General features: G+C 44.6%; 2 protein-coding genes across 2 annotated transcripts; one reads left to right on the top strand and one right to left on the bottom strand.

Annotated features, from left to right (window-relative positions):
- Positions 1-2318: 2318 nt before the first annotated feature.
- Positions 2319-59304, top strand: UBXN7 (UBX domain protein 7). Its single transcript, XM_069727887.1, has 11 exons — positions 2319-2470; positions 7174-7321; positions 8767-8831; positions 9701-9766; positions 24312-24424; positions 34681-34827; positions 46758-46848; positions 46960-47087; positions 47419-47848; positions 48449-48528; positions 55256-59304. The coding sequence occupies exons 1-11, from the start codon at positions 2413-2415 to the stop codon at positions 55415-55417; spliced, it is 1488 nt and encodes a 495-aa protein (XP_069583988.1). The 5' UTR covers positions 2319-2412; the 3' UTR covers positions 55418-59304.
- Positions 59305-100721: 41417 nt separating this feature from the next.
- On the bottom strand, positions 100722-114686 carry NEU4 (neuraminidase 4). Its single transcript, XM_069726791.1, has 4 exons — positions 114486-114686; positions 104019-104274; positions 101325-101782; positions 100722-101108 (listed from the first exon to the last, which is right to left on the bottom strand). The coding sequence occupies exons 1-4, from the start codon at positions 114684-114686 to the stop codon at positions 100722-100724; spliced, it is 1302 nt and encodes a 433-aa protein (XP_069582892.1).
- Between the last annotated feature and the right edge of the window lie 29493 nt (positions 114687-144179).

The following is a 144179-nucleotide window of genomic DNA, read 5'->3' on the forward strand; positions in this document are numbered from 1 at the left end:
AAGCCAACTCAGACAAAGATGGCGTCTGTTTCCTGGAGCAACACCTTGGAAGGCGTTTTGGAATGTGAAGAAGTCACTGGACATTGAATTGAATATCATATGTGGAGTGGGGTTGGCATCAGCAACTCATAGACTTACACCATAGTTGTTCAGAAGTTGTACAACACCCACTTCCTGCTTGTTACAAAATTCTTTTGTTCTAAGAATAAAGTTCAGCAGTTGTGTGCCAGCCTTTGCTGGGAGAGGAGAGTATATCTGACTTATGTGTCTGATATGTGATTCTTCTAAGCATGCACCCGGCTCATATTTTGGTCAGGAACAGGCAATCATTTAGATCTCACTTTAAGACATCACCCCAACACCACCATGACAATGGCCCGAAAGACACAGCCAGGGAAACTAAGGAATGGCTTCATAAGAAACAGTTGAAGGTCCTGGAGTGAAATCTTCAAGCAATAAAATGCTAATTATGTAAAAATCATACAATGTGATTTTCTGGAGCTTTTTCTAAGAATCTGTCTCTCATAGTTGAAGTGTACCTATGATAAAATTTCCAGACCTCTTCATTTTTTGTAGGTGGGAAAAATTGCAAAATCGGAAATGAACCAAATACTTATTTTCTCCACTGATATATATATATACACACACCCCAATCCATGCCATGATCGGACTTATTTTCTCCGCTGATATATATATATATATATATATATATATATATATATATATATACACACCCCAGTCCATGCCATGATCGGAACTGACAGCACATAATAGTATTTTAATGTGTATGCTCAATACTAGTAAGTAATCCTTCTGGATGTAGGGTAGCTGATATAAAGATCCAGAATGACTCTCTGCTATTTAGTATTTGGAGACGGTCCAGAGTGGTCTCTAGTAGCTGTTCTAAAAGGAACAAACGTAAGGGGTTTTGGTGGTTTATTAAAAAATGACTGGATACACTGTGTTCCATTATTCCATTTTTTGTATTGTGCCTATAATTCTTCATTCTATTATGGATTGGCTGAATTGTACGTCCCACATACTGGAGACCACAGCTGCACTCCAATAAGTAGATTACAAAGGAGGTACTGCAATTAATAAACTGGTTGATGGGAAAGACCTTTCCTGTTACCCTGGACTGAAAACAACAAAGACATTTTGAATGACAGCTGGTGCTGATTTGTTAGATTATAAGACGCCATCCTTCTAAAAAATACAGCTAGGAGTAATATTTTTTAGGGATCCTTTCCTTCATGTTGCGTTTTGTGCGGACGCATCTAAACGACGTATCCGCATGTCCTGCGTACCCAATGTTAGGGCTCCTTTCCACTTGCGATATAAACGTCCGTGCCTCGCATATGAAAACCAAGCTCTGGCGCCGGCACTCCAGAGCGGAGAGTGCGGCTCCATGTATTGCTATGCGGCCGCACGCTCCGCTCCCAAGTGCCGGCGCCAGAGCTTGGTTTTCATATGCGAGGCACGGACGTTTATCTCGCAAGTGGAAAGGAGCCCTTAAAGATATGTACGCAGGACACATGCAGAAGTATGTGGGGCTTAACTGAGGATGTACGCAGCCCTCCGCAGAGCCCCCGAACACAAATCTGAGCCCAGCTATAGGGCTCATACTCACTTGTGTGAGACTCGGATGAGTCTCGCATGTTAATACCCGGCGCGTTTTTTCTTGCGACAGGTTCCCTTTAACCCTTTTTGTGACTCTTGGGTGCCCACTCTGACGCCCATTTTTTGTGCCACTTGTAATGGTTCTGTAGGTGCCGTGTTCCCCTCTAGGCCCCCTGCATTGTATTTTACTATTGGGATAATTTTTGCTTATTATTAATCGCTTAAAATAAATACAAACAATTTTCAAAGAAAAAATCTGCCAAGGATCCAACCAGCATCGTCATCGTTTACACTGACATGGACCACGGTGCAATAAACAGCTTTCTGGTTTTTATCACTACACTACACAGATGTGGTCATCGTCACAGGCTTGGCGGCTACCAACCAAACCCCTCTACCACCGCACGGTTGTTACTTGTTAATGACAGACGTATAAATAAAGATTGTTTGAACTAGCTACGCATGCGCAGTTCTACAGGATTCGTACGTAAGACACTAGAGGGGAAGCGTAATGCATAGACTGGACTCATGGTCTCCGGAAATATGGCGGCCGGCTAAGCCTGCTAGCGCTGCTCACCATCCCGCTCCCTTCCTCCAGGACCCCGGGGATTATGTGCATACGCCACTACAACTGCTGTGTCCTGCGCTGCACGGAGAGTATTGGGGCAGGATATCACCCGAGTATACAGCAATGGGCTATATGTACCTCTAGTGTTCACAGCTGCGCGGGCACGAGCGGACTGGGCGGGACGGCGGTGACGTCAGCGGTTGTTGTTGTGTGGCGCGGAGAAGATGGAGGCGGATGGCGGGGTCGCAGCCCAGTTGTTGAGGGAGTTCATATCTATCACGGGTGAGCAGAAGGGCGGGGACCAGGGTGGCACTGCGGTAATGGCTGCCTGAGAGGAGTAGTGCTGCCCGGGACAGTGCTGTTACCAGTGTGTGGATCCTGCACCATTCCCTGTGTGTAGAGGCGCAGTCTGAGACTATGACAACTCTTCCTGTCACATATAATAGAAGACACAGAGCCTCCCTGGCTATCCATGCTGCTAAGCGGATCGTGTCGTCTCATATGTGACGCCTGTGGTGGCCGCTCATCTGCCTGAGAACACAAGGGTCTCATCTTCCCCAATGGTCGCCATCGGGGGTCCCTTGTACACATTATGGCCAATGGCTGCCCCATCAGGGGTTAGGGCGATGGCCTGGGTATGTGTACGGCCGGTGTAGTGTTCACATCTGCTGCCGGACCCTCTGTGACTATAAAAACTTCATATTTAAAGACTTGTTCTCCAGTTTGTAAGTTGTCCCCTATCCGTGTGCCCGACCACTCGGCCCCACCGATCCTGACCGCCGGGGCGAGCACGGTGTGAGTGGCGGTGCACATGATCACCCTCCGCCCCATACACCCTGGTGAGCCCTGGTTGTAGGATCTGTGGGGGTCCCAGCGGTTTGGAAGTTCTTCTATCCTACAGATGGTGGATAACTTGTCAATACCTTTTTGACTTTGCAAACCATCCACCATCTTAAAATATTGGGCCAATCCTTATATTACCCTGCAAGGACGTTTTAGGGCCTGTCACATACATCCAGATTCCCCACAGACAAAGCACAGCTGGTTTCTCAGCGCTTCTGCCTTCCTGCTCGCTGTGTACACAGCTGAACGAGCGCCATGTGCTCAGTATAGGCACAACTCGTCATTTCCTGATCTGGACCCGGCACATTTGATCTTCACGAGCGCAGAATGTGCTGCAGTGTCCACGTTCAGGAAACGCTGCGTGTTTGACGCTGCATAGAGACGCAGCATCAAACACGCAGCGTCCAGATGTTACAGCATAGTGGAGGGGATTTAATGAAATCCCGTCTCCACTAGGCGAGACAACACGCATCCGGCGGCCCTGCGACTCCAGGCAAGCGGCGCGTCTTTTTAGATCGCAGCATGTCCGTTTACCTTGCGGTGACGCGCCACCGCAAGGTATAACACAGGGCCCTATGTGTGGGGTGCGATGATTCCGGATGTGTGCAATGAACACATCCGGCATCATGGCGTCTCCAGAAGGGGGCGGAGCGAGTTCGCCGCTCCGTCAAACCGTCAAAACCGCCGGCCATCCTGAAGGTGGACACGTACCCTAACACCTGGATGAGCTCTGCTGTGCAGACAGGAGGCTGGATTTGCTAATGTTGGGGGAAACTCCAATCTAAATAAATGTATTCTAGTGTTGTGATGCCCCTTTGTCATTTATGGCTGTATGCATGGCAGAGTGTGTGGAATAATGCATTAAAAAGAAGGAAAAAATAAATCAAAATGAGAAAAAAGCAGACGCCAGTCCAAATGGCGGATTCTAACATAACAATAAAACCTTATGACTTTTAAATAAATATTTTAGTTGTCATTTGTGGTAAAAAAAAAAAAAAAAAAAGAATCCAAATGTATCATAAAAATAAGAGGCAAAAATTATTTGGAACATCCAAATTTAACAATATGCCTGGTCATGATTGTGGGATAATTACCTGGTGAAATCTGACTTCTGTGGCACCAAGATGGCTTGTCCTTGTCCCGGATATGTAGCCATGGCAGAGCAAATGGCTCTCCGAATGATGTAACAGAACTTGTGACTTATGGGGTTGCTCTACAGAAGGAATTAATGCTCCGTTCTGCTGGCATCTCCATCATCACTCTGTAGAGTAAGTTTTCTGCTCTCCATGGTGAGGTAGATCAAATGGATCCCATGATGTGATCTTGACCAGAGGATAGTCTTGTAATTGATTGCAACTGTTCGGTATCACATGTAAGGCTACGTTCACATTTGCGTTGTTGGGCGCAGCGTCGTAGACGCAACCAACAACGCATATACACAACGCTGCGTTTTTTGACGCATGTGTTGACATAAACTAGTAATGTTCTTGAGTTTTGGCGCACGGAAAACGCTACAAGTGGCGTCGTCCGCGCCCTGTCTGGTGTATCAAATTGACGCATGCGTCGTAAAATGCAATACAACGCATACCGGCGCATGTCCATGCGCCCCCCATGTTAAAGATAGGGGCGCATGACGCATGCGTCGGTATGAGTCGACGACGCTGCGCCCAACAACGCAAATGTGAACGTAGCCTAAGTTGGCGTCTGCCTTTTTTCTATATACCATTCATCTTCATCCGAGTGCTACTTAATTGGTGCTGAGTGCTACACAAATAAGGTCTCTGATAAGGGCCATGAATTAAGGTACCTTCACACATAACGATATCGTTGCAACGTCACTTTTTTTGTGACGTAGCAACGATCTCGCTAACGATCTCGTTATGTGTGACAGCGACCAACGATCAGGCCCCTGCTGGGAGAGCGTTGGTCATTGGGGAATGATCAGGACTTTTTTTTGGTCGCTGATCACCCGCTGTCATCGCTGGATCGGCGTGTGTGACGCCGATCCAGCGATGTGTTCACTTGTAACCAGGGTAAACATCGGGTTACTAAGCGCAGGGCCGCGCTTAGTAACCCAATGTTTACACTGGTTACCATTGTAAAAGTTAAAAAAAAAAACACTACATACTTACATTCTGATGTCTGTCACGTCCCCCGCCGTCAGCTTCCCTCCCTTCACTGACTGTCAGCGCCGCCGCCGGCCGTAAAGCAGAGCACAGCGGTGACGTCACCACTGTGCTCTGCTTTACGGCCGGCGCCGCTGACACAGTCAGTGCTGGAAGCTGACGGTGGGGGACGTGACAGACATCGGAATGTAAGTATGTAGTGTTTTTTTTTTTTTTTTTAACTTTTACAATGGTAACCAGGGTAAATATCGGGTTACTAAGCACGGCCCTGCGCTTAGTAACCCGATGGTTACCCGGGGACTTCGGCATCATTGAAGACAGGTCGTATCGCTGTTCGTGATCGTTGGTAAGTCGTTTAGTGTAACGGTACCTTTACGGAAGCTTAGGCTGCTTTCACACATTAGGTTTTTTGTTTCAGGCTAAATCCGGCTCTCGGGAGCAAAACCGGAACCGGGAAAAAAAAAAAAACGGATCCGGTTTTTCCCCAATTGATTTGTATTAGCGCCTGATTGCGCCGGATGGCCCAGCGTTCATTCTGCTTTGATGCCGGATCCGGCGTACACTCGATTCCGGCATCTGGAAAAAACGTCTCCTGTAACTTTTTGTCTCCGGCGAAAAAGCCTGAAGTGCCCGATCCGGCGCTTCCAGCTCTTTGCTACAATGGGAGCCAGAAGGTGCCGGATGCAGAAAATGATGGATCCGGCGGTCTGATCCGTTTTTTTAAACTGACCATGCTCCAAATTTTTGTATCCAATAATCTAGATAGGCTTGCCGGATCCGTCGCATCAGTTTTTCCACACTCTGCGTCGGATCCAGTTTTTCGAACATTCGCCGGATTTAGCCTGAAACAAAAAACCTGATGTGTGAAAGTATCCTTAGCGAGAGCCTCCGCTGCTCCCTTGTCTGCCACCGCAGTGTTTACCAGGGGTCAAAAGTTAAGATTTGGCTCCATCAAAGTGGGAGGTGAAGTTTCATGTAGGTGAGAAATCATGCACATCTCTAAGCGGGAAATCTTGTAAGGCACCTGAAAAAGTCCCTGTGATAAACGGGCATAGTGAATCACAGAAGCAAAAAATGCTGGCCCTGACGGCCAACCAGAATGAAAGCCGCTTCTCTGCTGTCCTTTCTCCTTGGTCTGACAATGTTTTGTCAGTGGTTCATGCATTTGTTCTGTCTGTATCTTTTATGGGTAGAACACGTACCCATTTTAGTATAAGGAGCTGTTCACATGTCCGTGGACACGCAAATGTGTCCGATTTTGATTTGAGTCACGGATCAAACTCGCCAATGCAAGTCTGTATGTTAGTGAAAAAATCTGACGATACTCGGATGCAATCTGTGTTGTCCGTTTGTAATATTCTAATTTGTTAAAACTTTAAAGAAGCCAAGGCAAAAAAAATTCATGCTAGAAAATCGCTGATGGTAAAAAATGACATTCTGGCCAAATTCTGGTGAAAATGAAGGTAGACCAGACCATCGAGTTCAACCTAAAGACTAAGACGATGATTCGGAGCAAGGCACGAACCCCATGAGACAGACACTAATGACTCCATTTTAAGGGAACGTTTTCTACGAACTCCACATACAGCAATCTGGTTAGTTCCCTGGATCAACGCCCCATCACAGAATCTAGTATCTGCAACCTGTATTTTATTTTTCCAAAAAGTGCACCCAGGCCTCCTTGAACTGACTCCTAGTAGATCAGACTAAATTAACCTGGTGGTTACTTACTTTATTAAAAAAAAAAAAAAAAAAGCTGTTCTTGTATCCACACTATGGTCTTAAACCAGTTCAGGTTATACGGACATACGATTCATTGGCCACAGTGTTGGCACGCTGTTCACTGCTGCGGCCGCTGATTGACTGCAGCAGTTGCAGGAAGTTCCCACTGGACAGCCCCTTTAAAACAACTACAAAGGTTTTCTTTTTACATCTCCTCACTGTAGCTGCAAAATGACACTTATGAATACAACACATCGCTGAATGGAACCTATATTTCTGCTCTTGTTTCATTAGGTGCCAGTGAAAGCATTGGCAAACACATGTTAGAAGCATGCAGTCAAAATCTAGAAATGGCGGTGACTATGTTCCTGGACGGTGGTGGTATTGCAGAGGAGCCCAGCACCAGTTCTGCAGGAGCGTCCACAGCTCACCCTGCTGTAGAGTAAGTGCCTAATATTCTTTTGGGTGGGAGATAGTCTTTTATTTGGTGCTACGAACGCTAAGGATATATGCGCACCCTTGAGAAAAGATGCTCGCTACCTGGGCCTTATATGCTCCAAATACTGCCTGACTGCTGTAATGGAAAAGGATATGCTGCTAACTGCACGGCCTTTAGTGTAGCTGTAAACTGCATAGTGTATATTCAAATAATAAACCTATTAATTTTGAGGCTTTTTATGCTGTGTGCACACGTTCTGGAGTTTTCGCGTGTTTTTTGCATTTCTTTGCTTTAAAAACGCATAAAAAAAATGCATACATATGCATCCCATCATTTAGAATGCGTTCCGCAATTTTTGTGCATATGTTGTGTTTTCTTCCCCGAAAAAAGCGCAGCATGTTCATTAATTTTGCGGTTTTCCCACTATATTATTTCATTGGGAGCCTTTGGGAAAAATGCGCAAAAAACGCAAAAAAAAAAACCGCATGCGGATTTCTTGCAGAAAATGTCCGGTTTTGTCCAGGAAATTTCTGCAAGAAATCCTGACGTGTGCACATAGCCTAAGGCTATGTGCACACGTTGCAGATTATTTGCGGTTTTTTAGCGTTTTTGCGCTATAAAAACGCTATAAAACCACAAATAATTTGCATACATTAAGCATCCTATCATTTTTAATGAAATCCGCAACTTCTGTGCACGTGATGTGCGTTTTTCCGCATGAAAAACGCATTGCGGAAAAATAATGAACCTGCTCATTAATTTTGCGTTTTTTTTTTTCGCGGTTTTCCCACTGTCTAATGCATTGGGAAATGTCCGGAAAAAACCGCGCAAAAAACGCATGTGGATTTCATGCGGAAATCTGGCAGAAATGTCCGGATTTTCACAGGAATTTTCTGCATGAATTCCTGAACGTGTGCACATAGCCTTAATGTAATCTTCATAGCTAGTATCCACCCCTCCCTCCCAGAGTAGGAGAAGCAATGCTCCACGGCAGATCTCTGGGGAGAATATTATCATGAGGTGCCAGCAATGAGCTGTAGGTTCCTTCCAGATTCAGTTGGTGGAGAGGATGACGGAAAACTGCCCTGGCCGATGTGGATGACGCCTCACCTCTGTCTACCCTGAAGGGGTATCAAATTGATCTAAATCGACTGGATGGGAGTCACAGCTTATTCTGGCTGCTAATGACACCGGCTCGGCTTCTTACTCTGTGCACCCCCCATATTGATTACGGCCCTGATATGGCAGAGGTTTACGACATGCCATCCTTACAGCTGCAGACAATTCTCTCATAGGGAACGATAATCATAAGATGTTTTTTTTTTTTTTTCCCTCTTCTACCTTTACTGTTGTTTTGTGGTGCTCGCTCCATAGTAATACACTACTCTGTCCTGTGTACTTCTCTTATTTTTCTGTACTGGTATGTGACGTACTCTCTTTTGTTTCAGAGATGATGTCCGAGCCCCTATACCGCAGAAGCAAGAAATCCTTGTGGAGCCAGAAGTGTTTGGCGGTAAGAGGTTTGAGTGTTTCCTCTTACCCGGGAAGTGTCCCTCGGGGCTGTCACAGATGTGTTTACTTGGCTCATACAATGTGAACTAATGAGAACAGCATAGCGGAGGCTCTGTTCACATCATGTTTGACCGAAAGCTCCTTCCTCTGCCTCCTTTGCTGTGTTATACCACCATCTTCTGCCTTTAACAACAGTAAGTGACAGTGAATTCCGCTTGCTGCTGTTAACCCTTTAAATGCCCCTCTCGGCATAAACAGCGTTTCCATACTCCCTACTCCGGTCCCCACAGGACGCAATCTTGGAGAACCGATTGTTTGCCATTGAATCAATCTGTGCCGTTATGACAGAAAGCGGGAGGCTTCTGGGAGGAATGAAGTTAATTTCCCCGCCGTAACGGCCTACAGAGTGGTGGTCGCACTGCGTTGAAACGCTTTCAACCTGAGGATTAATCCCATATCTGCAGGTTAATAGCACTTCTTGACATGACAGATTCCCTTTAACCTCCTCCTGACATTGAATGTGTTGTTGCGTCATATGTTGGGTTTCTGTCAGACAGGCTCAGATTCCATAAATGCTAAACCCAAAAGAGAATTGCCTTTTTTATTTTGTAATTTGAATGCACTTGCACTTTTTTTTTCCCATTTTACAGTACATTGAATGATGTCATTAAAAACTGCAACTCATCCCACAGCAAGCAAGCTTCATAAGGCTATGTGGTAGACAAAAAGATTATGGTTCATGGAAGAAGGGGAGGAATAAACAAAAGCACCAAAACAAAAAAAATCACCTGCTCCGAAAGGGGGTTAATACTTTTCTTTTCCTATCGAGCTGTTCAATATAATTAATATAATTGTTTATATCTATTAAAGCTCCCAAAAGACGACGACCAGCTCGGTCAATATTTGATGGATTCCGAGATTTCCAGACCGAAACCAGTAAGTGTCCGTGTGATGGTCCAATAAATGTTTGTGAATGTATTTGATCACAGCATAAGCATGAAATCCAGAGTGTTCACCCATTACCTAAACAACTCCCTGAGTGGGAAAGATCTGATGATGGGATTAGAAGGCTGAATTACATGTTGGCTCTCTGTCTGACAGATCTCTGCTTACAGATCTGCTAAGTAAAGCTTCTATAGTATGACTGCTGAAGGCTGCAAGTCCATTTTATATGCTAGTGGGAAACTGTGGCAACTACAGAAAGATTTGCTGCTGTTACATGGTCACCACATGAAAATCTCAGCACTTTTATGTTGCACATTATGGTGTCCAGGTAGCATGTCCCGCTACTACGTATGGTTATTAGTGTTGTGCGAACGTCCTCGGATAATATGTTGTCCGAGCACGCTAATGTGCTAACAGAGTGTCTTCAGCGTGCTTGAAAAATACGTTTGTTAGTTAATCCCTGCATATGTGGCAGCCATGCAGGCGCGGGGACTCAAGCACACCGAAGATGCTCGGTTAGCACATGAGCATGCTTGGATAACTCCTTAACCAAGCACGCTCGCACATCACTAATGGTTATTGCTTTTTATCAGAACTGGACACATTAGCTGAATTTTCTGAGAGTGAATCAGAAGTACGTCAGTGCCATGACAAACACGTCAGTAATGTCTGGACACAAAAGCATTTTTCTCTTACGCCTCATTGGGGACACAGGACCATGGGTGTTATGCTGCTGCCATTAGAAGGACACTAAGTTAACACAGAAAGATTAACTCCTCCTCTGCAGTATACACCCCTTCACTGGCCAGGATTCAAACAGTTCTTGCTTAGTGTCTGTAGGAGGCACTTGGGTCTGTTTTCAGACCCCAACTTTCTTATTTTAATTTTTAAAATTTTATTATTCTGTAAATTTTTATTTTTTACTTAACGGAGTGAGGGGGGCGATGGGTTCCTTTTATTGGGTCCGCTCTCCCCTGAACCATCAACAGGCAAGCACGGCGAGTATACCTCCCCGTCCCTCTCCTGCGACGTCTAGGGCACGCCAAACTTTACTGGGGCGACGGTTCCTTTTGTGGCCCGATCTCCCCCCCCCCCCCCCCCCTTTAAGACAGCGAGCACATAGAGCCCGGCTCTCATGTTCTTCTCCGGGGCCCGACACCTGAGACAAGGCCCACATCTGATTGCGTCACACAGCCCCACGACAAAAAGCCCCCCTTGGGGGACAGAGGAAGATGTATCGGGCCTCTCCATCCCCCGTCCAGGGTACATGGATTGAGCGCGCACCCTCACAGTGACAGGAGGACCTGCGACACTGTGAGTACATACCCTCCCCACGCTCCCATCGGCGGCAGAGGTGCGGTCCGGGTCCCAGGGGAGACGCGTTGGCGGCCGGGTGTCAGCTGGGGTCAGCAGCGATCCTTCGCGGCCGCCGCCGCGCATTGCCAGCAGGGCCCAGAAATTTAGTTCCCGGCTTTTCAGCCAGACTAGGCCCCAGTGTGCAGATACGGCCACGGCCGTAACTCCGCCCTCTATATCGGCGCTTCTCGTCTGGGACGAGAGGCGCCCTGCAAATCTCGGGGGCCATATTGCTTCTCATCTCCTGCGGCGATAACAAGACCCCGAAGGTGGCCCACGCTGACTAACAGCTCCCAGGAGCGCCGCGACGACATTCCTCCTCGGCACAGGACCGTGGGTAAGCTGCATCAAGAAAGCTTAACCCCTTCCCTGCACCATAGCGCATAGCCTGCCCCTGTCTCTAAAGACGCTATGTCTCAACCTAAGGAGGCCAAAAAAGTTAACAAGAAGCACGAAGTGTTTTTCACTTCATGTGCCACTTGCAATACGGCTCTGCCCCGAGCTCACAATACCCCGTTATGTGCGGATTGTGACCCGGCCTCTGTGCAGCCCCCTCCCGCCGCCGCCAATGCCGCCGCCGACCCTGCAGAGCCTAGTCCCCCTGAGTGAAACACTTCCCTGTCACAATCTATGGCTTCCCTAGCCAAGGCAATTGACTCCCTCCGGGGTCCCTCTTTAAGTCAGACCGCGGAGGACTCTGGCGACGGTACGGATCCGCCCACCAGCAGGGGGCGTACTCTGTCACTAATGGCTCTGGGTTCCAGAAAACGTACCCATGCCTCGTCTCCCGACCACAGGCGAGTTTGCTTTCCAGCAAGCTCAGTCCCTCGTTCCCCTTCTCCGGAGAACCTAAATGACTCTGAATATGAGTCCGACGATTCTTACATCCAGGATTCCTCTACTTCCCAAGAGACACTCAATTCTCTCATTGAAGCGGTCAACAAGACCCTGAAGGTGGACGAGGAATCCGTATCCACTCCGGAACACGCTGTGTTTTTTAAGAAGACAAAACGTGTCCAAAAAGTATTTGTCACTCATCCTGAGTTTAAAGAATTCGTACAAAAAAACAGGGACCGCCCTGACAAACGCTTCATGGGGCAAAAGCCTATTGAGGCCAAATACCCTTTTGCTCAGGAACTAATCAAGGACTGGCTGCAGATCCCTCAGTGGATCCTGCAGTATCGCATCTCGCTTCCAAAACGATCCTATCTCTGTCAGACGGTTCCTCAGTCAAGAACCCCTCTGACCGCCAAATTGACTACCTGGCTCGCTCCGTCTTCGAGGCCACATGAGCGTCTCTTTCCATCCTTCGCCGCTTCTTGGGTGACTAAGGCTATGGTCGCTTTGGACTGAGGTGCTTACCACGACCATCCAAGACAGTGATCTCCCTCCAGAGGCGATCAACCTGGCTAACCAGATAGCCCAGGCTGGGAACTTCGTAGTTAACGCCTCAATAGATGCGGCCAATTGCGCTGCACAGGCAGCCGCAAATGCAATTTCCATCAGAAGAGCCCTGTGGCTCAGAGATTGGCGAGCAGATTCTGCTTCCATGCGATTCCCCCCCCCCCCCACCCCGACACGTTTTTTTCAGTCGTGTCCTCTCAAACCAAAGACAACGGCTTTTCTCCAGGCCATACGGGCACTACAAAAGGATGGAGTCATCATTCCGGTTCCCCAAGACCAATGGTTCAACGGGTTTTACTCAAACCTAGTCGTGGTCCCCCCCCCCCCCCCCCCCCCGAAAAAAAAAAAAAAAAAGACTGATCGCTGTGTCCGATCCTAGATCTAAAACTTCTCAACAAATTTGTCAAAATTCGGCACTTCAGAATGGAATCTCTCCGCTCTGTCGTCGCGTCCATGGAAAAAGGAGAGGTCCTAGCATGCATAGACATCAAAGATGCTTACCTCCACATCCCAATTTTCTCTCCTCATCAACAGTTCCTTTGCTTCACATTTCGCGAGGAACACTTCCAGTTTGTGGCCTTACCTTTCGACCTCGCCACCGCTCCCAGAGTTTTCACAAAGGTCATGGCGGCTGCCATGACCATTCTTCATTCCAGGGGAGTGGGGGTACTTCCGTACCTGGACGACCTACTGATAAAAGGCCCATCATACCTAGCCTGCAAAGAGTCCATAGATCTCACGGTGGATACTTTCTCGCCTGGGTTGGAAAATAAACTTCGAAAAATCCTCTCCGATCCCGGCTCAATGGATCTCCTTTCTTGGAATGACACTGGACACTTCCTGCGGCCTGGTCATTCTCCCTCCAGACAAGTCCTTGGCCTTGCAGCGGGGATCACGGAGTCTTTCAAGTCCAGTCTCCCACTCCATTCGTTTCAGCATGCGCATTCTCGGGCAGATGGTAACAGCCATGGAAGCAGTTCCGTTCGCGCAATTTAATTTCCGTCCCCTACAATATGCGCTGCTGTCGGCGTGGAAAGGGAACCCGTCCTCTCTCGCCGCCGTTTCATTCTGTCCCCACGGGTCAGACAGACCCTCAGGTGGTGGACGCTGAAGTCCTCCCTGAACCAAGGAAAGTCCTTTCTCCCAGTCCGTTGGCTGGTGGTGACCACCGATGCCAGCCTCCTGGGCTGGGGTGCAGTTTTCAAACACCACACAGCACAAGGGCGGTTGTCCACTCGAGAGTTGTCTCCCCATCAATATCCTGGAAATACGAGCTATCAGACTAGCATTGCTCAGTTTTCACCATCTCCTAGCAGGTCACCCCATCAGAATCCAGTCCGACAACGCCACAGTGGTGGCGTACATCAACCGTCAAGGGGGAACCCGCAGCAAGACGGCCATGCTCGAGGTGTCCCACATTCTCCGTTGGGCCGAAACCAACCATTCGCCCATCTCGGCGATCCACATACCAGGTGTGGAGAACTGGGCGGCGGACTTACTCAGTCGCCAGGGTCTCGCCTCGGGCGAGTGGTCCCTCCACCTGGAAGTTTTCCAGCAGATCTGTCATCGCTGGGGGACCCCGGACGTGGACCTTATGGCCTCCAGGCTAAACAACAAGGTCCCACAGTTCATTGCCCGATCTCTCGACCCACGTGCCGTCGGAGCAGATGCCTTGGTCCTGCCGTGGCGTCAGTTCCGCCTCCCGTACACTTTTCCTCCTCTCCCCCCTGCTACCGAGGGTCATCAAGAATGCAATTTTTTTATTTTCACGGCTCTACGTTATAAACTTCTGTGAAGCACTTGGGGGTTCAAAGTGCTCACCACACATCTAGATAAGTTCCTTAAGGGGTCTAGTTTCCAAAATGGTGTCACTTGTGGGGGGTTTCCACTGTTTAGGCACATCAGGGGCTCTCTAAACGTGACATGGCGTCCGATCTCAATTCCAGCCAATTCTGCATTGAAAAAGTCAAACGGCGCTCCTTCACTTCCAAGTTCTGCGGTGCACCCAAAAAGTGGTTTACCCCCACATATGGGGTATTGGCGTATTCAGGAGAAATTGCATAACAAAATTTATGGTTACATTTCTGTTTTTACACATGTGAAAATAAAAAAAAATGGTTCTGAATTAAGATGTTTGCAAAAAAAAGTTAAATGTTCATTTTTTCCTTCCACATTGTTTCAGTTCCTGTGAAGCACGTAAAGGGTTAATAAACTTCTTGAATGTGGTTTTGAGAACCTTGAGGGGTGTAGTTTTTAGAATGGTGTCACACTTCATTATTTTCTATCATATAGACCCCTCAAAATGACTTCAAATGTGATGTGGTCCCTAAAAAAAAAATGGTGTTGTAAAAATTAGAAATTGCTGGTCAACTTTTAACCCTTATAACTCCCTAACAAATAAAAATTTTGTTTCCAAAATTGTGCTGATGTAAAGTAGACATGTGGGAAATGTTATTTATTAACTATTTTTCGTGACATATCTCTCTGATTTAAGGGCATAAAAATACAAAGTTTGAAAATTGCAAAATTTTAACAATTTTCGCCATATTTCCGTTTTTTTCATAAATAATCGCAAGTAATATCGAAGAAATGTTACCACTAACATGAAGTACAATATGTCACGAAAAAACAGTCTCAGAATCAGCGGGATCCATTGAAGCGTTCCAGAGTTATAACCTCATAAAGTGACAGTGGTCAGAATTGCAAAAATTGGCCTGGTCATTAAGTACCAAATTGGCTCTGTCACTAAGGGGTTAAACCCCTTCACGTCATGTCCACAATTTTGAAGTGGGCTCTGGCGCGGAGTCTGCATTTTCCCCTGCACATTACAGTTGATTTAACCGGCGGTCACGTGCCTATAGTAGCCAAGGATGGATCACAGATCCACCCGTGGCTGTTAACGTTCTAAATACAACTCTTACAGCGGGATTTAAAACACAGCAGCTGGAAGCGAGTCACAAAACCTGCCTATCGGTGCTCTGTCATGTGATCGGAGGGTGCCAATGGGTTGTTATGACAGCTGGAGGTCTTCAGAATACCCCCGTGCCTGTCAATGTGATTCTCCTTTGAACACTGACTCGTGGCCGGCATTCATAGTAGATCTTGATTTTTGCTGTACATAGCAGTGCTTTAGTATAGCACAAGCCATCAGGCGATCGCAGCTCTAAGTCTCCTAATGGGACTAATAAATGTAGTGAAAAAAGTGTTTAAAGTATGAAAAAGAAGAGAAACAGAAGTTCGAATCGCCCCCCCCCCCCCCTTTTTACCCCATTGACAATAAAACAAGTTAAAAAATGGACATATTTGGTATCGCTGCTTCCAGAAATATCCGATCTATCAAAATATAAGGTAAATTAATCGAAGCACCATAATTTCATTTTTTTTTTTGCAATAAAGTGCATTAACAGGCGATCATAATATCACATGTACTCCAAAATGATATAAATAAAAAATATCAGCTCATGGCACAAAAAAAGCCCTCACCCAGCCTCAGATTCCGAAAAATGAAGACTTGGAAAATAGAGACTAAAGCAAAAACTTTGTCTTACAAATTTTGTCTTCACCACTTAAATAAAAAAGAACCCATACTGTCCAGTCTCTATAGTTTGTGGTATGATCAGACCATGTTCCTACATGGTCAGGCACAGCCATTACACCGTACATAGCTGGCGCACATTTTATAAGATTGCAGAAAAATCCAGCTCACAGATGAAGTCCAATAAAGTGCATTTTATTTTCCAAGGTACATGAAGTAAAGCGCACCATGTCGCTCGAAACGCGTTAAAGGATTCCTGTACTCTCTATTTGTGAACACATAATTTTCATCTTTTCTTCGTGTACCTTGGAAAATAAAATGCACTTTTTTGGACATCATTTGTGAGCTGGATTTATCTGTTTTCTTCATTGGATGTTGCACCCTGCCCAGGTGCTTTCCGTGCTCCAGATGTGTGGAATCGCAGGTGGTGAGCTGGAATTTCTACTGTGATTCTGACATTTTCTAAGATTATCTCACCACAGGAACATATTTTTTTTTTGTTTTACACAACAAATTGTGCAACTTATTATTCTAAGATCTTTTATTTAAGATGTACTTTGCGGGAAAACGTCTTTTAAAGGAAACCTGTCAGCAGGATTGTGCACAGTAACCTACAGTGTCCCTTATACTGATTACAATGATACCTTGGTTGATTAAATCCGTCTTGTGGTTGTTGTTTAATCTTTATTGTCAGTTTTGAGTTAATGATATGCCCGTGCTCCGGGGCGGCCTGAGCGGGGCTATATTTGGTGCTCTGATTAGGTATTCATCTGTATGGCTTCTGACAGGTCACTGATCCCTCACTGACCTGCCCCCTAGTTTACTTACTGAAAATACTATTGATTGAAAAAAATTATAAAAAATCTCTTTATTGCTTAGTTGGGGGACACAGGTAAGCATGGGCGTGTGCTGCTGTTTCTAGGAGGCTGACACTATGCAAAAAAAAAAGGAAAATAACTCCTCCTTAGCATTATACACCCACCAGCAGGCACAAAGTACCTCAGTTTAAGCTTAAGGTACCTTCACACTAAACGATATCGCTAGCGATCCGTGACGTTGCAGCGTCCTGGCTAGCGATATCGTTCAGTTTGACACGCAGCAGCGATCAGAATCCTGCTGTGATGTCGTTGGTCGGGGCTAGAAGGCCAGAACTTTATTTGGTCGTTGGCTCTCCCGCTGACATCGCTGAATCGGCATGTGTGACGCCGATTCAGCGATGTCTTCGCTGGTAACCAGGGTAAACATCGGGTTACTAAGCGCAGGGCCGCGCTTAGTAACCCGATGTTTACCCTGGTTACCATCCTAAAAGTAAAAAAAAACAAACACTACATACTTACCTTCCGCTGTCTGTCCTCCGGCGCTGTGCTTTCCTGCACTCACTGTGAGCACAGCGGCCGGAAAGCAGAGCGGTGACGTCACCGTTCTGCTTTCCGGCCGCTGTGCTCACAGCCAGTACAAAGAAGCAGAGCGCCGGGGACAGACAGCGGAAGGTAAGTATGAAGTGTTTGTTTTTTTTTTACTTTTAGGATGGTAACCAGGGTAAACATCGGGTTACTAAGCGCGGCCCTGCGCTTAGTAACCCGATGTTTACCCTGGTTACCGGCATCGTTGGTCGCTGGAGAGCGGTCTGTGTGACAGCTCTCCAGCGACCAAACAGCGACGCTGCAGCGATCCGGATCGTTGTCTGGATCGCTGCAGCGTCGTTTAGTGTGAAGGTACCTTTAGTGTCTGTAGGAGGCAGACCTGGATCTGATCCCAGATCCGCATTTTCCTTTGCAGGTTCACTGTTTGGGTTCATTAATCTTTTTCCTTTATTTTTCAGGTTCATTTTTCTAGGGTAGCAGGGTGTAATGTCTCCCCCTGTTTTCCCGTATGTATGTGACCAAGAGAGCAGTGTGGTGTCACCCACATCGCCGACTCTCGGACCCGCAGGCAGGACTTTATCCCCTGTCACCCTTATGGGTGTCTCAGGGTGATTACTGGTGGCCAGTCCTTGCCTTTTCCCCTCCTCACCCCTCTCCTCGGAGAGGGCTGAGAGGAAGACTGTGGTCACCAGCAGTGACCTCCCCCCTTCTTGTAAGGGGTTGATGTCGTCTTCTGCACCATCTGGAGATGGTGCGCGGGAAGGAGGATCCCCGATGCCAGTGACCCTCTCCCACCTGAGGGCTCCTGATGTGATCCTCATCTGTGAAGAGGAATCGGGACCCACCTGCAGGTAATGTATGTTCCTTCCCCCGCAGCTGTGTGGGCAGGTCCCATCAAAATCCTGTTGCCTAATGGGGACAGGGCACCTGTAGCAGCAGCTGCTCCTTTCTTCCCCGGCAGCGCTGCACAAGCAGAATCGTAATAGGGACCATTAAAGGGCCACTGTCACCCCCCTCCAGCTGTTATAAACTAAAAGAGCCACCTTGTGCAGCAGTAATGCTGCATTCTAACAAGGTGGCTCTTTTAGTTTAGTGTTCATGTATTACTAAAATAAAGCACTTTGAAACTGTGCTTGTCAGACGCTCCCCCAGGTTCCCCGCCTTCCAGCGTCGGTCTGTGCAGGAATCTGCCCAGGAATCCCAGTCCCGCACTGTGCATAATGCATAACACAGTGCGGGGCGGGGATTCAGTAACAGGGTGGCCGCACTGCCCGCACAGGCGCAGTCAGGAACGCGGCATCTGAGCTATGACTGCCAATTCTCAATGCGCCTGCCCCAGGCAGGCACGCACAGCGCAGGCGCCGGATTTAAGAACAACAGCGCGCAGGGGGCGGCGACCATCGCCCCAGAAGAGATGAGTGATAGCAGTTGGGCGCTTCACAGAGGAGGCTTCAGACCCGCCTCCGTGGACAAAGATAGGCATTTTTGAAAAGTTTCAAAGCGCTTTATTTTGGGAATACATGAACAAAAAACTAAAAGAGCCACCTTGTTAGAATGCAGCATTACTGCTGCACAAGGTGGCTCTTTTAGTTTATAACGGCTGGAGGGGGGTGACAGTGGCTCTTTAAAGCCGCGGCCATTTTCTAGCTTCCTAGCCGCTCCTCCTGTCTGCATTCTCAGCCGAGCGCTTGAATTTCGCGCTCTTTTTAGACCTATAGGGGGGCCTCGCCGGGTCAGCAATCTCCGCAAGAGCCACGCCCCCGCATCACGCTCCTCTTTTCGGTGCCCTTTTTTTCTCTCCGCCCCTTCCCGATGGCCAGCCATTCAGTGGAACTCTTTTGTTTTTCGGGCTGGCAGGTCCTCTTAGCTGGCCACGCCCCCGGCGATTCAGCCAATCAGAGGGGCGCTTTCATTTTCCACCGGTTGGCAGATCTGCAAGGCTGACCACACCCCCTCTCGCAAGTCAGCCAACTGGATCTCTCCTTTCATTTTCACGACCAGAACTTAGCCACGCTGTGCAGCATGCTGCTGTGTCTGCGCTGTCGGGGCCATCTTGGATCCGTGTCTCTCCGTGGCAGATTTTGAGTCAGATGTGGATTCCCAGTCTGAATCTGACTCGTATGCGGACCAGGCTTCAAAGATGCAGCACATGGTAGATATCCTTATCTTGGCTATTACTCAGTCTCTTAAACTAAAAGAGGATGAGCAAAGAGGATGAGCAATCCGTTTCCTTCAAACGTGTAAAACGTCCTTCCCGGACCTTACACAATCACAAAGAGTTTGAAGCGACTATGGCTAAACATTAGGAACATCCTGAAAAGCGCTTCCCTGGAAGGAAGCAGCTAGACATACTTTATCCCTTTAATCCAGACCTTGTCGCCAAACGGGCTGAGTCCCCTAAGATGGACACGCCGGTCTCTCGCCTGTCCTCCAAAACATTTCTGTCTCTACCGGATGGTGCGTCTCTTAAGGACGCTACAGACAGGCAAATTGAGTCTTTGGGCCTTCGAAGCTACTGGTGCCTCCCTCTGCTCCAGCTTTGCTTTCACCTGGATGGCGAAATCCATCTCTGCCTGGGCCAAAATACTTTGTCAGGGCATCGCAACAGCAGCTCCCCCAGATGAGCGGGCAGATTTAGCAGACCAAATTGCTGACGCCGGTAAATATCTTCTGGCTGCCTCCTTTGATGTGGCCGCCTGTTCCGCCAGAGCAAGTAGCTTCGGCGCATCCTTTGGTTGAAGGCGTGGAATGCAAACCCAACTTCCAAAAAATCTCTCACCAGCCTGACCTTTCAGGGTTCTAGGCTCTTTGGGTCTAGACTTCCTCAGTCCAGGCCTAAACGTCCTTTCAATAGAAAAGGGCCCCTGCCCTTTCGTTCGTTTTGACCTTTCTCCTCTTCAGGGACTTCTTCCCAGCAGGACCGCTCGTCCACCCCAGGGGAACAAAAAAAGCCATCCTTCAAACCTGCACCTCACTGGAGGCCTAAGGGCCGCTCCTTCAAGATCTCTGGGTCCCGTTCTCACAGGTTTTCCTCTAAGTGACGGGTCACGCCCACCTGGAAATATGAGAGAGAGATCGTTGCGTCTGGTTACAAGATCGACTTTTCTTCCCTCCCAAGCAGACATTTGTTTCAGTCCCACCCGCCAAAACTTCAGTCTCAAGCCCCAGGCCATCTCTTCCCTTCTACACTCGGGAGTAATCGTACCCATTCCTTGGAACAAATGATTTTCAGGGTTCTACTCCAATCTTTTTGTAGTCCCGAAAAAAGACCCATCGCTCCAACCGATCTTGGACCTCAAGCAGTTGAACCGCCACGTTCGAATCCTCCAAATATTTATTTGAGCCTTAATAGGGGGGCACAGCACCCTCCCTAACTGTTGATACCACTTTTTGGGGCTTATGCGCTTTTGTTGTTGGGTTGGTACTTTGTTGAATTTTGTTGCTTCTACTGGTTTTGCAATAAACTGAGGTACTTTGTGCCTGACGATGGGTGTATACTGCTGAGGAGGAGCTATTATCCTTTTTTTGCATAGTGTCAGCCTCCTAGCGACAGCAGTGCACACCCATGGTTACCTGTGTTCCCCAATGAAGGCTCTAAGAAAAAGATTTTACGGTGAGTACCAAAAATCCCTCTCTTCATTATGCAGCCACTGGTGCTGTAGCAGGATACTATGTATAATACGCATTTATTCATTTTATTAAGGCATTTTGTTTTGTTGAATTAAAACAACATTAATCAAAATGTCACCGGTGGCTGCGCCTGCGCAGTATCATTTATTGCCTTTCGGTAGATGCTGCTGCGCAGGTGCTGGCTCCATTTTGGTAGAAAAAATATTTGGGGCTCCATCAAAATGGCAATGGTGCCTGTGCAGTAGCATCTATCGCATTCTGATAGATGCCACTGTGCAGACACTGCTGGCGCCATCTTGATGATATAGCCTAATTCTTTTTTTTTTCCCGTTAGCAATATGGCACTGGCTGTGGCGCCTGCGCAGCAGCATCTATCGGAATGCGATAGATGCTGCGCTGCCACCGGCGCCATTTTGATTGAGTGTTTTGGTTTTTTTTTCCAACAAAGCAAAAATGAATACATGTGTATTATACACTAGATGGTAGATTCTAACGCATCGGGTAGTCTAGAATATGTATGTAGTTTATTTATGAAGATTTTCGAATAATACATTGAATACACAGGATTCGGCCGGCCGGGCGCGACCAATTAGCGAAGCGTGGTTCAAATCCCGCACCAATTCGCGGCCGGACTGTGCCTGTCGCTGATTGTTCGCGGTCGGCCATGTGGTATATAGCACAGCCCACGGAGTGTATAGCACAGCCCACGGAGTGTATAGCACAGCCCACGGAGTGTATAGCACAGCCCACGGAGTATTATTATTTATTTATATAGCACCATTGATTCCATGGTGCTGTACATGAGAAGGGGTTACATACAAGTTACAGATATCACATACAGTAAACAAACTAACAATGACGGACTGATACAGAGGGACGAGGACCCTGCCCTTGCGGGCTTACATTCTACAGGATTATGGCGAAGGAGACAGTAGGTTGAGGGTTGCAGGAGCTCCGGTGTTGGTGAGGCGGTAGCTTCGTTGGTGATGAGGCAGCAGCGGTGTCAGTGCAGGCTGTAGGCTTTCCTGAAGAGATGAGTTTTCAGGTTCCGTCTGAAGGATCCGACTGTGGTTGATAGTCGGACGTGTTGGGGCAGAGAGTTCCAGAGGATGGGGGATATTCGGGAGAAGTCTTGGAGGCGATTGGATGAGGAGCGAATAAGTGTGGAGGAGAGAAGGCGGTCTTGGGAGGACCGGAGATTGCGTGAGGGAAGATATCGGGAGATTAGTTCAGAGATATATGGAGGAGACAGGTTAGGGATGGCTTTGTAGGTCAGTATTAGTAATTTGAACTGGATACACTGAGGGAATGGGAGCCAGTGAAGAGATTTGCAGAGGGGGGAAGCGAGGAGAGAGATGGATTAGTCGGGCAGCAGAGTTAAGGATGGACTGGAGAGGTGCAAGGGTGTTAGCAGGGAGGCCACAGAAAAGGATGTTGCAGTAGTCAAGGCGGGAGATGAGGAGGGCGTGCACAAGCATTTTAGTAGATTGGGGGTTGAGGAAAGGACGGATCCTGGAGATATTTTTGAGCTGGAGGCGACATGAGGTGCAAAGAGCTTGGATGTGTGGTTTGAAGGACAGGGCAGAGTCGAAAGTTACTCCGAGGCAGCGGACTTCGGGTACGGGGGAAAGCATCATGTCATTGACTGCGATAGATAGTTCAGGTAAGGAAGGTTTGTGGGATGGAGTATATAGCACAGCCCACGTAGTATATAGCACAGCCCACGTAGTATATAGCATGACGTCCCCTGAGGAAGGTTTCATTCCGAAACGCGCGTCGGGGTGGACGGTGCGGTGGCTGGTGCACACATTACGGGTATGGTTTGGGTCATTCCTTCTCCCTATGCTATGTTTTCCGTATTATACATGTATTGCGAAGCGGCTACTTAATTATGGGAGTGTGGCTGTTTACCAGCTTAGGCATCTACTGGCCTTATGTTGGCCCTATTGTGTGGAATTTCCCTATGTGCTACATATGATTTACCCCACGTACCGTCCGCTGCTCCGGTTGGGCATAGTGTGACACATTGTTTGCATGTTCCCTCTATGTTCACCTTGAACCTGTTTGTTGATCTTTTAATATAATAAACTATTTTTGATATTTTGGACTATAAAGACTGCCTTGGTGCTTCCTTTTGTGTTCCCACGTAGTATATAGCACAGCCCACGCAGTATATTGCACAGGCCACGTAGTATATAGCACAGCCACGCAGTATATTGCACAGCCCATGTAGTATATAGCACAGCCACGCAGTATATTGCACAGCCGATGTATATAGCACAGCCCATGTAGTATATAGCAATGTGGGCATCATATCCCTGTTAATAGTTATATACTCACCCTCCGTCGTCCCCCCGGATCCAGCTGAGGCGTTGACCGATGCTCCTTGCGACGCTCCGGTCCCAAGAGTGCATTGCGGTCTCGCGAGACCGCACGTCATCATCTCGTGAGATCGCAATGCATGGAGCAGTCACCGGAGCACCGCGAGGAGCGGGAAAGGCCTGTTCTGGATCCGGGGGGTCGACGGACGGTGAGTATATAACTATTTTTAATTTAATAATTAATTAATGCATAGGCAGCATCAATAGTAAAAAGTTGGTCACACAGGGTTAATAGCAGCGTTAACGGAGTGCGTTACACCGCAGCATAACGCGGTCCATTAGTGCTGCCATTAACCCTGTATGAGCACTGACTGGAGGGAAGTATGGAGCGGGCACTGACTGCTGGGGAGTAGGGAGGGACTAATTCTCGGCCGGACTGTGCTCGTCGCTGATTGGTGGCGGCCGCGACCAATCAGCGACGCGGGATTTCCGGGACAGACAGACAGACTTCCTGATACAGCGGCTGCATCATTTTTTTTTTTTTTTTCAAACAATATATTCAGTATGTAAAATAGGGGGCCGGTCAGTGAGAGATCAGTGACCTGTCTGAAGCCATCAGTATGAATACTAATCGGAGCACCACATGAAGACCCCCCACAGGCCGCCCCGAAACACGAGCATATCGTTAACTAAAAACTGAAAATAAAGATTAAGCAACCACCATAAGATGGATTTCATCACCCAGGCATCATTGTAATCAGTGTAATGGTGCTGATCTGACAGTGTGTAGGTTACTGTGCACAATTCTGCTGACAGATTTAAGTTTTACATTATCTACCAGGAAAATGGATATATAATTATGGGGCAACCCCTAAAATGAATTCATACCTAAATCTTGTTTTCCTGCTCTTCCTGTGTCTCCACAGTCCGACAAGAACAGGAGTTGCGGAACGGAGGAGCAGTTGATAAGAAATTGACTACGTTAGCTGACCTTTTTCGACCGCCCATTGACCTCATGCATAAAGGCAGTTTTGAGACGGTAAATGTTCAGTAATAAGTGTTTGTGTGCACGTTAACTTCTTATGTGTTATGTCATGTATTATCCTTGATCTTGATGTAACTATATTGTAATAGGCTCTGTTCGCATCGCATTCAGAGCCTATGGTGGTGGTAAACATCACAGATCGCGTCATTTAGAAGATGGTGAGAGGGAGAGCGCTACTTCACTCACCTCTGACTCGAGATGTGATCACGTCACGGAGCCGAACGTTGGCATGGTGGAAAGCATGCCAAGACGCATGAAAGCTGTGATTAAAAATCATGGTTATTCCACAAAATATTGATTTCTCCTTCGCCTCATTGGGGGACACAGACCGTGGGTGTATGCTCCTGCCAATAGGAGGCTGACACTAAGTGATACAAAAAAAGTTAGCTCCTCCCCTGCAGTATACACCCTCCTGCTGGCTCTCGGCTCCTCCCCTGCAGTATACACCCTCCTGCTGGCTCTCAGCTCCTCCCCTGCAGTATACACCCTCCTGCTGGCTCTCAGCTCCTCCCCTGCAGTATACACCCTCCTGCTGGCTCTCGGCTCCTCCCCTGCAGTATACACCCTCCTGCTGGCTCTCAGCTCCTCCCCTGCAGTATACACCCTCCTGCTGGCTCTCAGCTCCTCCCCTGCAGTATACACCCTCCTGCTGGCTCTCAGCTAACCAGTTCTTGCTTAGTGTCTGTAGGAGGCACATGGGTCTGTTTCAGACCCCAACGTTTTTATTTTATTGTTTACTTTTCTGTAAATTTTTATTTTTTAATTAACGGAGTGAAGGGGGCGACGGTTCCTTTCAAGGTTCCGATCTCCCCCGAACCATCAACAGGCGAGCACGGCGAGTATACCTCCCCGTACCCTCTCCTGCGACGTGGGAAGCCATGCCTGAGTTCACTTCAGGGGCGACGGTTCCTTTCATGGTCCCGATCTCCCCACACCAGCAGCAGGCGACCACATGGAGTGTCGCCTCCATGTATCCTCTCCTGGAGCCAGGCCTATAGCCGGACAACTGGCCCTGTCCACCCGGACTGAACTCCGTGGCTGTACAGAGGCCCCTCTCTATGGCGTCCGAGCAGCCCCCACTGTCCCACCACTGTGAAAGCGGATGGCACAAGGAGGCGGACGGCTCCGTAGTACATGCCTGCACAAGGTGCAATCTTGCCTTGCGCAGGCATGTACTATGGAAGACAGAGAATGAACTTCAATCCAATATTGCAGCCAGCATGCAGCCAGCGGGTAAGGAAAGGGTGAATCAAACACCCAAAAACCCCGCCTCCATGGCTGAATATTGTTCCCTCCAAATTCAGGTGACAGTGTCCCTTTAAAGGTGCATGACCAGTATTCTCTGGTCTTAAAGGTGCATGACCAGTATTCCCTGGTCTTAAAGGTGCATGACCAGTATTCTCTGGTCTTAAAGGTGCATGACCAGTATTCCCTGGTCTTAAAGGTGCATGACCAGTATTCCCTGGTCTTAAAGGCGCTTGATCAGTCCGAGGAGCCCTCCGCCGCCGACCCCATCTTTATCCTCTAGTTCCCCTCAGTGGACTTCTTCACTGACCAATCCATGGTTCTCTGACCAAGAGATTGAATCCCTCTGTGTACCCTCTGTGTTTGGAGTGCTCGCAGGACCAATATACATGGTCCCTATCCTACATGGGAGCCGTCGGCTAGCAGGGGCCGCAAGTATTCTAGAAACGTGCAGGCGTCTAGAAACATACAGGCATCTAGAAAACGGAAGTTTTTCGTTTCCTGCTCCCTCACCAATGATTTGATGACAACAAGGCTCTGAATATGGATTGGATATTGCCTGAGCTTGCCAGAGCTTCAGAGACTAAACTCCCTCGAGAGCATTTGCCATTCAATTCGGATAAGCGATTCACTGGACAGAAGCCTCTACGTGGGATGCCATGCCTGGCCTGTTTTTTAAGGGCGACGGGTCCTTTAAAGGGCACCGATTTCCCCACACCATCAAGAGACGAGCACACGGAGTGTCGTCTCCATGTTTCCTCTTCTGCATCCAGGCCTAACGCCAGACAACCTGTCCTGTCCACCTGGAGACCTGTACTCTGTGGACATATAGAGGCACCTTTTTTGGCGTACGAGCTCCCCCCTCTGCATCACCACTATTTAGTGGATGATGCAAGAAGGCGGACAATTCCTCTCCACTTCCCTGTTAAGAGGTTGATGGATCGAGGGTGCCTAATTTTTATCTCTGCACCGTGAAAAGAGGAGATGGCAAGAGACTATGACCTGCTGGATGCAGCCGCACATTCTGCCATGGGGCAGATTAACCGGGTAAAATACCCTGTGGTATTCCTACCAGAATCCCTACCTGATGGGTCATCAATTAAAAACACCACGGACTGTCAGATAGCAAATCTGGTTCGTTCCGTCTTGCGGCTTCGAGTCCAGCGCTCTATCCTCCCTAGCGGCCGCATGGATTGCTAGAGCAATGATCTCCTGGCTGGAGACCTTAATTACCTTGATTCACACCAGCATCAACTGGCCAATCAAATCCTTTGAGCGGGAGATTGACAAAGGATTGTATAAGGATTGTCCAGCACAGTCTAGATCTAAGGGATCTTGGTTCCAAACAGGGGAACGAAAAGTAAGATCGACGCTGGACCTCAAACTTCTAACAACCTTTGACATGGTCCTCCTTCTTTGGATGGAGTTCCTCTGCTCAGCCATTACTTCAACAGAAAAAGGTGCAGTTTCCGGAATCCATCGACATTCGGGTCGCTTGCCCTCTGCAAAAATTCCTTCGCCTTTCCATTCGTCAACAGCATTTTCATGTCACAACCTTGTGCTTTGGCCTTGCTTCCGCACCCAGAGTGTTCGCTCGGGTCATGGCGGATGTCATGTTTATCTTGCACTCTAGAGGCGTGCTCGTCCTGCCCTGTTTGGTCTGTCTAGCCGCCCTTCCAGGACTACGCTGAGTCGTCTATATCTCTTGCGATACCTTCTCTCCTGGGCTGGCAGCTACACTTAGACAAGTTCTCCTCATTTCCAGCCCAGCAGATATCCTTTTTGAGGATGATCCTGCACACTTCTAGAAGGATGGTAATTCTTCCTCGAGACAAGGTCATGGCCCTTCAACAGGGAGCTCGCGCAAGGAGAGTTCTGAGGACTTGATTACTCACCCCTCATTTCATTCGATTTGCTAAGAGAGTTCTGAGGAAAAATGGTGACGACAATGGAAGCGCTTTCCTTCGCTCCGCTCGTTTTCAGCAAGTCAAATAGACTTTTAGACAATAGTCTCTGAGCTCCTTCTTTATCCAGGGCCTTTCTCCCGGTTCAATGGTTATTAGTAACTACCAATGCCAGTCTTCTTCTCCCCATCATTGTTCTGGAGATCCGAACGGTAGTCTTACATCAGGTCCACTGCCTTCTGGCGGGTCACCCTATCCGAATTCAATTGGATAATGCCACGGCGGTGCCTTACGTCAGTCATCTAGCAGGTACCCACGATCAGGCCCCATGACCGAGGTACCTCACTTTCTCTGATGGGCCGAAGTCTATTATTCGGTGATCTCGGCAGTATATATCCCAGAAGTAGAACTCTGAACGGCAAACAAATTCAGCCGTCAGGGTTCCGCCTCAAGTCAGTGGGAACTTCTCCCCGAAGTCTTCCATCAGATCTGTCCTTACTGGAGCTCTCCAGTTGTAGGTGGGATGACATCCAGACTGAAGGCCAATGTACTCGAGTTCGTGGTTCGGCCTCGAGATCCAAGAGCCATCGCTCTCCATGCTCTGGTTCTGCCGTGGTACCAGTTTCCATAACTCCCCTTCCACTGCTTCCAAAAGCCTCTCGGAAGCAGAAAGGGGCCCCAGTGATCCTCAGAGATCCGCACTGACCACGGCCGTTTTTTGTTTGCGGAGCTAGTATCTTCTCGCCTTATCGCAGCACAACTGCAAGTAGGGACTTTCTCACAGGGAGTTTTCACACGTAGTTCTTCCCTATCGCATACCGTTAGATCATTGAGACCTTATTATTCCTAGGAGCCTTACAGTAGGCTCCTTTTTCATCCGGGCAGACTTTACTATCAGGGAAAGTCGTCCTGTTCTCCTCTGCGATATTCTCACTCTGACGAGTCTTCGGAGCTAGCTTCTCTGCTCTTTCAGACTTTTTTTCCCTTATTATCTTCGAGACAAGGTTATCCTCAGGCCATCTCCATCCCTTGTTACCAAGGTGGTACTGTATTACCACTGTTATGAGGGCATAGTTCTTCCCTCATCTCTTTTGGCTCCAGTCCACAAAATGAAATAAGATCCCCCATATTCTGGACGAAGTGAGTGCTCTGAGTAGGTACGTCTTGAGGACAGCGTCCTTCTGAAGGTTGGACATTATATTTGGGCTTCCTGACGGTAGAGGAAGGCTTCCTGACATTTTCAGGAAGGGTTTAGCCGTTTCATCGACCATGATAACATGGTGAATTCTTTTCACCATCCAGGAGTCCTTCCGTGCTAGATGTCAGCCTATCTCCCTGTCTATCAAGGGTTCTAGGCACCAGGCGTCAGCAAGGCACGCCTGCAAGCTTGCGGATTCGTCCAGTCCGCATGCATTCTTGAAGCACTATAATTCCCACACTTCCACAGATGTGAGTCTGGGCAGGCGGACTCTGCAGGCCGCGGTGGCGCAGTTGTAAGTAGCGGTTACACAGGGCCTGATCTATTGTTGTCCCCACCCAGGGACTGCTTTGGGACGTCCCACGGTCTGTGTCCCCCAATGAGGTGAAGGAGAAATAGGGATTTTTGTGTACTCACCGTAAAATCCTTTTCTCCGAGCCATTCATTGGGGGACACAGCTCCCACCCTGTTATTAGCTTATGCTTGTTTTTTAGAATATGACATGCTATACGCTCATATATTGTTATTGATCTCCTACTGCTTTTGCACCGAACTGGTTAGCTGAGAGCCAGCAGGAGGGTTTATACTGCAGGGGAGGAGCTAACTTTTTTTGTATCACTTAGTGTCAGCCTCCTATTGGCAGCAGCATACACCCACGGTCTGTGTCCCCCAATGAATGGCTCGGAGAAAAGGATTTTACGGTGAGTACACAAAAATCCCTATTTCTGAACTCTTTCTGAGTTAAAACATTAGTATTGTTGTTTCTAAATGATTATGAGCTTGTTTTTTTTTTTTTTTTGCATTATTTGAGGTCTGCAAACAATACATTTTTTTTTTTTTTTTATTTTGACCATTTCTCATTTTCAGAAAATAAATACAAAATTTATTGGTTGGAACTTCAGAGATATGTTGTCAGTAGTTTATAGAATAAAAGAACAATTGACATTTGACTCAAAAATATACCTGTCTTAAACGGAACCTATCACGTCATCTCTAGCATCAAAACTGTCCCCAGTGCGTTGTTAGTGATGTAATGTGCAGCACTAACACAGTTTTTTAATTAAAATCAGTGCTGTAATGATGTCCAAAAAGCACTTTCTATAGTACCTGCTCACTTAGTCACAGTGTGCTTCATTTTCTGTTCGGTCACCGCTCACTCAGGTTGATTGATTTCCCTGGTGGCGCTGACATCACTAGAATCCTGCGCTTGCGCAGTGTAGCGCTTGGAGCCGTGCTTATGCAGTGTGTAGCCCGGAGCCGGCCACGCTCGTGCAGTTTGATTTGGGGAGCCGTGACGCGCGGCTGCCCGCTCTACGCTGTGCAAGCACAGGATTCCAGTGATGTCTGTGCAACCAGGGAAATCAATCAACTTGTGTGAGCCGCGACACCCGTGACTGAACAGAAAGTTCCCCCTTAGTGGGGGAGAGAGACCAGGTTGTAGGGAACCTTTTAAGGAGTGCTGAAATAGAATAAAAACATGATAATAGCATAGGCAGTTCTGCTATTACACATGTTACTTTTCTGATTTCAGAACCCCTTAAAAGGAGAAGTAATGTAGTAAATGAAGAAATCCTGAGAAGACCCATTGACTTCAGTGCGGGAGAGCACAATGTTCTGCATCCTGTAAGCACAAAATGTGAGTTGGGTATCTCATCCCTGATTGTATGCACTTTCCTACTTAGCTTAGTGAGGCTCACCCACGGTTTTTTTTTTTTTTTTAAAGTTATAAAATAAATATTGGCCCAAAGTAGCTTTCAAGTAATTCCCCAGAAAGTACCGTTTTGTTTGGACTAGAAGACACACCGCAGGTTTAGACTGCAGAAAATGGGGAACACATTTTATCTTTTAACCCCTTTCTGTCATTGGACGTACTATTCCGTCCATGTGGGGTGGGCCTAAATTCCCAAGGACGGAATAGTACGTCCAGGGCGATCGGCCGTGCTCACGGGGGGAGCGCGGCCAATAGTGGCCGGGTGTCAGCTGCCTATCACAGCTGACATCCGGCGCTATGTGCCAGGAGCGGTCACGGACCGTCCCCCCGGCACATTAACCCCCGACACACCGCGATCAAACATGATCGCGGTGTGCCAGCGGTTTAGGGAAGCGTCGCGCAGGGAGGGGGCTCCCTGCGGGCTTCCCTGAGACCCCCGCAGCAACGCGATGTGATCGCGTTGCTGCGAGGGTCTCCTTACCTCCCTCCCTGTAGCAGGCCCGGATCCAAGATGGCCGCGGCATCCGGGTCCTGCAGGGAGGGAGGTGGCTTACCAAGTGCCTGCTCAGAGCAGGCGCTTGGTAAGCCTGCATTGCTCTCAGACAGATCGGTGATCTGACAAAGTGCTGTGCAAACTGTCAGATCACCGATCTGTGATGTCCCCCCCCTGGGACAAAGTAAAAAAAAAAATTTCCACATGTGTAAAAAAAAATTCCTAAATAATGAAAAAAAATATTATTCCCATAAATACATTTCTTTATCTAAATAAAACCAAACAATAAAAGTACACATATTTAGTATCGCCGCGTCCGTAACGACCCAACCTATAAAACTGTCCCACTAGTTAACCCCTTCAGTAAACACCGTAAGAAAAAAAGAGGCAAAAAAACGCTTTATTATCATACCGCCGAACAAAAAGTGGAATAACACGCAATCAAAAAGACAGATATAAATAACCATGGTACCGCTGAAAACGTCATCTTGTCCCGCAAAAAAGGAGCCGCCATATAGCATCAGCAAAAAAGTAAAAAAGTTATAATCCTCAGAATAAAGCGATGCAAAAATAATTATTTTTTCTATAAAATAGTTTTTATCGTATAAAAGCGCCAAAACATAAAAAAAGATATAAATGAGGTATCGCTGTAATCGTACTGACCCGAAGAATAAAACTGCTTTATCTTTTTTACCAAACGCGGAACGGTATAAACGCCTCCCCCAAAAGAAATTCATGAATAGCTGGTTTTTGTTCATTCTGCCTCACAAAAATTGGAATAAAAAGCGATCAAAAAATGTCACGTGCCCGAAAATGTTACCAATAAAAACGTCAACTCATCCCACAAAAAACAAGACCTCACATGACTCTGTGGACCAAAATATGGAAAAATTATAGCTCTCAAAATGTGGTAACGCAAAAAATATTTTTTGCAATAAAAAGCGTCTTTCAGTGTGTGACGGCTGCCATTCATAAAAATCCGCTAAAAAACCCGCTATAAAAGTAAATCAAACCCCCCTTCATCATTAGGGAAAAATTAAAAAATTTAAAAAAATGCATTTATTTCCATTTTCCCGCTAGGGTTAGGGTTTGGGCTAGGGTTAGGGTTTGGGCTAGGGTTAAGGCTACAGTTAGGGTTGGGGCTAAAGTTAGGGTTAGGGTTTGGATTACATTTACGGTTGGGAATAGGGGTTGGTATTAGGGTTAGAGGTGTGGTTAGGGTTACTGTTGGGGTTAGGGGTATGTTTGGATTAGGGTTTCAGTTATAATTGGGGGTTTCCACTGTTTAGGCACATCAGGGGCTCTCCAAATGCGACATGGCGTCCGATCTCAATTCCAGCCAATTCTGTGTTGAAAAAGTAAAACAGTGCTCCTTCCCTTCCGAGCTCTCCCGTGTGCCCAAACAGGAGTTTACCCCAACATATGGGGTATTAGCGTATTCAGGACAAATTGGACAACAACTTTTGGGGTCCAATTTCTCCTGTTACCCTTGGGAAAATACAAAACTGGGGGTTAAAATATAATTTTTGTGGGAAAAAAAAAGATTTTTTATTTTCACGGCTCTGCATTAAAAACTGTAGTGAAACACTTGGGGGCTCAAAGTTCTGACAACCCATCTACATAAGTTCCTTGGGGGGTATACTTTCAAATATGGGGTCACTTGTTGGGGGTTTCTACTGTTTAGGTACATTAGGGGCTCTGCAAATGCAATGTGACACCTGCAGACCATTAAATCTAAGTCTGCATTGCAAATGGCGCTCCTTCCCTTCCGAGCCCTCCCATGCGCCCAAACGGTGGTTCCCCCCCACATATGGGGTATCAGCGCACTCAGGACAAATTGGACAACAACTTTTGTGGTCCAATTTCTCCTGTTACCCTCGGAAAAATACAAAACTGGGGGCTAAAAAATAATTTTAGTGGGAAAAAATTTTTGTTTTATTTTTACGGCTCTGCATTATAAACTGTAGTGAAGCCCTTGGTGGGTCAAAGTGCTCACCACACATCTAGATAAGTTCCTTAGGGGGTCTACTTTCCAAAATGGTGTCACTTGTGGAGGGTTTCAATGTTTAGGCACATCAGTGGCTCTCCAAACGCAACATGGCGTCCCATCTCAATTCCTGTCAATTTTGCATTGAAAAGTCAAACGGCGCTCCTTCCCTTCCGAGCTCTCCCATGCGCCCAAACAGTGGTTTACTCCCACATATGGGGTATCAGCGTACTCAGGACAAATTATACAACAACTTTTGTGGTCCAATTTCTTCTCTTACCATTGGTAAAATAAAACAAATTGGAGCTGAAGTAATTTTTTTGGTGAAAAAAAGTTAAATGTTAATTTTTATTTATACATTCCAAAAATTCCTGTGAAACACCTGAAGGGTTAATAAACTTCTTGAATGTGGTTTTGAGCACCTTGAGGGGTGCCGTTTTTAGAATGGTGTCACACTTGGGTATTTTCTATCATATAGACCCCTCAAAATGACTTCAAATGAGATGTGGTCCCTAAAATAAAATGGTGTTGGAAAATTGAGAAATGGCTGGTCAACTTTTAACCCTTATAACTCCCTAACAAAAAAAATTTTTGGTTCCAAAATTGTGCTGATGTAAAGTAGACATGTGGGAAATGTTACTTATTAAGTATTTTGTGTGACATATCTCTGTGATTTAATTGCATAAAAATTCAAAGTTGGAAAATTGCGAAATTTTCAAGATTTTCGGCCAAATTTCCGTTCTTTTCACAAATAAACGCAGGTAATATCAAAGAATTTTTACCACCATCATGAAGTACAATATGTCACGAGAAAACAATGTCAGAATCACCGGGATCCGTTGAAGCGTTCCAGAGTTATAACCTCATAAAGGGACAGTGGTCAGAATTGTAAAAATTGGCCCGGTCCATAACGTGCAAACCACCCTTGGGGGTAAAGGGGTTAATTAAAACTTCTCTGGTGGTGTGAAGTGGAGGGGTCATTATCACTAATTTTAATGCACTAGGGTAGGATAGGGAGGTAATAAATCTATTGTTAGCTCTTTGCAGTGTGTATTATATGATCTGTCTACAGTGTATAATCATGATATGCAGCGCTGTCTAATGATGAAGCTCCCTGCAGCAACTACTGCCTTGTTATTTGTTATAGCTGACAATAACAGGATCCCATGCTTCTGGCCAATTCTGATATAAAGGATCTTGGCTAGGTTTACTTAAGCTACACAAGGCTAAGTTTAGGTACGCAGGACGCATGCGGAAGTTGGTTGAGCTTAAGGTAAGCATTCTGCAGCACCATGCTGCGAACTCAAACGCTAATGTGAACCCGGGCTAATACCCTGTTACCTGCAGACTGGGACTTTAGTGGCTCACAGTTACATAGCAAATAATAAAATTGATCAGCATGCAACATTGATCCAATATACATTGTCTAAGTGCTGAATACATGATTCATTAATGTTAATTTTAATAATTTTACGCATGAAAAACATTAAAAAAAAATAAAATAATGGAAAAATAGCTCTAGCTCCCAAAATTTTGTCTGCCCACAAAATGCACCTATTCCTGCCAAATGACACTTTCCCATTATATAGTGAGGGAGTTGTACGGCAAGCATGCTGAATTGGCATGGCAGCTGACTTCCTATTGCTGTATTTCTGCAGAGTACATTAATCTGGAGTCTGTTTATAATCATAAACATTTTTTTTTTTTTTCAGGCGAAGGAGTGTGGGCAACTGAAAAACAAGTGGCTGATGATCAATATCCAGAACGTCCAGGATTTTGCTTGTCAGTGCTTAAACCGTGACATATGGAGCAATGATTCTGTGAAGTCATTAATAAAGGAACATTTTATATTTTGGCAGGTAGGTTCCCTCTACTAGGATGTATTTATGGTATATCCAGAAAAACAGTGGCAAAAAAAAGAAATATATCTGTATATCAATGCACAGTTGCACATGCACTGTGGGAGGACTATGTATCTTAGGCTGATACAATGCGGAAATCTCCAAATATATGTAGATTTTTGGAGCAGAAATTGTTTAGCATGCACTATAAAACTGCGACATTAGTTTGACAGAAATGTTTAGTACCATCAGGTTTACATCTGTAATAGGCAAGCCCTGCATGTATTTCAGATGTCTAACAGCCATGAGATATGCAGCCGCAGGGTCTTGAACATATTATTTGACCATGCCGAAGACACCTGAGCGTGCTCTGATAAGACTTTATCTGATGTTCGCTGATTTGAGCACCCAAAAGAGCTTGCACTGGTGTGCATTAGTCTGTTAATTATTAGTGTTTTTTCCAAATATACCTCACTTTACTTTTAAAGGGCTATTCTGAAGTTCCTAAATTTCTTTTAAACAGCATGAAAATAAGAAAGTTTGCTATTGACTTGTTTTTTTTCTATCTGCTGTCATTGAGAGCTTTTATGGTGTAGAACTGGTAACTACAAGTAGTTCCATTCCAGGAGAGGTGTTAACTCCTAACATCCCAGCCAGCTCACGGCAGTCCATTGATTTCTATATAGCAGTTATCTGCACACCTCCCTCCCATCACTCTTGTCTTCTCGAGGGATGCTGTTATAAATTTTGCAAAATTTCTAGCCCCCAGTTTTCACAGCAGGTCTTCTAATCACAGCTCTCGGCTCTCATTCTGTTTGTGATCACATTTTTCTTGATCACTAAGGATGTGTACAGTGGCGTAACTACCACGGTCACAGCAGTCGCCACTGCGACCGGGCCCGGCAGGTCAGGGGCCCGGCAGGTCAGAGGCACCCAACACCATGTTGCAGTGCAGGAGATCCCTCCCGCGCGGCTACAGTCAGAGGCGTATCTAGGGGGAGGGGGGCAGCCAGGGTATGTGAGAGTTAGGAAGCAGCTCCAGTCAGCACGGTGAGACAGCGTCTCCTGCTCTGCTGCCCCGGGCAGAAGGCGAGAGCGGGAGAGGTGCGGGACAGAGCTGCTGTAAGCAGGAGAAGCTGAGGAGCTGCACGTTTATATCAGCCTCCCCTTTACCAGAGAGGAGAGTGTGAGATGTGTATATGAGCTGGTGTGTTTGTGTGTGATATCTATAGTTTGTGTGTGATATCTATAGTTTGTGTGTGACATCTGTAATGTGTGTGATATCTGAAGTGTGTGTGTGTGATATCTGTAGTCTGTGTATTCTCTCTCTCTCTCTCTCTCTCTCTCTTCTCTCTCTCTCTCTCTCTCTCTCTCTCTCTCCCTCCCTCCCTCCCTCCCTCCCTTGTGCCTGTCTCCCTTGCCTTCCAGTCCTCGTGTGTCCCATTGTGCCCTTCTCCCCTTCCTCCTAGTCCCTGTGTGTCCCCTTGTGCTTGTATCCCTTGTCCGCGTGTGTAGCCTTGTCAGTGTCCTTTGCCCACTAGTCCCTATGTGTCCCCTTGCGCCTGTCTCCCTTGTCCCCTTATGCTTGTGTCCCTTGTGCCAGTCTCCCTTGCCCATTAGTCCCTGTGTGTCCCCTTGTCAGTCTCCCTGGCCAACTAGTCCCTATGTGTCCCCTTGTGCCAGTCTCCCTTGTCAGTCTCCGTTGCCCACTAGTCCCCTTGTAACCTTCTCCCCTGCCTCCTAGCCCCCATGTGTCCCCTTGTGCCTGTCTTCCTTGCTCCCTAGCCCCCCCTATGTTACCCTTGTGCCTGTCTCCCCTAGCCCCCTTGTGTCCTTCTCCCCTGCCCCCTAGTCACCATTTGCTTGTGTCTTTCTCACTGCCCCTGTATGGAGGGGCTGCATTACACTGAGGGGGACTGCATTATATTCTATGGGGGTTACATTGTATGGCAGGGCTGCAGTATACTCTGTGGGGTGGGTGTATTATACTATATGTGGGCTGCATTATACTGAATCGAGGACTGAGGAATATATTATACTATATGAAGAACTAGGGTGCATCATACTATGGAAAGTGAATTGTACGACATAGATGACGATGGCGGTGCATTATACTATATGGAGCACTATGAGGAGTGTATTATACTATATGGAGGACTGAGCAGTGTATTTTAATTTATGGAGGACTATGTGGAGTGTATAATACTAAATGGAGGACTGAGGAGTGTATTATACTATATGGAGGACTATGAGGGGTGTATTATACTATATGGAGCACTACGAAGAGTGTATTATGCTATATGGAGCACTATGAGGAGTGTATTTTAAAGGGAACCTGTCACCCCCAAAATCGATGGTGAGGTAAGCTCACCGTCATCAGGGGCTTATCTACAGCATTTTGTATTGCTGTAGATAAGCCGCCTGAAAGAGGAGAAAAAGAGGTTAGATTATACTCACCCAGGGGCGGTCCTGCTCCGATGTGTGTCTCAGGTCCGGAACAGGGCCTCCCATCTTCATTCCATGACGTCCTCTTCTGGTCTTCACGCCGCGGCTCCGGCGCAGGCGTACTTTGTTTGCCCTGTTGAGGGCAGTGCAAAGTACTGTAGTACGCAGGCGCCGGAAAGGTTACAGAGGCCCGGCGCCTGCGCACTGCAGTACTTTGCTCTGCCCTCAACAGGGCAGACAAAATATGCCTGCGCCGGAGCCGCGGCGTGAAGACCAGAAGAGGACGTCATGGAATGAAGATAGGAGGCGCCGGAGCGGACTGGAGACACCCATTTGACCAGACCGCAGCGGGACCGCCCCTGGGTGAGTATAATCTAACCTCTTTTTCTCCTCTTTCAGGTTACATCGGGGCTTATCTACAGTATTATAGAATGCTGTAGATAAGCCCCTGATGACGGTGAGCTTACCTCACCATCGATTTTGGGGGTGACAGGTTCCCTTTAATATATGGAGGAGTGTATTATACTATATGGAGGACTGAGGAGTGTACAATACTATATGGGGACTATGAGGAGTGTATTACACTATAAGGGGGTGCATTATACTTCTTATATGGATCCCCGTGACTTTTATGTTAGCCCCTGATGAGTATAATGGTTTATTTTATTTTATACATTACATAACAATGGCAGTACGGGGGACAAATATATGCCAGGATGGGGCACTGGATAGTTATGCAACTGAGGTCACACTATACAACTTTGCAATAAAGCTATAGTGTGCAAAATTAATAAGGAAAATGTGAATTTGGGTGGAAAATATTTTGGCATGGTGGGGGGGGGCCCGGGGCCCCATTTGAAACTTCGCACCGGGGCCCATAACTTCGTAGTTACGCCACTGGATGTGTAATACCGAATTGCGGATATTGATTTTCTGTGTGTGCGGCAATTCACTTTCCCGTGCTCTGCATTTCCATTTAGTAAGATTTCTAAAAGGGATAGTAATTTCCTCTTGAGACTGGAAAAAAACAAGATTATAATAATTTGTATTTGCGTAGCTGACAAATTCCGAATGTATACCACACTGCCACACTCGTTATTAGGAGCAAATCATCGTGGCTATCAACCACTGGATGCTATGAATGTGGTTACCGATGAGGTTTGTGTAAATACACAATGAAAACTACTACGTTTTCATCCATAAAGACAAACCATGCAAAATTAGTTTATTAAATGCAGTGCTAAAAAGGTGTTTTACTTGGTGCACTGTGAAACCTGTGCCCTTCAGTACAAAGGGTGAATGACATGACCATTTAGAAAGTGGATTGAAGAACAGCTCTGTGAGGTGGATAACCATGGTATAAGTAATAGCTCAGGTTTCAAAATTTGTTGCCTAAGGCTATGTTCACAAATTGTGTTTTTTGCTGCTTTTTTTTTTTTTGCTTGTACATTTGTCTGTTGTGCATGCTGATAAAGTTTAGTGCATAAAAAATCTGATTCCACTGTTTTTGCATCGAAAACGCAGCGAAACCTGATACCTTGCTTAGTTTTTGCGCTAACCATCGCTTTTAATGGGTGAAAAACACTGATAGAAGTGACATGCTGCGTTTTGCAAAAACCAAATCCTTCTGACAAAAGTGTCAGGGGAAAAAAAGAGGGATTTTTTGGTACTTACTGTAAAATCTCTTTCTTGGAGCCTTCATTGGGGGACACAGATAACCATGGGTGTATGCTGCTGCTAGGAGGCTGACACTATGCAAAAAAAGGAAAAAGGATAGCTCCTCTCTGGCAGTATACACCCACCGATAGGCACCAAGTACCTTAGTTGGTGAAAAAAGCAGTAGGAGAAGCGACCAGAACTCAGAACATATAGTACCAACTCAACCAGGGTGCTTAGACCCAAACATGGTACCAGAAAACAAGCAGGGAGGGTGCTGTGTCCCTCAATGAAGGCTCCAAGAAGGAGATTTTACGGTAAGTACCAAAAAATCCCTCTTTCTTCATCGCTTCGTTGGGGGACACAAATAACCATGGGACGTCCAAAAGCAGTCCCAAAAAAGGGTGGGGAGAAAGGACTCGGGTCTGCCGGTGTGCAACAGCCGCCTGCAGAACCTTCCTACCAAAATCTGCATCGGACTGGGTATGAACCCTATAGAACCTCGTAAAAGTGTGCACCAGGTTGCGGCCTTGCAGACCTGCAAGGCAGAAGCCTGGTGACGAACAGCCCAAGAAGCTCCGACAGCCCTGGTGGAGGGGGCCGTTTCTCATGAACACGGTAGGCTTCCAATATCGCTGAACTAATCCAACAAGAGATCGTGGACTTGGATGCATGAAGACCTTTCCGGCGACCTTCAGAGATGACAAACAGGGAATCGGACTGGCGAAAGGGGGCAGTTCTAGAAAGATAGACCCGAATGGCCCTGATCACGTCCAGTTTGTAAAGAGACTTCTCCAGAGAATGAACTGGAGAAGGGCAAAATGAGGGAAGAATGATGTCCTCATTGATGTGGAAAGCAGATACCACCTTGGGAAGAAAAGAAGGGACAGGTCGGAGAACGGCAGCATAAAGCTGCCAACTCGGAGACCCTCCTAATTGATGTGCTGGCAATTAGAAAGGCCACCTTCCAAGAAAGAAGGGAAAAAGAAATGTCCTGAAGGGTTTCGAAGGGCGCAGACTGTGGAACCCCCAAAACAGGGGCTGAGATCCCAAGGTTCCAAGAGGGAATGGAATGGAGGAGAAAGATGTGCAACTCCTTGGAGAAACGTCTTGACCTGAGGGATGGAGGACAGATCCTTCTGAAAAAGAATGGACAAAGCGGAGACCTGACCCTTTAGGGTACTGAGAGTCAGTCCCGAGTAGAGACCTGCCTGAAGGAAACCAAGAAAGTCCGGAAGGGAAAAAGACATCGGAAAAACATTGTTTGTTTCACACCATTGGAAGAAAGCCTTCCAGTACCTGTGGTAAATGCGGGAAGAAGCTGGTTTTCTTGCTCTGATCATTGTCTGAATGACCTGGTGAGAAAAACCGGACTCCCTTAGGACCGCGGCCTCAACGGCCATGCCGTTAAACTGAGACTGAGAACTCTGGTGGAATAGCAGACCGTGTAAGAGAAGGTCTGGGAGCCTCCAGGGGGTATCCGAGAGCATATTCATGAGTTCCGCATACCAAGGGCGCCTTGGCCAGTCTGGTTCTAAGAGGATAACCGAAATCCCCTCTGACTTTATCTTTTTTATGACCCTTTGGATCAAGGGAAGAGGAGGAAACAGGTAAGTGACCTGAAACTGGGACCACGGAATTACCAGGGCGTCGTGGCTGACGGCCAGAGGATCTCGGGATCTGGCTATGAACCGAGCTACCTTGTGGTTCATTCGAGACGCCATGAGGTCGACGTCCGGCGTGCCCCAACGTTGACATATCTGATTGAAGACCGAGGGATGGAGAGACCACTCGCCCGCTGCCAGTCCTTGGCGGCTCAAGAAATCGGCTGCCTAATTTTCGACCCCCAGAATGTGAACGGCTGATGTGGCTGGAATGTGACGTTCCACCGAACGCAGGATCTTTGCCGTTTCCGCCATCACCTGATTGCTGCGAGTCCCGCCCTGGTGGTTCAAGTACGCCACAGCCGTGGCGTTGTCCGACTGAATGCGGATGGGTCTGTCAGTGGAGTAGTGCAAGGAAGATTGCCCTGATCTCCAGGAGGTTGATGGGAAGAAGAGCCTCCTGGGCGTTCCAGCGACCTTGCGCTGTGTTGTCGGAAGACTGCTCCCCATCCGAGGAGACTTGCGTCAGTGGTGATGACCTGCCACTGAACGGGGAGGAAGGACCTCCCTTTGAGGACTGAGGAGCACACCAGGTTAGGGACTGCCTTACTTCGGGATGCAGATGAACTGGACGGTCTAGGGAGGTCGTGGACCTGTTCCAGGTGGACAACTGGAGGGGACGAGTGTGGAACTTGTCTCGGTTGATAATCCAGCCGAGACGGGTCAGTGTGTCCAGGGAGATTTGAAGGCTTCGAGAAGAGTCTTGATGGGATGATCCCTTGATCAGCAGATCGTCCAGGTAAGGGATAATGAGAATCCCCCTGGAACGAAGAATAGCCATGACCTTGGTGAAAACCCTGGGGGCAGGCCGAAGGGAAGGGCCGTGAATTGGTAGTGATCGTCCTAGATTGCAAACCGAGGGAATCTCTGGTGCCGTACACAAATAGGAACGTGAAGGTACGCATCCTGAATGTCTACCGAGCAGAGAAATTCCCCCGGCTCCATGGCGGCAATCACCGATCGTAGGGATTCCATCCTGAAGTGGCGGAGTCGAACATGACGATTAAGCAATTTTAGGTCCAGAATTGGACGGAGACAGCCGTCTTTTTTCAGGACTACGAAGAGATTCGAGTAGAACCCCGAAAATCGTTCGTTTGACGGAACAGGGACGACTACACCAGCGGTGACCAGGGAAGATACTGCTTGGAGAAAACCGGGTAATTGGCATCGCTGCTTTGGTGGACGAGAAAGAAGGAAGCGACTTTCTGGGAGGGAAGAAAATTCAATCTTGTAACCAGAGGTAACGATCCCTCTGACCCAGGCGTCGCTGACCACCGATAACCAGGCGTCCTTGAAGGAAAGAAGCCTGCCTCCCACCCTGGAAAAACGTCCAGGTGGGGCGACCCGTCACTCAGAACGGAACCTGTTGGAACGGGACCCAAAGGACCTTGAGGGTTGGCTAGGCCTCCAGCTGGGAGCTGGTTTGTAAGAAGGTTTCCTTCGTTCACCTAAGGCAGAGGGACACTCCTGCTGTGAAGAGGATTCTGAAGCTGGAAATGGACGAAAGGGCCTAAAGGAGCGAGGGCCCTTTCTGTTGAAAAGACGCTTGGGTCTAGACTGAGGGAGAGAGGTGCTTTTGCCCCCGGTAGCGTCCGAAATTATCTAGTCTAGCCGAGCACCAAAGAGCCTAGAGCCTTGGAAGGCTAAGTTGGTAAGGGACATCTTGGAAGTAGTATTTGCACTCCATGCCTTCAACCAAAGCATGCATCGTATAGCCACGATGTTGCTACTTGCTCTGGCAGAACAGGCTGCCGCATCCAAGGAGGCAGCCAAAGCATATTTGCCAGCGTGGCCAATCTGGTCTGCCAATTCAGCCAGCTCGTCCGAAGAAGCCGAAGCTAAGATGCCTTGGCGAAGGATCTTGGCCCAGGCGGAGATGGCCTTAGCTACCTACCCAGGTGGAGGCAAAATTATTGCAGAGGGATGCCCCAGATGCCTCAAATGCTGATTTGGCTAGTGTCTCAATCTGTCTGTCCGTCGCGTCTTTAAGAGACGCACCATCCGGTAAGGACAGAACAGTCTTAGAGGAAAGACGAGAAACCGGCGGATCCACCTTGGGGGACTCCGCCCACCTGCCAAGAAGATCGGCACCCCTTTGGGTATAGGACGTCTCATTGTTTTCTTCCCAGAAAGTGCTTTTTCGGATGCTCCCAGTGCTTTGACAAAGTAGCTTCAAACTCCTCGTGGTTGGGAAAGGAGCGAGAGGGACGTTTTACCCGCTTGAAAGAGACGGAAGGATCCTAGGGAGAAACCTCGTCCTTTTTAAGTTTGAGGGATAGAGAAATAGTCTTATCTTGGCTATCAACCATGGCCTGCATACTGGAAGTCTGGTCTGAATCAGTCAGACCCAGACTGTGAATCTATATCCGACCCAAGGTCCTCCTCCGAAGAGGAGAATTGGGAAGAGGAGAGCAGCTTGGGTGCTGCGGAGGGACCCGGAGAGCTGGATGAGGAGCCAGACAGAGTCCTCTTCCTAGAACGGCTAGCTGGTCTGTCTCTTTTGAAAGTCGATATCAGGTGCGTGGACAGTTGTGGAAGTTGTTCAAGCGCCTGGACCAGAGACTGGGATACCTTAGTCAGGTCAGAGACCGACTGGGACATGGCAACAGCCCACCCTGGGGGAGGGGGCGTGCACTCATTCTGGGAGCCGGAGGGCTCCTGTGGGGCAGACATGGTAGGAGGACTGCAGGACTGACAGAGAGACGATGACTGGCCTGAGGACCACTTTTTCTTACAACGTGCGCATGTTTAATGAATTATAGTGGGCTTAGAAAGAGAAGCCCCTGCAGAGTTGGACATAAGTAGAGCCTGGTGCGCTATAGTGCCAGAGGAGTATAAAGTGAGATACTGTGGAGGGGAGGCTAGCCAGAAAACAGGGATATAGGAAAAAAAGGGTAGCAAAAGCCTATCCAGACCAGCGAACTGCAGCAGACAGAGGCTAGCTGTATCCCCCGAGCCGAAAATCCGTCCAGGCACAGCGATGCACGAGATGCTGCGCAGATTCCAAGATGGAGGAATGCAGGAAGCCTCGTAAGAAGGGGAAGAGGAGTGGTTTAGCTGTGGAGCCAATGAGATAAGACAGGCGGCAGGTGGGGGGGGGCGTGCCATAAGAGTACGACGTCTGATTGGCCAGAGGAGGCGGCGAGAAAGCGCGCACAAAGAGGGCGTGGCCTAACCCAGCCGTAGTGAAAATGAACGTGTCAGGGAGCGTGCCCTGACAGGATGAAAAGTAGAAAAGTAAAGCGCAAATTAAAAGGAGAATAACGGCGCTTATGAGCATCGGAAACGGTGGCGCAGGTCCGGGAAGTGAGCGTGAAAAAGGCGCGAAATTTAAAAAGTAATTACTGGGTCTGCAGCTCCTTTGAGAGAAGCGGGTTACCTGATATATGTCCTGTTCCCATATGCGCTGAGGATCGTCCAGGGGCCCAAGGGTGGGCGGGTCGCTGGATACAAAGATCCTTCTTCCCACACCGTCTCTGGACGGTGTAGAAGATGGCATCAACCCTTTAGAGAAGGGGGGAGGTCACTGCTGGTAACCACCGTCTTCCTCTCAGCCCTCTCCAAGGAGAGGGGTGATGAGGGAAATGGCAAGGACTGGCCACCGGAATCAGCCCTGGAGCACCCTGAGGGTGACAGGGGATATTGTCCTACCTGCGGGCCTGAGAGTTGCGATGTGGGTGACACCACACTGCTCGCTCAGCCGCTTATGATAAGGCAGAGTGAAAATAACACTCTGGTTCCCAGACGCTGTATCTGAAAGAAAAAGGAAGAGAGTTAATAAAAACAACAAAACCTGTAAAAAAGGATTAGATGTGGATCTGGTATAGATCCAGGTCCGCCTCCTACAGACACTAAGCACAAACTTGTTTACTTGGTGCCTGTCGGTGGGTGTATACTGCCGGGGAGGAGTTATCCTTTTTCCATTTTTTGCATTGTGTCAGCCTCCTAGCCGCAGCAGCATACACCCATGGTTATCTGTGTCCCCCAATGAAGTGCTAAAGAAAACAAGCTGTGTGCATGACTGAAAATCTCATTGACTTTGCTGATACTGCGAAACGCAGCTGACAATTTGCATTAAAAAAGCTGAATAAAAATGCTGCAAAAGCGCAACTTGTGAACCTAGCCTAAAACTACCATGGCAACTTGACTAGCTGTAGAATAATTGGCGTTGAAAAGGTTAAAGACCCCATACAAATTGGTGACTGGTATAGAAAATGTATGGCCTGGGAAGCCTTCTGGATTCTTGAGTTACACACCCCTAAACTAATGATCTCAAAGGTTTATTATATATGCAGTTTAGCTAATGAAGAAAACAACTGACCAAAAATGTCAAGTGTCGGACCCCCATCAATCTCATATTGAGATCTTAAGTAAATACAGCCCTTCCCTGACGAAGCTGGTAATACAGCGATACGCGTGGGGCTCTTCCCACTCTACTTTGGTCCCGGGACTTCTTGACGGCTGACGCCACATATTGGACTGACTGATATGGTGATTTTTTTTTTTCGCTACATGCAGCCTTTTGGCTTAACCTCGTGGCATAGGTTTCTTTCCATACCTTCTTATTGTGATGGCATGTGAACCCTAACTGCCTGCATATTACCGATTGGGCGCGCATTATTATTACATCGTAAGCCTTGCGTCTTCAAAACTTGAGGCAGAAGTTGCCTTTTATATTATTCACTGGGTGATCCCTGTTGATTTCCCATTGCTATTTGCTAGACTTATTGGGGTCTTAATGTGAATATCAGCGTTTTTGTTTACATAGGGGTACTTTTTCGCCATATGGCTTTCTGGGGACGCCCAGATTATATACCTATGATTCTTTTGTGTCTATCCATATAAGTATAAGCCATTTTTCTGTATATATGTGTGGTGCTATCTTTGGCACATTATTGTGCCTCTAGTCGTCTTTATACATTGATTTACTATAGGACCAGTGGTAGTGTTGTTTGTCTTTTAAGTTGTTTTTATTGTGCTTTCTGTCTTTTCAATAAACTTTGTATTCATGTAACTTCATTATATTTTGGGAGAGCGCTCTATATGCATGGTTCTTTCTCTTGCTTCTTTCTTAAATAAATACAGAGCATTTGTTGACTGCATGAAATGAACCAATAGTAGCCATGTACCTATGATTTTTTTTTTTTTTTTTTTATATATAGGGTTTTATGCCTTTCTTACAGACTATACAGAAAGCTGTTAGGCCCCTTTCACACATCAGTTTTTTGCCGTCGGGCACAATCCGGTGGATTAAAAAAACACGGATCCGGCAAAAGTTGGCGCTGGATCCGTTTTTTGTCTTATAGACTTGTATTAGCGCCGGATTGCAACGTATGACCTCACGTTTCATCCGTTTTTTGCCGGATGCGTCGAAAATTTGTTTTCCAGCGGCTGGAGAAAACGTACATAGGAACGTTTTTTCTGTCCGGCGAAAAAACGGGCAGCGATGGATCCGGCGGAAAACTTATGAAATGTGAGGTGAAATGATAAAATCCGATGACCGAGTCCGTTTTCTTTTTTTTTTTTTTTTTTTTTCCATGCATTTTCCATCCAAATCATGCATTTTCCATTGTGGTCTCTTTCTCTTTCTTTCTTTTCTTTTACTTTTTTTCTTTCAAATTCTATGCCCGGGATAAAAAAAAACAAAAAACAGATCCGTCACATCAGTTTTTCACAATTTGCATCGGATCCATTTTTTTTTTTTTTTTTTTTTTTTCAAAATTCGCCGGATTGTGCCTGACTGCAAAAAACTGATGTGTGAAAGAGGCCTTAGGCTACTTTAACACATCAGTTTTTTTTGCCTTCAGGCATAATCCGGCTAGTTTTGGGAGGAAAAAAAAAAAAAACGGATCCGGAGCAAATTCTGAAAAACCAATGCGCTGGATCTATATATATTGTTTTTTGCTGGATCTGTTTTTGTTTACCGGGGCTAGAGTTTGGACTTCCTGTTCCAGAGAGAGAGAGATCCTGCAAAAATGAATTAAACGTGAGGCCGTCAGGCGCAATCCGGCGCTAATACAACTGTATGAGAAAAAAACGGATGCGTTTTATTCAAAACTCGCCAGATTGTGCCTGACGGCAAAAACCTGATATGTGAAAGTAGCCTTAATTGGCCTTTCAAGTAATACAATGTATCAACCCTGTTACCAATAAGTCATCCCTGTAAATGTTCTGTATTCACAGGTTTACCATGACAGTGAAGAGGGGCAGAGATACATACAGTTTTACAAGTTATCCGACTTCCCATATGTCTCCATATTGGACCCACGTACAGGTGAAAGACATTTATGTTGAGCTTGCTCTTTCTCTCGATTCCTTTTAAGCTCTCTGACTCTTTGTTGTTGTATTGATTATTATTTTTTTTTGTCTTCCCTCTTTCCCAAAGGCCAAAAGATGGTTGAATGGCACAAGTTAGATGTTAATTCGTTTTTGGAACAAGTTATGGGATTTTTGACAGAGCACGGTCAGCTTGATGGACTTTCCAGCAGCCCTCCCAAGAAACGGTTGCGTTCTGTAAGTATAAAGCCGCATCTGTTAGTTCTTTTTGTACTAGATTTTTTTTCTGCTAGATTTATATTAGGATCTATGGATGTTTTAGAGGGGTGGCACCATTTAAGGCAGGCCCCTCTGAGTCACAGCGAATAGTCATGCTACACCTTTTTGTATAGATACCTATTGCACAGTCGATGATTGACCAGAGGCTAGACTACAATTAGATGGTTTTTTTTTTTCTAAAACGCTGAAGTCTTTGACACCTTCTATGTATATTGTATTGGCGTACTATGGGCCTTGTTTCTTTAATCGTACTCTTCTAATTTGCATTAGTGGTCTTACTGTCCTCCAGGAGAGCCTCATCGATGCAAGTGAGGACAGTCAGTTAGAAGCGGCAATACGTGCCTCCCTGCAAGAAACCCATTTTGACTCTTCAGCCAGTAAACAACCCGGTCGCTATGAGGAGGAGTCGGACACGGAGCTGTATTCTGGCAGTGAAGAGTTCATCTCAGTCTGTGGATCAGATCATGAGGATGAAAAGGAGGAGCGGCTGCCCGAGTCACTGCCAGAACAGGGGACATCCAGCAGTAAATCTAGGAAGGCCACAACTAAAACCATCAATCACAGGAAAGATGACTTATGTCCACTAGAGCCAGTTATAGGAGAAGACGATTCTTCGAACCACCACTTACTACCTGAAAATCCTCCCACAGAATCTCAAGATGTAAAAGACAATTTTGGGAATGATGAATCTTCTGAAGACTGTCCGGATACAAGTAATGGTTTGTACTGCACCATATTATGCATGCCTTCAGACATTTAGTATTGTTTTCTAGTTTCCATGGGTAACACGGCGTGATTAATTGAATTCCATCGCAGTTTCCCTCTGCCTCGCGCTCCCCTCTGCCTCGCGCTCCCTCTTCCTCGCGCTCCCTGTAAAATTTTGTTAAAATGGAAATATGTCGCTGGCAGACAATGTGCTTCAACATATATGATTGTGGCCCTGTGCATGTCAGACATGTCCATAGCCTGCGTGGTTTAGACAGATTCCTGCCCCTTTAGCATCCACCAGTATGAGGCAAAAAACACATTCTGCTCCATGTACAATTATCGTTTTGGGATTTTTTTTATACCATCATAATATATGGGTGATGTTCACCAAGAGCTTTACACTGATTGTGAGCAGGCATAATGGTGTAGATCCCAGATACACAAGGGTAACATTGCCCAACATGGACTTATTATCCATACTCAAACACAGATGAGGCTGCCACTGTCCAGTAATGGATTATAGAGAGCTGATTACTAATTATTGCTCTCTCTAATTTCATCTGGTCATTTATTTCCTGTCTATTATTTATTTATTTTTTTTAATCTTCCAGGTCCCAAAGCGAAACTCATGCTGCGATACCCAGATGGTAAAAGGGAACAGATCTCACTACCAGAAAAGGCCAAGTTGATGGTATGTATGATATGAGCAAGGTTGGTGATGGTACCAGTTGGGGGGGTGGGGAGCACAGGCAGTTGCCCTGGGTTTCAAATACTTTGGGGGTGCCAAATTTTACACTATGCACCTACTGCAGCATTTAGGCGCTGTTTTGACATATCGGTCGGTGCTGCAGGTTCTTATACTGATCTCTGCAGTCAGTATAAGCAAGTCATCAACTGCTGTGCTCGGCATAGGCAGTGATCACAATCACTAATCTCTTAGTATTTTTTTTTTAATCAGATAAATTTTTATTAAGGAAAATCAATGATAACAAATGACATCTGAATAACAGATAATCATATATTTTATGAACATAACTCCCCCCCCCCCCCCGCCTTTTCCCTTCCTATCCCCCCCCCCTTCGAGACCCCTTTAATGCTTTCCCAAATTCCCATCCGATATTCCTTCCCCAATTCAAATACAATTGTATAGTATGAACATCATCTGTAACATTATGCATCCTCCCCACAATTCTAATTCCATTCTATCCATGGCTGCCAAAACTTTTGAAATACATCTAGTTTATTTCTCTTAGTATAGATACTTTTTTCCAGTAAAATTATATGGTCCGCCTGCGTAAGAAAGTCTCGTCTAGTCAGAGGCTCCTCTCTGATCCAGAACCGAGCTATCAATTTCCTTGCTATGAATAACAGTCTAGCAATCGCCAGTTTAACCATAGATACCACTGCTATTTCTTCCACATAGCCTAATATACAGACCAAAGGGTCTCTCTCTGGGAATGACACCTATATATCAATTCAATCCGATTCAATACAACTGTCCAGAAGGCAGACAGTCTAGGGCAGTGCCACAGCATGTGTAACATGTCTGCCTGTTCCTGCGAACATCGTGGACACTCGGAATCAGACCTCAAACCCATCTTGAACAGTCTATCGGGAGTTCTGTAAGCTCTATGAATTACATATAATTGAGACATCCTCCCAGGTTCGCTCATAGAGATCTTAGTCACATATTCTAAAATAGATTCCCATCTATCATCATTTATCTCTCCCAATTCAGCTTCCCATTTCACTCTAGACTTGATGGGATGTTTGGCTAGAAAGGTGAATAATAAATCTCTATACACTTCTGAAATTGCCCCCCTTGTCCCGCTGTTCTCCAAAATGGAAGCCAGCGTGATATCAATCTGGATCTCAATAAGTTTTCTCCGACATTGCGACCGATACGCATGATGAATTCTTTTATAATGATATAAATTTAAATGTGATAACTGGAATTCTGTTTGTAACTCCACAAATGACTTAAGTCCCCCTTGACCTATTAGCTGACCCATCTTTCTAATTCCTGCCTCTCTCCATGGCCCATATCCTTCCATTTGCTTAAATTCTTGTAAAGGCCCCTTCACATTAAGCGACGCTGCAGCGATACCGACAACGATCCGGATCGCTGCAGCGTCGCTGTTTGGTCGCTGGAGAGCTGTCACACAGACCGCTCTCCAGCGACCAACGATGCCGGTAACCAGGGTAAACATCGGGTAACTAAGCGCAGGGCCGCGCTTAGTAACCCGATGTTTACCCTGGATACCATGCTAAAAGTAAAAAAAACAAACACTAGATACTTACCTACCGCTGTCTGTCCTCCAGCGCTGCGCTCTGCTTCTCTGCTCTCCTTCTGTACTGTCTGTGAGCCGGAAAGCAGAGCGGTGACGTCACCGCTCTGCTTTCCGGCTCACAGCCAGTACAGGAGGAGTGCAGAGCACAGCGCTGGAGGACAGACAGCGGTAGGTAAGTATCTAGTGTTTGTTTTTTTTTACTTTTATCATGGTAACCAGGGTAAACATCGGGTTACTAAGCGCGGCCCTGCGCTTAGTTACCCGATGTTTACCCTGGTTACCAGTGAAGACATCGCTGGATCGGTGTCACACACGCCGATCCAGCGATGTCTCCAGGGAGTCCAGCGACGAAATAAAGTTCTGGACTTTATTCAGCGACCAACGATCTCCCAGCAGGGGCCTGATCGTTGGTCGCTGTCACACAGAACGATTTCATTAACGATATCGTTGCTACGTCACAAATAGCAACGATATCGTTAACAATATCGTTATGTGTGAAGGTACCTTAAGTTTATATTATCCCATATAGGTGAGTATTTGGTAAGGCCTGTGACACCCCTAATCTGTTTAACTTTTTCCCATACCTTATGAATTAGGAGAACAGTAGGAAACAGAGAACCCAGTTTCAAAAATTGCCCCCCTTCCAAACTCTCACCCACAGGCCATTTTCCCATCAAATATATCAAACTACTGGGCGATTGCCCCTTTCCCATCTCCTCCCCCCATCCTCCAATATGCTGGCATTGTGCTGATAAAAAATATACCCAAGGGTTAGGGAGCGCCAAGCCCCTTTCCGCCTTTGGCCTCTGCAAAGTTTCTTGTTTAAACCTTGGGTTTTTCCCCCCCATATTAGTTCGCCAAACAGCGATTTAATTTTATGGAACCTACTCTGCGGAATCCAAATTGGAGAATTATGCAGTACATATAACAACTGCGGCATCACAATCATCTTCAAAAGGTTCACTCTTCCAATTACAGAGAGATGTAGTTTGTTCCACGCTGAAATTTTGGTACGTATTTTTTGTAGCAGAGGGCTTAGATTAAGTTCTTCAAACCTCGTCAGAGGAAGGGTGATTTGTATCCCCAAATATTTAAATTTCGAAACTACCTTCAATTTTGCTGACATTTCCACCTCCTCAGTACCCCTTTCTACCTCATCAATGGGCATAATGCACGATTTGTCCCAATTTATTTTGAGTCCAGAGAATTCCCCAAATTCCTCAATTAATGCCACCGCGTTATCCAGATTCTCCCCTGAGCCCCCCAAAAATAACAAAATATCGTCAGCATACAGAGACACCTTCTCCTCCTTCATTCCATAGACAAATCCTTTTATCTCTCGTGCCTCCCTTATTTTAGCGGCCAAGGGTTCCACAGCTAGGGCAAATAGCAACGGAGACAATGGGCACCCCTGCCTTGTACCCCTATGCAATGAGAAACTATCAGATAATTTATTATTTACTCTAATTTTTGTCATTGGAGAGGAGTATAGCAACCCCACCCAAGATATAAACTTAGGCCCGAACCCAAGGCACAACAGAACCGACCACAAGTAATTCCATTCTACACAATCAAAGGCCTTATGGGCATCCAAGGACACCACCACTCTCTTTCCAGCATTTTCGGCTGGAATTTGCATATTTAAATATAATCTCCTTAAATTGATTGCTGTAGATTTGTTGGGCATAAATCCAGATTGATCTGGGTGGATTACTTTATCAATCACATGGGTTAGTCTGTTGGCCAAGGCCTTCGCCAAAATCTTTATATCTGCTGTAAGGAGTGAGATTGGTCTGTAGGACTCCGGATTCAGCGGATCCTTATCAGCTTTAGGAATGACCACAACAATGGCCTCTCTCATAGATGTAGGTAGTATTCCCCTCTCCAACGACTCATTAAATACCTTCTCCAATTTAGTTATTATTTCTTCATTAAAAATTTTGTACACCTCTACCGGAATGCCATCCGCCCTCGGGGCCTTATTACCCGCCATATCCGCCAGTGCCACCCTCAGTTCCTCCGCTGCCATCGGCCTATCCATCTATTCTCTATCCTCCTCACCTAGTTTAGGAAGCTTAAAGGGACACTGTCACCTGAATTTGGAGGGAACAATCTTCAGCCATGGAGGCGGGGTTTTGGGGTGTTTGATTCACCCTTTCCTTACCCGCTGGCTGCATGCTGGCTGCAATATTGGATTGGAGTTCATTCTCTGTCCTCCATAGTAGACACCTGCGCAAGGCAAGATTGCACTGTGCAGGCATGTACTACGGAGGACAGACAATGAACTCCAATCCAATATTGCAGCCAGCATGCAGCCAGCGGGTAAGGAAAGGGTGAATCAAAAACACAAAAACCCCGCCTCCATGGCTGAAGATTGTTCCCTCCAAATTCAGGTGACAGTGTCCCTTTAATCGCACTCATATACCTGTTTATCTCCTCTTGACTTTTATGTATCTTTGAGGAGTATAACTCGCTGTAAAATTGTTTAAATACATCCAAAATTTGATCCCCTTGTGTAACCACATTACCTTCCTTTGTTTTAATTGCGTATACATGTGAGGATTCCCATTGTGCCGAAGCTACGACTGAGAGCAGGTGCCCCACTTTCTCACCCTCCGCATAGAATGCCTCGTTCTGAAATGCCCGCAATCTCTCTGCCTTACGGATGTGAAGTTTATTAACCTCCGACTGGGTCACTCTCATGCGGGTCTGCGTAGCTTTGGAACACTGTGCCCCCAATGCCTCCTCCGCTGCCCTTAATTCCTCCATCACTGCTTTATCTAGTTTTTGAGACTTAGTCTTAAATCGAGATACTTCTCTGAATAAGATCCCTCTCAAAAACGCCTTCATAGTATCCCAAACTATATGACCCTCTGCACTACCTTCGTTTATCCTAAAGAATTCACCCAGTTCCTCTCCTATCTTTTCCATATCCAGCAACCGTAACCAAAAGGGGTGAATTTTCCATCCCATACCTGCCAACCTCCCCTGTTCTCCCAATTGTAGAGATACCATCAGAGGACAATGATCCGATAGAACTCTGGGCAAATATTCCACTTCCTGCACCAAGTTATCCATCCCTTCATTTCCCAAAGCCACATCAATGCGAGACAAGGAACCATACGTCGCCGAGTAGCATGAGTAAGTGTAGTTCTCCATATTTCGAACTCTCCACAAGTCTATCCATCCAATTTCCCTCATGTAGTTTCCAAAAGGTGTTACATTCCCTTCCTCTCTGTTCCCTGTATGTTTGCCCCTATCCCAATGATCATTTGCAATATTATTCACGTCTCCTATTACAAGCAACGGGACTCCAGTCCATTTCCCTGATATGTCCAGAATTTCCTGTATCTTTTTTCCCGAAAACGGTGGAGGGATATATAAAGACACTATACATAATAATCTATGCAATATCTTGCATACAATAAACACGTATTGCCTGTCTTTGTCTATTATAACCTCCACTTCTTCATATGGAGTAGAAGTGTGGATTAATACTGACACTCCCCTAGCATAGGCTGAGTACGTCGAGTGATGAGCCTTCCTCACCCATCTTTTTTGTAACATAGCTACTTTGTCTTCTACCAGGTGTGTTTCTTGAAGGCACATCACTGAGGGCCTCAGTTTCAGCAGATATTGTAGAATTGCGGCCCGCTTTGAGACATTTGCGAGACCCCTAACGTTCCAGCTTACAATTTTAATTCTATCCCCCATGATATATCACAGTACCAAACGTTTGACTCATTAAGAAAGGAGGTCTCGATCCTCCCCCCCCTTGCCTTCCCTCCCGCCCCCCCACCTTCCCAACCTTCCAACTGAAATAACTCCCAACCTTCCCTTCCATCCCCCTCCCAAAAGATTGATTGGCTCCCACAACTTTTAGGCTGATAAGAATTCACTCTCCCTCTCTATTTGAGATCTAAGAGGGCGTTTTTACAGCCTAACAATACAAGCTACTAATCTCTTAGTATCATGAAATGCGTTTTGTCGTCAGTCTACCTTTGGGGAGTGCTGTCCCTGCCCATGTAAAGGCTACACTGCGCTTTCCCACAGCTCCCTGTCTATCTGCTCACTTCAAACCAAGCAAAGACACACAGCAATGTATAACTTTTTTTTTTTTTTTTATTCTATGTCATCATTCAACAAAAGGTAGAAAATAACCAAGTGCAAACTGTAATTATAGCAATACTTTCCTCCAAAGTACAATCCCTGTGCTTGGGAGAAAAGGGATTCATTATTAGACTGGTGGAAGGGACTCGAGGACCGCCAACCTTCCATGGGTGCAAAATTCTTGTCTTCCCCCGAGTGTTACCTGCCTATACTATGCCACTGGAGGTCATGTCAACTGATACCTGCTGGGCTATGCAAAATCACCAGGTGTAGTGCCCATGGATGGGATTCTCGTAATGTCTAATGGTGCCTCTTGTTTGGAGATCACAAGCTCACGTATAATGATATTCTATGCAGATGTTCGCAGCAAGTCATTCAGTTTTGTTTATTTTTTTAAGTTGTTATTTTGCTTTTGATAAAATTGGACCCAAACTTCACAGGGATCCGATAAACCTGGTTGTTTCTGTGGCTAACCTGACTGATTGAAATGTAGGCAAACAACAATAACCACCCAAATATGCAAATTCGCGTATTTGGACTTGACATTTAAAAACACGTAAGTGACAAGAGTATAAGTACTATGTAATATTAATTCTAATCTTTATTTAATAAATATTTAAAAAAAGAAACCAATAAAGTATACAATAGTAATATCTGAAGCTGCAATTCCAAGTTTTAGTTGCAGGAGACTATACTACTTATTTTGCCCTGATTAGAAACCTGTTCTGTCCTGTTTGGACTGCACTGCAAGTACAAGACAAAGTGCTTTTAGTATAAAGTGCTGCTTATTAACGTGCATATACCATAAAAATAAAGACTAAACTTACATAATAGGACAAGGTATTGTAATAGTTCCCCCGCCGCCCCAACGCACGTTTCGTGTGTTCACTATCTCAGGAGGTGTATTTTTTGGTTATGTTGGTTCGGTCTGTACCTCTTCGGGATGTGACTATTTAGGATGTTTTGGTTATCCTTCGTGTCTTTTCACTTGTGCTTCTCTCCCATCTTGTCTCGCAGGCTCTGGTTAAGCATGTACAGCAGAGAGGATATCCAAATGAGAGGTTTGAGCTCCTAACAAACTTTCCACGTCGGAAGTTATCACACTTGGACTATGATATCACATTACAAGATGCCGGCTTGTGTCCTCAAGAGACTGTGTTTGTGCAAGAAAGAAATTGACCAACTTCATATAAATGTTTCCTTCCTCCCTGTTCACCATCTTTCACTCCTCATAAGACTTTTTTTTCTGCCTTTTTTAGTTTTGTCTCATCCTTATTACATACTTTTGGGAATGACCAATATCAGTGACGTACTATGGTTCGGAGAGGCCTCCTGTTCTATGGTTATGAAGGAACCATACAAGCAGTTCCTGCATTTCACGAACGGTCTTTCTTCAGCTATACTGGAATAATCTGCCTCGTCTGATGTCCGCAGCTCCCAACTACTTTTTTTTTCTTTTTGGAAAATCTCAGCCAATTTTGTATTTTTTATTTTTTTATTTTTTTTTTTTACTTTAATGTTGCATATTTGATAAGTTCATTTGGAACTTCATGTTAATTTCATCAGTGACTCTTATTTATTGCATCTTCTATTTTTTCCTCTTTTTGCTTTGCAGCAAAACCAGAGCATGTTATGTTTCATAGAAGACCGGGTTTTGATATGTGGATTCTCAAACCGACCAATATTGGATTGTCCATTTGTCTCTGAGCGCTATCACATGCCAGCAATACTGGAGGCGGCCTCAGATTGCACTAACTGTCCCTCCCATGCCCCTTGTTTTCATGGCTGATGGGGGCAGGAGAAAATGGGTGTTTTTATGTAAAATATTTACACCATGCCTATTTTTATTTTTTATTTTAAAACACTTTGGGTGTTGACAATGATAGAAAATACAGTCATACAGTAAAATATCTGTAATCTGACATTATTGGAAAAAATGCAAACTTTATGGTTAAAAAACAAAAAAAAAAAGAAATGAAAACCAAAATAAAATAAACTGTCCTACCATTAGGCTACATCTTTACAGGGACATGCATTAACTTCTCGCGCGCTCCATTGTAAAACGTTATCTCTATTGAGAGAGTTGGTACCTTACAAATTAGATAAACTGTACAAGTCTCGCATTAAATTGAAAGGGACTCAGTTTTTGCATCAGAATAAAGCTGAATTAGTTTGGTGCAATCAGATTTTGCATTGCTTTTGAGGACTTAGTCAAATGTGGCAGAGCTGCAATACCAGACACAACCAAATGGACAAAGAAAAGCTTAAAGGGAACCTGTCAGCAGGTTTGTACTATGTAGTCTGAGAGCAGCATGAAGCAGGGGCCGAGACACGGATTGCAGTGATGTGTCACTTAGGCTACGTTCACATTTGCGTTGTGCAATGTTGCGTCGGCGACGCAACGCACAACGCAAAACTAAAACGCATAGTTTTGCGACGCATGTGTCCTTTTTTGCCGAATTTTGGACGCAAAAAAATGCATCTTGCTGAGTCCTCTGCGCCCTAACGCTTGCGGCAAAAAAACCGCATGCATCGCAAAACGCATGCAAACGCATGTCCATGCGCCTGACGCAGCCCGGCAGAACGCAAATGTTGAACGTAGCCTTATTAGGCTGTGTGCTGTTGTTTCAAAACAATGAATATTTTATCAGCAGGAGATTATCAACTGCTGCTCATTTGAGCCCTGGTCCTGCTCCACTCCCAGCACTGATTAGCAGTTTACTGTCACTATACAATATATTCAGAAATTTGTGGTGTGGATTGGGGAAGCTTTCTGAACTGTTACATCTTAAAAAACAAAAACTGATTTATATCACAACTGCTGCACCCAGTAAACCAAGTTACATATCCCTGGAATCGGGGTCTCTGCCCGTATATCAAGCTGCTCTCAGATGAAGGAGCAAAAACTTCTTGACAGATTACTTTTAAATGGCAGTGCAATGTAACCTAGTGGGATGTACTCATAAAAAACTATTTTTTTGCAATTCAATAGAAAACATTGAAATTCATTTACTTCAATATGTCTATAACATTTCTGTTCACATTTCTTAAAGTTGGCTCCCTACCTTTACCAGCTCGAAGGTGGGTCTAAGGAACCGTGACGGCCTCATAGAGCTCTATAAAGATGTTGGTTTTGGGTTATTGATCTTGTGGTCGAGCCTGTAATTTGGCAGTTTATGCTTTTCTGAAATTGGCCTAATTGTAATCTTCATTCAAGGCCACATAACACGCTCTACAACTAGTATACTCGGGTGATTTCCGAGTATTTGTTAGTGTTCGGAGATTAAGTTTTCATCCCGGCAGCTGAATGATTTACAGCTACTAGCCAGCCTGAGTACATGTGGGGGTTGCCTGGTTGCTAGGGAATCCCCACATGTAATCAAGCTGGCTAATAGCTGTAAATCATTCAGCTGCGGCAAAGAAAACTGAATCTCCGAACACTCACAAATACTCAGAGGTCATCCGAGCAACGAGTACACTCACCAATATCGTGACTGATTCCAGAGGAGTAATATAAAGCTCAGGCAGCTCGGTTCACAATCCCATAGTTTTGTGGGATGACATGGCCCCATTAAGGTTTTTTGTTGTTTTTTTCTGTTTCAGTACTGATAGAGAAAAAAAAAAAAAAAGGCATGCGCCATTGAGTGCCAATTTACAGTGCTGTTCTAACTTGGAGGTATGTGGCGACACACAAAAAATCTAGTTAGCTGGCACTCCGCTTTAAGGCCACATTTAAAGATCTAATAAATCGTATTTTCTCCGGAACTTTTGCTGAGCGCTCTGGTCTCTCTTGGGTATTACAGAGATTTACATTTGTATGTCCTGTACTAGAAATCCACGGTTGCTAATTAGTGATGAGCGAGTGTACTCGTTGCTCGGGTGGCCTCCCGAGTTTTTGTGACTGCTCGGAGATTTAGTTTTTGTTGACGCAGCTGCATGATTTACAAGTGCTAGCCAGCCTGAGTACATGGTTGTTAGGGAATCCCCACATGTATTCAGCCCGTAAATCATGCAGCTGCCTCAACAAAAACTAAATCTCCGAGCACTCACAAATACTTGGAGACCACCCGAGCGTGCTCAAGGAAAACCCGAGCAACAAGTACACTCGCTCATCACTATTGCTAATTCATTGTTATTCCTTCAGAGATCCTGTGTATAAGTGACTAGTTTGGCTCTAAGAAATGATCTAACCTTGGTTTCTACACAACTAGTGCAGCAAACAATGGCTGATCAATGATGTGCATTCGCCTTTTGCGCAACTAGTCATTTATTAGGCCATTCTTGCTGTTAGTTTCAGTTAATTTAGTGGATTATGGGCTCTTGGAAACCTTTTTATCTGCCAGTGTGCAAGGATTTATGGGGGCAATTGTTTCCAGACAATGCGTTTTCTCATGTCAGCGGCCTTTGTCGTATTATCATAGCTGCATTCACTTAAGTTCGGATGATATAAGATCTGGTCTATGGGTAAAAGTGGTGCGATCTATGTCAGTGAAGGGGACAGCAGCCCATGCATGTGAATGGCATTTCTGCAACTCTATTTTCAGGCGCAGCAGCACATCTGCAATTTCCTGCAGATCTAGTTGTAAGATGTTGATCAGATTTGCAGTACGACTACATAACTAAATTATTTTAGATCCTGAAAGTCAATACTTCCTCCGCTTTCTTGCTCTTTTTGTATGTCACATAATGACTGATAGACATAGGATGAGTGATTTCAGCTCTGGAGAGTGAGTCTGCTTCATGCCAGAAGTCTTGTATAACCACGGATTCCACGCTTCTGTCAGTGCATATTTTGATTTGCGCTGTTTAGATATCTTATAAGAATGCTCCATCATTCATCCATCATACACATGTTTGCAGATTTATCATTTTTAATTTTAGTCAGAAATACAGATCGGTCATTTCCAGGCATTTTCTGTTCTCATACCAGTGACACCATTATTTTCATCAGTGTTAAAATACTGTGATGAATAAAAGAGAATCTTGTAATTACCCCTTTGTCAGTTAAAATATATAAATTTGGTAATTTTGTTTTCATTTACAAATAAAAACAATTTTGTATCATTGTGGCTGAATATTTCCAGATTACTACTGGGTGGTCTGCTGTTTACATGGGATGATAGCTTGCCAGATTTCAATCTTTTGGGGTCTGAATTGTTAGGGTTAGTGTACGCTCACATCTGCTTATATAAATTAGCTGAGATTCTCGGGCAGAAGAGTTGGTGTCGTGCGTTTTTTTTTTTTCTCACCTAGCATCCATATGTAGTGCGTTTTTAACATCGGCTTTTACATACAGTAATCCTCGGTCATTTCAAGCTAGTTAACTAATCTTCGAGTGGGGAAAATAAGTATTTCATACACTGCCGATGTTACAAATGTTCCCACCTACACCTGTTTATAGAGAGTAATAAACATGGAGCTTCCCAGGCTATTAATATCTGTTCACAACTGTCTTGCTGTTTATTAACAAGGGGGACCCCCCACACAAAAAAATGTCCCACCCCTATTTTTAATAACCACCATTAATTGATATTAATAAGCTGGGATGGGTCCGTGGATATTGGCCCCCTCCCAGACTAATAATAATATCAGCCCTCAGCCTCCCCAGAAACAGCGCGTTCATTAGATGCACAAATTCTGTTGCTTAGCCTTGGCTCTTCCCACTTGCCCTGGTGCTGTCCATTGTTGGCTGTAATGAAAGCCTATGGACACAGGATCCGTCACTGACCATCAAAAACAGGAATGCAGCGACGTATCCCGTTTTTTCATTCTGACCATTCCTGGAAGGATTTTCTAGTCCGGGAAAAAACACAAATATCTCTCTCTCGAATTTTATGCATTAAAATTCAGATACTACCAAATTCGACGGATCCGTCAGTTTACTGGATGCGATACATCCGTTTGCCAATCTTTTTACAACGGCCGTCGTTATGACGGCCGTCTCAAGACGGAAGTGTGAAAGAAGCCTAATGGAGAGGTGTCTATAAGATACTCTATTAAACCCCTTAAGTTTAAGTAAAAAAAAACCACACAAACCAAAGTCCTTTATTTGAGCAAACCATTTTCTATTTGAATCTTCATCTTGCTGGAATCATTAGCTAACACCCTGTCGCATTTGGAGAGCCCCTGGTATGCCTAAACAGTGAAAAACGCCCACAACTAACCCAATTTTGGAAACTACACCCCTCAAGGAATGTATCTAGATGTGTGATGAGCATCTTGAGCCACAGCTACTTCACAGAAGTTTATAACGTAGAGCGATAAAAATAACAAAAAAACACATTTTTCCCACAAAATATTATTTTAGCCACAAATTTTGTATTTTCACAAGGGTATCAGGAGAAACTGCACTGTACAATTTGTTGTGCAATTTCTACTGAGTACACTGATATGAAATCTATGGAGGAAAACAACTGGTTGGACGCACGGCAGGGCTTGGAAGGGACAGAGTGCCATTTGACTTTTTGAACTGAAAATTTGCTAGAATAATTAGCGGATGCCATGTCGTGTTTGGAGAGCCCCTGATGTGCCTATAAAGTGGAAACCCTCCGTAAGTGATGCTATTTTTTTTTTTAAACTAAACCCCTCAAGGAATTTCTGTAGACATGTGGTGACCACCATAAACCCACAGGCGCTTCACAAAACTTTATAATGTTGATCTGTGAAAAACAATTGTTGAAAAATGTTTTTAGTGCCATTTTGTTTTTTAATTATCACAAGGATAGCAGGAAACAATGGACCATAACATTTGTTGTGCAATTTCTCCCGAGTACGCCGATACACCATATATGATCGAAAACCACTTTTGAGGCACAGTGCAAAGCTCAGAAGGGAAGAAGCGCCAGATTGGTGTTAAGATTTTTCTGGAATGGTTTGAGGGTGCCATGTCACATTAGTAGAGCCCCCAAGGTGCCAGAATAGCAGAAACCCTCATAATTGCTGAATGTAGAAATACCCTGCAGGCCAGATATGCAAAGTATGAGCAGTGTCGTTCTGTGCTGCAGTCCATTGGCTCAGTGGTCATGGGACAATGGGCGGCTATGTGGCCAGGGTTATGACACCTCCAACACACTATACTAAGGGAGGGGACCTTGGGCACTAACTCCGGTATTCTTGGCCACCCCTCAGGTGTGGCTCTAGCTCCCCTCTTTTGGGTGTCAGCCCCGCTTTTGGAACCGCAGTATGGAGATTCCCCACCCTCTTGTATCCCAAGGACCTCTCAACTGCCTGGTACCTCTCCACCAAGCTCACTAGATCATCGGTATTACGGGGATCTCCCTGGGCAACCCGGCACCGGCCTGATTAGGAAGTGTATCAGCTTGTCCATAACTTTCTCCACCATCTGTGCTGGGGAAGTGGAATCAGGTTGTAACCATTTTTGGACCAGGTGTAGGAGATCGAACATTTGGGACCGGGGAGGCTTGTCACTGCAATATGCTCACTCGTGCACCCGTTGCACCCTGACAGTCGAAGTTACTCCTAAATGAACCAAGATCTCGGCTTTTAACTTGGCATATTCTTTTGCGTCCTGCAACACCAAGTCATAATATGCCTTCTGTGGTTCACCTATTAAATATGGTGCCAGAACCTCGGACCACTCTGCATCGGAGGCAATTTCTCCCGCTCCACCACCCTCTCAAACACCAAGAACACCTCCACGTCATCCACCGGGGTCATCTTTTGCAACGCTCTTCTTACTGTCTTCCTCACGTAAGAGTCATTAGTCGGACCTTGGGTTGGGGCGCTCATCCTGCCCTGGATGGTGTTTGCCAGAAGCTTCATCTGCTGACGTTTGTCCTCCTGGCTCTGCAGGATCTACTGCCGCTGCTCCTGCTGGATCTGCTACCGCTGCTGGTGCTCGCTCTGCTGGAGCTGCTGTAACAACAGCCTGTTGGTCTCCTGCTGTTGCTGCTGTGCTTGGACAAGGTGTTTTCAGCAGTTCCTCCATGCAGTCAGATTTTCCTCCATGCAGTCAGATTTCCCTCCTGCAACCACTTTCACCCAGGACATGCGGTATCGGCACTCACACTGCTTCTTGGGATCTTTGCCCGTGCTTCTAGCACCAATTGTAGGGATCTGTGCTTACTCGGCTGCATTGGAGGCAGGCACAGAAAGCGGTATTACTGGAATGTCCAAGCAAGCTTATTAAAACGGCATAAACTGCTCTGGATAAACAAACGAATGAACAGCCTTTTCTGGCACAGAGTAACAAACAGAAAATAAACAGTCCATATAGTACTGTGGGTCTGCCCGCTCAGGTCAGTGCCTTCAGCAACACCCACATGGAGGACTCCACACACATACTTCCGAGCTCACATCACCGCAGCAAATAGCCGCGATGACACATATCTCCCCTCCAGTACTCATCCGGCAGCCATCCTACAGCTGTTTCTCATAGAATTTCCCTTTTGGTAAAGTATTTTCCCCTAATGGAACCAGGTTGTTTTAAATGTCGTCACACCGTCAACACTGACTGTTTTCATGGCTCATGGAGTTGTCAGGCTGTTATTTGAGCTCTGGCAACAATCCCCAATTCTTGTGGTGCTGATTATTACTCATGAGCAACATATTTTACCATCACAACAGGCTGCAGATCCGCTAACAATAGATCCTTATTTTGGGTAGCTAAACAGACAGGTGCGAGGGGAGTCTACTGACTTGGTGGCTTCTCTGCTTCTGGGTCTCCATTGTCTTTGGATCAGCATCTGACGTCAGTACTTTATGCTCTCTGCACCAAGCACAGTAGTCAAAAAATGGATTCAGGAATTGGTGGAACTGTTCTCTCACATTGTGCTCAGAGTCATGTTCCATCCCGCACAGCTCGTCCTTAGGTAGTGCTCTCTTATGCTCAAAAACTTCTGTTTGGGTACAAGGTAGGGCTCGAAATGGAAGAAATTTGGTAGGAATAAATTGCAGACACCATTTCGCATTTGCAGAGCCGCTGAAGTACGAAATAGCAAACATTCACACAATTAACCCCATTTTGGAAATTGGACTCCTTAAAGAATTTATCTAGGGATGTTTTGAGTAATTTGAACCCAGAAGTGGTTCCAGAATTTTATAAAATTGAGCGTGATTATGAAAAATTACATATTTTTCCAATAAAATGTTTTTGTCCCAAGTTTATAATTTTCACAAAGGGTAATAGGAGAAAATTTGCTACCACAATTTCTCCCAATCTTGATTGTTCCCCATTTGTGGTCAAAATTGGGGTTTGGCACAAGGCAGAGCTTGGGAAGGATACAGTGCTATTTGATTTCTGGAGCACACATTTTTTTTCTAGAATAGATTATGGAAGCCATGTCGCATTTGCAGAGTTTCTTACACACCATAACATCAGACACCCCGCACAAGTGACCCCAATTTGGAAAGCATTCCCTTTAAGGAATTAATCTAGAGGTGTGTTGAGCACTTCTAACCCACAGGTAATGAATATCAAAACATTTAGATATGAAAATTACTTTTTTCCATTAATATAGACATTTCCATGAAACAGAAAAATGTAGTGTTTTTCCACAAAAACGTTACTTTAGCCTCAAAATTGTATTTTACATGAGGGTTTATAGGAGAAAATGGACAGGCCAATTTATTCCCAATGTGGCAATATCCCCTTTGTGGTCATATGCTACTGTTTCAGCACACAGCCGGGATTGGAAGGAAAATGCGCTACTTGGCATGTAATTGCCATCTTTCATGGTCTTCCTAAAATTTTTAAGGAAATTTTCCTCCACCCATACGTCCAATACCTGGAATAGGATTTCTCAATGAACACCTAAGTGCTTGGGTTGATGATCACCTGTCACTTTTAGTTCACAGAACCCCTGTTTTTTTTTTAAAGACACCACCGATGTTTTGAACACTATGGCTGTATATGGTGGTGCGCAGAATACAATTTTATCACCTGCTCAGGGGCTGACATATCATTGGTGCAATCTATGGGGCCGCACAGGGGCCCAAGAGGTTAGAGGGACTATTTCTACTTGCAAAGCAGGTGCAATTTTGCATTTTTAGGAGCTCTTGGGTTTCAAATGGCCCATATATTGTTCTTGCACAGTGGCCATTTTCTGTCTGTGTCTGCCAGTGCACTTTCTATATAGAAAAATATTTAGAATTGAGAGTCCTCAGTGATTGATACCATCTTTTCAGTTAGCCATTAAAAGGTAACAAATTGCAAGCTTTCGAGACTACACAGGTCTCTTCATCAGGCAAAGGCTTTGCCTGATGAAGAGACCTGTGTAGTCTCAAAAGCTTGCTATTTGTTACCATCTTTTCAGTTAGCCATTAAAAGGTATCAACCACTGAGGACTCTCAATTCTAAATACTTTTCTATCTACTGGCTAACACGGTACCAAGATATATATCTTTCCTGTATCTTTCTATATAGTAAATTTGTATTCTGGCATCTCCACATATTCAGGCCATAAAGACATTGGAACATCATTTAAATAAATACAGAAAATATAATGACAACATAAAGGGAACCTGTCAGCAGGACTGTGCTCAGTATCTTACAGACAGTGTAAGGTCGGTGCCATTATACTGATTAAAATGACACCTGGGGTGAGAAAATCCGTCTTGTGGTTCTTGTTTAATTTTTATTTGCAGTTTTCAGTTAATGAGATTCGCATGCTCCGAGAAAGCCTGTGGGTGGGGTTGTTGGTGGGGCTTTATGTGGTGCTCTGCTTATGGATCGCCCCCACGTTAGGGCAATGGGGTACTCAGAGCCGGGCCCTTCGGTTCTCGTCAGGGATGTCATGGTGGCTGACCCGGTCTGTGGCCCTAGGGGAAACGTCCGTTGTAAATGGGGGAAAGGTCTTTAAAGGGATCGTGTTCGTGACGCCATCTGTGGTATTCGGTCAGGGCGACCGTCGCTGCTTAGGGGTCCGCTGGGGTGATGTTATGGCAGCTAGTTGGTAGACCTTCCCACAGGTGAAGTATGTCCCCAGGGCTTCCCAGAGTGTAGATGATGGATGGTGTGAGGCGCAGTAAAGAATGAGGACACAAGTTTGCAGTCTCTTTACCTTTACTGAAGGCTTCAGTGTCCACATCCAGAGCACCGGATCACAGGGCGGCAGAATCCGGCCGGTCCGAAGGCAAATCCAGAGTCCCCCTTATCCAGGTGGAAATCAGTAGCCTTCCTATAGCGCCTGAGTGTTGTAGTTCCTCCCTGCTGAGCTTCTCGGTGAGGTCCTCACAACTATCGTAGATGTAATGTCTCTTTCTCTCTGTCCCCTGATGGATAGGATAGGACAGGACAAACCCGTATGACTGATGGCCTGAGGCTTTTTACAGGGACCCTACGACGCCCCAGCCCCCACAAGTTGCCACCGTGCCTCCTGGGTATAAGGTCGGGCAGCCAACGTGGAATTAACTGTCCTGCCATTCTCTGAAGTAAAGCATAGAGATCCTTATTCCCTCGGTGTTCTGGCTACCGGCTTCTGCACCTCAGAGGGAGGCAGCCTATTGCAGGCCACAACTCCCTCTGGATTCCTCTCCTTGTGCTATGACTTTGTTTCTCACTCTCAGCAACGCAATTCATGTGTCATCTGCATAACAGAATTTGCAACTGGAGAGCAGGTCACAGTCCTCCCATGCAACCACAGCTTCCATCAGGGTTGCATTTCTACGTGGCTCCGCTCCAACCCTCTGTACCCCCTGTGCCGTAACCACTGCTTCCAATGAAGCACCAAAAATGGAGTCTCAAAGCTTCAGGAAGGAAGCTATGTTCATGGTGTGGGCAAAACTAGAGACCATCTTGAATTCCTGCCCAGGTAAGCAGCGTCGGACTGGAGCACCTTGGGCCCACCAGAGAAAATCATTCTTGGGGCCCACTATGTAGCTACATAGAAATAGATACAAGACCACCAATTGTGCGGTAAAAAGCCCTAATATCAGGGTATAATATAAGGTAGTTCACGTCTTAATAATGTAGCAAGGGTTGGGGTAGCCCCCTCACAGAATATAATGTAGCCCCCCAGGGCCGTATTTAGAGTTTCTGCTGCCCTAGGCACTTTTAGTGCTGCCTCCCCTTTTGGTGAGCATGACACTATTGGCAGTGACTTTGGCAAGAATCGCTGATGTGAAAGTCGCATTTTGCAGCATATTGGGCAGTTTTTCTGCATCTGCCGCGTAACGGATCACTTACAGCAACACTGCCTTCGGCCTCATTCATTCCCTATGGGATTTGCGGCACTTGCCGTGATCTGGCAAATGTGGTACCATACCTCCCAACTTTTGAAAGCAAAGATGTATAACGTTTGCGGCGCGCGTAGTGCGCCGCGGCAAATTTTAGTCCACGCCTCTGACCAGACCCATTTCACAACTAGAAGACACAAAAGAGAATAGTGAAACCAGGAACACATGGGCTACTTGCACAGTGAACAAGTCTGTATGATCATGTTCACACACCACCAAGAAACCTGAAGACACAAAAGAGAATAGTAACATAGTAACATAGTAACATAGTTAGTAAGGCCGAAAAAAGACATTTGTCAATCCAGTTCAGCCTATATTCCGTCATAATAAATCCCCAGATCTACGTCCTTTTACAGAACCTAATAATTGTATGATACAATATTGTTCTGCTCCAGGAAGACATCCAGGCCTCTCTTGAACCCCTCGACTGAGTTCGCCATCACCACCTCCTCAGGCAAGCAATTCCAGATTCTCACTGCCCTAACAGTAAAGAATCCTCTTCTATGTTGGTGGAAAAACCTTCTCTCCTCCAGACGCAAAGAATGCCCCCTTGTGCCCGTCACCTTCCTTGGTATAAACAGATCCTCAGCGAGATATTTGTATTGTCCCCTTATATACTTATACATGGTTATTAGATCGCCCCTCAGTCGTCTTTTTTCTAGACTAAATAATCCTAATTTCGCTAATCTATCTGGGTATTGTAGTTCTCCCATCCCCTTTATTAATTTTGTTGCCCTCCTTTGTACTCTCTCTAGTTCCATTATATCCTTCCTGAGCACCGGTGCCCAAAACTGGACACAGTACTCCATGTGCGGTCTAACTAGGGATTTGTACAGAGGCAGTATAATGCTCTCATCATGTGTATCCAGACCTCTTTTAATGCACCCCATGATCCTGTTTGCCTTGGCAGCTGCTGCCTGGCACTGGCTGCTCCAGGTAAGTTTATCATTAACTAGGATCCCCAAGTCCTTCTCCCTGTCAGATTTACCCAGTGGTTTCCCGTTCAGTGTGTAATGGTGATATTGATTCCCTCTTCCCATGTGTATAACCTTACATTTATCATTGTTAAACCTCATCTGCCACCTTTCAGCCCAAGTTTCCAACTTATCCAGATCCATCTGTAGCAGAATACTATCTTCTCTTGTATTAACTGCTTTACATAGTTTTGTATCATCTGCAAATATCGATATTTTACTGTGTAAACCTTCTACCAGATCATTAATGAATATGTTGAAGAGAACAGGTCCCAATACTGACCCCTGCGGTACCCCACTGGTCACAGCGACCCAGTTAGAGACTATACCATTTATAACCACCCTCTGCTTTCTATCACTAAGCCAGTTACTAACCCATTTACACACATTTTCCCCCAGACCAAGCATTCTCATTTTGTGTACCAACCTCTTGTGCGGCACGGTATCAAACGCTTTGGAAAAATCGAGATATACCACGTCCAATGACTCACCGTGGTCCAGTCTATAGCTTACCTCTTCATAAAAACTGATTAGATTGGTTTGACAGGAGCGATTTCTCATAAACCCATGCTGATATGGAGTTAAACAGTTATTCTCATTGAGATAATCCAGAATAACATCCCTCAGAAACCCTTCAAATATTTTACCAACAATAGAGGTTAGACTTACTGGCCTATAATTTCCAGGTTCACTTTTAGAGCCCTTTTTGAATATTGGCACCACATTTGCTATGCGCCAGTCCTGCGGAACAGACCCTGTCGCTATAGAGTCACTAAAAATAAGAAATAATGGTTTATCTATTACATTACTTAGTTCTCTTAGTACTCGTGGGTGTATGCCATCCGGACCCGGAGATTTATCTATTTTAATCTTATTTAGCCGGTTTCGCACCTCTTCTTGGGTTAGATTGGTGACCCTTAATATAGGGTTTTCATTGTTTCTTGGGATTTCACCTAGCATTTCATTTTCCACCGTGAATACCGTGGAGAAGAAGGTGTTTAATATGTTAGCTTTTTCCTCGTCATCTACAACCATTCTTTCCTCACTATTTTTTAAGGGGCCTACATTTTCAGTTTTTATTCTTTTACTATTGATATAGTTGAAGAACAGTTTGGGATTAGTTTTACTCTCCTTAGCAATGTGCTTCTCTGTTTCCTTTTTGGCAGCTTTAATTAGTTTTTTAGATAAAGTATTTTTCTCCCTATAGTTTTTTAGAGCTTCAATGGTGCCATCCTGCTTTAGTAGTGCAAATGCTTTCTTTTTACTGTTAATTGCCTGTCTTACTTCTTTGTTTAGCCACATTGGGTTTTTCCTATTTCTAGTCCTTTTATTCCCACAAGGTGTAAACCGCTTACACTGCCTATTTAGGATGTTCTTAAACATTTCCCATTTATTATCTGTATTCTCATTTCTGAGGATATTGTCCCAGTCTACCAGATTAAGGGCATCTCTAAGCTGGTCAAACTTTGCCTTCCTAAAGTTCAGTGTTTTTGTGACTCCCTGACAAGTCCCCCTAGTGAAAGACAGGTGAAACTGTACAATATTGTGGTCGCTATTTCCTAAATGCCCAACCACCTGCAGATTTGTTATTCTGTCAGGTCTATTAGATAGTATTAGGTCTAAAAGTGCTGCTCCTCTGGTTGGATTCTGCACCAATTGTGAAAGATAATTTTTCTTGGTTATTAGCAGAAACCTGTTGCCTTTATGGGTTTCACAGGTTTCTGTTTCCCAGTTAATATCCGGGTAGTTAAAGTCCCCCATAACCAGGACCTCATTATGGGTTGCAGCTTCATCTATCTGCTTTAGAAGTAGACTTTCCATGCTTTCTGTTATATTTGGGGGTTTGTAACAGACCCCAATGAGAATTTTGTTACCATTTTTCCCTCCATGAATTTCAACCCATATGGACTCGACATCTTCATTCCCTTCGCTAATATCCTCCCTTAAAGTGGACTTTAGACAAGACTTTACATAGAGACAAACCCCTCCTCCTCTCCGATTTTTACGATCCTTTCTAAACAGACTGTAACCCTGTAAGTTAACTGCCCAGTCATAGCTTTCATCTAACCATGTCTCGGTTATTCCCACTATGTCAAAGTTACCTGTAGATATTTCTGCTTCTAGTTCTTCCATCTTGTTTGTCAGGCTTCTGGCGTTTGCGAGCATGCAGTTTAGAGGATTTTGTTTTGTTCCAATCTCCTCACTGTGGATTGTTTTAGAAATGTTCTTACCTCCCTTCTGAGTATGTTTTCCTGGGTCGTCTTTGTACGAGTCTAATGTTTTTCTTCCCGTCCCCTCTTTTTCTAGTTTAACGCCCTCCTGATGAGTGTAGCGAGTCTTCTGGCGAATGTGTGTTTCCCAGGTTTGTTGAGGTGTAGTCCGTCTCTGGCGAGGAGTCCATCATACCAGTAATTCACACCGTGGTCCAGGAATCCAAATCCTTGTTGTCTGCACCATCGTCTTAGCCAGTTGTTTGCATCAAGGATCCTGTTCCATCTCCTGGTGCCATGCCCATCTACTGGAAGGATAGAAGAAAAAACTACCTGTGCATCCAGTTCCTTTACTTTCTTCCCCAACTCTTCAAAGTCCTTGCAGATTGTCGGTAGGTCCTTCCTTGCCGTGTCATTGGTGCCAGCATGTATCAGAAGAAATGGGTGGACGTCCTTGGAGCTGAAGAGCTTTGGTATCCTATCGGTCACATCCTTGATCATCGCACCTGGAAGGCAGCATACTTCTCTTGCAGTTATGTCCGGTCTGCAGATGGCTGCTTCTGTGCCTCTCAGTAGTGAGTCTCCCACCACCACCACTCTTCGTTGCTTCTTGGCTGTACTTTTTGCTGTCACTTGTTGCTGTGTGCCCTTTTCTTTTTTGCTTGCTGGTATTGCTTCATTCTTAGGTGTGCCATCTTCATCCTCTACAAAGATTTGATATCGGTTCTTCAGTTGTGTGGTTGGTGATTTCTCCATGGTCTTCTTGCTTCTTTTGGTCACATGCTTCCACTCATCTGCTTTTGGAGGTTCTCTGACACTTTTTGCACCTTCTGTGACCAGTAGAGATGCTTCTGTTCTGTCTAGAAAGTCTTCATTCTCTTTGATGAGTTTCAAAGTTGCTATTCTTTCTTCCAGACCCCGCACCTTTTCTTCTAAAAGGGCCACTAGTCTACACTTCTGACAGGTGAAATTGGATTCTTCTTCTGGTCGATCTGTGAACATGTAGCACATGCTGCAGCTCACCATGTAGGTTGTCACATCTGCCATGTTGCTCCTAGATCCTGCTGACTTGCTGTGTGTTTTCCTTCTTGTGTAATCTACTCAGCCAAGCTCTCTTGCAATAATGTCCTACAGGCAAAAATTCGCTGTATACCCTGTATGCACACATGGATTTTTCCTCTCTGAACCCTGTTCACACAGGTTATATACAGATGATCAGGTTTTTAAATACATCAGATAGGGATTGCATACATTAGTTAGGACTGCTCTGATAAGGGTATACCGTGAAGATTGGTAGAGCAGCTTAGTATACATTTTTTGCAAAAAACGTATCAACCAAATACCCTGTTTTTTACATCTTTTACTAGCACTTGCGGATTACTGCAACATTTTTTCAAACTGAGTGTTTTTGGTTTCACTATTCTCTTTTGTGTCTTCAGGTTTCTTGGTGGTGTGTGAACATGATCATACAGACTTGTTCACTGTGCAAGTAGCCCATGTGTTCCTGTTTCCATTTCACAACTAGTCACACCCATATCCACGTCCCAACTGCAGCCATTTAGCACTGCTGATCACACTGTTTTATATACAATAATTATAAGCAAACAAAAATATGGCCACACAGTGCTCCATACTGTATAATGGCCAGACAGTGCTCCATACTGTATAATGACCACCAACACATAGTGCTCCATAGTGTATAACGGCCACACAGTTCTCCATACTGTATAATGGCCACACATGATGCTCAATACTGTATAGTGACCACAAATGATGCTCCATACTGTATAATGGCCACACATGATGCTCCATACTGTATAATGTCCATTGGCCACACATGATGCGCCATACTGTATAACGGCCACACATGATGCTCCATACTGTATAATGTCCATTGGCCACACATGATGCTCCATACTGTATAACGGCCACACATGATGCTCAATACTGTATAATGACCCCCCTCCTGTATGCATGGCTCATCTCCCTCCTATCCCATATACATAGCTCATATTACCCCCTCCTGTATGCATGACTCATATCTCCCCATGTATGCATGGCTCATATTCCCCACCCCCTATGCATGGCTCATATCCCCCCCCCTGTATGAATGGCTCATATTCCGCCCCTGTATGCATGGCTTATATTCCCCCCTGTATGCAAGGCTCATAGTCCGCCCCTGTATGCATGGCTTATAGCCCCCCTGTATGGCTCATATTCCCCCCTGTATGGCTCATATTCCCCCCTGTATGGCTCATATTCCCCCCTGCATGGCTCATATTCCCCCCTGCATGGCTCATATTCCCCCCTGCATGGCTTATATCCCCCCCTGTATGGCTTATATTCCCCCCTGTATGCAGGCTTTTCTCTCCGCACCCGCTCCTGCTCGGCGCGCCGGCTTATGTCCTCCTTCCTCCCCCCCCGTCCCCCGTCCCTCCGTCCCTCATACTCACCTGTCCCACTGCACGGCCGTGCCGACATCCCTCCCTCGCGCTCTGTCCCGACTCCTGGCGGCGGCGCCGGCGCAGCACCTTCTTCCTGCTTGAGCGGTCATGTGACACCGTTCATTAAGATCATGAATATGCGCATATTCATGATCTTAATGAGCGGTGTCACGTGACCGCTCGTTCAGGACGAGCTGCAGTGCAGACGCTGAGACCATCGCTGGAGCAGGCAGGGTGAGTATTCAAGGCGGGGGGGGGGGCGGCGGCGGGGGAGGGGGCCCTGGAGCGGGGGGAGGCCAGTGCCAGGGCCCACCGGAGGATTCTCCGGTTCCCCGGTGGGCCAGACCGAGCCTGCAGGTAAGGGAGTTGTGCATACATTAACACTACATGAATCTGAAGGCTGTAAAAAAGAATCACTTTAACGTCCCCCTATTCTGGTCTCTCCTTAGTTTATCATCAGCTTTGGTCAACTTCTCACCAAGCATGAAGGGCTATGAACATCCCAAAAACACCAGATGGTAAGTCATCTCTCATTCCTTCCTCCCTATGATATGTATATTAACTATTAACCCCTTACGCGTGGTACTTTTGAACCACACCATTGGTTTTGTTATATAATGTGCTGAAAAATAGGATAAAAATTCAAAGTGCAGGGAAATTGCAAAAAAAGTGCAATTCCACAATTGCTTTTTGGTCTTCTTTTTACCGTGTCCACTAAATACTAACGCTGACCTGCCATTATGATTCTCCAGGTCATTATGAGTTTGCAGATACCAAACATGGATAGGTTCTTTTTTATTTAAGTGGTGAAAAAAAAAATCCAAAGTTTCTAAAATAAAAAAAAGTCGCCACTCGCCATTTTTCGAGACCCGTCTCCATTTTTTGTTTTTCGTAATCTCGGGTCGGGTGAGGACTTATTTTTGTGCCCCAAGCGGACATTTTTATTGATACCATTTTGGTGTGGAAATTATCTTTTGATCGTGCGTAATTGCATTTTAATGCAATGTTTTGGAAAAGAAAAAAACGTAATTTTGGCGTTTTAATTTTTTTTTTCTTATTATGGCATTTAAGGATCGAATTAATTCTTTTTATGTATTGATAGATTCGTTGATTCTGTACCCGGCGATACCAAATATGTGTATTTTTTTATTATTATTTTATTTTGAATGAGGCAAATGGGGGGAGATTTGAACTTTTAACTTTTTTATTTTTTTTAATATTTTTTAAAATATTTATCTACTTTTTACTTACTTCAATAGTCTCCATGGGTGACTAGAAGCTGCGATCATTTAGGTAAAATAATTACTTGCTATGATCTTTGATCACTGGGCGGCGCTCATAGCTATCTAGTAATGACAACCACAGGAGTCTCCTGCAGACAGCAGGGTGTCATGCCAACCCATCGGCGACCCGTGTTCATGTAACACGGGCGCCGATGTGCAGGATTAGTGATGCGCTTCTGGCGATAACGAGTTAAATGCCGCTGTCAGAGATTAACAGCGACATTTAACATGTTAACAGCCGCGGGTTGATCGCGATTCCACCCACGGCTATTAGGGCCAGATGTCAGCTAATGAAATCCGCTGACCTGTGCTGGAAAAGTTGCAGGCACAAGGGGTTAAATGTAATAAATAATTGTGTTCTCCTTTTTGTAGAATGAATATTGAAGTCTGGAAAACATTGAGTTATTACATCAGAACAACCTGCGCTTCATGTAAGTAGATATTATAATTAGACTTATTTTATTTTCCAGCTCATTTGTATTTACTTTTTACTTGGTATCTAATGATGTGATGTAATAATTTGTCGCATTCTCTTCACAGAAATCTGCATTATTTTGAAGGCTGGAAAAAGTAGCTCCTTGATCTTCCTGCTGTTCTGGTCTCTCTTTAGTTTACCATCAGCTTTGATCAACATCTCACCAGGCATGAAGGGCTACAAACAGGGACATCCCCAAAACACCAGATGGTAAGTTATCTACCATTACTTCTTATCCCTCCGCCCCATGATCTGTATATTACATGCAACATAGAATTCATTGTTATTTTCTCCTTTTTGTAGAAGGAAGATACAAGTCTGGAGAACATTGAGGAATTAGATCAGAACGACCCCCTGGGTCTTCCTCCCACACCCCCTTCCTGCTATTTGCCGTCCATTCATGTGACACGGATCTGCAGCACCACTCCTGCCTTTGTGGCCTCTTGGCTCCCTGTGATCAGATCTCAGATTCAGCTGAGTATGTTTTTTGACGTCATGCCATTTTTACTTTCTACAGGGGAGCCCTGATAAGGTCTTTCTAGGCTTTTTTCTGGACATTTTATACGTTACCAGCTGAGAGATAGGTTCTTTTTTCTACGCCACATTCTGGGGTATTTGATCGCTTATAGGGGGTTTAGGGTTTTCATGTATGCCTCCCCCGTGTTTTGAGCATTATATTGATCTCCTAGTGATTTGTGGTGTTTATATCATTGTTACTATATGACATTATATGATTATATAGGCCTGTCTATATATGTGTATATTTGCTGCAGTTCCATCAGGATGTATTAGGGTGTCATATACATTTTTGTATTTTTAAGTGTTTTTATGTGTTTTTTGTGGTGTTCAATAAAATGTGTTGTTATTTTTCTATATTATACGGTTGTGCAGGCCTGGTTTAGTCCATTCTTTGTTCTCTTTTTTTCGGTTATATATATTAGTGGATTTGGCACTGCACCCGTTTAACTTTAGGATATACAGCAAGAGTGCACCCTTAATTTACAATTTATACCAGACATAGAGATTATACCCGAAAAAAGACTGGCACATCCAAACTAGTGTGAATAGGTGCATACCAGGAGTAGCTACCTCCATATATAATATACAAAAAATGGTTGCACTCTATTGTGCCAAAACACGTCAAATATGAAATACATGAAATATGAATAGCAAAATTGCTTTTTGAACATTAGGAAAACATTTTTTTTGAGACGCTTAGCACAGAATTTGGCCAAATAGTGTGAGCCCATCAACCATCGTCAAGGTGGTCTCATTAAAAAACTGATGGGTACCTGACCTCCCTGTCCAAATGTGAACACTTACCGAAGGCTAATGTCTGCATGCTTGGGTGAATATGGACACCTCTCTCAGCAAAGCCTACATATGGGTTGGCCGGAACCAAGTGTGAATAGATGTAATTAAAAACCAGATGGTGAAGGGAGGAGTGCTCAGTCAATAGGATAACATAGAAATGACAGAAAAAAGACTGGTTAAAATAACCAGGGTCACCTCTCAACTGATCTGTATTCCAAACCAACTGACCTCAACAGCCTGCTACACTACTCGAGCAGCCATCCAAAGGCAACATGCAATAGCCTCCCCCTCTCACAATTCACGAAGGTATCCAAAATCGTCTCTGACCCCAATATCCTCCCCTCACGTCTTGAGAGTATGTCAAATAAATTCAGAGAGAGGAATTACCCCCAACGTTTGCTGGACCAGGAAAAACTACGGGCACTCCATCCCCAACCACCACCCCTCAGGCAAACTAATACAGACAGAGTGCCTTTCGTCCATACTTTCCATCCTTTCATGCCAAAGGTCGAAGCGGTCATCAAGAAACACTGGCCTTTGTTGGCTAGAGCATACCCTAACATTGACAGCTTCTCCCGTCCAGCTCTCATGTGTAACAAGCGGGCACCCAATGTCCGAGATCGGTTAGTCCGGGCTGACATTGGCAGCACACATCCTACCACCAATCAGAGTGTACTCTCGACACGTCGCCACGGAACATTTCCCTGCCTAAGCTGTGCCTCCTGCTCCAATATTATCAAATCTGACAATATTACTCACCCCAGAACAGGTAAATCATACCCCATACATGGCTATTTCACCTGTAATTCTAATTTTGTGATTTACGTGATAAAATGCCCCTGCGGCCTACTATATGTGGGTCAGACAACACAACATGTCAAGGACAGAATAGCCAGCCACTAGTCTACCATTCGCTGTGGGAAAATGTGGCTGCTCATCCCGGATCACTTTATTAAATCCAGACACACGATAGCGCAATTAAAATATCAGATTATTGAACAGGTACCCAAACCCAGGAGAGGTGGAGATCACATCAAACTACTTAAACTTAGGGAAACTTGCTGGATCCACAAACTAGAGACGTTAGCCCCCAAGGGTCTTAATAGGGAAATTAACTGGTTGTTGTAATGCCGTTTTAATCTTTTCGGTTTCCTTTCCAGACACGTTGAGTCCACATTCTATTAGGTGAGTCTCTTCCTATTACCTCCTTCCATTATCCAGTCATACCATTGCCTCCCACATAGATGTTTAGCCTTCCATTATTCTGGCCTCTCCTGCCCTTCTCCATCTTTGCCCGGTTTATGTCCGTTCATGTCCATCTAGTTTAATTAATTCCAGTGTCCTTATTTAAATTATTCTTATTTGTCCCATTCCCTTCTCACATCCCCATACATTATTATAGACCATATTGTGCCCCCACATAGCGCCATGTCCTGATAGTCTTGCCCACATAGAGCTGTCTCCACCAGTACTTCTCTGCGCATGCGCCAGTACATCGTCCTCCCCTGTACATATTATGTCATCCAACTCTGTGCACATATCCACCCTTACATCAGTGCCCATTGCGCGTGCACCAGCGCTCCAACATTGTGGCGCAACACTTATATCAGCCCTCTCATAGCGGCTACCACTAGTGCTCTCAGCGCATGCGCTCATACACCATCCTCTCCTGGCATCCTCCTGCCCTCACATGGGCGCTACCACTAGCGCCCACTACGCATGCGCTAGCACTCCAACACAGTGGCGATACGTCACTTCCGGTGTGGCGGCCACATTTCTGGTCTATTGGATCGCTGGCACTATTTATAGCTCCTACCTGCCCCCGTCCAGCACACTGCCTAGAGCAAGGCACGGGATTGCCGCTCCACCACCTTACCTCACAGCGAGCCGCAGGTATTTATGCCGCCCCTATGCGCTACACCACCTTTGGTCTCCCACCCACATTTGATCCTCATTATATTCGATCTTATTTTAGGTCCAGTACTCCAGGCTCAGAAGGAGCTTCCGCTCCACCACCTTACCTCACAGCGAGCCCAGGACCCCACAGGTATTTATGCCGCCCCTTTGCGCTGCGCCATCATTGGTCTCCCGCCCACATTCTATTTGACCCTCATCATATACGACCTTATTTTAGGTCCAGTACTCCAGGCTCAGCAGGAGCATTCGGACCCAATTGTCCATCATCCCCTGTCACTCTATTGAGGCATATCATACTTGGCTTTAGTGCGCCGTCTTTACAGGACTATACAGGTATCGTATGTGGCACATTGTCTATTATACCTAGCATCTTTCACTCCACTTTATACTACTTATACAGGCTTCCCCTTTTATTTACGTATTATTCCAGAACGCTCAGTCCGGCTATTTCAACTAGGGCATGTGGATCTGCCATCTCCCGTATACCCCATTGGACCGTACCCGGCACCACTGCTACAGGACACCATAGGTACCCCCCACTTCCCATAGCATTATCCAAATATACTGTTAGGGCCAGAAATATTTGGACAGTGACACAATTTTCGCGAGTTGGGCTCTGCATGCCACCACATTGGATTTGAAATGAAACCTCTACAACAGAATTCAAGTGCAGATTGTAACGTTTAATTTGAAGGGTTGAACAAAAATATCTGATAGAAAATGTAGGAATTGTACACATTTCTTTACAAACACTCCACATTTTAGGAGGTCAAAAGTAATTGGACAAATAAACATAACCCAAACAAAATATTTTTATTTTCAATATTTTGTTGCAAATCCTTTGGAGGCAATCACTGCCTTAAGTCTGGAACCCATGGACATCACCAAACGCTGGGTTTCCTCCTTCTTAATGCTTTGCCAGGCCTTTACAGCCGCAGCCTTCAGGTCTTGCTTGTTTGTGGGTCTTTCCGTCTTAAGTCTGGATTTGAGCAAGTGAAATGCATGCTCAATTGGGTTTAGATCTGGAGATTGACTTGGCCATTGCAGAATGTTCCACTTTTTGGCACTCATGAACTCCTGGGTAGTTTTGGCTGTATGCTTGGGGTCATTGTCCATCTGTACTATGAAGCGCCGTCCAATCAACTTTGCAGCATTTGGCTGAATCTGGGCTGAAAGTATATCCCGGTACACTTCAGAATTCATCCGGCTACTCTTGTCTGCTCTTATGTCATCAATAAACACAAGTGACCCAGTGCCATTGAAAGCCATGCATGCCCATGCCATCACGTTGCCTCCACCATGTTTTACAGAGGATGTGGTGTGCCTTGGATCATGTGCCGTTCCCTTTCTTCTCCAAACTTTTTTCTTCCCATCATTCTGGTACAGGTTGATCTTTGTCTCATCTGTCCATAGAATACTTTTCCAGAACTGAGCTGGCTTCTTGAGGTGTTTTTCTGCAAATTTAACTCTGGCCTGTCTATTTTTGGTATTGATGAATGGTTTGCATCTAGATGTGAACCCTTTGTATTTACTGTCATGGAGTCTTCTCTTTACTGTTGACTTAGAAACAGATACACCTACTTCACTGAGAGTGTTCTGGACTTCAGTTGATGTTGTGAACGGGTTCTTCTTCACCAAATTAAGTATGCGGCGATCATCCACCACTGTTGTCATCCGTGGACGCCCAGGCCTTTTTGAGTTCCCAAGCTCACCAGTCAATTCCTTTTTTCTCAGAATGTACCCAACTGTTGATTTTACTACTCCAAGCATGTCTGCTATCTCTCTGATGGATTTTTTCTTTTTTTTCAGCCTCAGGATGTTCTGCTTCACCTCAATTGAGAGTTCCTTTGACCGCATGTTGTCTGCTCACAGCAACAGCTTCCAAATGCAAAACCACACACCTGGAATCCACCCCTGACCTTTTAACTACTTCATTGATTACAGGTTAACGAGGGAGACGCCTTCAGAACTAATTGCAGCCCTTAGAGTCCATTGTCCAATTACTTTTGGTCCCTTGAAAAAGAGGACGCTATGCATTACAGAGCTATGATTCCTAAACCCTTTCTCCGATTTGGATGTGGAAACTATCATATTGCAGCTGGGAGTGTGCACTTTCAGCCCATATTATATATATAATTGTATTTCTGAACATGTTTTTGTAAACAGCTAAAATAACAAAACTTGTGTCACTGTCCAAATATTTCTGGCCCTAACTGTATCTATCCCATTCCATAAGCCTTATACGGTCTCTTCGTATTTCAGGACCACTGTGTGTAATACTAAGTCACCTTGGGCATATAATCGGCCTACCGCCTACCTCAGCACTTAACAGTCAATTACTTCGACACTGGAGCACCCTCCTTAGACATTACAGGTACATCTACCTATAATATACTACACACTACGTCCATTATATTACATGTTTGGGTACATCATTAGTACGCTCCATTGGGATTTTTCTACCCTCTACTCCTCCCTTCAGCTACCTACATTTGGGACCTCTAGGCATTTACAGCCTTATAACGCTGCTTTATGTATCATAGTGACAGGACTTGCACTAGAAAGATTGCCCTCCTGCTTTCCCTTTTTTGCCATAAATGTACATATCTCTGGAAACCAAGGTAATCATCTCACTCTGCAACCGTCGCTCTCTACCTTTCTCTCCCTTCCTATTACCTTCCTCTTAGAGATACTCTGCAAGATTTATCTACACCTTGCTTGAACTTCATTAGCAACTTCCATGATTGTCTCTATTGTATTTAGTGTATATATTTGGTTCTATGTCTTTGTATTTGTTCCATTTATGTATGTATTGTGGTGATTTTATATTTATTGTCTGACCCTTCTTCACTGCATTTTATGTATTATTGCCATACCACTACTAGCTGTTTACACTGTTTCTCTATGTCCCCAGTAACCCCATGAATAAGACCCTGGTGGGTCGAAACGTTGGGTTTGGTCTGATTTGAACACGTTTTATTCTATGGCTACCTCTTTTTGTTATAATAAATTTGTTGAAAACTTTTTGCATCATATCAAGTCTGAGTGTGCGGTATTTTTTTATATATGACTTTTCGGGCCTTCGGGTCTGTCTTACCAGCACCTCGAATTATTTTGATCCGAGTGCATACCATTATTCTCCTTACACAAATCCTTTCCAACATCTGCAGTGTAGAGTTCCAACGTGTGGGGACATCACACACCAGTTGCTGAGCCAGAAGCTGCCAATGCTGCTGAAGCCTGGCAAGGGTGGAGTAAGCTGTAGCTGACGTTCTAAAATGGGCATACAGATGGCGTAGTTTGACAAGCAGATCCGGCAGCTCCGCGTAGGTTTTGAGAAACCGTTGAATACCGAGGTTAAGCACATGGGCCAGACATGGTACGTGTGTGAGCTTGCCTCGCCTCAGAGCCGCCACCAGGTTCCGGCCATTGTCACATACGACCATGCCTGGCTATAGGTTCAGCTGTGTCAGCCACAAATCTGCCTGCTCTTTCAGAGCTTTACACAACTCTTCAGCATTGTGCGGTTTGTCATCTAAGCTTATTAGCTTCAGCACAGCATGTTGCCACTTGGCTGAGGCAGTGCTGCAGTGCTTCCAGCTTGTGACTGATGTGGTCATTTCGGAGATTGAGGCTGAAGAGGAGGAGGATGAGGTGCAGGAGCTGTAGACTGTGGGGGCAACCCTGATTGACCTAGGGCCCACAATCCTCAGCATTGGAAGGATGTGTTCCATCCCAAGGTCCAACTGGGTCCTGGCTTCCACTATGTTAACCCAGTGTGCCGTCAGTGAGATGTACCATCCCTGCCCCCAAGTACTTGTCCATGTGTCCATGGTTAGATGGACTTTCCCAGTAACTGCATTGTTGGGGGCACGGCTAATGTTGTGGGACATGTGCTTGTGTAATGTGGGGACGGCACACCGCGAGAAATAGTGGCGGCTGGGGACTGAGTACCGAGGGACGGCCACCACCATCAGGTTGAGGAAAGCTTCTATCTCCATGAGCGTAAATGGCAACATTTTGAGAGCAAACAGCCGAGAAATTTGGGAATTTAGTAGTGTGGCCTGTGGGGGGTTGGCTGTGTATTTGTGCCTGCATTCCAAGTACTGGGGTATGGACAACTGAACGCTGTGCTGGGACAAGGACGTGGATGTGCTTGCTGATGGTGCTAGTTGAGTGTGTGCAATGACAGGTGCAGGGCTGGAGGCATCTTCCCATGCACCATGGACAGGGGACTGGCTTGCACGTACAACAGCAGAAGAAGCAGTGGTGTCACCCGCAGACACTGTTCCTGGACCCTGGGGTTCGACCCACAATGTTGGTTGCTTTGCTGCCATGTGCCTGATCATGCTGGTGGTGGTCAGGCTGGTAGTTTTTCTACCCCTGCTGAAGCTGGCCTGGCAGGTGGTGCAAATGGCTTTTTTGGGATTATCGTCAGAGTCTTTAAAAAACAGCCAGACTTGGGATGACCTAACAGTTGTACTAGCAACTTCCGTCGTGTTGGTGTTACAGGGAATGGTTGCCCACCTTCTGTCTGCAGCCACCACACTGCTTATTCCTGCCTGTTGGGGTGCTACGCCTCCCTCCCTCTGTGTGCTACTGTCCTCGCTCTGCATGTCCTCCTGCCAGGTTGGGTCAGTTACTATGTCAACCACCACCTTGTCTTCCACTTCCGCACCCTGGCCCTCCTCCTGACTTTCTAACAATTGTGTCTCATCATTGTACACTTCTTGTAACACTTTCCCACCATTGCCTTCCTGTGACCATGGCTGCTCAAATATTTGGGCATCGCTACATGCGATCTCCTCTTGCCCCGCTTCAAGTGGGTCGGGCGAGAGGCCCAAATCTGTATATGGAAAAGTGAACAGCTCTTCGGAGTGTCCAAATGTGGGATCAGTTGTCTCCGGGCACTCGGCATGGTGGGAGAAAGGAGGATCAGGGTAAGGAATATGCGGTCCAGACTCATAGCTACTGAGATTTGACCATGTGGAAGACAGGGTGGTGGTGGTGGCAAAGTGACTGGAAGCATTATCTGATATCCAACCAACAACCTTTTGACGCTGTTCTGGGTTCAATAGTGGTGTGCTGTGGTCCCCTAGTAATTGGGACAGGAAGGTTGGGCAAAAAGATGTGGGTGTTTATTGTGGCACAACTTCAGCTTGCCCAGGGCCTCAGCCTCTGCATGGACTATCACCATCACGTCCAGTTCCTCGTCCCCTGCCACCTGCCTTGCCCATTTTAAATGGAGGACAATATTTTCCACGTTCGCTACAAATGGCTGAATTTGGAGCAAACTTATATGTGATCCGTGTGACGTACAAACCACAGTTTTAAATAGCTTGCCTGTAGGTAACTATTTTTACCAGAAAACTGGTGTCAATAACATTGCTAACACACTGCAACAAAATTAAAATGGAGGCCAGAAATGGCAGAATTTTGAGTGCAATTATATGTGATCCGTGTGATGGACACACCACAATTTTAAATAGCTGGCCTGCTGGTAACTATATTTACCAGCAAACTGGTGTCAATAACTTCAGTAACACACTGCAACAAAATTTAAATGGAGGCCAGAAATGGCATAATTTTGAGCGCAATTGTATGTGATCTGTGTGACGGACTAAACAGAGATTTGAATAGCTGGCCTTTAAGTTACTATTTTTACCAGCAAACTGGTGTCAATAACTTCACTAACATACTGCAAAAAGTATAAATGGAGGCCAGAAATGGCAGAATTATGAGTGCAATTATATGTGATCCATGTGACGGACAAACCACAATTTTGAATGGATGGCCTGTAGGTAACTATTTTTACCAGCAAACGGGTGTAAATAACTTTACTAACACACTGCGACAAAATTTAAATGTAGGCCAGAAATGGCAGAATTTCGAGCACACTTATATGTGATCCGTGTGATGGACAAACCACAGTTTTAAATAGATGGATTTTTAGAGCTGTAATATGGAAAGGATCTGGCTGTATTTTACAGTGCCAACAATCAAATGGAGCAAAAAAAAACACTGTTCTCTGGATTGCTTTTTAATCAAATAATCAGGATTAAGATCCAAAAACATTAAGTTACTTACCGGTAACGGCATTTTTCGGAGGCCCATGACAGCACTACAAGAGAAGGCAAGCGTAGGACCTGGTATAAGAGAGATGCCGTAAAGGGGCTACCAGGTACACATAAAATTGGCCATTTTTATGCGCTAAATGCTTTCATTTTTCATATTTCTAGTGCAGTAATGGAGTTCAAATTTCGTGTTTTCAAGTTTGCATGTTTTAGCGCTGCAGTGTGCTGCCTTATTTACTTAACTATATACGAGTTGGCGACTCTAGGTTCAGCACCTGTTCACACTGAGTCTATGTTTGGATGTGCAGGTCAGGTTTTTGAAATGTATTCTCTTGCCTTCTGATCGTGCACTCCGCCTCGTAGCTTCAGGTGTTTTAATTAAAGCAGGTCCAATACCCCTCCACAGAGAGAGAGAATTTTAGTCTAAGAAGAGGTTTCACATGTACCCATTCAGATGGAGACGTTTATTCTCAGCGAGGTAAGGCAAGCGTAGGACCTGGTATAAGAGAGATGCCGTAAAGGGGCTACCAGGTACACATAAAATTGGCCATTTTTATGCGCTAAAAGCTCTCATTTTTCATATTTCTAGTGCAGTAATGCAGTGCAATATCGATATTTGCAGATGATACAAAACTATGTAAAGCAGTTAATAGAAGAGAAGATAGTATTCTGCTACAGATGGATCTGGATAAGTTGGAAACTTGGGCTGAAAGGTGGCAGATGAGGTTTAACAATGATAAATGTAAGGTTATACACATGGGAAGAGGGAATCAATATCACCATTACACACTGAACGGGAAACCACTGGGTAAATCTGACAGGGAGAAAGACTTGGGGATCCTAGCTAATGATAAACTTACCTGGAGCAGCCAGTGCCAGGCAGCAGCTGCCAAGGCAAACAGGATCATGGGGTGCATTAAAAGAGGTCTGGATACACATGATGAGAGCATTATACTGCCTCTGTACAAATCCCTAGTTAGACCGCACATGGAGTACTGTGTCCAGTTTTGGGCACCGGTGCTCAGGAAGGATATAATGGAACTAGAGAGAGTACAAAGGAGGGCAACAAAATTAATAAAGGGGATGGGAGAACTACAATACCCAGATAGATTAGCGAAATTAGGATTATTTAGTCTAGAAAAAAGACGACTGAGGGGCGATCTAATAACCATGTATAAGTATATAAGGGGACAATACAAATATCTCGCTGAGGATCTGTTTATACCAAGGAAGGTGACGGGCACAAGGGGGCATTCTTTGCGTCTGGAGGAGAGAAGGTTTTTCCACCAACATAGAAGAGGATTCTTTACTGTTAGGGCAGTGAGAATCTGGAATTGCTTGCCTGAGGAGGTGGTGATGGCGAACTCAGTCGAGGGGTTCAAGAGAGGCCTGGATGTCTTCCTGGAGCAGAACAATATTGTATCATACAATTATTAGGTTCTGTAGAAGGACGTAGATCTGGGTATTTATTATAATGGAATATAGGCTGAACTGGATGGACAAATGTCTTTTTTCGGCCTTACTAACTATGTTACTATGTTACTATGTTACTATGTTCAAATTTCGTGTTTTCAAGTTTGCATGTTTTAGCGCTGCAGTGTGCTGCCTTATTTACTTAGCACTACAAGAGAGGGGATCCGCCCTTCAGGAACAGGAAACCTACAGATACAAAAAGGGTGGCACCTCTCCCATGTATCAGTTGTATTTCAGAGCCTGAGAGGACTCCCGCGGTAAGTGGCACACAGATATACATTATATACAGTTATATACAAAACATCTCGCTTCCATTGTAACCAGTTACCACACTTGAAAAACTATATATTATATATATATATATATATTTTTTAGGAAGTGCAACCCCCACGTGAATAGGGAGGGAACTAAGGGTGCTGTCATGGGCATCCGAAAAATGCCGTAACGGGTAAGTAATTTAATGCTTTATTCGAACTCCCATGACAGCACTACGAGAGATTTACAGAGATGTAAGCTACCTTAGGAAGGGACTATAGCTTGTAGCATCCTTAACCCGAAGGTGAGATCAGAGGAGAACCCCAAGTCCAACCGATAATGCTTAAAAAAGGTGGAAGGGGATGATCACGTGGCTGTCTTACATATCTGGTCGATTGACACTCCAGATCTTTCTGCCCAGGATGATGCCATGGCCCGGGTGGAATGCGCCCTCAGATTTTGCGGAGCTGGATCCCCACCTGCAGTATAAGCCAGAGAGATAGCCTCCCTAATCCACTTTGTTAGTGTGTATTTCGATACTCTAAGCCCTTTCCTAGGACCTTGGAAGGATAAAAATAATGCATTATCTCTCTTCCAAGCATCAGTGATTGAGATATATTGTAGCAGGCATCTTCTAACATCTAATGTATTAAGTCTTTCTTCCTTAGAGTTAGAAGGATTAGGGAGAAATGATGGTATAACTATCTCCTGTGATCTGTGAAAATGTGATGCTACTTTTGGCAAGCAGGCCGGGTCCGGCTTGAGGACTACTCTATCTTGTAAGAACTCTGTATAAAGGGGAAAGTCTGGAAAGCACGTGGATGTCTCCTACTCTACGAGCAGATGTTATTGCTACCAGGAAAGCTGTTTTAAGGGACAACATCTTAATTGAGGCTGAATGTAAGGGTTCAAATAGTTCCTTAGTCAAGGCTGAAAGGACTAGCTTGAGATCCCAAGGTACCGACCTATTCTTGTGTATGGGTCTATCTCTACCAGCTGCCTTAATAAACCTTGAAACCCAATAGTTATTGGCAATGTTACAAGAAAACATGGCCCCCAAGGCTGAGACCTGTACTTTTAGCATACTTGTGGAAAGATTTAACTCCAAACCCTTCTGCAGAAATTCTAAGATCAGACTTATTGGTACCCCTTCATCAATATTAAAATCTGAAGAGGCCAGGAACTTTTTCCAGGTTCTAGAGTAGATGTTTGTTGTTATTTTTTTCTACTCTTCAGAAGGGTATCTACTAAATTTGAAGAAGCCTCTGTCTTTTAGTAATGACCTCTCAAACTACATGCCATTAAATGGAGTCCCTTCATTTGTGGATGGCTGATCGGACCCTGGTAGAGTAAGTCCGGAATGTCTGGGACTACCGACATAGTCCGAAGCCAAACGAACCAGGCCCTTCTGGGCCAGAATCGGGCAATCAGTATGACTCTTGCCTGATCCTCCCTGATCTTTCTGACCACTAGAGGCAACAGGGTCAATGGTGGGAATGCGTAAGCCAAAAGAAAATCCCATTTTATCAGCAAGGCGTCCACTGCCAGAGGATTCTCCCTGGGATTTAAGGAACAGAATTTTCTTGCTTTTCTGTTGTCTCTGGTGGCAAAGAGGTCCACCTCTGGTGGACCCCATTTGCGGACAATGTGATCGAAGATGTCTCTATTCAGAGATCATTCCCCTTGTCTTAACATATTGTGGCTCAGAAAGTCTGCCTTTACGTTTTCCTTCCCTCTGATATGAAGTGCAGTTAAAGACTGAAAATGTTTTTCTGCTGTTTGGAATAGGCGATCCGCCACTTGCATCAGAGACTCGGAATGCGTTTGTGATGCCCAAGAGACCGGGATACCCAGCACCGGACCAATGGGGTCTGTCTCTTGAGGGGGATGTCACGGGTGGCTTGACCCGGTGCTGTGGCCTCAGGCAATGCACAGTGTAAGGGGTATCGTGAGGGGACAGGCACTTACTTGATCAGCAGCAGGTTCTCCCAGCGGTGATGATCCCGATCCTGGATAGATGGCTATTGTCCAAATGAAAGACTGAGGCACTGAAACGTTTAACCAGTTTACTTTAACATAAAAGGATTTACAACCAGTCCTGTCACCGGAGTCTGTATGGGAACTCTGAGTTACTTTGACCCTGCCGGGGTCATCGCCTCTTATTGTGCGCAATTTCTGTGTGGCCCTGCTGCTGTATGTGAACTGGCTGCCGGCCCAATCTGTCCCCTCCGGGTCCTGGTTCCACGGGCAACCCGAGTCCTTTTATCGGCTTACCCCCTCCGGGAGTACCGCTGAACTCTGTGTCTGTTGCTGCGTCCGGCCCTAGTGAAGCTGATATCACCTCACGTTTTTCCGGTTGCTGTATTATATATAATGAATACAGCCACGGATCCGGTATCCGTCTTTGCGCCTGTTCTGGGTAGTGATTAATGCTACCCGGTTCTCACAATGTCCCTTTTCTCTGTCCCTCTTCTCCTCAGGCCGGTGATTTGGGCCTGGAAACCGTCATAGGGCTGTTAGAAATTCAGCTGTATGACCTCTCACTATCAGCTCCTTAGCCCAACTGCCATTTCTTCTCTCAGACCAGAATGGATTAAGGGGAGTCTCTGGAGCTCCCCCTTCTGGCCGGAGGTGGTAGTGCAGTTTTGCTATTTTAGTATTTGTGTCTAGTGTCAGTAACTATTTTTGTGGCAAATACCCCTAGGGGTGCCACATTTTCCACCTTGGTGATTTACATAAGCCACCACCACCTGGTTGTCCGAGAGGATGTTGACATGGTGACCCTGTAGATATACGAGGAGTTTTTTAACTGAAAGTTCAATTGCCATTAACTCCCTCTGACTGGAGGAAACTGATGTTTGGGAGTCCCATAGCCCCTGAACCACAATGTCACCCATATGTGCCCCCCACCCCGAGGGGCTAGCATCTGTGGTTATTATGCGAGTCACATGTGTCCCCCAGGGAACACCTGCAGATAAGTTGTCTTCATTTAACCACCATCTAAGAGATGTAAGGGTTAACGGACTCAATATTACCTGACCCTGCAGGGACCCTTGTAAGACCCTGTCATTAACCAGTACCTCTGACTGTAAAGATCTGGTGTGAAATTGAGCCCAACGGACAGCTGGAATACATGAAGTCAGGGATCCTAAGAGGGACATAGCCTGTCTAAGGGTCATGGAGGGTCTATCAATCGCCTTTAACACCTGTTGTTGAATATGCAATAACTTATATGGCGGAAGACGACATTGCTGGGCCTCCGAATCTAACAGTAGACCTAGGAATCTCTGAATTTATAGGGGCTGTAACCGGGATTTCTCATAATTTATAATCCAGCCTAAGTGTTCTATTCTGGTCTTAGCCTTTTCTACTTGTGATAGGCAATGGTCTGCTGAATTCCCCACTATAAGGAAATTGCCTAGATAGGGGATAAAAAGAATATTAGATTCTCGTAAGTGCGCCATGACCTCAGCAACTATCTTTGTATACACCCTAGGTGCTGCTGATAGACCGAAGGGAAGAGCCCTAAACTGAAAATGGCGAACTATTCCCCTATAAGAACCGCTACCCTAATTACAATTAGAATTACAAATCTCCGAAATCCATCTTAAAAAATAGCCATGCTCGTCATAAATCTAATACCAGACCTCAGGTGAATTTCTCATCCACGGAACTTGATTCATCCGATACTAATGCCAGTATGTCAGATACGTCTATACCAAATTATACATCGGAAAACAGAAGAAAATTTGGAAAAGTGTCAAAAAACGGAAGAGAAGAGCTGGGAGAAAGCATAAAAAATCCATCAGGAATAATGACCCGCAACAAAAAGAAACACAAACAATAAAAGGAAGTAATGTGGTCAATTTATCTGCCCAAACATTGACACAAGATCAACTAGATGTATTGGCTCTGGGACTTAATTTTGTACCAGATGCCGACTTTAATCTGTTTATGACCATTCTAGACATCAACAAATTTGTAAGAAATCTGACTCTAAAAAAACATTTCTCTGCAGATGAAATAACAACTGTGAATCAAGATCATGATATGGAAATTAATGAGTTTGAGAACCTCACCTTTAAGGAACAAGTTACTCTGAACTGTCTAATGAAATTATCCAAAGAAAATCAGGATGAATCAATGGAAGGAACTACAAACGCATCTAAAAACTTTAAAACTAAAAATCCATACTTCTACCCTATACAGACTAGAGTGGAATGTATGGATAAATTTCAGGAACTAGTCTAAAAAGACCTAAAGAATTTAGAACATAGTTTGAATAGTAACAATAAAATGCAGAGAAACCTTTCTTATCGGCAGCGGAAAGCACTTAATGAACTAAAATCCTTTAAAAATATTATCATTAAAAGAAGTGATAAGGGGGGTCTAATAGTTATCTTAAATGAAAAGGATTACAAGGACAAAATGTATGAATTATTATCTGATAATGCTACCTACAATAAATTAAAAAAGAATCCAACTAAAGAATATAATGAGAAAATCAAAAAATTAATTGAGGAGGGTGCATTTTTAGCAGTCCTGAGTAAAAAACAAGCCAAATATTTATATGTAGAAACCCCAAAACTGCCTATCATGTATGGCCTTCCTAAGGTACACAAAAGCACAGGTTTACCAGCCATGCGACCGATAATTTCGGGCATAGGCTCCATGTCAGAACACCTATGTGAATGGGTTGACTCATTATTGCAACCTTTGGTGAAAAAAATGCCAGGATATGTGAAAGACTCCAGAGAAATTTTAAAAACATTTAAAAATCGTAAATGGGAGGTTAATCACACCTGGCTCAGTTGTGATGTAATCTCGTTATACACAAGCATACCCCATAATGTAGCCATGAAAGCGCTAGAGTTCCATTTAAAAGATTATGGTCAATACTCTCAAAACCTGATAGATTTTCTACTGAGAATAACGTACTTTCTTATGGAACATAATATTTTTTCATTTGATGGTGAAATATATATTCAGAAGTCGGGAGTCCCAATGGGGGCAAAATACTCACCATCTCTGGCAAATCTGACAATGGCTTATTGGGAACAATAATTTATTTATGCTGTTGAGAACCCCTATGTTGACCACATCTCCTGGTATGGCAGATACATAGATGACACCCTCATTATTTGGGGGGGTGATGTGTCTGCCATACCGGGATTTGTGAAATACATTAATTCTAATAATTTTGGTATAAAATTCACTTATGTTCAGGACAACAAATCCATTTCTTTTTTAGATCTGGAGCTAAGTGGTACTGTTGGCGAAGAAATCACTAGTCGAACTCATATAAAACCAATTAGCGGCAATACAATTCTACATGCTAATAGCAGTCACCCATCTCACACTATAAAATCCATACCAGTGGGGGAGTTCACCAGGCTGAAACGAAATTGCAGCAAAAAAGAGGATCAATCAAAAGAGTTCCAGGAACTAAAAACCAAGCTAAAAGCTAGAAATTATCCAAATTGGACACTGAATAGGGCCATTAATATAGTGGAGAAAAAACAAAGGGAGGACCTTCTAGTCCCTTCTAAAATCAAAAAAGGTACTAATGACAATAAAAATAAAAACAGAAAATATGCAAATAATTTACATTTATGTTTACAATTTTCCCCACAGTTTAATTTAATCAGAAATATTATTAATAACAGATTACCTATTCTATATGAAGATGAAGGGCTATCACATTTATTAAAGGATGGTGTAAATATAGTTGCTAGAAGGGCACAAACCATTGGTGATATAATTGCCCCTAATTCACTTCAATCTAAAACTAAATCTAAGTCCACTACTTGGTTAGACTGCAAGGGTTTCTTTAAATGCGGTACCGCAGCGTGCAGCACTTGTATTCATGCGCAGCTGGGAAATAAATTCTGGAACTCTGATAAATCTAAAAGCTATAATATAAATAGCTTTATAAATTGCCATACAAAAAATGTAGTCTATGAAATAGAGTGCACTACATGTCAGAAATCCTATGTGGGCTGCACATCGAGCAAATTAAAAACTCGCATTACAGAGCACCTGAAAGATGTCAATATATGTAATATGACTAATAGAAATATATCAATGGCTGCAAAACATTTTCGTACGATGCATAATGGTGATACTTCATCCTTTAAAGTGCATGGCATAGAAAAAATCTATCCGCCTAATCGAGGAGGAGACATAAAAAGACGTCTACTCAGAAGAGAGGCGTTCTGGATTTTTAATCTCAACACTCGATTTCCATCAGGGTTAAACAAAAGAAACGAATTATTATACTACTATTGCTAATTGTTTAGTGTTATTGTTTTAAATTGTATATTATACTCACATATGTGTTTGTAGGACCTTGTAGGACCTTTCACTAGAGATCATGTGATGTGGAGAGGGCGGAACCTTCTGTCTAGGAACACTATATGTATAGCTTTCACTTGCAATGTAACACAGGCATGAGTAAGACCGATTCAGGTCGAAACGCGTAGCCTTATCTATTACAAACACCTGTCTGGTCCACCACATGTAAGGATTGTCTATTTTAACCATTTGGATTATTAAAGATTTCAAGTTTTTATCGGAGCAGGAGTATCTATTTTCTGTTGGATTTGCTGTTGCTGGACGTTTAGATCAAGACGGACTCTCGTGCTCCATTACTGCTGGTCTGGTTGGTGAGCTGGCTTAGGCTTTTTAAGCCGCTTTTTGTATATATGTGCCATATAGAATGCTCTGCACCATTCATTATGGCCCCATAGATGCTCCACATAAAGCTGTGCCCCATATATAATGCTCTGCACTGTTCATTATGGCCCCATATATGCTCCATAGAAAGCTGTGCCATATATAATGCTCTGCACTGTTCATTATGACCCCATATATGCTCCATAAAAAGCTGTGCCATATATAATGCTCTGCACTGTTCATTATGGCCCCATAGATGCTCCATAGAAAGCTGTGCCACATATAATGCTCTGCACTGTTCATTATGGCCCCATAGATGCTCCATAGAAAGCTGTGCCACATATAATGCTCTGCAATGTTCATTATGGCCCCATAGATGCTCCATAGAAAGCTGTGCCATATATAATGCTCTGCACCGCTGATTATTGCCCCATAGATGCTCCATATAAAGCTGTGCAATATATAATGCTGCTGCTGCAATAAAAAAAAAATCACATACTCACCTCTCTTCGCTCAGGACACCGGCGTTTTCAATATTTACCTGCTCCTCGTGCGGCTCCGTCTCCAGCACGGACGCTCAGCAGATGGCGCGCACTGACTACATCACTGCGCCCTCTAACCTGAGCGTCACTGCTAGAGGACGCTGGAGACGGCGCCGCACCGGAGCGAGGAGCAGGTAAATATCGCGCAGCGCTCCCCTCCCTGTATACTTACCTGCTCCCGGCGCGGTCCCTGCTTCTCCCGGCTTCTCCCGGCGCTGCATCTTCCTGTATTGAGCGGTCACAGTTACCGCTTATTGCAGTCATGAATATGCGGCTCCACCTCTATGGGAGGTGGAGCCGCATATTCATGACTGTAATGAGTGGTACCATGTGACCGCTCAGTACAGGAAGAATCTGCAGCGCTGGAAGAAGCCCAAAAAATGGGCTGAAAATCTCGGCTTATACTCGAGTATATACGGTAAGTCCTTTATTTAAGAAAGCTTTTCATGGACAAGGTTTTTGAGGTCAGGACGAATGCAGGTATGCAGGCAAAAAACAGGACTGCATTTCACGCAGTATTTGCCAACTAAAAGGTCCTGATTCGGACTGAAAATATATAAATTGTGTGAAAGTTACTCAGGCTACACAGACAATATCAGGGTGTATGAGGGGAAAGACACCCAAATTGTTCCTCCCGAAAGACTTCCCCCCTCCGTAAATATAGCTGGGAAAGTTGTCTGGGATCTGGTTCATCCCCTTTTAGATCAGGGATACAACTTGTGCATACATAACTATTATACCCCTGTTCAGGTGGTTGTCTGCCATGAAATCAGTGGCATGTGGCACCATATGCCGGAATCAAAGATCGTTGCACAAGGCACTTGTGACCCATAAAATAAAGGCAGGTGATATTAAGGTGCTCTGTAATGAGGACATGCTGCTTGTCAAATTTCTTGACAAAAAAAAGGATGTCCTTGTAACAAGGTGACACAGGGTGGTAATCGTGGGTGAGTTCATTAAGCAACAATCAGTGAGCACCCAGGCACCTTGCACGTGAAGAGATGAGTACTCACTGTGTCTGCTGGAATTCTAATCCCAGGAAGCACCACAGAGTCACAGTCTTTGTTCCAATGGTTAAACTTTACTAAATGGGAAGATTTCCATCACATCCAACACATCCAGGGGTACAGCTCATGCAGGTCAACATTTGTTATGCTTTCCCTGCTGTCTCTACGGACCACTCGGGTCCCATCCGTCTATTAGGCGTCATCAGCTCCCGTCCTGGTCTTAGACCCCGAAGTCTTTCTGAGGACGGTCACGTTGAGCTAATGCTCATTCCCACTGCACTCCAGGCTTGGAGCCACTGTATCCCTGCACTGTCACACCCTAACTCCTCTCATCTACTTAACCCCTATGTTGCCAAACCTTGCTAACACTCCTTTCTATCCCTAATCTTATGCAAGACATAACAATACATGTACATTACAATACACAAAGTAGTACAACATCAGAGCACCGCACATGGCACAGGTGAACAGTGCTCAGGAGAGGGAAGGAAATTACCTCCTTACATTCTTATGTTAACATCAATTCATGCTGACAGAAGCTGCCAAATTTCTGTATGCGGGTCAAGTTCTAATCTCCGAAAGCCTGTTTGTGTGCAGGATTAAATTCAATATACAGTGGGGCAAAAAAGTATTTAGTCAGTCAGCAACAGTGCAAGTTCCACCACTTAAAAAGATGAGAGGCGTCTGTAATTTACATCATAGGTAGACCTCAACTATGGGAGACAAACTGAGAAAAAAAAATCCAGAAAATCACATTGTCTGTTTTTTTAACATTTTTTTTGCATATTATGGTGGAAAATAAGTATTTGGTCAGAAACAAACAATCAAGATTTCTGGCTCTCACAGACCTGTAACTTCTTCTTTAAGAGTCTCCTCTTTCCTCCACTCATTACCTGTAGTAATGGCACCTGTTTAAACTTGTTATCAGTATAAAAAGACACCTGTGCACACCCTCAAACAGTCTGACTCCAAACTCCACTATGGTGAAGACCAAAGAGCTGTCAAAGGACACCAGAAACAAAATTGTAGCCCTGCACCAGGCTGGGAAGACTGAATCTGCAATAGCCAACCAGCTTGGAGTGAAGAAATCAACAGTGGGAGCAATAATTAGAAAATGGAAGACATACAAGACCACTGATAATCTCCCTCGATCTGGGGCTCCATGCAAAATCCCACCCCGTGGGGTCAGAATGATCACAAGAACAGTGAGCAAAAATCCCAGAACCACGCGGGGGGACCTAGTGAATGAACTGCAGAGAGCTGGGACCAATGTAACAAGGCCTACCATAAGTAACACACTACGCCACCATGGACTCAAATCCTGCAGTGCCAGACGTGTCCCATTGCTTAAGCCAGTACATGTCCGGACCCGTCTGAAGTTTGCTAGAGAGCATTTGGATGATCCAGAGGAGTTTTGGGAGAATGTCCTATGGTCTGATGAAACCAAACTGGAACTGTTTGGTAGAAACACAACTTGTCGTGTTTGGAGGAAAAAGAATACTGAGTTGCATCCATCAAACACCATACCTACTGTAAAGCATGGTGGTGTAAACATCATGCTTTGGGGCTGTTTCTCTGCAAAGGGGCCAGGACGACTGATCCGGGTACATGAAAGAATGAATGGGGCCATGTATCGTGAGATTTTGAGTGCAAACCTCCTTCCATCAGCAAGGGCATTGAAGATGAAACGTGGCTGGGTCTTTCAACATGACAATGATCCAAAGCACACCGCCAGGGCAACGAAGGAGTGGCTTCGTAAGAAGCATTTCAAGGTCCTGGAGTGGCCTAGCCAGTCTCCAGATCTCAACCCTATAGAAAACCTTTGGAGGGAGTTGAAAGTCCGTGTTGCCAAACGAAAAGCCAAAAACATCACTGCTCTAGAGGAGATCTGCATGGAGGAATGGGTCAACATACCAACAACAGTGTGTGGCAACCTTGTGAAGACTTACAGAAAACGTTTGACCTCTGTCATTGCCAACAAAGGATATATTACAAAGTATTGAGATGAAATTTTGTTTCTGACCAAATACTTATTTTCCACCATAATATGCAAATAAAATGTTAAAAAAACAGACAATGTGATTTTCTGGATTTTTTTTTCTCAGTTTGTCTCCCATAGTTGAGGTCTACCTATGATGTAAATTACAGACGCCCTTCATCTTTTTAAGTGGTGGAACTTGCACTATTGCTGACTGACTAAATACTTTTTTGCCCCACTGTATGGGTGGTGTGGACCTTGCCGACCAGATGCTTCAGCACTACTGCGCTGTTTGCAAGTTTCACGTATGGTGTAAAAAACTTGTGGTACACCTAATCCAAGTGGCTGTATATAATTCTTTTGCATCGTACTGAAAAACTGGATACCAAGGATCTTACCTAAAGTTCCAAGAAAAAATAATAAAACATCTGATATTTGGAGACCAAGGGAGTGTGTGGGGAGAATTATCTAGTGAGGTGTGCAGAGTTGTCCCGGTCAGCATTTTCCTTCACAAGTGCCACCTACAACCAAAAAAGGCCGACTCCAAAAGAGATGCAGGGTATGCTACAAAGATGGAGTTAGGAGGTAAACCAGTTTCCAGTGTGACACATGTCCTGATAAACTTTGCCTATGCATTAGGGAATGATTCCATCGCTACCAGACACCTCTAGAATAACTGCATTTATTTTTTTGTTTTTACCCTTGTCACCTTCTGCCATTTTCTCTTTATTCACGTTTTATTTCTTCATCGACAATTTATAAATTAGAATAAGAAAAATCTCAAAATGAAAACGTTAAGGCTCACCCTAGACGAATACTGTAAGGGGAATTTGCTTTTTATTTTTCTTTCCTCCAGTTTGACTACTTTTTGATGTTATAGACATGCCGGTTTTTCATGGAGGATACCTAGTACACGAGCTGTTCTTGGTCTATAAAGAATAGTCTTTCTTATTATTTTACAAACAAGTAACATAGCAACATAGTAACATAGTTAGTAAGGCCGAAAAAAGACATTTGTCCATCCAGTTCAGCCTATATTCCATTATAATAAATCCCCAGATCTACGTCCTTCTACAGAACCTAATAATTGTATGATACAATATTGTTCTGCTCCAGGAAGACATCTAGGCCTCTCTTGAACCCCTCGACTGAGTTTGCCATCACCACCTCCTCAGGCAAGCAATTCCAGATTCTCACTGCCCTAACAGTAAAGAATCCTCTTCTATGTTGGTGGAAAAACCTTCTATCCTCCAGACGCAAAGAATGCCCCCTTGTGCCCATCACCTTCCTTGGTATAAACAGATCCTCTGCGAGATATTTGTATTGTCCCCTTATATACTTATACATGGTTATTAGATCGCCCCTCAGTCGTCTTTTTTCTAGACTAAATAATCCTAATTTCGCTAATCTATCTGGGTATTGTAGTTCTCCCATCCCCTTTATTAATTTTGTTGCCCTCCTTTGTACTCTCTCTAGTTCCATTATATCCTTCCTGAGCACCGGTGCCCAAAACTGGACACAGTACTCCATGTGCGGTCTAACTAGGGATTTGTACAGAGGCAGTATAATGCTCTCATCATGTGTATCCAGACATCTTTTAATGCACCCCATGATCCTGTTTGCCTTGGCACCTGTTGCCTGGCACTGGCTGCTCCAGGTAAGTTTATCATTAATTAGGATCCCCAAGTCCTTCTCCCTGTCAGATTTACCCAGTGGTTTCCCGTTCAGTGTGTAATGGTGATATTGATTCCTTCTTCCCATGTGTATAATCTTACATTTATCATTGTTAAACCTCATCTGCCACCTTTCAGCCCAAGTTTCCAACTTACTCAGATCCATCTGTAGCAGAATACTATCTTCTCTTGTATTAACTGCTTTACATAGTTTTGTATCATCTGCAAATATCGATATTTTACTGTGTAAACCTTCTACCAGATCATTAATGAATATGTTGAAGAGAACAGGTCCCAATACTGACCCCTGCGGTACCCCACTGGTCACAGCGACCCAGTTAGAGACTATACCATTTATAACCACCCTCTGCTTTCTATCACTAAGCCAGTTACTAACCCATTTAGACACATTTTCCCCCAGACCAAGCATTCTCATTTTGTGTACCAACCTCTTGTGCGGCACGGTATCAAACGCTGTGGAAAAATCGAGATATACCACGTCCAATGACTCTCTTTAATTCTAAAGCATGTAAATATGTAATATATGAAATATGAATAGCAGTACTGCTCTAGATATTACGAAAAAATAGAGACACTTAGCACATAATTTGGCCAATTCATGCATGCCCATTAGCCAATGACAAGGTAGTCTCAGATCTGCTGGGAACCTACGTGTCTAGTGAGAATACCTTTCTGAGGCTGAAGCCTGAATTTCTGAGTAGGTAGGATCCTGCTGCAATAAAACCAACACAGGCTGGAGGACAAAGTGCTGATATACAAATAGCAAAAAACTGACTGACACTTCCAAATCAGAAAACTGGTGTGGAAAGCTGCGAACTAGGAGCAGCCAGCTCCATATACAACAAACAAATAAAGTTGCATGCATGAATGCGTCAAATTATGTGCTAAGCTTCTCTACTTTTTCTTATTCTCTAGAGCAGTAATGCTATTCATATTTTATATATTACATATTTACATGCTTTAGCACTACATACTACTTCTTTATATATTCTGTAAAACGATGGGTTGTTCTGCACAGATGGCGGTTCCTACTTTGCCGGGCAAAGACCTGTTATAGCGTGCCAGCGTCACATGGCACATCAGTCCTTCCTCATATAGCGATTGATTGGGCTATAGAGGTGTTGTGCAACTAGTTCCTTTAAAAAGAAAAGAAAGAGTGTCAGCAGCCCTGGATATTATTATAACTTGTGAACCCTGCTCTGCTTTACAACATTGATACACTCCTCCATTTTGGAACATGTTGTCTTTCATTTCAATGTAATTTTCTCCAGCTCTAATGAAATAACAGCGGTATGCTTTGTCACAGCGGTAAAGTTGTATTTACTGGAAAATGTGATGCTGGGGACATTGAATTTATGACCTAAAAATACACAGGGTGCTCATCCCTTTTGGGCCCAATCTTTCAGTCAAACTATACTAATGAGGTTTAATTTGAGCACTGGAATGATAGCTCTATAAGTTTTGGGTTCCATTTCCTCACTTTTCACTATTATGTATTAAAATATTTTCATAAAAATTCAGTTTTTGTGAAAAAAATGAAATTTTATTTTTTCACCCTCATTTTGAACTAAATCCTTTAATGAAATGTGAGCTCAAAAGACTCTTTGCACTCATAAATGAATTCTTTAGGGAGTGCAGTTTAGAAAATCGGGTCAATTGTGGAGTTTCTGCTGTTTTTCCATGTCAAGAACTCTATTTCAGCCAATTTTGTGGTCCAAAATTAAAATAGTGTTTCTTCTGATCAAAGCTCTGCCGTTTGTCCAAATAGTGGTTATTGACTACATGTGGGGTTCTGCCACACTTAAAAGAAAGTGGGTAACAAACTGAGTGGTCCATTTTTCATGTTATCTCTTGCAAAAGTGAAACAATTGGGTCTAAAACAACATTTTTGTGAAAAAATGTAAATATTTCTATATGACGACCTAATGTTATAAAATTGTGTGTAGTACCTGTGGGTTCAAAATCCTCACTAAACTCTTGATAGTTTCCAAAATAGGGTCAGTTTTGGGGATCTCCACTGCTTAGGCACTCTACGAACGTGACATGGCGTCCGCTACTGATTCCAACCAATTTTGTGTTCCAAAATTTGAATGGTGCTTCTTCCCTTCCGAGCCCTGCTTTGCACCCAAACAGAAGTTTTCCACCACATACAAGATATTGGCTTATTCAGGAAAAATTGCACAAGAAGTTGTTTGGTGCATTTTCTGTTTTTACCCTTGTAAAAATGGTAAATTTGGGGCTAAAACATTTTTTGGGAAAAAAAAAATATTTTTTTGACTCAATGTTATAAAATTCTGTGAAGCACCTGGAGGTTCAAGATATTCAACACATATTTATATAAATTCACTGAGTGGTCTAGTTTCCAAAATGGGGTCAATTATTGGGTTTCCACTGTTTGAGCACATCAGGGGCTCTCCTAACACATCATGTTGTTCGCTTCTGATTCCAGCCAATTTTGCATTTCAAAAGTCAAATGGTGCTCCTTACCTTCTGAGACTTGCTGTGCCCCCAAACAGTAGTTTTCCACCACATATATAGTATTGGCATATTCAGTTGAAATGGCACAACAAATTTTCTGGTTAATTTTCTCTTTTTACCCTAGTGAAAATGCTAAATTTGGGGCTAAACCAACATTTTTGTGGGAAAAATTATATTTTTTATTTTCTCGGCTCAATGTTACAAAATTCTGGGTGTTAAAGGTACTCATTGCATATCTAATGTCAAATTTCACCACAAATCTAATGCATTTCAAAAGTCAAATGGTGCTCCTTCCCTTCTGAACCCTGTCGAGCGACCATCCATTTTCTACTGTTATATTACATCACACACCAATGTGAAGCTCCCCGTGAGTAACAGCCAGCCTGAGAATAGGGGGTGTGGCCTGCTCACTGCTAGTAGCCCTGCAGTGAAGGAGACATTATTACCCCCTCACCTTGGACTGCAGACAACTAGACATTATCAGGGGCTGGTGTGACAGCAGCTGCTCCTCACTGCTCACCTCTATCTGGGACATTACAGCAGTGAGCAGCTCCATGCTGTTATCAGCCAATTTCTTGATAATAGCTCTTTCTCAGCATAGAACAGGGGGTATGGTCATGCCCCCTCTTCTCAGGCTGGCTGTTACTCACAGGGGGGAGCTACACACTGGTGTGTGTAATGTCGCTGACAGGAGGGGGAAAGCAGTGAGAAGCAGCTACTGTCACACGTAATTACAAGTGTTCTATGGCATTTCATCTTTATAGTGTATGAGGACAGGGAGAGCATACATTTTTAACTCCCTGAAGTGCCCCTTAAAGGACATAAAAATTTAAAGTTTGAAATTGTGAAGTTTTCAAGTTTTTTTGTCAAATTTTTGATATTTTCACAAATGAAGGCAAATAATATCAACCAAACGTACAACTTGTTTTGAAAAAACAAACTCAGAATTACTGGGATACATTCAAGCATTCCAGAGTTACTACCTCATAATGTTATGCTGGTCAGATTTAAAAAAATAAGGCTCTGTCATTAACGTACAAAGTGACTCTGTCCTTAGGGGGCTAAAGTAAATTTGGCAACTGAGGGCAGCATGAGGTAGGGGTTAAAATACTGAGCACAACAATGTGTCACATGTCCGGGTGTGTAGTGGTGTTTACTTTGAATGAAGGTTTAATCTCCTTGTGATTAATATTGCCATTACTAGCTGGTTATGTGAGCCTTGGTTCGACACCAACCCCTCCTGTGATAAGCAGCTCATTGTCTATAGACATTGTATATACAGAACCTGGTGTGGACAGGGTTAACATTCTCAACTCTGCTGCATTCTAAATCTAAAAGCGCTGATTGTGTCAGAATGGATGCACCCAACAATCTGTGATACATCATATGATTCATTGTCTATTTAGCCTAAAACATGTTGCTCTCAAATTAGGTAGCAATGACTTAGCACATACATGCCACTTTCATAGGTAACATTTTCCCTTGAAATCGTCTTTTAAGAAGTTGCACAAATTCCTCTTATAACATCACATTTCGTAGGTGGATGAAGAAGGGCCGGGTTAAAGTGCAAGTTCTGGATGACTTCATATAGTGTGAACATACTGAATGATATCTGCTCATACGGAGAAGTTACACCATTTTCATAGAGACAACCAAAGACTACTAAGGATGCAGACTCTGTTGCTCCTAGTTCTCTAGGATGTAGCTCTATATATGCTAGGTCAGAGTAAGCACTGGGTCCTTCATAGATAATCCATGGACCTTTCCAGCTGTCAACATCTTTAGGGTATGGACTCAGGTAAACACCTAGATTCACCCGACTCTGAGGGCTTGTAGGGTGGGAGTACAGGACCCAAGTAGGCAGCTGGAATTTTTGGTCAGTCTTAAAGAAAGTTTTTTGTGCTTGTAAGTCTTTTAACGATGGTTGCACCCTAGTGCCTATGCCATCTGTCTTCTCATCTGTCTGTTTGTGCACCATTACTTTACAGATATTGCTGTGACTATTTAATTGATAGCTTTCGGGATTCCGTCCACCTCTTTTAAGTAACTGATGTAGTCTCTTAGTTCCTTTGTTTGATGTCTTAGCTCCATTGATCACATTCGTAGGCTGCAGCATCAACATGTTTTTATCAGCATGTCTTGAGGAAAACTTTACTGGAGCAGGAAAACCAATAACGCTCCCATGGCATCCACTGGGCGTCTCCACTAGCTTCTCCACCAGTTGCCCTTGCTGGAAGACAATACCATTATCAGAACTCAGAGCTTGAACCCTGAATCCTAAAGTGCTTCTGGCATTGCAGTATACGACATTGCTGCCATCTTCCTCATCCACTGACACCAACTGGCATTCTACAGTCTGCAGATTTGGGACTAGGTCTCCAAATGCCCAAGTCTTCCCATGATCATCACTACGGAAAGCAAATGCTCGTGGAGTTGTCTGGCAGAGCTTTCCAAAGCAGTTTCTGCAATCTATATAATAGGTGTATGCAGGTAAAAGCAGACGGCCAGATTTTAGCTGGATACCATGTCCTGGTCCTAAAGCAAAGGTAGCCCACTCTGAAAACAGAAAATAGTTGTAAAAGATAGACATATTATAAGAAAGAAAAAACAAAAATGTGCGTGATTTTATTATATGACAATGATTCATTTCCATATGTAGAAAAAAGATTATTGCAACTCAAAATGGGAACATAGTGCAGTTATGCAAAATAGTCAAAGAAAAAATGGAGTTAATTTTTAAGACCCTAACAGCCAAACTCCAATTGATTTTTTTGTAAGAATTATCTTTATTTTATTTGTATCGTAAAGATCAGGACTGTATAGAAAACAAATGTTCTTATTATTAAAATTAATATCAGTGAAAAGACTACAAGTTGGAAAAATATCAGAGGTTTTCATTGAAAATCTAGAGTAGCTGGTACTGCAATATTATTATGGTAACATGTTTGAATCTCATGATCCTTTGGCTTTTTCCCATAATCTGTCTTGTGTCACAATATATTTTAGAGTAGATTTCATTCTAGGCATTTTTATACTCATAAACTGAAAAAGCTTCTTGGTCTGTTTCCACATTTTAAGTTTATTTGGAGCCATTTTCTGTATTTTACATTAGATGTCTATGATCAATCATCAGCAGAAGGGTAAGTGTCACACCTGATCAGAGAAACCTGTGCTTTTAACTAATTAATCAGAAGCTGTCAGGTTCCTGAAGCCTCATAACCTACCTAGTACCATTTAGAACCACTATCTGGCACCCAATAATGTCCATAACATACTAACTATTGTCTGAGCTTATTGCAACAAACAAGTTTTAAACCTGCCCTCGCCATATGCATATGAATTTGACTCATCCAGGGGTGGTGGTTCCTTCAATGACAGCAGTCATGCGGTAATCACAACCTGTGGACCTAATCAATATCCTCCTGACTGGCTGTGTTTTCTCTTCTGTGCTTAAACTCCCAAGTACTATAATAATCCTGAAGGTAGTCGTGTTAGTAGAAAAGATGCAGGAAGTCAGGAGAACGTCAATCATGCTTAGGTCAACGTGGTTACAGTGTAAGAGGGTGGTGATGTTATGGACAGTAAGGAACATGCTGTCACTTTAAGAGACTGCACCCCCTTGTCTGGTGTGGTGGAATGTTCTGCTTCTCCCCTGCATTAGACTGTGAATGAGCTGGACTGTGCAGATGGTGGGGGTGGAGCCTGAACAGCGTGTGTGTGTGTGTGTATGTGTGTGTGTGTGAGCTGAAGCTACTGCAGAGAGAACTTTGTGCTGTTTTCTGCAAGATAGGATCCCCAGCCTGTAACAGAGTGGACTTGTTAGATTTGACAGACTTTTCCGGGTTCAGCGAGAGTGTCTGTCCTGTGTGAGTTTGAGAAGCCGGAAGATACAGAGAAAGGGATTTACAGTTTCCAGGAGCACCTCCAGGACCCAGAGGCAAGGAGAAGACCACGTTTCACGGAGCTGGCCGAAAGCCGTGCGCACCACCGTACTAGACCTTTGGGGGCCTCCTGGGACTGGATCTGAGTTCCCAACATCACCGTGAGTTTGTTCCTGTTTTGTGCACATGTTAGGGCCTAGTGTAGGCTTCAATAGTCAGTACATGGTAGCCGTGTGGCCTGCTTAGTAAATGCCAGGGAGGCTATACGTAGAGTAGCATCATTATTTGTTTATTGTTTGCATTTGCTTGTGTGGCATGTATTGAATCTGTAACAGTTGGAGTACCGTGCTATTTTACAGAAAAGCTAAGGAATATAACTCTCGTAAATTATCTTTTGCCATTGCATACCCCTGTTTGCATCTTCCTCATTCACTTCATTCCTTGCCTTCCAATAAATCTACCCTTTGTTGTTTGCACCTCATCTTGTGTACGGTAATCTTCCTGCACCGTGGTGGTCCCCCGGCCATCGCTTCAACAGCATATAAGGCAGAGTGTTCTTAGTGAAGAGACATTGTCCCCAGATTTGTCAGGTACCCGTACATATGAAGGTAACATTAAAATTTGATCTTTGTCATAATATGAATTATTGACTGGGTTATCAAGGGCATTATTGGGGTGCAGGGTTATTGTTCTAAATGGTACTATGGGAATAAGTGATTATAGACTGACAGACAAGAGATTATAATTCTCCATCCTCTTAATATATGTGTGCTCAGTGTATTCTACATAGGAGATGCGTAAGGAAAAATAATACTCCTGTGATTTGGAACATTTTTAAAAGTTACTAGAAAGCGAAAATAATTCTAAGATTAAAGTCGACATTCATATATACCGGTAAATTTACTTTGTACCTTTCAGTGATTCTCCGATGACTTTCTGAGTCAAATCTATAACGTCACTCCATGTCCTGCCTTGGTCTGAGCTTGTTACATAGCACAATCTTGCTAGATTTCGGCCAGTAATAATCTGGTAGGATTCTGTGGTCCTGCCTTGAACAGCAATGAAGAAAAGGAAGATCTCTCCTGTAAAGTTGTCATAGATCGGACAAGGGTTCATTGAGCGATGTCCAGACAAGTGGGCTTTCTCCACTGCAAACATATCCTCCCACTGCAAGAAGACATAATACACCTTTATTAATTTGCACATATTTTTACCAACACACATAAAAACTCATGTGAATGTGTCATACCCTTCTTGTTATTATGTTAATTGTGTTTTATATTATTTTCGCTTTGTTGGAGAAGACAGCAAATTAGAGCTAGTTTCCAAAGTGGAAAATTAAAGAGTTTTTTTTCAGGACGAACTTTTAGAGTAGAACATTAATATCATATTGGTGGAAGTCAGATACTTGAAAACCCCCCACCAATGAGAGAAATGCCTTGGAGATGCGAAAGTGAAGTTCGCATTGTGGAGGATATTAGGCTTAGATCATTGTTAGAAAATAAAGCATGGGTGGGTTGGTAGACAGAGATGTGGGAGGATATAGGCTGATGCAGTGATGCAGGTATGAATATGATCATATTCAGAAGGCTCATAGAATCTCATGGATTTCAGTATCACCTCTATGCTGATGACACACAGATCTACATCTCTGGACCAGATATCACCTCCCTACTAACCAGAATCCCACAATCTCTCTCTCTGCTATTTCATTCTTCTTCTCCGCTAGATTTCTAAAATTTAATATTGCCAAAACAGAATTCATCATCTTTCTCCCATCTCACTCGACTCCCTCAACAGACCTATCCATTAAAGTAAATGGCTGCCCACTTTCCCCAGTCCCACAATCTCGCTGCCTTGGGGTAATCCTACACTGATCTCTCCTTCAAACCACATATCCAAGCCCTTTCCACTTCCTGCCGACTTCAACTCAAAAATATTTCCTGGATCCGTACATTCCTAAACCAAGAATCTGCAAAAACCCTAATCCATGCCCTATTCATCTCCCGCCTTACCTCTAATCTATTCTAAACTCTGCTGCCCGACTAATCCACCTGTCCCCCCACTATTCCCCGGCCTCTCCCCTCTGTCAGTCCCTTCACTGGCTCCCCATTACACAAAGACTCCAGTTCAAAACCCTAACCATGACATACAAAGCCATCCACAACCTGTGTTCTTCATATACTGTATCTGTGACCTCGTCTCCTGGTACTTACCTGCACGCAACCTCTGATCCTCACAAGATCTCCTTCTCTACTCCCCTCTTATCTCCTCTTCCCACAATCGCAAAGAAGATTTCTCCTGTGCATCACCCCTACCCTGGAACTCTCTATCACAACAGATCAGACTCTCGCCAACCATGGAAACCTTCAAAAAGAACCTCTTCCAACAAGCCTACAACCTGCAATAACCACCGATCGACCAAACCGCTGCACAGTCAGCTCAAACAAATCACCAGCCATCAAAAGTCATAATTAAACTGCCACTATCAATATCTATATACTGATGTAACAATCTCAACAGCCTGAGGCTAAAACCCAACATTGAGGGAGAAAAAGTGAGTAAAAACAAAAACATAAGCGTTGTAAAATACCTCAAATATGTAGCAGAGTGGACTTCTCACACCCCGATGCACATTCTTCAGACTTCTGATGGTTGGTGATTCGTGTAGGGGGGCTCTTATTGGATACTGTGATTTATGATATGAAATTTTTGGTATGATATTTATGATTGGATTTATTTCCTTTTATCCATCCTTCGCTTTTGAATTACACCTAGTTTGTTTTTCTTTGTGCCTTGCTGTATACCTATCTGCCTCAATTTGTAGCTAATTACCGCTTTAATAATTGGACATACCTATCTACTATTTTTTGTGGTTCTCCCCTTTGAGGCACTATTTTAATTCTTGAGATTTTGTATTTTAATAATTATTAATAAAGATTCAGTATTTTATTATGGATCTCGTCATTGTTTCTGGAATTATCAGGTACCAGAATGTCTGGTTATGTTTGTAACAGGTGTACACTGTCATTACGAGATTATATGAGATTAGTTGAAAACCTGCTGTTTCTGTATGTTTCACCTGCCAGGGCCTAGGGGTACTCGGTACCGGGTCCAGTCGTCGTTAAAGGGGTGGTCACGGTGGTGTCAGTGGCCCTGGGCGCCCAAGTAAAAGGGATAGTTTTTAAAGGGAGTTGGAAAACAATAAAAGTTTGAGACGCCACTGTGGTACTCGGTCAGGGGTGAGTGATGCTGCTTAAAGGGGTCCTCTGGGGGTGATGGTATGGCAGCAAAATGGTATTGCTCTCCACAGGTGAAGCTGGGTCCCCAGAGCTCCCGATGTGTATGGCAAGGGTGGTGAATGTCTGCAAATAAATGGAGGACACAGGGTTGTAACGTCTTTACCTGGCTTACTGGTTGTATCAGGCCACAGTCCAGGGTACCAGCAACAGGTGGGGATGTGGTCCAGCCGGCCTGGAGGCAATGGTGAATCCCACTCCCTGGTGAGTCCGTAAGCCTGCCTGCTCATGCCCATATGTAAGGTCCTTGCTGCCTGTGGCTCCCTGACAAAGTCCTCTCACTCCTGTTCTGGGACAGTTACCCGTATGGCGGGCAGTGCGAGCCTTTTCATAGCGTCTCTTTCATGACCCGGGCTCTTCGTGTACTGCTTTACCTTCAGTTGTGGGTGCGGGAAAATTACTTAAAGTTCTGCTGTGCGACCTGGAGTACAACACAGCCTTGGGCTCCCGATGCCCTGTTCCTGCGCTTCAGCTCAGACGGTGCCCGGTCACAGTTCCCCTCTAAGCCCTTTCCTTCTCCTTGGCTTTTTTCCTCAGATGCTTACTAACATTCCAACCCTTTAGGTTCTCTTCCTTTCCTGGAGCTGCAGCTCACCCGTGGCTGCACGGCTCCACTCTCTGCTCTTCACCAACTCCTCTCAACAACTCACAAACTCCTCCTCCAGACCAGAATACATACAGTACACACCAAAAGTTTGGACACACATTCTCATTTAAAGATTTTTCTGTATTTTCATGACTATGAAAATTGTACATTCACACTGAAGGAATCAAAACTATGAATTAACACATGTGGAGATATATACTTAACAAAAAAGTGTGAAACAACTGAAATTATGTCTTATATTCTAGGTTTTTCAAACTAGCCACCTTTTGCTTTGATGAGTGCTTTGCACACTCTTGACATTCTCTTGATGAGCTTCAAGAGGTAGTCACCGGGAATGGTCTTCCAACAATCTTGAAGGAGTTTCTAAGAGATGCTTAGCACTTGTTGGCCCTTTTGCCTTCACTCTGCGGTCCAGCTCACCCAAAACCATCTCGATTGGGTTCAGGTCTGGTGGCTGTGGAGGCCAGGTCATCGGCGTAGCACCCCATCACTCTCTGTTAGGTGTCGAGTTCCCGCATCTGCACAGGGGGAATACTGAACCATCTCCGCTGTGGTCTCCCATTCTTCTCCAGCCATAGTGGAGTCTGCTCAGTGGAGACATCGGTCCCACCGTCTAGCTCAGACTAATACTGGACGACTGGTTACTACTTCCAGGCTCTGTTCTTGTAGCCAGCAATGTTCAGCAGCGAACAGGTCTTTCTGGGACTAAGTCCAGGTTTTCCATTTCTGAGCATGCCCACGGGATGACCTCCCATTGGAGGTTGGGGGTCACATGCTTAGATACTGCAGCTAATCCCATTGGTCCTCTAGGAAGGTCCTAAAGGTGTTCTTCTTCTGTGGCAGACTCCCATTGGTCCTTCTCGGAAGGTCTTGTACTTGCTGCAGCTATAAAAGGTTTGCATGGCTGCACGGCCATGCGCTAGTATACTATCATTATCGTGTGTGTTGATGAGTGCAAGTCGTTCCTTAAAAAACCCATCCCTTGTGTATGACTGTTTGCGTAAGGTGTATGGCTGCAATCTAGCGCCCGGCTGGACTCACAGCTTTAACACACGAAACAGCATCTAACTGCTGTGACCGCCAGTGCAGCGCCATGCGCTATTAGAGCACTTACCTTACCCAAGTCTGGGTGGTTAGTGGCGTCCGCTAGTGTGGCACAGCATGCACTTCAGTGCATATTAGTTACCTCTTATACCCCAATTGTAGTGTCGATCGCAAGAGGTCTACACTAACTCTAATCCTGTGTCCTGGGATAGAGTTCTGTGGTTCCTTGCTTGCGCTCTCTGTGCGGTACCGCAACCCTGTGACTTAACAGAGATCGCTTTCTTCATACAGGGTGAAGTTAACCCATGTGTGTATCCTCATTGTACCGCCATATAGTCCGTCATTACTTAGCAGCAGGTTCCATCTCTGCACGGTGGACCCCGGGCTGCGAACGCACCTTATTATATCTATTTAATTATTTGGTGCGTTCCGCTAGCCCTAACACTCTCCTTCTTGGTCAAATAGCCCTTACACAGCCTGGAGGTGTGTTTGGGGTCATTGTCCTGTTGAAAAATAAATGATGGTCCAACTAAACGCAAACCAGATAGAATAGCATGCCGCTGCAAGATGCTGTGGTAGCCATGCTGGTTCAGTATGCCTTCAATTTTGAATAAATCCCCAACAGTGTCACCAGCAAAGCACCCCCATGCCATCACACCTCCTCCATGCTTCACGGTGGGAACCAGGCATGTAGAGTCCATCCGTTCACCTTTTCTGCGTTGCACAAAGACACGGTGGTTGGAACCAAAGATCTCAAATTTGGACTCATCAGACCAAAGCACAGATTTCCACTGGTCTAATGTCCATTCCTTTTGTTCTTTAGCCCAATAAAGTCTCTTCTGCTTGTTGCCTGTGGTTTCCTAGCAGCTATTTAACCATGAAGGCCTGCTGCACAAAATCTCCTCTTAACAGTTGTTGTAGAGAGATGTCTGCTGCTAGAACTCTGTGTGGCATTGACCTGGTCTCTAATCTGAGCTGCTATTAACCAGCGATTTCTGAGGCTGGTGACTCAGATAAACTTATCCTCAAAAGCAGAGGTGACTCTTGGTCTTCCTTTCTTGGGGCAGTCCTCATGTGAGCCAGTTTCTTTGTAGCCCTTGATGGCTTTTGACGCTGCACTTAGGGACACTTTCAAAGTTTTCCCAATTTTTCAGACTGACTCACCTTCATTTCTCAAAGTAATGATGGCTACTCGTTTTTCTTTACTTAACTGCTTTTTTCTTGCCATAATACAAATTCTAACAGTCTATTCAGTAGGACTATCAGCTGTGTATCCACCAGACTTCTGCACAACACAACTGATGGTCCCAACCCCATTTATAAGGCAAGAAATCCCACTTATTAAACCTGACAGGGCACACCTGTGAAGTGAAAAACTACCTCTTGAAGATCATCAAGAGAATGCCAAGAGTGTGCAAAGCAGTCATCAAAGCAAAAGGTGGCTACTTTGAAGAACCTAGAATATAAGACATATTTTCAGTTGTTTCACATTTTGTTAAGTATATAATTCCACATGTGCTAATTCATAGTTTTGATGCCTTCAGTGTGAATGTACAATTTTCATAGTCATGAAAATACAGAAAAATCTTTAAATGAGAAGGTGTGTCCAAAATTTTGGTCTGTACTGTATATCTGGGGGAAGCTCCCCTGAATCTGGGTTCAGGGCTCCCCTTCTGGAGCCTGGATTCAGAATGTGTTGCATATACAGTCATGGCCAAAATTTTTGAGAATTACACCAAAATTATATTTTCACATGATCTGCTGCCTTCTGGTTTTTATTAGTGTTTGTCTGATGTTTATATCACATACAGAAATATAATTCCAATCATATTATGAGTACCAATAGGTTATATTGACAGTTAGAATGAGTTAATGCAGCAAGTCAATATTTGCAGTGTTGACCCTTCTTCTTCAAGACCTCTGCAAATCTCCCTGGCATGTTCTCAATCGACTTCTGGACCAAATCCTGACTGATAGCAGTCCATTCTTGCATAATCAGTGCTTGCATTTTGCCAGAATTTGTTGGTTTTTGTTTGTCCACCCGTCTCTTGATGATTGACCACAAGTTCTCAATGGGATTAAGATCTGGGGAGTTTCCAGGCCATGGACCCAAAATCTCTATGTTTTGTTCCATGAGCCATTTAGTTATCACCTTTGCTTTATGGCAAGGTGCTCCATCATGCTGGAAAAGGCATTGTTGGGCGCCAAACTGCTCTTGGACAGTTGGGAGAAGTTGCTCTTGGAGGACATTCTGGTACCATTCTTTATTCATGGCTGTGTTTTTAGGCAAGACTGTGAGTGAGCCGATTCCCTTGGCTGAGAAGCAACCCCACACATGAATGGTTTCAGGATGCTTTACAGTTGGCATGAGACAAGACTGGTGGTAGCGCTCACCTCTTCTTCTCCAAATAAGCTGTTTTCCAGATGTCCCAAACAATCGAAAAGGGGATTCATCAGAGAAAATTACTTTGCCCCAGTCCTCAGCAATCCACTCCCTGTACCTTTTGCAGAATACCAGTCGGTCCCTGATGTTTTTTCTGGAGAGAAGTAGCTTCTTTGCTGCCCTCCTTGAAACCAGGCCTTGCTCAAAGAGTCTCCACCTCACAGTGCGTGCAGAGGCACTCCCACCAGCCTGCTGCCATTCCTGAGCAAGCTCGGCACTGCTGGTAGTCCGATCCCGCAGCTGAAACAGTTTTAAGATACGGTCCTCGTGCTTGCTGGTCTTTCTTGGGCACCCTGGAGCATTTTTGACAACAATGGAAGCTCTCTCCTTGAAGTTCTTGATGATGCGATAGATTGTTGACTGAGGTGCAATCTTTGTAGCTGCGATACTCTTCCCTGTTAGGCCAGTTTTGTGCAGTGCAATGATGGCTGCACATGTTTCTTTAGAGATAACCATGGTTAACTGAAGAGAAACAATGATACCAAGCACCAGCCTCCTTTTAAAGTGTCCAGTGATGTCATTCTTACTTAATCATGACTGATTGATCGCCAGCCCTGTCCTCATCAACACCCACACCTGTGTTAATGGATCAATCACTAAAACGATGTTAGCTGCTCCTTTTAAGGCAGGACTGCAATCATGTTGAAATGTGTTTTGGGGGTTAAAGTTCATTTTCTGGGCAAATATTGACTTTGCAAGTACAGTAATTGCTGTTAGGCTGATCACTCTGACATTCATAGTAACATAGTAACATAGTTAGTAAGGCCAAAAAAAGACATTTGTCCATCCAGTTCAGCCTATATTCCATCATAATAAATACCCAGATCTACGTCCTTCTACAGAACCTAATAATTGTATGATACAATATTGTTCTGCTCCAGGAAGACATCCAGGCCTCTCTTGAACCCCTCGACTGAGTTCGCCATCACCACCTCCTCAGGCAAGCAATTCCAGATTCTCACTGCCCTAACAGTAAAGAATCCTCTTCTATGTTGGTGGAAAAACCTTCTCTCCTCCAGACGCAAAGAATGCCCCCTTGTGCCCGTCACCTTCCTTGGTATAAACAGATCCTCAGCGAGATATTTGTATTGTCCCCTTATATACTTATACATGGTTATTAGATCGCCCCTCAGTCGTCTTTTTTCTAGACTAAATAATCCTAATTTCGCTAATCTATCTGGGTATTGTAGTTCTCCCATCCCCTTTATTAATTTTGTTGCCCTCCTTTGTACTCTCTCTAGTTCCATTATATCCTTCCTGAGCACCGGTGCCCAAAACTGGACACAGTACTCCATGTGCGGTCTAACTAGGGATTTGTACAGAGGCAGTATAATGCTCTCATCATGTGTATCCAGACCTCTTTTAATGCACCCCATGATCCTGTTTGCCTTGGCAGCTGCTGCCTGGCACTGGCTGCTCCAGGTAAGTTTATCATTAACTAGGATCCCCAAGTCCTTCTCCCTGTCAGATTTACCCAGTGGTTTCCCGTTCAGTGTGTAATGGTGATATTGATTCCCTCTTCCCATGTGTATAACCTTACATTTATCATTGTTAAACCTCATCTGCCACCTTTCAGCCCAAGTTTCCAACTTATCCAGATCCATCTGTAGCAGAATACTATCTTCTCTTGTATTAACTGCTTTACATAGTTATGTATCATCTGCAAATATCGATATTTTACTGTGTAAACCTTCTACCAGATCATTAATGAATATGTTGAAGAGAACAGGTCCCAATACTGACCCCTGCGGTACCCCACTGGTCACAGCGACCCAGTTAGAGACTATACCATTTATAACCACCCTCTGCTTTCTATCACTAAGCCAGTTACTAACCCATTTACACACATTTTCCCCCAGACCAAGCATTCTCATTTTGTGCACCAACCTCTTGTGCGGCACGGTATCAAACGCTTTGGAAAAATCGAGATATACCACGTCCAATGACTCACCGTGGTCCAGTCTATAGCTTACCTCTTCATAAAAACTGATTAGATTGGTTTGACAGGAGCGATTTCTCATAAACCCATGCTGATATGGAGTTAAACAGTTATTCTCATTGAGATAATCCAGAATAACATCCCTCAGAAACCCTTCAAATATTTTACCAACAATAGAGGTTAGACTTACTGGCCTATAATTTCCAGGTTCACTTTTAGAGCCCTTTTTGAATATTGGCACCACATTTGCTATGCGCCAGTCCTGCGGAACAGACCCTGTCGCTATAGAGTCACTAAAAATAAGAAATAATGGTTTATCTATTACATTACTTAGTTCTCTTAGTACTCGTGGGTGTATGCCATCCGGACCCGGAGATTTATCTATTTTAATCTTATTTAGCCGGTTTCGCACCTCTTCTTGGGTTAGATTGGTGACCCTTAATATAGGGTTTTCATTGTTTCTTGGGATTTCACCTAGCATTTCATTTTCCACCGTGAATACCGTGGAGAAGAAGGTGTTTAATATGTTAGCTTTTTCCTCGTCATCTACAACCATTCTTTCCTCACTATTTTTTAAGGGGCCTACATTTTCAGTTTTTATTCTTTTACTATTGATATAGTTGAAGAACAGTTTGGGATTAGTTTTACTCTCCTTAGCAATGTGCTTCTCTGTTTCCTTTTTGGCAGCTTTAATTAGTTTTTTAGATAAAGTATTTTTCTCCCTATAGTTTTTTAGAGCTTCAATGGTGCCATCCTGCTTTAGTAGTGCAAATGCTTTCTTTTTACTGTTAATTGCCTGTCTTACTTCTTTGTTTAGCCACATTGGGTTTTTCCTATTTCTAGTCCTTTTATTCCCACAAGGTATAAACCGCTTACGCTTATTCAGGAGTATATGCAAATTGCCATTGGAAAAAATGAAGCAATAGACTTTGGAAAAGTTAATATTTGTCTCATTCTCAAAATATTTGTCCATGACTGTAGATGCCTTAGGCTTTATCCACACTTCAGCCTTTCTGTTTCCATCATAATCCATCATTTCGTAAAAAAAACAGATCCAGCAAATGTTGCTGCTGGATCAGTTTTTTTCTCATAGACTTGTATTAGCGACAGATTTTGATGGCTGGCCTTCCGTTTCATCCGTCGTTTGACGAATCCGTCGTAAATTCTGGCAGAGACAATGCACATAGAAACGTTTTTTGTGTACGTTGAAAAATCGCCAAGCGACAGATCCTGCGCTGTCCATCGTTAGCTATAATGGAAGCAGGATCCGTTGCTGACCGTCTCTCTATCTCTCTCTCTCTCTCCTCTCCAGAATTTTGTTCCTTTAAATTCAGGCAGCACCTGCTTTGACGGATCCGTCAAAAAAACGGATCCAGTGCATCAGTTTTTTACAATCAGCACAGGATCCGTCTTTTCAACACTTTGACGGATTGTGACTGATTCTAAAAAACTGATGTGTGAAAGAGGCCTTACCTGATAAAGGGAATCCTCCTTGCCTCCAAGCATGACATCACCCTTCCCGAAAGGAAGGCAACATCACTGTAACAACCGGTTACCTGGGGTGTTACATATGCGTCTCTGCACTATCCTCTGGTGGTATCGTGTTAAAGATCATAGGCCACACCCAAAAACTCCAGTTAGTACATTGTAGCCAATTAGTGGCTACAGTGGGGACCTTATTGTTGTTTGAAAAGTTATCGCTGTGAATTTCACCCTTGGAGACAAGGATAGATAGAAAGATGGAGGATCCGGTAAGCAGCAGAAAGAGAGAGTTGAGAGGATTGGTAGGGTGAGAAGAAATCAATTTGCTATTTTATAGCATTCAGACACTTCAGACACCAATTTTAAAGTGCTTGACAATTCCATTAAATCCTCTGGTCCATATTGAAGTATGTTAATACATGTTATATTATGATTAGTGCTGCCTCTTACTGTCTATTATATTGCACTTTATGGACTAAACTAACATCATATCAACTTTTACTAATAACTCAAAATGAGAAAATGATCAGAAATTCCATAATTCACTAATCACACTCTTCTGACCTCTACGTAGCTGTGGTACAGTATTCCACGACGTAATACAAGTAAATTAGCATGGGCATCATCGGCGCTCAGCCTCTCTTCTGCGAATGCCAACAGAGTTGACCAGCGTGGGATGTAGAGGAGAGCCGGTACACGATAAGTCACACCATTCTTCTCTCTCTCAAACAGAACTGTACGAGCTGGAAAATGACGGGACCCCATAAAAAAACTGAAAAGGTTAAAAAAAGAGTATTGTTATTCTGTAAAACCATTTACCATAATTGTATAACAATGTGTAGCGTGCTCCCTTCTAGTGATGAGTGAGCGTGCTCGGATATCATGTCATCGCAGTATGCTCGGGTGTTATCCATGTATCTCGGGCATGCTTGGGTAATCTGTTTGAGTCCCCGCGGCTGAATGATTTGGGGCTATCCCTGACAATCCTGGCAATCCCTGCATGTGTTACAACTGTCTAACAGCCACAAATCATGCAGCCGCAGGGACTCAAACATATTACCTGAGCGTGCTCGAGATACTTGGATAATAGCTAAGCATGCTCGGATAATAGGATATCACAGCACGCTCGCTCATCACTACTCTGTTCCCAATTTCCAACAATTTCCACTGGGAAAAATGATAGGATCCTGATTCTCAGGCCTTTGGGTACAATTCCCTTTGCAAGATCATTTTTGAGGGATGCCTTATACCACCAAGTTTGCAGTCTTTTCCTGACTTGAATTTAAAAACATTGATAATCTCCTGATTCTGCCCCTTTTCAGTATCAAAACTCTGCAGTAACTCTACTTTAAAAACATGACGGACTTGTGTGAACCAGGTGAAGTCCTTGGCTCTCATATCCATCTTGACCGCAATTTGTTGAAAATCAACACAACAATCAACAAATAGCCTAGAAAGGCCCCCATAATTATATGGGCGATATAGAACTCATAAAGCCAATAGAAATCCTCCCACAGAAAATTAAAATGAACAATTAATCTTTATTGAAATATATTAAACAACAAACATTAGATCTATACCTAAAATCTGATAAAAGGAGTCATACTGCAGAGAATAATAACAGGTATGTATTTTATATGAATGGATTAATCTGGAAGTATTCAGACACTCAAAACACATATGGAGCAAGTCAGCGTCGGACCGGAGCACTTTGGGCCCATAAGAGAAAATCATTCTTGGGGCCCAGTATGTAGCTACATAAAAATAAATACAAGACCACCAACTGTGTAGTAAAACACGCTAATATCATGGTATAATATAAGGTAGTACACGTCTTAATTATGTAGCAGGGGTAGGGGTAGCCCCCCTCATAGGTTATAATGTAGCCCACTCATAGAATATAATGTAGCCTGCCTCATAGAATATAATGCAGCCCCCCTCATAAAATAATGTAGCTCCCCTCAAAGAATATGATGCAGCCCCCTCTCATAGAATATAATGCAGCCCCCTCTCATAGAATATAATGCAGCCCACCTCATAGAATATAATGCAGCACCCCACAAAATATAATGCATCCCCTCATAAGGTATGATGCAGTCCCCACCATAGAATATAATGTAGCAGCCTTATAGGGTATAATGCAGCCCCCTCATATAGTATAATGCAGCCCCCATAGAGTATACTATAGCCCCATCATAGGGCATAATGCTGCCCCCTATATAGTATGATGTATCCCCCTAGAATATAATGTAGTCCTCTGAGAGAATAATGCAGCCCCACCACAGAATATAATGTAGCCCCCCATAGAATATACTGCAGCCCCCTCATATAGTATGATGTAGCCCCCAGAATATAATGCAGTCGCCTGAGAGAATAATGCAGTCCCCCCACAGAATATAATACAGCCCCCTCATAAAGTATAATGCAGCCCCCCATAGGGTATAATGCAGCCCCTCTCCACCTCTATTATTGTTCTCCCCCTTCACCCCATCATTGCCTTCTCCCCCACCACCCCTATCATTGCCCTTTCCACCACCTCCATCATTGCCTTCTTCCCCACAACCCCCATCATTGCCCATTCCACCATTACATTGTCTTTTCCACCACTACCATCATTGTCCTTTACACCACAACCAGCATTATTTCTACCCCACTACCCCCATCATTGCAAAATTTCAACACCACCAACATTGCCTCCCCCCACCACCATCATTGTCCTTTCCACTACAACCATCATTACCTTCTTCCCCACCACCCCATCATTGCTCATTTCACCGCCTCCATCATTGCCTCCTTCCCCACCACCCCGTCGTCCTTCCCCACCACCCCATCATTGCCAATCTCCAATACACACCTGCAATACACACACAGCACCGCACCACTCTCACTCACACTCACGCACAAAGCACCGTATCACGTCACATACACACACACACACGCACATGCACGCAGACAGACACACAGCACCACTCACCTCTCGCAGCACATCTCGGCAGTCTCTTCCTCACCGGCAGCTTTCTGTCTGAAACAGCCTCACGCTGAATGATTACGTCATCCAGCTGCGCTGTCTCAGACAGGAAGCACCGGGCAGGAAGCAGGATGCTGGGATGTGCTGCTAGAGGTGAGTGGTGCTGTGTGTCTGTCTACGTGCCTGTACATATGTGGTGTGGTGTGGTGCTTTGTGTGTGAGTGAGTGGTGCTGTGGTGGTGGGGCTTTACATGCGGGCAGTGTTAGCTTCAGCTGGCGGCTAACGCTGCCCGCTATTAAAGTGAAATGGTATTCACTCCTCTCCATGCCCATGGGGAAGCGTGAATATTCTTTTCTCTAGCAACAGGGACAAGCGTGGCTTCCTGTCACCCACTGCTGCTCCACTGGCACAGGGCAGGCCCCCTTGACTCAGGGGCCCCATAGCCACTGGCTGAGGGCCCCTAGAGCAGTGAGGGCCTTAGGCAGCTGCTGGCCAGTATGCAAGCAGGTGTCAGTGCCTGGGCCCACCAGGGAATCCTCTGGTTCTCCGGTGGGCCAGTACGACCCTGGAACAAGCAGTTGCAGATTCAGACACTATGCTTTCCTAGAATCTACACTGATATAGCGTATGCAAACAAACACTTCAAAGGAAAAAATAAACACTTTATAGTTCCCAGATTAGACCCCTTGATGTGCGTTTCGCTTTAGTGCTTCCTCAGAAAGAGTATTTTGAGTAGATAGGCTGCATGGGCAAATAAAAATCCTGGGTCTATCAGCTGCGTTGTTACTTTTGATCAGCTGTGTGGTAGTGCTTACATGGGGAGGCCGTGTCACAGAACTGCCTGGTGCGGCATCCAGGGAGCACACTGGTATGCCCACCCACACAGCATAAGGCAGTGTTAACATACCCCCATGCGAATCATGGGTGGGTGGAGATGGCACAACGTCATGGTGGAAGAGTTACTCGGGCAACTGCGATGCCAAACTCCCGCATAGAGCGCTCAGCTGCCAGCATGGGGTTGGATAATTATAGAAGCAGTTGCCAGGTCAGGAAAGATAAGAAGTCCAAAGTGAACAGCATGTATAGAAGAGATTGTAATCCATGGGTATTTAAAGGGATATGATCATATTAAAATTCACCATTTTTTAAAAGGAGAGAAAATCACGGTAATGGTCATAATAATATAAGAAAAGAAAGGTGAAACAATGAAACTTATAAAATAATAACACAAATAGTGACAAAATACTATTAGTTTGTGTGTATACAATTATATCTTGTTTTTGAGAATGAAAAAAGTATATACTGTAGATATGTTATAAGTGAAGTACATAAAAAAGGATTGTGTGTCAATATCTATGTAAATAACCATACCTATATTCAAAATACTGAATATTCACCTGACCCTATGTAAGGGGTTGTAAAGTCCAGCATCTCTCGCTAACCCCTAAGTGTGTATTTAAGGCTGTTATATGTATATAATATATACTGTACATATTATGGGTCCCGTAGTGGCTGAGTACCCAAAGGTAAAGTTAGCCATCTGTGTTTACAGCCTAAAGTGAATGCCCTGCAGGTATACCCCCTTTTTATATCATACCCAGGTTTGTAGTCCGCCCCTCAGCGTGTGACCTCACGTGTAATTACGTACACCCACTACCTGTATTTGTGGGACCAGGTTTAATCACCGATCAGAAGGGCGGCCGGCTCTCTTGTCCATGGCTTGCGCTCCAAACGCTGGAACGCACGCTAACCGGAAGTCACGGTGCCATCTTGTGTGCGCCACTTCCGGTAATTCACGTCCAGTTATCACAACCCTTCCATGCGTTCCACCATTGGAACGCACTTCTGCCGGTGGTGACTGCGCAGTCTTAGACGCGTCACCACCCAAGACTGGGCGCAGTGAAAGAATTACCAAAACAACCGCATATAGTGACACTGAGACTGGAGAGCACTAAGATCACTAGGGGGTATTTTATTCGCTGTTATGCTCCATAAATAATTAGATAAGAACTCATTGTCACATATTCTCATTACTGCATGCCAGTATACTGTATATGTCGTCACGCCACTTCCCTGGTGCCATCGCTAGATGTATAGTGGCAGGAGGGTGTACGGCCACACGCATGTCCACACGATTTACCTTAACCCCTTTACCCCCAAGGGTGGTTTGCATGTTAATGAACGGCCCAATTTTTACAATTCTGACCACAGTCCCGTTATGAGGTTATAACTCTGGAATGCTGTAACGGATCCTGGTGATTCTGACACTGTTTTCTCATGACATATTGTACTTCATGATAGTGGTAAAATTTCTTTGATATTACCTGCGTTTATTTGTGAAAAAAACGGAAATTTGGCGAAAATTTCGAAAATTTAGCAATTTTCCAACTTTGAATTTTTATAATTTTTATGCAATTAAATCACAGAGATATGTCACACAAAATACTTAATAAGTAACATTTCACACATGTCTACTTTACATCAGCACAATTTTGGAACCAACATTTTTTTTTGTTAGGGAGTTATAAGGGTTAAAAGTTGACCAGCAATTTCTCATTTTTACAACACCATTATTTTTTAGGGACCACATCTCATTTGAAGTCATTTTGAGGGGTCTATATGATAGAAAATACCCAAGTGTAACACCATTCTAAAAACTGCACCCCTCAAGGTGCTCAAAACCACATTCAAGAAGTTTATTAACCCTTCAGGTGTTTCACAGGAATTTTTGGAATGTTTAAATAAAAATGAACATTTAACTTTTTTTCACAAAAAATTTACTTCAGCTCCAATTTGTTTTATTTTACCAAGGGTAACAGAAGAAAATGGACCACAAAAGTTGTTGTACAATTTGTCCTGAGTACGCCGATACCCCATATGTGGGGGTAAACCACTGTTTGGGCGCATGACAGAGCTCGGAAGCGAAAGAGGGCAATTTGACTTTTCAATGCAAAATTGACAGGAATTGAGATGGGATGCCATGCTGCGTTTGGAGAGCCACTGATGTGCCTAAACATTGAAACCCCCCCACAAGTGGCACCATTTTGGAAAGTAGACCCCCTAAGGAACTTATCTAGAGGTGTGGTGAGCACTTTGACCCACCAAGTTCTTCACAGAAGTTTATAATGCAGAACTGTAAAAATATAAAATCATATTTTTTCACAAAAATCATCTTTTTGCCCCCAATGTTTTATTTTCCCAAGAGTAAGAGAAGAAATTGGACCCCAAAAGTTATTGTACAATTTGTCCTGAGTATGCTGATACCCCAGATGTGGCGGTAAACCACTGTTTGGGCGCATGGGAGAGCTCGGAAGGGAAGGAGCGTCGTTTGACTTTTCAATGCAAGATTGACAGGAATTGAGATGGGACGCCATGTTGCGTTTGGAAATCCACTGATGTGCCTAAACATTGAAACCCCCCACAAGTGACACCATTTTTGGAAAGTAGACCCCTAAGGAACTTATCTAGAGGTGTGGTGAGCACTTTGACCCACCAAGTGCTTCACAGAAGTTTATAATGCAGATCTGTCAAAATAAAACATCATATTTTTTCACTAAAATCATCTTTTTGCCCCCAATTTTTTATTTTCCCAAGAGTAAGAGAAGAAATTGGACCCCACAAGTTGTACAATTTGTCCTGAGTATGCTGATACCCCATATGTGGGGGTAAACCACTGTTTGGGCGCATGGGAGAGCTCGGAAGGGAAGGAGCGCCATTTGACTTTTCAATGTAAAATTGACAGGAATTGAGATGGGACGCCATGTTGCATTTGGAGAGCCACTGATGTGCCTAAACATTGAAACCCCCACAAGTGACACCATTTTGGAAAGTAGACCCCCTAAGGAACTTATCTGGATGTGTGGTGAGCACTTTGACCCACCAAGGGCTTCACAGAAGTTTATAATGCAAAGCCGTAAAAATAAAACAAAATTTTTTCCCCACAAAAATTATTTTTTAGCCCCCAGATTTGTATTTTCCCGAAGGTAACAGGAGAAATTGGACCACAAAGGTTGTTGTCCAATTTGTCTTAAGTACACTGATACCCCATATGTGGGGGGGAACCACCGTTTGGGTGCATGGGAGGGCTCAGAAGGGAAGGAGCGCCATTTGGAATGCAGACTTAGATGGAATGGTCTGCAGGCGTCACATTGCGTTTGCAGAGCCCCTAATGTACCTAAACAGTAGAAACCCCCACAAGTGACACCATTTTGGAAAGAATACCCCCTAAGGAACTTATCTGGATGTGTGGTGAGCACTTTGACCCACCAAGGGCTTCACAGAAGTTTATAATGCAGAGCCATATATTTAAAACAAAATTTTTTTCCCACAAAAATTATTTTTTAGCCCCCAGTTTTGTATTTTCCCGAGGGTAACAGGAGAAATTGGACCCCAAAGGTTGTTGTCCAATTTGTCCTAAGTACACTGATACCCCATATGTGGGGGGGAACCACCGTTTGAGCGCATGGCAGAGCTCGGAAGGGACGGAGCATCATTTGGAATGCAGACTTAGATGAATTGGTCTGCAGGTGTCACATTGCGTTTGCAGAGCCCCTAATGTACCTAAACAGTAGAAACCCCCCACAAGTGACCCCATATTGGAACCTAGACCCCCAAGGAACTTATCTAGATGTGTTGTGAGAACTTTGAACCCTCAAGTGTTTCACTACAGTTTATAACGCAGAGCCGAGAAAATAAAAAATCTTTTTTTTTCCCACAAAAATTATTTTTTAGCCCCAGTTTTGTATTTTCCCAAGGGTAACAGGAGAAATTGGACCCCAAAAGTTGTTGTCCAATTTGTCCTGAGTACGCTGATACCCCATATGTTGGGGTAAACCCCTGTTTGGGCACACGGGAGCGCTCGGAAGGGAAGGAGCACTGTTTTACTTTTTCAACGCAGAATTGGCTGGAATTGAGATCGGACGCCATGTCGCGTTTGAAGAGCCCCTGATGTGCCTAAACAGTGGGAACCCCCCAATTATAACTGAAACCCTAATCCAAACACACCCCTAACCCTAATCCCAATGGTAACCCTAACCACACCCCTAACCCAGACACACCCCTAACCCTAATCCCAACCCTATTCCCAACCGTAAATGTAATCCACACCCTAACCCTAACTTTAGCCCCAACCCTAACTTTAGCCCCAACCCTAACTGAAGCCTTAACCCTAGCCCTAACCCTAGCCCTAACCCTAACCCTAGCTCTAACCCTAACCCTAGCCCTAACCCTTACCCTAACCCTAGCCCTAACCCTAGCCCTAACCCTAATGGGAAAATGGAAATACATTTTTTTAATGTTTTATTTTTCCCTAACTAAGGGGGTGATTAAAGGGGGTTTGATTTACTTTTATAGCGGGTTATTTAGCAGATTTTATGATTGGCAGCCGTCATACACTGAAAGACGCTTTTCATTGCAAAAAATATTTTTTGCGTTACCACATTTTGAGAACTATAATTGTTCCATATTTGAGTCCACAGAGTCATGTGAGGTCTTGTTTTTTGCGGGACGAGTTGAATTTTTATTGGGAACATTTTCGGGCACGTGAAATTTTTTTATCGCTTTTTATTCCGATTTTTGTGAGGCAGAATGACCAAAAACCAGCTATTCATGAATTATTTTGGGGGAGGCGTTTATACTGTTCCGCGTTTGGTAAAATTGATAAAGCAGTTTTATTCTTCGGGTAAGTACGATTACAGCAATACCTCATTTATATCTTTTTTTATGTTTTGGCGCTTTTATACGATAAAAACTATTTTATAGAAAAAATAATTATTTTGGCATCGCTTTATTCTGAGGACTATAACTTTTTTAATTTTTTTGCTGATGATGCTGTGTGGGGGCTCGTTTTTTTGCGGGACAAGATGACGTTTTCAGCGGTACCATGGTTATTTATATCCATCTTTCTGATCGCGTTATTCTACTTTTTGTTTGGCGGTATGAGAATAAAGCATTGTTTTTTGCCTTGTTTTTTTTTTTTTTATGGTGTTCACTGAATGGGTTAACTAGTGATAGTTTTATAGGTGGGGTCGTTACGGACGCACCGATACTAAATATGTGTACTTTTATTTTTTTTTTATTTAGATAAAGAAATGTATTTATAAGAACAATATTTTTTTTTGGCGGGGGGAATTTTTTTGGAATTTTTTTTTTTATTTTTTTTACACATTGGAATATTTTTTTTTACACTAAAACATTGCCCCAGGGGGGGCATCATGCTGTAGTGTAAGATCGCTGATCTGGCACCTTGCTGTGCAGTGTGTCAGATCAGCGATCTGACATGCATAGCTCCAGGCTTCACAATGTCTGCTCTGAGCAGGCGCTGTGAAGCCACCTCCCTCCCTGCAGGACCCGGATGCCGCAGCCATCTTGGATCCGGGCCTGCAAGGAGAAGGAGGAAGTAAGAGACCCTCGCAGCAACGTGACCACATCGCCTTGCTGTGGGGGTCTCAGGGAAGCCCGCAGGGAGCCCCCTCCCTGCACGATGCTTCCCTATACCGCCGGCACACCGTGATCATGTTTGATCGCGGTGTGCCGGGGGTTAATGTGCCGGGGGTGGTCCGTGACCACTCCTGGCACATAGCGCCGGATGTCAGCTGCGATAGCAGCTGACAGCCGGCCGCGATCGGCCGCGCTCCCCCCGTGAGCGCGGCCGATCGCTATGATGTACTATCCCGTCAAGGGTCAGATATGCCCAGGTCACCTCGACGGGATAGTACGTCCAAGGTCAGAGAGGAGTTAAAGGGGAGGGGCAACTCCCAACAGGGTTAAATTCATCCACAAAAGACAAAACATTCCATAACATATGACGTAAAAGTTGGGTCCATAAGTGAATAGCAATCCCAAAAGTTTCACTGGTTTTTAACCCTCAAAGGAGAATACCAGAATCAGTCCTAATATAGGGGATAGCTACTGTACATACAGAAAGGGAAGTGATCCCTTTCCACATGTCAGAGTCGACACATTAAGTACCCTTAACTACTGCCGTTAAAAGGCGTATCGGCGGTCACTAAGTTGTTAATTAGCATTATACCACTGGCTGGAGACACTGTTGTGAATTCTGCTCTTGGGCTCCCTCCGGTGGTTGTTGATGATAATGCAGTTATTCCTGAGCAGCAGTCTTGGACAGGTGTTTCTGCTAATTGCAATTCTGACTGGGGTATTTAGCTGTGCAGGACTCATTAGTCCTTGCCAGTAGTCAATGTTCCTTTGGAAGTGTTGGTCCTCTGCCTGGCCTCTCCTGCTTGCTGCCAATTCAGCTAAGATAAGTGTTTGCTTCATTTTTTTAGACACACTGCTGTGTGTTTATTTTCTGTGCTTATCTTGTTTCTATTTTGTTCCTGCTAGACTGTGCCTGATGTTTTTCTCAGTCTAGTTGGACTCGCTGGAGTCGCAGATACTGTATACTCTCCACATCTTTAGTTAGGTGGTGGAGTTTTTGTATTTTTCTGCTGTGGATATTTTGTAGTGTTTTATGCTGACCGCATAGTATCCTGTACTATCCTTTCCTATCTAGGTAGAAGTGGCCTCCTTTGCTTATCCCTGTTTTATGTCTGCGTGTGTCTTTTCCTCTCCTACTCACAGTCATTATTTGTGGGGGGCTATTTATCCTTTGGGGATCTACTCTGAGGCAAGAGAGTTTTCCTATTTCCATCTTTAGGGATATTTAGTCCTTAGGCGGTGTCGAGGTGTCTAGGTCTGGTTAGGCACACCCCACGGCTACTTCTAGTTGCGGTGATAGGATCAGGGTTTGCGGTCAGTAAAGTTACCACTGCTCCAGCGAACGTCATTTCATGCTGCTCCAAGGCCACCTGGTCATAACAAGACACTACACAATTTATGGTGGTATTCACTATAATAATGTTGTACATTTCTCCATATGGGTATTGAGTGTCTAAATTCTTCCAGATTAATCCATAAACATAAATTATTAATTGTGGAGACCGTCAAGATTTTTGAGGACACACACAATTTATTTACAGTATACTTGTTATTATTATATGCAGTATGGCTCTCTTTATCTGATTTTAGGTATTGGTATAATGTTTGTTGTTTAATTTGTTTCAATAAAGATTAATTGTTCATTTTAACCTTGTATGGGAGTATTTCTATTGACTTTATGAGTTCTATGATACCCATATACTTATAGGACCTTTCTAGACTATTTGTTGATTGCTGTGTTGACTTTCACAGATTTTGGTCACGATGGATATAAGAGTCAGAGACTCCAGCTGGCTCACACAAGTTGGTCATATTTTTAAGAGTTACTGCAGAGTTTTAATACAGAAAAGGGGCAGAATCAGGAGATTGTCAATGCTTTTAAATTCAAAGTCAGGAAAAGACTGCAAACTTGGTTGTATACGGCATCCCTCGAAAATTATTTTGCAAATGGAATTATGTCCAAAGGCCAATTGTATTGGGGAATGTAAACATGTGTGTCAATGTTTAGATGGTCATTTGAAACCTTTGGTTGAAACTCTGCCTTTTTTGTTAAATTACCCAACCAATCTGTTACGCAAAATTGAAGACATCCATCTCGAGAGTGACATGTGGATGGTGATGTTATATGTGGAGGCAATCTATACTTACAAAAAACATGAGGATGGACTATGGGCATCGAGATTCTTCCTGTCTATGAGTATGTTGAAATCGAATTTCATTAATTTTCTTTTAGAAGCACCGAAATTTGCTCTAACCCACAATTTCTTTATCTTCAAGGAGACCTACCTGCAGCTCAAGGGGACAGCTATTGGGGAGGCCTTTACCCCCCCATATGCCAAGATTTTCCTAGAGCTGTGGGAGAGGGAAATCCTCTTGACTAACAAAGTACAATATACTATATATACAAAGGGGGAAAATAAGTATTTGATTATTATCATCACCATTTCCGTGATTTTCTCTCTTTTTTCCTAAAAGAGAACCCTTTGAATTTTAGTTTGATCTTATCACTTTAAATCTCCATGTATTACAATTTCTTCCATACATACTGTTCATTTTGGACTTCTTATCTTTCCTGTTCATGCAACTGCATCTATAATTATCTAACCCCATGTTGGCAGCTGTGCAATCTCCGCGGGAGTATGGCATCATGGCTGCCCATCCATGACACGCATGGAGGTGTGTTTATACTGCCTTGTGCTGTGTGGGTGGGACGCCGCACCCAGGAGACCAGTGACATGGCCTCCCCATGCTGCTACACAATTGATCACAAGTACAGCACATTGATAGACTGCACAAGCAAATAAAAATTCTGCTTCTATCTACTCAGTATACCCTTCCTGAGATAGCATTAAAGCGAAACGCACATCAGTGTCCTTTGAAGTGTTATTTACATAACCTTTATCAGTGTGGATTTTTGGATATCGGAGTGTCTGGATCTGCGACTACTCCTCTAGCTTACGATAAACCTATGCAACAGCACATACATTAGATTCCTCTTCCTGGAATAGTGCATCTCCAGACACCCGGATGCCAACTCTAATTAAATTATGGTTATTTATTGATTTATCATGTATTGTACTCATTGACCCTATATAGTCTAAACATAGATTTGTTTAAATTAATTTCTGCATTTGAACTACTATTATACTACTAGGTGGAGACACTACACAATTTTTGGTTGTATTCAGTCTAATAACTTTTCTCCATATAGGTTTTGAGTGTCTAAATTCTTCCAGATTAATCCATGCATATAAATTATTAACTGTTAAGATGGTCAACATTTTTGAGGACACACACATTTTTTCTGTATACTTAAATGTTATTATTCTCTTTAGTATGACTCCTTTTATATGATTTTAGGTATTGATGTAATGTTTGCTGTTTAATTTGTTTCAATAAAGATTAGTTGTTCATTGCATGGGAGTATTTCTATTTGCTTTATTAATTCTATCACTCCCATATACTTCTAGGACCTTTCCAGGCTGTTCTTTTCAATGTTAACCCCTTCATGACCCAGCCTATTTTGACCTTAATGACCTGGCCATTTTTATTGCAATTCTGACCAGTGTCCCTTTATGAGGTAATAACTTAGTAACACTTCAACGGATCCTAGCGGTTCTGAGATTATTGTTTCATGACATATTGGGCTTCATGTTAGTGGTAAATTTAGGTCAATAATTTTTTCATTTATTTGTGAAAAAATGGAAATTTGGCTAAAATTTTGAAAATTTCGCAATATTCAAATTTTGAATTTTTATTCTGTTAAACCAGAGAGTTATGTGACACAAAATAGTTAATAAATAACATTACCCACATGTCTACTTTACATCAGCATGATTTTGGAAACAATTTTTTTTTTTTGCTAGGAAGTTATTATAAGGGTTAAAATTTGACCAGCGATCTCTCATTTTTACGACAGAATTTACAAAACCATTCTTTTAGGGACCACCTCACATTTGAAGTCAGTTTGAGGGGTCTATATGGCTGAAAATACCCAAAAGTGACACCATTCTAAAAACTGCACCCCTGAAGGTGCTCAAAACCACATTCAAGAAGTTTATTAACCCTTCAGGTGCTTCACAGCAGCAAAAGCAAGATGGAAGGAAAAAAATGAACATTTAACTTTTTAGTCACAAAAATGATTTTTTAGCAACAATTTTTTTATTTTCCCAAGGGTAAAAGGAGAAACTGGACCCCAAAAGTTATTGCACAATTTGTCCTGAGTATGCCGATACCCCATATGTTGGGGTGGAACCACTGTTTGGGCGCACAACAGGGCTCGGAAGGGAAGGAGCGCCATTTGACTTTTTGAATGAAAAATTAGCTCCAATCATTAGCAGACCCCATGTCGCGTTTGCAGAGCCCCTGATGTGCCTAAACAGTAGAAACCCCCCACAAGTTACCCATTTTGGAAACTAGACCCACCAAGGAACTTATCTAGATGTGTGTTGAGCACTTGGAACCCCCAAGTGCTTCACTGAAGTTTATAACGCAGAGCCGTGAAAATAAAAAATCATTTTTTCTTTCCTCAAAAATTATTTTTTAGCAAGCAATTTTTTATTTTCACAAGGGTAACAGGAGAAATTGGACCACAAAAGTTGTTGTCCAGTTTGTCCTGAGTACGCTGATATCCCATATGTGGGGGTAAACCACTGTTTGGGCACACTTCGGGGTTCAGAAGGGTAGTGACGTTTTGGAATGCAGACTTTGATAGAATGGTCTGTGGGTGTCATGTTACGTTTGCAGAGCCCCTGATGTGCCTAAACAGTAGAACCCCCACCAAGTGACCCCATTTTTGAAACTAGACCCCCCAAGGAACTTATCTAGATGGGTGGTGAGCACTTTGAACCTCCAAGTGCTTCACAGAAGTTTATAACGCAGAGCCGTGAAAATAATAAAATCATTTTTCCTTCCTCAAAAATTATTTTTTAGCAAGCAATTTTTTATTTTCACAAGAGTAACAGGAGAAATTGGACTCCAAAAGTTGTTGTCCAGTTTCTCCTGAGTATGCTGGTACCCCATATGTGGGGGTAAACCACTGTTTGGGCACACGTCGGGGCTCGGAAGGGAAGTAGTGAGGTTTTGGAATGCAGACTTTGATAGAATGGTCTGCGGGCGTCATGTTACATTTGCAGAGCCCCTGTCCCTGATGTGCCTAAACAGTAGAAACCCCCCACAAGTGACCTCATTTTGGAAACCAGATCCCCCAAGCAACGTATCTAGATTTGTAGTGAGCACTTTTTACCCCCAAGTGCTTCACAGAAGTTTATAACGCAGAGCCGTGAAAATAAAAAATCTTTTTCTTTTCCTCAAAATTGATTTTTTAGTTCGCAATTGTTTATTTTCACAAGGGTAACAGGAGAAATTGGACCCCCAAAGTTGTTCTGCAATTTTTCCTGAGTACGCTTATGCCCCATATGTTTGGGTAAAACACTGTTTGGGCACACTTTGGGGCTCGGAAGGGAGGGAGCACCATTTGACTTTTTGAACGCAAGATTGGCTGGAATCAATGGTGGGGCCATGTCGCATTTGGGACCCCCTGATGTGCCTAAACAATGGAAACCCCTCAATTCTAACTCCAATACTAACACCAACACATCACTAACCCTAATCCTAACCATAACCCTAACCACAACCATAACCCCAACACACCCGTAACCCTAAAGGCCCCTTCACATTTAGCGACGCTGCAGCGATACCGACAACGATTCGGATCGCTGCAGCGTCGCTGTTTGGTCGCTGGAGAGCTGTCACACAGACCGCTCTCCAGCGACCAACGATGCCGGTAACCAGGGTAAACATCGGGTAACTAAGCGCAAGGCCGCGCTTAGTAACCCGATGTTTACCCTGGTTACCATGCTAAAAGTAAAAAAAAACAAACACTACATACTTACCTACAGCCGTCTGTCCTCCAGCGCTGCGCTCTGCTTCTCTGCTCTCCTCATGTACTGGCTGTGAGCCGGAAAGCAGAGCGGTGACGTCACCGCTCTGCTTTCCGGCTCACAGCCAGTGCAGGAGGAGAGCAGAGCACAGCGCTGGAGGACAGACGGCTGTAGGTAAGTATCTAGTGTTTGTTTTTTTTACTTTTAGCATGGTAACCAGGGTAAACATCGGGTTACTAAGCGCGGCCCTGCGCTTAGTTACCCGATGTTTACCCTGGTTACCAGTGAAGACATCGCTGGATCGGTGTCACACACGCCGATCCAGCGATGTCTCCAGGGAGTCCAGCGACGAATTAAAGTTCTGGACTTTATTCAGCGACCAACAATCTCCCAGCAGGGGCCTGATCGTTGGTCGCTGTCACACATAACGATTTCATTAACGATATCGTTGCTACGTCACAAATAGCAACGATATCGTTAACAATATCGTTATGTGTGAAGGTACCTTAATCCCAACCCTCCCAACCCTAACCCTAACCACAAACTTAACCCTAATACCAACACACCCCTAACCCTAATCTTAACCCTAATTCCAACCCCAACTCTAATTCCAAAACTAACCCTAAGGCTATGTGCCTACGTTGCGGATTTGTGTGTGGATTTTTCCGCACCGTTTTTGAAAAATCCGCAGGTAAAACACACTGCATTTTACCTGCGGATTTCCTGCGGTTTTACACCTGTGGATTCCTATTGAGGAGCAGGTGTAAAACACTGCGGAATCCGCAAAAGAATTGACATGCTGCGGAAAATACAACTCAGCGTTTCCGCACGGTATTTTCTGCACCATGGGCACAGCGGATTTGGTTTTCCATAGGTTTACATGGTACTGTACAATGTGTACAACGCATGAAAATTGCTGCGAATCCGCAGCAGCCAATCCGCTATGGATCCGCAGCGTGTGAACAGACCCTAATTCCAACCCTAATTATAACCCTAGCTCTATATTGCAGCATCGGCCATGGCTGGATTGTAATATTTCAGCAAGTTTGACTGGTGAAATATTACAAATTGTTTCACTTTCAACAGCCAATCAGAGCGATAGTAGCCACGTGAGGACAACCCCCCCCCCCCTCTGGGCTGAAGTCCCTTTCCCCCTGTCCCTGCAGGTCGGGTGAAATTACAGTTAACCATTTCACCCGATCTGCAGGAACGCGATCATTCTGGGACACAGCATATGCATCACAGGTCGGATTGGCACCGACTTTCATGACGCATATGCTGTGTCACAGGTCGTGAAGGGGTTAAACAACATTGTCCTCATCCATCCCTTGTAGACTGTGAGCCCTCGCAGGCAGGGTCTTCTCTCCTCCTGTACCAGTCGGTGACTTGTATTGTTCATTAATGTTGTACTTTTTTATTATGTAAACATGGAATAAATGGTCCTATAATAATATAATAATACTAGATGGTGGCCCGATTCTAACGCATCGGGTATTCTAGAATATGTATTTATGTATGTATATAGCAGCCACATAGTATATAGCACAGGCCACGTAGTATATAGGAGCCATGTAGTATATAGCAGACAAATACTACGTGGCTTGTGCTATATACTATGTGGCTGCTATATACATACATATTGTAGAATACCTGATGCGTTAATACAGGCCACACAATATATAACAGTGGCCACGCAGTATATAACACAGCCACGTACTATATAACACAGCCCATGCAGTATATAGCAGCCACGCAGTATATAACCCAGGCGACGTAGTATATAACACTGGCCACGTAATATATAACACAGCCCACACAGTATATAACAGTGGCCACGTAATACAGCCAACGCAGTACATAACACATCCCAGGTAGTATATAACACTGCCTATGTAATATATAGCATTCACGCGGTATCTAACACAGCCCACGTAGTATAAAGCATTGTGGGCACCAACAGTGGCCACTAGAGTTGAGCGACCTTGAACTTTTTAGAGTCGAGCCGGGTTTCGCGAAACCCGACTATCTCAAAAGTCGGGTCGAGTGAAATCGGCCGATTATGACGTAAAGTCGGGATCGACCGAAACACGAAACCCAATGCAAGTCAATGGGGCAGCATAGTCGGCAGTGAGTGGGGGCCAGGAAAACACCTAGAGTGCCCATTTTAATGTCAAAACCATCCATTCTTAATGAAGCTTGTCAAGCGTAATTTACCTTATAATAATTGGAAGGCATTTGAAATTGGGGGTCATTTGGCTAAAGTTGTGGTGGGTAGGGCTGGTTCAAGTAATTAGTGGGCCCAGGAAATCTGGACCACGTCACGGCAGTGGAGCAGGGAGAGGTAAGTATTTCAACTTTGCAAGTGCTGTGAACCTGAGCAAGCAGGGGGGGCCCACTCGTTGGCATTGGCACTGGCACAGGGCCCTCAAAGTACAGCGGTGTGTTTGCACGGCGGGGGCGCCTCCCACCGGCAGCAACACTTTTGCGTACTAGGAGAGGCCCTGTGCCAGTGACGTCGCCAACTAGTATTCCTCCCCCCACCTGATGAAGGAACCTGCACTTTCATCTGCACCTTCCTCTTTGTCCCCGTGTAAGGTGGTATGGTATGCGGGAAGAGCAACCTGACTTTCAGCAGGGTCACAATGTTGTTGTGTAGCGTGCACGGGGAATGTTGCGTTATGGGTCAATGTACCAGCAGACTCATCTATCACTGGCTGGGCAATGGGCAGGATGAGGAGGAAACACAGATATAGGCCCAAAGAATAAAGTTGGCTAAATGCAGTTCAAAATTGGTAACACAGGAATAACCAGGGGGCATTGCAGTGGAGGACAACTGGAATGAGAGGCTGACACAGAGAGTAGGCCCAAATCAGTAAGTAGTCGAAATGCAGTTCAAAATTGGCAACCGTAGTAAACAGGCGGCACAGCTTTGTTCAGTGGAGGAGAACAGCAAGGAGTGGCAGACACCGATAGTAGGCCCCAACCCAACTAGTAGGCCAAATGCAGTCTAACATTAACAACTACTTAACGAGCGCCTGAAAACGGAATTTCAGGACAGGAAACCAGGAGAACAGCAAGGAGCGGCAGACACTGTTAGTAGGCCCCAAACCAACTAGTAAGCCAAATGCAGTTGTTCCATTTAACCACAATTTAACGAGAGCCTGAAGATAGAAGCTCAGGAAAGGCAACCTGGAGAACACCTTGGAGTGGAACACACCATCTCTCTCCACCCCATACCCATTTTGTAGGCCTAATGCAGTGTAGTTTTCTACAACTACTAAACGAGAGTCGGAAGACCGAAGCAATGGCAAGGAAACCTGGGGAACACCTTGGAGTGTAACACACCATCTCTCTCCACCCGATACCCATTTTGTAGGCCTAATGCAGTGTAGTTTTCTACAACTACTAAACGAGAGTCTGAAGATCGAAGCAATGGCGAGGAAACCTGGAGAACACCTTGGAGTGTAACACACCATCTCTCTCCACCCGATACCCATTTTGTAGGCCTAATGCAGTGTAGTTTTCTACAACTACTAAACGAGAGTCTGAAGATCGAAGCAATGGCGAGGAAACCTGGAGAACACCTTGGAGTGTAACACACCATCTCTCTCCACCCCATAGCCAATTTGGAGGCCTAATGCAGTGTAGTTTCCAACAACTACTAAACGAGAGCATTAAGATCGAAGCTCTGGAAAGGCAACCTGGAGAACACCTTGGAGTGGAACACACCATCTCTCTCCACCCTATACCCATTTTGTAGGCCTAATGCAGTGTAGTTTTCTACAACTACTAAACGAGAGTCGGAAGACCGAAGCAATGGCAAGGAAACCTGGGGAACACCTTGGAGTGTAACACACCATCTCTCTCCACCCGATACCCATTTTGTAGGCCTAATGCAGTGTAGTTTTCTACAACTACTAAACGAGAGTCTGAAGATCGAAGCAATGGCGAGGAAACCTGGAGAACACCTTGGAGTGTAACACACCATCTCTCTCCACCCCATAGCCAATTTGGAGGCCTAATGCAGTGTAGTTTCCAACAACTACTAAACGAGAGCATTAAGATCGAAGCTCTGGAAAGGCAACCTGGAGAACACCTTGGAGTGGAACACACCATCTCTCTCCACCCTATACCCATTTTGTAGGCCTAATGCAGTGTAGTTTTCTACAACTACTAAACGAGAGTCGAAAGACCGAAGCAATGGCAAGGAAACCTGGGGAACACCTTGGAGTGTAACACACCATCTCTCTCCACCCGATACCCATTTTGTAGGCCTAATGCAGTGTAGTTTTCTACAACTACTAAACGAGAGTCTGAAGATCGAAGCAATGGCGAGGAAACCTGGAGAACACCTTGGAGTGTAACACACCATCTCTCTCCACCCCATAGCCAATTTGGAGGCCTAATGCAGTGTAGTTTCCAACAACTACTAAACGAGAGCATTAAGATCGAAGCTCTGGAAAGGCAACCTGGAGAACACCTTGGAGTGGAACACACCATCTCTCTCCACCCTATACCCATGTTGTAGGCCTAATGCAGTGTAGTTTTCTACAACTACTAAACGAGAGTCGGAAGACCGAAGCAATGGCAAGGAAACCTGGGGAACACCTTGGAGTGTAACACACCATCTCTCTCCACCCCATACCCAATTTGTAGGCCTAATGCAGCCTACTTTCCGACAACTACTAAACGAGAGCATGAAGATCGAAGCTCAGGAAAGGCAACCTGGGGAACACCTTGGAGTGTAACACACCCTCTCTCTACACCACGGAAGGGCTGATTCTTAGGAAGGAAGGCTGTTGGAAAGAAGCAGGGCGCGTCCGAGGGTGATTATATTCTTATTAGGTATATACTCACCCTCGGACGCGCCCTGCTTCTTTATTTGTAATGAATGTTTATTTGCAATGTGGTTTTGACTTACTCTATTTTTTTGGTAAATAATGATTTTATTATTTTCATTGTTTTGCATCTTCTTGGCAATAATATAAAGAAGACGCGACAGGACAACACTCGGTGGATGCCATATCTGTGTTTTAAATTGAAAAAAACTTTCAGTTAACTACTTGCAGGAGAAAGTTATTGTAGCTGGTGGCCATTTTTAGTACTGTACCAGATTTTTGTTGTATGTGTTTGTTTTTAATGTTAAAATGTCTGCATTTGATATCTCTCCAGTATTTTCTTTTTTATAAGCAAAATACTTATTTTTATATTTTCTGATGTTGGTTCCAGGGGAACACGGGCAGCAGTAGACAGGTCAGTGGAGGCCTAGTGGAAGGAGGGACCGCAGACAGGCTTCGAAGCCCTAACATAATAAATTGGGCTGGCTGTAGGCAATTTAAAATTGGTTCCAGGGGAACACGGGCAGCAGTAGACAGGTCAGTGGAGGCCTAGTGGAAGGAGGGACCGCAGACAGGCTTCGAAGCCCTAACATAATAAATTGGGCTGGCTGTAGGCAATTTAAAATTGGTTCCAGGGGAACACGGGCAGCAGTAGACAGGTCAGTGGAGGCCTAGTGGAAGGAGGGACCGCAGACAGGCTTCGAAGCCCTAACATAATAAATTGGGCTGGCTGTAGGCAATTTAAAATTGGTTCCAGGGGAACACGGGCAGCAGTAGACAGGTCAGTGGAAGCCTAGTGGAAGGAGGGACCGCAGACAGGCTTCGAAGCCCTAACATAATAAATTGGGCTGGCTGTAGGCAATTTAAAATTGGTTCCAGGGGAACACGGGCAGCAGTAGACAGGTCAGTGGAGGCCTAGTGGAAGGAGTGACCGCAGACAGGCTTCGAAGGCCTAACATAAGAAAAATGTCAATACAATGGTATTGACAGTGCCAGGCATTGAAGGATGTCAGCGCATAGACTAAACATTGGTGGAGCTGTGAGAGAAAATTTTGCAAGTGGTAGAGCACTGTTTGACCTGGCCCCCCCCAGGTCAAACAGTGCTCTACCACTTGCAAAATGAGGGGCCCTCATGAGGGGCCCTGGGCCTGTACCGCCGGCCACAAGACAGTTCCCCCCGACTGTCTTGTGGCCGGCGGTACAGGCCCAGGGCCCCTCATATTACAACGGTGTGTCTGACGTTGGGTGCGCACCACCACCGCCAGACACTTTATTGTACTATGAGGGACCTAGTGGCAGTGCCGTCGACCAAAAGCGGACACACCCACCTCTTCAGACAAACAGTACTCTCACGGGTGCTGGCGCCAAGTGGCGATACCACGGCCCCGTGTGGGGACTTTGGCCATTTAGGGAGGTGTTAACATGTCGGATGCTGGACAATCAGGTGCTGCAAATTACGAGATTGGAAAAGTCGTTCAGAATAGTCCACAGGCAAGACCTTTACATAGGAAAGCTAGGTGTCAGCCGGGCAAGGTGGGGCAAAAGATTTCGAAATCCAGTTGTGGTTCATTTTAATGAAGGTTAGATCATCTACATTTTGGGTAGCCAGACGAGTCCTTTTTTCTGTTAGTATTGAACCTGCAGCACTGAATACTCTTTCTGATAGGACACTAGCTGCCGGGCAAGCAAGCTCCTGCAATGCATATTCTGCCAATTCTGGCCAGGTGTCTAATTTTGATGCCCAGTAATCAAATGGGAATGACGGTTGAGGGAGAACGTCGATAAGGGATGAAAATTAGTTAGTAACCATACTGGACAAATGTTGTCTCCTGTCACTTTGAATTGATGCTGCAGTACCTGTCCTGTCTGCGGTCATAGCAAAATCACTCCACAACCTGGTCAGAAAACCCCTCTGGCCAACGCCACTTCTGATTTCTGCCCCTCTAACACCTCTGGTCTGCTGGCCCCTGCAGCTCGTGTTAGAACGATCACGGGCGCTGTGTGCAGGGAATGCCAGAAGCAAACGGTCAATAAGAGTTGATTGTTTGGTTGCTAATATTAGTTCCAAGTTCTCATGTGGCATTATATTTTGCAATTTGCCTTTATAGCGAGGATCAAGGAGGCAGGCCACCCAGTAATCGTCATCGTTCATCATTTTTGTTATGCGTGTGTCCCTTTTGAGGATACGTAAGGCATAATCCGCCATGTGGCCCAAAGTTCCAGTTCTCAAATCTGTGGTTGTGCTTGGTTGAGGGGCAGTTTCAGGCAAATCCACGTCACTTGTGTCCCTCCAAAACCAGAATCCGGCCTTGCCGCGCCAACAATTTCCACTGGCCCCGGAAAAGCTTCCTCATTAAAAATATAATCATCCCCATCATCCTCCTCGTCCTCCTCCTCCTGTTCGCCCGCTACCTCGTCCTGTACACTGCCCTGGCCAGACAATGGCTGACTGTCATCAAGGCTTTCCTCTTCCTCAGCTGCAGACGCCTGATCCTTTATGTGCGTCAAACTTTGCATCAGCAGACGCATTAGGGGGATGCTCATGCTTATTATGGCGTTGTCTGCACTAACCAGCCGTGTGCATTCCTCAAAACACTGAAGGACTTGACACATGTCTTGAATCTTCGACCACTGCACACCTGACAACTCCATGTCTGCCATCCTACTGCCTGCCCGTGTATGTGTATCCTCCCACAAAAACATAACAGCCCGCCTCTGTTCACACAGTCTCTGAAGCATGTGCAGTGTTGAGTTCCACCTTGTTGCAACGTCTATGATTAGGCGATGCTGGGGAAGGTTCAAAGAACGCTGATAGGTCTGCATACGGCTGGAGTGTACGGGCGAACGGCGGATATGTGAGCAAAGTCCACGCACTTTGAGGAGCAGGTCGGATAACTTTTCAGGAAGCACTGCACCACCAGGTTTAAGGTGTGAGCCAGGCAAGGAATGTGTTTCAGTTGGGAAAGGGAGATGGCAGCCATGAAATTCCTTCCGTTATCACTCACTACCTTGCCTGCCTCAAGATCTACAGTGCCCAGCCACGACTGCGTTTCTTTCTGCAAGAACTCGGACAGAACTTCAGCGGTGTGTCTGTTGTCGCCCAAACACTTCATAGCCAATATAGCCTGCTGACGTTTGCCAGTAGCTGCCCCATAATGGGAGACCTGGTGTGCAACAGTGGCAGCTGCGGATGGAGTGGTTGTGCGACTGCGGTCTGTGGACGAGGTCTCGCTTCTGCAGGAGGACGAGGAGGAGGAGGAGGGGGTGCGAACGGCTACAGCCAACTGTTTCCTAGACCGTGGGCTAGGCAGAACTGTCCCAAACTTGCTGTCCCCTGTGGACCCTGCATCCACCACATTTACCCAGTGTGCCGTGATGGACACGTAACGTCCCTGGCCATGCCTACTGGTCCATGCATCTGTTGTCAGGTGCACCTTTGTGCTCACAGATTGCCTGAGTGCATGGACGATGCGCTCTTTAACATGCTGGTGGAGGGCTGGGATGGCTTTTCTGGAAAAAAAGTGTCAACTGGGTAGCTCGTAGCGTGGTACAGCGTAGTCCATCAGGGCTTTGAAAGCTTCGCTTTCAACTAACCGGTAGGGCATCATCTCTAACGAGATTAGTCTAGCTATGTGGGCGTTCAAACCCTGTGTACGCGGATGCGAGGCTAAGTACTTCCTTTTTCTAACCATAGTCTCATGTAGGGTGAGCTGGACTGGAGAGCTGGAGATCGTGGAACTAGCGGGGGTGCCGGTGGACATGGCAGACTGAGAGACGGTGGGAGATGGTATTGTTGCCGCCGGTGCCCTAGATGCAGTGTTTCCTACTACGAAACTGGTGATTCCCTGACCCTGACTGCTTTGGCCTGGCAAAGAAACCTGCACATATACTGCAGGTGGTGCAGAAAATGGTGGCCCTACACTGCCGGAAGGGATGTTGCGTTGATGACTAGCTTCATTGGCCGAGGGTGCTACAACCTTAAGGGACGTTTGGTAGTTAGTCCAAGCTTGCAAATGCATGGTGGTTAAATGTCTATGCATGCAACTTGTATTGAGACTTTTCAGATTCTGCCCTCTGCTTAAGGTAGTTGAACATTTTTGACAGATGACTTTGCGCTGATCAATTGGATGTTGTTTAAAAAAATGCCAGACTGCACTCTTTCTAGCATCGGATACCTTTTCAGGCATTGCAGACTGAGCTTTAACCGGATGGCCACGCTGTCCTCCAACAGGTTTTGACTTTGCCACGCGTTTTGGGCAAGATACGGGCCCGGCAGATGGAACCTGTTGCGATGTTGATGCCTGCTGCGGCCCCTCCTCCTCCGCTTCAGAACTGCTGCCGCCTGCACCCTGTTCCCCCAATGGCTGCCAATCGGGGTCAAGAACTGGGTCATCTATTACCTCTTCTTGTAGCTCGTGTGCAACTTCGTCTGTGTCACCGTGTCGGTCGGTGGTATAGCGTTCGTGATGGGGCAACATAGTCTCATCAGGGTCTGATTCTTGATCAGCACCCTGCGAGGGCAATGTTGTGGTCTGAGTCAAAGGACCAGCATAGTAGTCTGGCTGTGGCTGTGCATCAGTGCACTCCATGTCAGATTCAACTTGTAATGGGCATGGACTGTTAACTGCTTCACTTTCTAAGCCAGGGACGGTATGTGTAAAGAGCTCCATGGAGTAACCCGTTGTGTCGCCTGCTGCATTCTTCTCTGTTGTTGTTTTTGCTGAAGAGGACAAGGAAGCGACTTGTCCCTGACCGTGAACATCCACTAACGACGCGCTGCTTTTACTTTTACCAGTTTCACGAGAGGAGACAAAAGAGCTAGAGGCTGAGTCAGCAAGATAAGCCAAAACTTGCTCTTGCTGCTCCGGCTTTAAAAGCGGTTTTCCTACTCCCAGAAAAGGGAGCGTTCGAGGCCTTGTGTAGCCAGACGACGAACCTGGCTCCACAGCTCCAGACTTAGGTGCAATATTTTTTTTCCCACGACCACCTGATGCTCCACCACTACCACTACCCTCATTACCAGCTGACAATGAACGCCCCCGGCCACGACCTCTTCCACCAGACTTCCTCATTGTTTTAAAAACGTTACCAAACTAACGGAATTTGTTGCTGTCACACAACTTACACGGTGAGCTATAACTTCAGTATGATTTAGCTACCCCTTTACAGGTGGGTGAGACCACAATGAAAATCAGGCACAATGTTACACACTCTGTTGTTGGTGGCAACAAATGAGAGAGATGCCACACACGCAGGACTGTCACTGAAGCGCAAATGTAAATATTAATCTCCCACTGATTTGTTTTTTTTTTTTTTAAAAGGGAGACTTTAGAAAAAAAAATAATAAAAAAAAATGATTTTTTAAGGAAGAATTTATAAACCAAATAAAATGAAATGATTGTTTCAGGGAGAATTTAGAAAACAAATTAAAAAAAAATAGGCTTTCTATGGCCCACTGAGTGAGAGAGGACGCACACAGGAGTCAGGAGTGGCACACAAGCCCAGAGGCTAATATTTTTCTCCCACTGATTGATTTAGTGATTTTTTCAGGTAGATTTTGGAACCCAAATCAAGCAAAAAAATAATAGGCTTTCTATGGCCCACAATTGGAGAGAGAGAGATGGCACACCCAGGAGTCAAGACTGGCACACAAGCAGAAAGGGCAATATTAATCTCCCACTGATTTGATTTTTTTTTTTTTCAGGGAGACTTTAGAAAAAAAAAATACAAAAAAATGAATTTTTCAGGAAGAATTTAGAAACCAAATAAAATAAAATGATTTTTTTAGGGAGAATTTAGAAAACAAATAAAACAAAAAATAGGCTTTCTAGGGCCCACTGAGTGAGAGAGGACGCACACAGGAGTCAGGAGTGGCACACAAGCCCAGAGGCCAATATTTATCTCCCACTGATTGATTTATTGATTTTTTCAGGTAGAATTTAGAACCCAAATCAACCAAAAAAATAAATAGGCTTTCTATGGCCCACTATTTGTGAGAGAGATGGCACGCTCAGGACTGGCACACAAGCCCAGAGGCCAATATTAATCTCCCACTTTTTTTTTTTTTTTCCAGGGAAAATTTATAAACCCAATAAAAAAAATAATAAATAGGCTTTCTATGGCCCACTATCTGAGAGAGAGAGAGATGGCACGCTTAGGACTGGCACACAAGCCCAAAGGCCAATATTATTCTCCCACTGATTGATTTATTGATTTTTTCAGGTAGAATTTAGAACCCAAATCAAGCAAAAAAATTAATAGGCTTTCTATGGCCCACTGAGTGAGAGATGGCACACACAGGAGTCAGGAGTGGCACACAAGCCCTGAGGCCAATATTTTTCTCCCACTGATTGATGTTGTGATTTTTTCAGGTAGATTTTGGAACCCAAATCAAGCAAAAAAATAAATAGGCTTTCTATGGCCCACTGAGTGAGAGATGGCACACACAGGAGTAAGGAGTGGCACACAAGCCCTGAGGCCAATATTTTTCTCCCACTGATTGATGTAGTGATTTTTTCAGGTAGATTTTAGAACCCAAATCAAGCAAAAAAATAAATAGGCTTTCTATGGCCCACTGAGTGAGAGATGACACAGACAGGGATGGCACTCTAGCAGAAATGCCAATCTTAATCTCCCACAAAAAAAAAAAAAAAGGAACTGTCCTTCAATTACTATCTCCCTGCAGTAATCTCAGCCAGGTATGGCAGGCAGCAATAAGGAGTGGACTGATGCACAAATTAAATCAAAAGTGTGGACAAACAAACAAGATAGCTGTGCAGAAAGGAAGGAACAAGAGGATTTGTGCTTTGAAAAAAGCTGTGGTTTGCACAGCGGTGTACACACAGCAATGCAGCTATCAGGGAGCCTTCTAGGGCAGCCCAATGAGCTACAGCGCTGAGAAAAAAAAAAAAATGTAGCTTCCACTATCCCTGCACACCGAAGGTGGTGTTGGACAGTGCAAATCGCTACAGCACAAGCGGTTTGGTGGTTAATGGACCCTGCCTAACGCTATCCCTGCTTCTGACGAAGCGGCAGCAACCTCTCCCTAAGCTCAGATCAGCAGCAGTAACATGGCGGTCGGCGGGAACGCCCCTTTATAGCCCCTGTGACGCCGCGGACAGCAAGCCAATCACTGCAATGCCCTTCTCTAAGATGGTGGGGACCAGGACCTATGTCATCACGCTGCCCACACTCTGCGTTTACCTTCATTGGCTGAGAAATGGCGCTTTTCGCGTCATTGGCGCGAAAGTCGCGTACCGCATGGCCGACCCCGCACAGGGGTCGGATCGGGTTTCATGAAACCCGACTTTATCAAAAGTCGGCGACTTTTGAAAATGTTCGACCGTTTCGCTCAACCCTAGTGGCCACGTAATATATAGCACAGCCCATGCAGTATATAGCAGCCATGCAGTATATAACATTACCTATGTAGTATATAGCAGCCACACGGTATCTAACACAGCCCATGTAGTATACAGCAGTGTGGGCACCATATCCCTGTTAAAAAAATAATTAAAATAAAAAATACTTATATACTCACCCCCTGAGATCCATCGAAGCTCCGGCGATAGGCTTTCCCAGAATGCATTGTAAAATTACCCAGATAACTTAGCTGGTAATGTAACGCTTGTGCCCAGACTGGTTGGCGCGAACAGGTGGGGGTGTGACCCAACTGCGCCACAAACCAGACTTCCCTGGATGGGGTGTGACTAAGCAACTTCCTTGGTGTTCACTGGAGCCTCTAATGGTAAGGTCAGGCTTGTGCGGAAGGTAGCTGCCAGGTACCACTCCAGGGTGGTCTGGCTGTGGCTGCTGATCCCACTGGGGAACAAAACACTGACAGGCAGGCGGGCACAGCTGAGACACTGGTAGACAGGTGGGCACGGCTGAAACACTGGCGGACAGGCGGGCATGGCTGAGACACTGGCAGATAGGCGGGCATGGCTGAGACACTGACAAGCGGGCACGCAAACGGACCTGGAACCGGAACGGGTAAGACAGGAACATAGACAGGTACTGTATGTGTAGTATATGGAGATAAGTAGGGACCTGTTCACACTGGAGGAGAAGGGACAGATTCAGGGAAGAAAGGAACACGGACAGGTATGAGAGATATATGAGAACAGGTAGGGACCTGTTCAGACTGCAGAACAAAGACCCATGAGGTGCAGAATGAGAGCGGAGCAGAACCTCAAGGAGCGGAGCAGGTCAGAACCACAAGGAGCGGAGCAGTGCAGAACCGCAAGAAGTGGAGCAGGGCAGAACCGCAAAGCACGGAGCGAGGGCAGAACTGAAACGCAGAGCGTGGAGCGAGAGCAGGACGGAACCGCAGAGCGAGAGCAGGACGGAACTGCTGAGTGATACCAGGAGGGAACCGCAAGTGAGCGGAGCCGGGTGCAGAGCGGAGACAAGAGCAGAACAGAGCCGCAAAGAGCGGAACCAAGAGCAGAGCAGAGCAGAGCAAAGCCGCAGTGTGCGGCAAGCAGGGTACAAGTAAACACAGAAAGTGGAGCACAAGGATACACCCAGCCAGTGGCGTAACTACAAAGTTATGGGCCCCGGTGCGAGCTTTCAAATGGGGCCCCCCCACCATGCCAAAATATTTTCCACCCAAATTCACATTTTCCCTATTAATTTTGCACGCTATTGCTTTATTGCAAAGTTGTATAGTGTGACCTCAGTTGCATAACTATCCAGTGCCGCATCCTGGCATATATTTGTCCCCCGTACTGCCATTGTTATGTAATGTATAAAAGAAAAAAAACCATTATACTCATCAGGGGCTAACATAGAAGTCATGGGGAGACATATAAGAAGTATAATGCACCCCCATAGTCCTCCTTATAGTATAATACACTCCCCATAGTCCCCCATATAGTATTGTACACTCCTCAGTCCTCCATATAGTATAATACACTCCTCAGGCTCCGTATATTAAAATACACTCCTCATAGTGCTCCATATAGCATAATACACTCTTCGTAGTGCTCCATATAGTATAATACACTGCTCAGTCCTCCATATAGTATAATGCACCCCTCATAGTCCTCCATATAGTATAATACACTCCTCAGTCCTCCATTTAGTATTATCCACTCCACATAGTCCTCCATATATTAAATATATTGGGACTGGAGCATCGCGAGGAGCAGCGGGAAAGGCACCGGAAGGTGAGAATAGCACGATTTTTTTTTTTTTTAATTATTTTTAACATTAGATCTTTTTACTATTGATGCTGCATAGGCAGCATCAATAGTAAAAAGTTGGTCACACAGGGTTAATAGCAGCGGTAACAGACTGCATTACACCGTGTTATGCCACGGTGTAACGCAGTCCGTTTAACGGACTGCTAAACCGCTATGGGGGCACTGACTGGAGGGGAGTAGGGAGGGGCCAATTCGTGGCCGGACTGTGCCTGTCGAGGATTGGTCGCGGCCGGCTTTCCATGACAGACAAACAGACGGAAGTGACGCTTAGACGATTATATAGATAGATACTGCGACTATATACAGCAGAATCACCTATATAACGAATACGAAGTAGTCTATGCATTACACAGATGATACTGCAAATGTTGGATACACGTTATATATACTGCTACTGCTGTATATAATGATAGTATCACCTATATAATGTATATACAGCAATCTATACACATTCTATAGGAAATACTGCTACTGTATATACGTTATATATAGGTGATACTGCTGTGTGTGTGTGTGTGTATATAAATACACCGTCCGCAGTGTCAACTATAACGAATATACACATAAGTAGTAGTATTGCCTATAGAATGTATATAGACTGCTGTATATACATTATATAGGTGATACTATCATTATATACAGAAGCAGCCAGTATCACTTATATATTGTATATACAGCAGTCTATATACATTCTATAGGCAATACTACTACTTATGTGTATATACGTTAAATATAGGTGATACTGCTGTGTATATATGTACGTGTGTGTGTATATATACACACACACCAGTATGGCCTATATAACGAATATACACATCAATAGCAGTATTTCCTATATAATGTATATAGACATATATATACACATTATATAGGTGATACTGCTGTATATAATCACTGTATCACCTATATAATGTATGTATAGCAG

The sequence above is a fragment of the Ranitomeya imitator genome, chromosome 5, assembly GCF_032444005.1.
Source record: "Ranitomeya imitator isolate aRanImi1 chromosome 5, aRanImi1.pri, whole genome shotgun sequence".
NCBI classification, from domain to species: Eukaryota; Metazoa; Chordata; class Amphibia; order Anura; family Dendrobatidae; genus Ranitomeya; species Ranitomeya imitator.

Bases quoted from the DNA above. Each gene is read 5' to 3' on its own strand.
- UBXN7 (XM_069727887.1), top strand. From the start codon at position 2,413: ATGGAGGCGGATGGCGGGGTCGCAGCCCAGTTGTTGAGGGAGTTCATA. The intron at 9,767-24,311 runs GTAAGTGTCCGT...GTGTCTCCACAG, and splicing joins AGATTTCCAGACCGAAACCA to TCCGACAAGAACAGGAGTTG. The intron at 47,849-48,448 runs GTTTGTACTGCA...TTAATCTTCCAG, and splicing joins CTGTCCGGATACAAGTAATG to GTCCCAAAGCGAAACTCATG.
- NEU4 (XM_069726791.1), bottom strand. From the start codon at position 114,686: ATGGGGTCCCGTCATTTTCCAGCTCGTACAGTTCTGTTTGAGAGAGAG. The intron at 101,783-104,018 runs GTACAAAGTAAA...TTCTGTTTTCAG, and splicing joins CATCGGAGAATCACTGAAAG to AGTGGGCTACCTTTGCTTTA. The intron at 101,109-101,324 runs GTGATCAATGGA...ACTTTCTTTAAG, and splicing joins TGATGCTGCAGCCTACGAAT to ACTGACCAAAAATTCCAGCT.